General features: G+C 42.0%; 1 protein-coding gene and 1 pseudogene across 1 annotated transcript; both read right to left on the minus strand.

The window, feature by feature from the left end:
* Positions 1 to 27,302: 27,302 nt before the first annotated feature.
* Positions 27,303 to 28,597, minus strand: LOC140740716 (actin, cytoplasmic 2-like; annotated as a pseudogene).
* A 33,804-nt stretch (positions 28,598 to 62,401) lies between these two features.
* slc7a5 (solute carrier family 7 member 5) lies at positions 62,402 to 121,658 on the minus strand. The gene is made up of 10 exons (XM_073070174.1): positions 120,853 to 121,658; positions 111,566 to 111,691; positions 86,992 to 87,097; positions 84,858 to 84,902; positions 75,463 to 75,586; positions 72,750 to 72,853; positions 69,296 to 69,392; positions 68,058 to 68,207; positions 67,106 to 67,283; positions 62,402 to 65,674 (listed from the first exon to the last, which is right to left on the minus strand). Exons 1-10 carry the CDS (start codon positions 121,424 to 121,426, stop codon positions 65,607 to 65,609), a joined length of 1,572 nt encoding a protein of 523 aa, XP_072926275.1. The 5' UTR covers positions 121,427 to 121,658; the 3' UTR covers positions 62,402 to 65,606.
* Positions 121,659 to 135,583: the final 13,925 nt, after the last annotated feature.

The raw sequence follows: 135,583 nt of genomic DNA on the forward strand, positions 1-135,583 counted from the left end.
AAATCACGTGATGCAATATCTGGTCTTTGGGTTGTGGATTGCTATTCTGCTCTAGCGCATTTCCTACTCTCTTATTTCTTATGACTGGAATATCTAGAACAAGTCTCAAGTAAAAGGTTGGCTGTTCAGGAGTGACATAAGAAAAAATTCTCTTAACTCAGAAAATGGCAAAGCTTTGAAATACTCTACACAAGATTCTCATAGGGGCTCAATTCTGATTATATTTCAGACAGAGACTGATAAGTTTATAGTAATTAAGGAATTCAGAAGATATGAGATTAGTGTAGCAAAGTGGTACTGAGGTGAAAGATCAGCCATAGTGATCTGCTTCTATTTAGAATAAGGATTCTCACCCTTCAGCTCATCAAATCCACACTGACAATATTCTCTGTTTACAATATTCACAGTTTATTCTCCCCACTTCCCAGCAACATGTCCCAGATTCTCATGACACATAAGAATAACTTACAACAGTCAATCAACCTTCCGAACTTATTTGGGAGGAAACTAGAAGAATGTGCTAGTGAACAGCACTACCAAAGACGACATCCTCAAGATGGTTCACGAAGCAACTGTTATGTCTTTTTATTGTAGATGTGGTTCTGCTACAGTTGGAGCCGGTTGCCTACATTCTAGTGGTGTGTTTTCAGACCAATTGGGCGATCTAGCACTTTGCTGTCTCTGAGAGGGTTCCACGAGGCTGCAAGCAAAGCGTGTGGCATGGAGGCTAGGAAGCCAGGAGATGGGTCACGAGCCCATGATCAACTCCATCTCTCACCGATCTTGTTGATGTCAATGCCGAGGAAGATGCAGAGGCAAGCAAGTGTTCAGCACTGTCTACCATGCTGCTGCCAGAGGAGGGTGTCTGTGTGTGATGGTCTTTCTCTCCCCCTCTCTTGCTGCTCCCAAGAGAAGGTCCTTATGTTTGAATGATCTCTCTCTCTTTCTCCCTCAATGCTGTCAGAGGATGGTACCGAAGCAAGGTTTTATCACCCCTGCTTGTAGATTTGGACTCTAATTCAGGTTTATGAAGTTTTCTAGTTCTGGTTGCTGTTTCTTTTGTTGCTACTTCTGGGGGATTTTCGATTCAGGGAGGCCTACAGGTATTGAACACTGAGCTAACTGAAGTATGCCTTTTGAGTTTGTGTTTTATATTCTGTCTTTTCACTTTTTTCATTGCCGTTCGTGCAATTTTATTTTTGTTCGTGTCTGTTTGATATTTTTCATTGAACGGGTTGGTTCCATAGTTCTTTGGTTCTGTTTGTGGGGAAGACGAATTTCAGGGTTGTACGCTACATGAATATTTTGCTAATAAGCATACTTTGAATTTGATTGGGGGATACCTACACAGTCACAGTGAGAATGTGCAAGCTCCACACACAAACAGCACTGGAGCTGAGAATCAAATCCAGGTCATTCAGTTCTTCTTAACATCTAGATGGTTTTTTTTCTTAATTGTCCGGTACTCTGTAAGGAACAGTGAATGTGTCAGCCAGATGGTAATGGAACTGTAGAGCTGCAATCAATAATAATCAGGGAATCAGTGAATATATTCCAATCCTTGCGCTGCCTTCACTGCTTGCTACAAATAATGCTAGGAGAGCAGTCTGTTCCAATTTAATAGCTTTCAATAAAAATCAAAGCAGAGGATGCATTAAATTTGAACCAAATACGCTTTAAAGAAAATAGAAAATTACGACCTGCTTAAGTGCTGTTATATTATGCTAAGCAAGTTAATTCTTAAGGTTCATTGATTTATTTTATAATTATTATTTATGGAAGTTGACAGACTTGTACATTGTGAAGTTGCCTAGCCACATACCATGCTCATTCACTTCTCAGCTTATGTGTTTGTGGTATGCAGTTTAATTAGGATCATTCAGACAGCTTTGCAGGCCAAGAGAGTCAGCTGATGTTGTCTGCAATGTGCATTTTATTATAGAAAGACTGTACTCTATTTGTGTGTCTTTGTTAATTAATAGATTGGGTTAATTCTTGAAATCTAAGATTATCATTACATGGTAATTTTGCAATAGAACATAGAGATTGATAATATATATTAGATTGAAAATTTTATTCCTAATTTTAGTTTTCGAGTATTTTATTTATGCATTGAACAAAGTCAAATCATTAGAGCTTGATATTGTGGTTACTAACTTAAGCAAAATATTTTTTTAAGTTTGAAAAAAATTCTACCAAATATGTTGTATTTCATTTTTCTATAATATATCACAATGAATGTGGAAAGGCCGATTAGTGACAATAGCACATTCAAATCATCTATAGCCACAGATGCCTCGTCATGTCACTAACTGGTATATTTGGTCCACAGCCCATGCCCAATATCTGCTCTATGCAAACCACATTAATCATTGGTAGCATTACAAAATAAATAAAATGGACATTGAGTTTTTTCTAATGCCCATCAGGAAAATTTCCAAAAATTCATAAACCAGGGAAAATCCATAAAATAGAGAAAACTTTGTTACGTGGTGATTTTTAGCCCATTTGGTCTTTTAAAACACATTTCTGTGTGATTTCCAATGATAGCATTGTGCAGAGTATCATTCTTGCTTAGGATCATGGAAAGTGAGTCAGAGATGCATGAGAACCAGGGTATCTTTACAAAAGGCTACAATGGAAATGAGCGAAAGAACAGGGAGATACAGTGTGACTACATTCTCAACACCCCCCCCCCCCCCACACACACACACCACTGTGATAGTTGGCCCAAGTTACTGCAAAGCCTTAGCTCATCACTTATAAAGTCCCACAAGCATCTCCTCTAGTATCAGGAATGGCTGGAATTCTCTTTCACTGTGGCATTAGCAGCCCAATATAGTAATGACTGTATAACTTGAGTATTGGGATTCCCTGTGAACTAGGACCATTCTCTCTCTCCAGCTTTTCGAGTACCATATTCTGAAATCTAAATCATAGTGTGCTAACTGGTTGAATTACTGTTATAATACAAGTTTTAATATCTGGCCTTATTTTGATTTCTTTCAGCTTTCTAGTTTCAGAGGCTGTCCAACAGATTTTCACCAATAGTATTTCCTGTATCCATATAGCTGATTTATAAAGGTTTATATAGTCATGCACATGATATTGACAGCCTGGCTCATCTGGTAGTAGCTGTGCTTTAGAATCGATAGGTTCCAGGTTCAAGTTCCATTCCAGAGTCTTGTGCTCAAAAATCCAGACTTAGGTGTGCATGCAGTGCTTTCAGATGCTGTGCTGTTGAAGAAGCTATCTTTCAGATAAGATATTGGATCAAAGATCCAGTTTTACTGTCACGTGGATGCAAAAGATCTATTGCGATAGCTCAGGGGGTGGGGTGTGTGTGTGTGTGTGTGTGTGTGTGTGTGTGTGTGTGTGTGTGTGTGTGTGTGTGTGTGTGTGTGTGTGTGTGTGTGTGTGTGTGTGTGTGTGTGTGTGTGTGTGTGTGTGTGTGTGTGTGTGGTATTATCCCTTGGTTTAGTTATAGAATTGATTTTTGTGAAGTTTGTATGCACAAATTGGCTGTCACATTTACTGCAATTGAGACTACAGTTCACTTACTGGAGGATTCTTTGGGATGAATCATAAAAGATGCAATAAAAGCAGAAATCTTTATCTTTGTTGATTACAAGACTGAAAGAGCATGTATTTGCTCTCAGTTATGATAGGCTTACCCTCATTGCTTCACAAAAGCACAACCTTTTCATTCTGTGGAAAGGAAATTACCTTACAACTGAATAATGACAAAATTCATTGTGACATTGTTTAATATTAACAGATATGAGAAAGAGATATCTTTGTTGTCATGGCTCCTACTGAAATTGGCGTAACTGACGTAGGCAGTTACTTTTTATGTAACCATTGCAAATCAAACCACAAGCAGATATAAAGAATAAATCTTTTACATTTGCTGTTCTCATGACCACTGTAAAAATCAAAATAGGAATATCATCATCACTATTTGTACAGCCATCTAGTTACTTGATAATTGAAAAACTAACACTGACAATCTGCGCAATTATACTTTTGTGGGCAGCAATATGTCATTGTGGATAAGTCCAGCACTTATGCATGGGTTTCTGACAGAAAACAGAAATCATTCCTAGTACAGAAAATTTTATTATCAGAGCAGATACAACAGAGTTGAAGGGTCAAGGAGAATGGAACGTTACAAGAAGTAGGGTGGGAGGAGATGTAGGTCATTTTTTGGAGTAGTCAGTCTTTGGCTCAACAGGCAGAGGCAAGAAGGGGGGCAAAGCTCTATGTAAGTTTCTAGTAAGTTTTTATTTCTCTTGCTTTGTTTATTAGTACATAGCTAGTGTGCTGAGAATGGGCCAGGGTTAGTGGTATGTTCTTGGTGTGAGATGTGGGAACTCTGGAAGACCTCCAGTCTCCCTGATAGCCACATCTGCATGAAGTGCATTGAGGGCAGCTCCTTAGACACTGTGTAAAGGAACTGGAGTGCAGCTCGATGACCTTTGGCTCATATGGGAGAATGAGGAGATGGTAAATAAGAGCTACAGAGAGGTAGTCACCTCTCAATTACAGGAGGGTGTCTGTTAGGAAAGGGAAAGGGCCAGTGCCAAGTTCCCCTGTGGCCATTCCCCTCAAAAACAAGTGTACCACTTCAGATATTGTTGGGGAGACAACCTACCAGGAGGAAGCCACCATGACTTGGTCTCTGGCACTGAGTCTGGCTCTGTAGCTCAGAAGGGAAGTGGAGAGAAGAGGAGTGCAGTAGTGATGGGGGATTCCATAGTTAGAGGAGCAGACAGGAGATTCTGTTGACATGAAAGGGACACCCAGATAGTAAGTTGCCTCCCAGGTACCAGCGTCAAGGATGTCTCGAATTGAGTCCACAGCATTCTAGAGCGGTAGGGTGAGCGGCTGGAAGTCGTGGTACATATTGGTACCAGTAACAAAGGTATGAAAAGGAAGGAGATCCTGAGTATAGGAACTAGGGTAGAAAGCTGAAAAGCAGGACTTCCAGCATAGTAATCTCCAGATTGCCATCTGTGCCATGCGTCAATGAGGGTAAAATTAGAATTTATTTAAATCTTACATCCATCTCACAACGTGAGGGAGTAAAAATCTTTGTGTTATGACTCTGTTGCAATGTACAGACATGTGAATTTAAAAGTCTAATGGCTTGTAGGAAGAAGCTGTCCTGTAGCCTGTTGGTCCTGGCTTCAATGCTGTAGTAGCGGTTGCAAGCCAGAAGCAGCTGAAACAGTTTATGGTCGGGGTGACTGGAGTCCCCAATGATCTTCCAGGCCTTCTTTCTGCACCTGCTGCTATAAGTGACCTCAATGGAGGGAAGTTCACAGCCACAGATGCGCTGGGCTGTCCGTACCACTCTCCGCGGTGCCCAGCGATCAAGGTTGGTGCAGTTCCAATACCAGGCAGTGATAGAGCCAGTCAGGATGCTCTCAATGGTGTCCCTGTGGAAGGTCTTGAGGATTTGGGGGTTCATGCTGAACTTCTTCAGTCACCTGATGTGGCAGAGACGCTGTTGTACTTTTTTTGCCACAAAGCCGGTGTGTACAGTCCAGGTGAGATCGTCGGTGATGTGTATACTGAGGAACTTGAAACTACTCACCAGACCCATTGACGTTGATCGGGGAAAGCCTGTCTCCATTCCTCCTGTAATCCACAATCAGGAGGACATTGAAGGAGATGTTGTTATCCTGGTACCACTGCGTCAGGATGTCACCCTCTCCTCTGTAGGTTGTCTCATTACCGCTGGAAATAGGCCAATCAAAGTCGTGCCATCTGCAAATTTGATCAGCAGATTGGAGCTGTGTGTGGCAGTACAGTCGTGGGTGTAAAGGGAGTAGAGCAGAGGACTCAGAGCACAACGTAGGGTATCTATGTTGAGGATCAGAGGGATGAGAGCCCATCCTTACCAACTGTCGGCAATCCCATAGGAAGTCCAGGATCCAGCTGCACAAAGTGAGATGTGGGCCAAGGTCTCTGAGCTTCCTGTGAAGTCTGGAGGGTAAGAGTAAGATGACTTGGCAGATCAATGTGTCGCTGAAGAACTGGTGTGGGGGGGGGGGGCAGGGCTTCAGATGTTTGGATCATTGGGATCTCTTCTGGGGAAGGTAAGTCCTGTACAAAAATGAGCGGTTACACCTGAAACTGAAGGAGAGTAATATCCTTGTGGACAGGTTTGCCAGAGCTATTGGGGAGGGTGTCAGCTAATTTGGCAGGTGGTTGAGAATCAGAGACATAGGACTGAGGAAGGAGCAGTTTTGTATACAAGTAGGTGCAATCTGTAGTGAGACTGTAAGGGAAGACAGGCAGATGATAGAGCAAAATTGCAGTCATTGGGATGAGTTGAAGTGTAACATGGCTGCAAAATCAAAAAGAACTGAAGGTGTTATATTTGAATGCACTCAGTATACAGAATAAGACTGATGATCTTGTAGATTGATAGGTATGATGTTATGGGCATCACTGAGTTGTGGCTGAAAGAAGATCATAGTTAGGAGCTTAACATCCAAGGATACACTTTGTATCAAAAAGACAGGCACGTAGGCAGAGGGGGTGGCGTGGCTCTGTTGATAAAGAATGAAATCAAGTGCTTAGAAAGGTGACATAGGATCAGAAAATGTAGAATTCTTGTGGGTAGAATTAAGAAACTGCTAGGGTAAAAAGACCTCCAAACAGATACAAGCCTCCAAACAGTAGTCAGGATGCAGACTACAAATTACAACAGGAGATAGAAAAGGCATGTCAAAAGGGCAATGTTACGGTAGTCATGGGGGATTCCAATATGCGGGTAGATTGGGAATATCAGGTTGGTGCTGGTCCCAAGAGAGGGAATTTGTAGAATGCCTACAGATGGCTTTTTAGAGCAGCTTGTGGTTGAGCCCACTAGGAGAAAGGTAATTCTGGATTAGATGTTGTACAATGAACTAGATTTGATTAGAGAGCTTAGGTAAAGGAATCCGTAGGAAGAGGTGATGATAATATGATAGCGCCATAGTAAGATGGTGGTTAGTGTGATGCTATTACAGCTTGTGGTGCCGAGTTCAGAGTTCAATCCCAGTGACTGTAAGAAGTTGTATGTCCTCCCCTTGGAATGCATGGGTTTTCCCTGGGGTACTCCCGTTTCCCCCCACAGTCCAAAGACATACCGCGTAAGTTAATTGGTTATTGCAAATTGTGCCATGATTAGGTTACAGTTAAATCGGAGTTGTTAGGGGTTGTTGGGTAGTGGGCTCAAAGAACAAGAAGAGCCTATTCCATACTGTACCTCTGAAAATAAAAAATTTTTTAAAAAAGATTCATCCTGCAGTATGAGAGGGAGAAGATAAAGTCAGAAGTATATGTATTACAGTGAAGTAAACGCAATTACAGAGACATGAACGAGGAGCTAGCCAAAATTGATTGGAAGGGGATACTAGCAGGGATGATGGCAGAATAGCAATGGCTGAAGTTTCTGGAGGCAATTTAGAAGGTGCAGTACAGATATATCCCAAAGATGAAGAAGTATTCTAAAAGGAGGATGAGACAAACGTGGCTGACAAGGGAAGTCAAAGACAATATAAAAGGAAAAGATAGGGCATATAATAGAACAAGTTAGGAGACTGGGAAACTTTTAAAAACCAACAGAAGACAAATAAAAAAAGCTGTAAGGAGAGTAAAAATGAAATATGAAAATAAGCTAGCTAATAATACAAAAGAGGATACCAAATGTTCTTTCAAATAGATTAAAAAAAGAGAGGGAAGAGTGGATATTGGACTGCTGGAAAATGGTTCTGGAGAGGTAGTAATGGAGGACAAGGAAATGGCGGATGAACTGAGGTCAGTCTTCTTCGTGGAAGACACTAACAGTATGCCAGAAATCAGAAGTGAGTTTAGTTTCTGTTACTAAGGTGCTTGGTAAGCTGAATGGTCTGAATGATAAGTCACCTTTACCAGATGGACTGCACCCCAGGGTTCTGAAATCAGCTTTCTGACTACAACAGGGTTCTGACTACCTGAAAAGATTGTGGAGGCATTAGTAATGATCTTTCAAGAAACATAAGGTTCTGGAGGACTGTAAAATTGCAAATGTCACTCCACTCTTAAAGAAGGGAGGGAGGCAGAAGAAAGGAAATTATTGGCCAGTTAGCTTGACTTCAATGGTTGGGAGGATGTTTGAGTCCGTTATTAAGGATGAGGTTTCCGGATACTTGGAGGTACAGGATAAGATAGGCCAAAGTCAGTATGGTGTCTTTCAGAGGAAATCTTGCCTGACAAGTCTGTTAGAATTCTTTGAGGAAATAAGAGGCTGCTTAGATAAAGGAGAGTCAGTGGATATTGTTTACTTGGATTTTCAGAAGGCCTTTGGTAAGGTGCTGCACATGTGGCTGCTTAACATGATAAGAGCCAATAGTATTACATAAAATATACTAGCAAGGGTAGAATATTGGCTGGCTGGCAGGAGGCAAAGATTAGGAATAAAGGGAGCCTTATCTGGTTGGTTGCCGATGATTATTGGTGTTCTGCTCCGGTCAGTGTTGGGACTGCTTCTTTTTATGTTATATGTCAGTGACTTGGCTGACAGAATTGATGGCTTTGTGGCCATGTTCTCAGATGATACAAAGATAGGTGGAAGGACAAGTAGTGCTGAGGAAGCAGAGTGCCTGCAGAAAGACTTTGATTGGGAGAATGGGCAAAGATATGTGAGATGAAATATACTGTAGGGGAGTGTATGGTCATGCATTTTGGTAGAAGAAATAAAGAAACAGAAGAAATAAAAGGTTAATTGGTTAAAATAAAGAAATAGAAGAATTTTTTTTAAAATGAAGAGAAAATTAAAAAATCAGAGGCACAAAGGCACTTGGGAGTCCTTGTAAAAGATTAATTTGCAGGTTGAGTCAGTGATAAGGAAGGCAAACACAATGTTAGCTATCTTTTCCAGAGGGTGAGAATATAAAAGCAAGGATGTCATGCTAAAGAAGTAAAGCATTAGTCAGACCACACTTGGGATATTGTGAGCAGTTTCATAACCCTTATCTAACAGAAGATTTGCTGGTGTTGGAGAGGATCCAGAGGAGGTTCATGAGAATAATTCCAGGAATTAAAGGGATAATGTACAGTATGTGGAGTGTTTGATGGCTCTGGGCCTGTACTTGCTGGAGTTTAGAAGACTGAGGGGGCATCTCATTGAAACCTATCGAATATTGAAAGGCCTAGATAGAGTGGATAAAGACAGCATGTTCCCTGTAGTGGGTGAGTCTAAGACCAGAGGGCACAACCTCAGAATAGAGGAAAGTACATTTAGAACATATATGAGGAGAAGATTTGGTTTATCAACTAGAACACTCAAAAACCTCTGCAAATGTACTATGGAGAACATTCTGACTGGCTGCATCACCATCTGGTATAGGGTGGGGTGGGAGCTATGGCATAAGGTTGAAGTTGCAGAAACTTGTAAGATTAGTTAGCACCGTCATGGGCACTAGGCTCCATAGTATCCAGGACATCTTCAAGGAGCGGTGCCTTAGAAAGGTGTCGTCCATCATTAAGACCCCCACACCACCCAGGACATGTCCTCTTCTCACTGTTACCATCAGGCAGGAGGTACAGAAACCTAAAGACACACACAGAGCGATACAAAAACAGCTTCTTCCCCTCTGCTGTCCAATTTCTAAATGGACTTAAAATCCACCAACATTACCTCACTACTTTTTTACGGTATTTGTTTTTTTGTTGCACTTATTTTAACTATTTAACAGACATATATATTCTTATTCTAACACAGTGTTTTTCACTATATTTATTTATCATGTATTTCATTGTACTGCTGCTGTGAAGTTAACAAATTTCATGACATATGCTAGTGATATTAAAGCTGACTCCGTTTCTGATTCTGACTTGTTTAATCAGCAGCTGGTGAACCTGTAGAATTCATTGCCACAAATGGCTTTGTAGGGTATTTTTAAAGCAGAGGTTGCTAGATTCTTAATTAGACAGAGTTTCAGAGGTTACGAGAGAAAGCAGGAGAATGGGGTTGAGAGGGATAATAAATCAGCCATGATGGAATGTCAAAGCAGATTCAATGGGCTGAATGGCCTAGTTCTGCTCTTATGTTTTATGGTCTTGTAAACCCACCAACTATCAATTTGTAAGGACTCCATTCCAATTTCCCTGTGTCTCCATCTTCATCACATCTGCTTTGATGACAAGACATGACACACATCTAAGATGTCTTCCTCTGTTTACAGTTCTCCAGATATATTACCTCTGATTAACCAGTGCTCATGTTCTTCTCTTCAACCCTGTCACAGATACTTTGCTTTCTTCTCTGCTCAGACTTCTGCAATTTTATTACACTTGTCCTTTCATTTTACCGATTGTGATGAAGAGGGTCATTGATATGAAATGTTAAATCTGCTTCCTCTTCACTGTTTGACCTGCTGAGTATTCTCAACCTTTTTGATTATTTCAGAGTGGTTTTGTTAGTTACATGATTTTGGAGATTTGTTTGCAAATTCAGCTTGAACGTAATTAATATTAAGAATGTGAATTGGAGTTCTATTCTACCCCTGGTCTATACCCCTGTTGGAACTTGCCTTGAGTTTCTTGAGATATACTGGAAATACTCCAGATGAAAGGAACTCCATAGCCCTGTCGGGAAAGTATTTTTCTTCAATGGTGCAGCCATTTCAAACAACATAGCAGTACTCTATATAATAATAAAGTATTTGCTGTTTTAAATTAAAATACATTTGTTACTATCTGCAAAATACTTGAGTCCCTGAGGGCCCACCGTTCCCCGAGATCTCCCATTGTACCCACAGATGCCACGTGCTCTTTCTCCAAGGACAGCCAGGCACAGACATAACCCCGGAAGAGAAGCAGGCAGTCAGCTCGGGCAGAGCCCTTGACTGCTCAGGCCTTGATCCATAAAAGGAGAGCATACCTGGGCTCAGGAGATACCTTAAGCCACTCACACATATTTCTGTTCCACCTTTCTTGCAAAACCTGTAAAGCAATTAAAATGCTTGAAATTAATGTTAATAAAGTGCAGTTAACAGTGTAATGCCCTGGTTCACATCTTTACTGTTATGCTGTAGGTATTTCATTTAGCAGTTCTGTAAGAGCTGTTTGTTTTGCTTTCAGCCTGTTTGGATTATTGTGGAAGATAAGGGATACTGTGGAATGTGTGCCATCTAATTAGCGGGAGGTTTTCTTGGTGAGGGACAATAAGGTTGGTCTTGAGCTTTTGTTTGAGAGGAGAAGAGGAGAAGCTGGGGAGAACCAGTCGTAACGTACGATCCAGTGGGAGACATGTTTGTTTGAGATGGATTGTGAGCGATGTTCAGAAGGTGGTGTGTGCTTTCACATTGACCGAGGGCCCAGTGTGTGAGTGACAAGAGAAGTTCAAGATGAGCTCTAACTTGTGCACATTTGACTGTTTAATTAGAATGGGCCTTTTATTGTTATTCTTTACTAACCCTTCAGTTAAGATTCATAAATATAATTCCTTTAATCGTTTGCAGTGTACTGTCTGTTATTTTGTGGCATTAATTTGTAACAGGGTAGCAAATGACCCAGCATCCACACAAACTGAGGTTTGGGGTGGGATCAAGTGCGTCTCATTCTCTAAAGTTTGGTGGAGCCGGAGGTTGTCTTCCCGAGACTTACGCAGCCAAGGAAACCGGGGTGTTTCATAGTGGGGGTATCATCCAAAATCGATTTTGTTGGGTTGTGTGTTTAAGTTTGTGTTAAACTGTTGTTTGGTAAAGTGGTTATGATATATGGCTATGGATGCTGCAGGGGTGGAGCAGAGGTTTAATAAAATGGCGTGCAAAATCTTTGTTTTAGTTCAGACTAGCACTGACGTAATTTCAGTGGAACTGCCTGGTACTATCGGGGCCGAGGAGAGGTGGGGCTGTGGGTTGTCCATACTTTCCAGGAGGAAGGGTGTGAAGGCGAGCTGAATCGGAAGCTGAGTCTCCCGTAGCTGGGAGCGGAGAATTCCAAGACAAGTTGCTCTTGTTTCTGCGGAGCGAGTGGAAGGAGTGATCTGATGTAGAAGGTCAAAAGAGTCCTCTAGCAAGGGCTGAGCATTCTGAGTTGGTAGCGGCCCTTACCTCCCTGGTGAATAAATGGCAAAATGCCCAGCTTCAAAGTCCCAGCTATCGTATGTTCAGCCTGTTCTTGGCAACGAAGCCCACCCCTAAAGGGGAAGAGGAAGAGAATAACAATGGAGGCGCGGGAGGCCTCCGTCCTCAGGGTACAGTCCTCAGTAGTGGTCCCCTTGGCTAAGGTGGCCACTGATAACCCACCCTGGGGAGTAGTGAAGGAGCTTGTGGCAGGGTTCAGGACTGAGATGTCCCGGTTGCTATCAGCAGGTGCAGCCCCTTTCCCCCTGTACGATAGAGCTGATAGTGGGGGTGGACCCCTAAGGGGACGGACTATGCAGACGGATGCTAGTGGGGAGCGGCTGGTATTGTCTGTTATAACTGTGATGAAGAGGGACACTTCAGGCAGGAGGGAGAATCACTCTCGGAGAGTGAGTCCCCGGGTACCAAAGCTAACAGACCCAGTGAGGGAATATCAGACATCTCTGGGGGGGGGGGGGGTGAACACGTTCCCAGGGTATTTATGCCAGAGCCATACTTGACACTGGCTCTCAGGTTACTCTGCTGTACCTTTTGTTTTACAACCAGTATTTGACACATTTACCATTGACGCCGCTCATGAACTAGAGATCTGGGGTCTTAGTATGGATGACTATCCGTACGATGGTTACTTGTCAATGAAGCTGGAGTTTTCGGAGGGAGATGTGGGAGTAGCTGAGGTCCTTGATACATTAGTGTTGGCTTGTCTGAACCTGGTCAAGAGGGACGAATACTCCTATTGTGAGGAGGCTAGTGGGACCCTGCAAGGAGAACGATGGAGAGAGCTTTCTGAAAACATTGCCAATTCACCCTGTGTTCCGAGCTGCTTTTGGGGAAGCGCATGGCCGCACTGAGCTGGATGATGAGCATAAACGAGGGACTGTGTGATTCACCCAGTCAAAACCAGTCGTGTTACTGCCTGGGGAAGTAGCAAGAGTGATGTGAAACCCTAAATTTCCAGGAATGCCTGAGGCCGAGGTCCTCTTGGTGGATGCTCCAGAAGACCACGAAGAGAAGTCCTGCTTACTGGTGAGGCCCAGACTGCAGAAACCCTTGGTACTACAGATGAACAGGATGATAGTGAGTGTCAGAACACTTCGGAGTGAGAGGTCACCCTCAGGCAGGAAATGCCAATGGTGCACCTCTTCCTGGTGACGGTAATGTCTAGTGTCCCTGTGAGACAAGCCGGAGAGAAACTCTCTCCAAAAAGAGGAAAGATGACTGCCAAATCATTCAGCTTTGGGGACTCCCTTTTACCTGGAGGTTGGAAGAAGAGATTGATAGAGAAAATGTTGAAGCTGGAAGATGTCTTTTCTACTGATGTGTTTGATGTGGGTTGTTCCAAGAACACTTACTTGCCATGCCATCCGGGTGACAGAGGACAACTCGTTCAGAGAAAGGTCACGGTGACTGGCACCTGCAGAGGTGGAGCACGCTTGACAGCATCTGTGGAATTTGAAGGAAGCTGGGATCATCACTGAGTCCAGAAGCCCTTATGTGTCTCCAATAGTAGTGGCCAGGAAGACGAATGGGAAGGTATGGATGTGTGTGGACTATCAGACTCTGAACGGGCATACAGTCCCCGACCAGTATACAGTCCCGAGAATCAAGGACGCGCTGGCCTGTCTGAATGGTGCGACGTGGTTCAGAATGCTGGACTTGAGGTGTGGGTATTACCAGACACCCAAAGTTAGGCTGATAAAGTGAAGACTTATCTGAAGTATGTGTCTGATATGAGAAGGGAGCTGAAAAACGCTTATGAATTAGCTGAGGTCTTGGCTGCCAAACAGAATCAAGCAAATAAGAGGAGGTATGACCAAGAAGGTAGGTTCTCCCAACTCATGCCGGGAGACTGAGTCCTCCTGAAGAATTTGGGGTTACCTGGGAAGCATAAGTTGGCTGACTGCTGGGCGGCTGTGCCCGATGTAGTGGACAGTCAAATGCCAAATGTACCAGCTTTCCGGGTGAAACCAGAGGATGGGAATGGGCCTGTCAAGATTCTCCATCGGAACCACCTGCTGCCTCTGGGACAAAAGGTGCATGTTGACCCAGAGCCTGACCTGGTACTTACACCTAGTAAGAGGACTCTGCGGTGATGTGGAGAGACTGAAGGACCAGCAGCAGGAAGGATTTGAACAGCCCCCCGCCCCGAATGGGATATGGATTCGGAGGATGAGGAAATGGGGGTGTGGTATATGCTGCCCTTTTCTAATTCCTCACTAAGTGAGAAAGAATTCCCAACCCTTCTCATATTGAGGCCGGTGAAATTGGGGAGACTATCTGTGGACAGGCAGGTTGGCAGCTGGACCCTGAAGGGGGTCTGGGCTCTAATGTAACTGGGAATGAAGCTGAGCTCAGCCCAGTGGTAGAGGGACCTGAGTTGCTGAAAGGCACGAGTAATAGACAGGGAGAGGCCTCACCATATGGACCAGAAGTATCTCAAGGAATGTTTGAAACTGAAGATGTAGATGATGGACTGCTGTGTATTCTCCCGGCTTCCCCTGCTTGAATTCCTTCGTCAATTCCTTCGCTGAGTGCAAGGTTATTGTGACATCACCCAACTAGCAGATCTATCTCACTCCTGTATGCCTCTTCATTGCCATCTGAGATCCTGTCAACAACAATGATTTCATCAGCAAATTTATAGATGGTGTTTGAGTTGTGCCTATACACACAGTCATGAGTGTAGAGAGAGTAGAGCAATAGGCTAAACATGCACGCTTGAGATGCACCTGTGTTGATTGTCAACAAGGAGGAAATGTGATTACTGATCTGCACTGACTATGGCTTCCCAATAGGAAAGTTAGGAATCCAGTTGCAGAGAGGGATACAAAGACCCCGGTTTTGAGACTTGCTGATCAATATTGATGGGACGATAGTGTTGAAAATCAAACTAATCAATAAACAGCAGCCTGATGCAGGTGGTCCAAGGCTGAATGGAGAGCCAGGGAGAATGCTGTAGACCTCTTGTGGCAGTAGGCAAACTGCAGTGGATCCAGGTCCTTGCTCCAGGTAATTATAGGTGTGATCTCACTCATATGGGGCAGGGGGACTATTTGCCCAGACAAATTATTTAAAGATTGAAGAAGGACCCTCTTTTTAACTTTGTCATGTCAGATAGAGCACAATTTTAGTAATGAACATGCAAGGACATTGCTAATATTAGGATACGCATAGTGGAACATGAGGAAATGGAAAATAGAAAATGCACTTATTTAGTCCAGAAGCATTCCACTCTTTCCAGAGGGCATCTTTGATGTTTACGTTAAACACACAGATAGTCAAATAATCAGCTCCTTAATATCGGTGGGTGCTGAAATGAATATCAACGTGGCAATGGTGGCATGTGCATGTACTGTCGTGTGAGTCACTGTCGTGTGAGTCACTGTCATGATGCGATCTTTGAACTGCCACGATGAGAGCTGCTAATGCTGAGAGCAAGGTAGCTGCTGATATTACAGTTTCAACTATTCCAGCTCACTGCACCTTGCCTTTATGAAGCACTGGCTGGCTTTAAGCAGTTCAGCAAGCAATGCCGCACTGGATATGCTCCAGCTACTGTATTGTTATAATGAACAGACGGCTTAGATTTGGGACGTTACATTCATCGGGTCAAACGGGCATGAACCAACTGTGCATCACAGGCCTTATTTTTGCTTTTGGAGTTGTGTAACCGAGACCTCTGATGGAGAGGTCAGCAGCTCACCTCTCTATTTTGTTTCAAGAACGGAAAGGATCTCTGACTCTTTAATATAAATAAGAGCGTAGGATAAATTAGTTTTGCTAATCCTATGATAATGCAATGAATTGTTCAATTTGTGTCTGAGGAGGTATTTAAGTTGCTACTTAATTTTGCAGAATGATTAACTTTTCACATATCAGTGTGTACAGTGATTAGGATTCCTACTGTTATATTTGGGGTGATTATGTCAACCTGCGTTGCGCTGTTCAAATAATGTGCCTAGAGAGAGCTGATATCCTTTAATTTGCAAGATGATTTTTAAATACCTTTAATAGGCTGCTTGGAGAAACTTTGCCCAAGCACATGATACATGATCACGTGGGGCTGCCAGTGAGAAAGCCTGCTCATAGTTAAAGGGGAAATGAATAGAAAATCAATGTCATTTGGCACATATGGGTAAACAGATCAGAAGCAGAACTAACTAATCTGCTACTGTTATGACTGAGGTACTTCTCTTTTAAACAGAAGGGCATTTTCTATTATTTTATGTTTCTAAAATGCCAGAATAACTGTGGCAAAACTACTAAATTAATTCTCCTACATCTACGAGAAAATAAAAGATCATTTTAAGGTAAGGCTAGGCAGATTGTGCCTACTATCATACAACACATGGTAGAAAGACAAATTTACCCAACTCAGACAGTTATGGAGCCTAACCAGCCGAAGACTTTTCAATAATTTAGCTGAATACCATGGGTGGGGCTGAATAAATATTGCTTACAATACCAGCCTGGAAATCTTTGAACTACAGTAGCAATGTCAAACCTACAGCTTTGCCATTTGTCATTGTTTCTGAATTTTTGACATTCAGAAACATTAAAAAAAACTTAAAATATAGTAAACAATTAAAATATTTTAATGTTATCCCAGGACAATAAAAGAGGCAAGAAAGGAGATTTCTGGGGCCTTGGGGCTCTTTGTGTCCTCACATGCAACTGATGAGGTCCTGTAGACTTGAGAGCAGCAAATGTTATGCCCTTGTTCGGAGGGGCATAACATTTCGGAGAAGGACTTCTGAGAATCGGAGCAAGAGTGAGGCGGAAGCCATTTTGAATTTTACCGGTTTTCATCGGAGTTGAGAGAGGCGGGACTGCGCAGGCGTGTGACATCGGGCAGTGAAGTGCGGGAGATTTAAAAGGAACACAGCCCGATACAGCGGGCAGTGTCGTTGTGGGCAGTGGAGTGAGCCGGGAGTAGAGTGGAGGCCTAAGGGCTTTGGCTCAACGGGCTTCGGCGGAACCGGGCAAGGCGAGGAAGACCGGAGCTGCAGAGCTCTCACAGCTAGTTGCTTGGTAAGTAGTCCTGCTTCCTTTTACACTTATAACTTTAAAAGTATTGTTCAATATTGTGATAGTTAGCTGTATTGGGGCAAAGGGTTCTTGCATAACTAATACTAGTACATTAAATTAACTATATAGCATGGAGCAGGTGATGTGTTACTGCTGCGAGATGTGGGAACCGGTAGACCCCATTGAGGGACACGGCGACTACATTTGCAGCAAGTGTTTGTTGCTCGAGGAACTCCAGCTTCATATTGATGAGCTGCAGTCCGAGCTTCAGACACTGCGACACATCAGGGAGGGGGAGAGTTACCTGGACTTTGTGTACCAGGAGATAGCCACACCTAATAGATTAACTAATGTAGATTGCAGTCAAGCACAGGATGGTATGGCTATGAGTGAGGCAAGTAGGGGAATCCAGGAGGTAGGGCTGGAGGAGATGCAGGCCTTGCTCTTGTCCAACAGATTCGAGGCTTTAACTCCCTGTGAGGGCAGGAGCGGGGACTGTGGGGAGGATGAGCAACCTGCCCATAGCACCGTGGAGTGGGGGGCCATTCCAGAGGGGGGAGTCAATAGAAATGTTGTAGTAATAGGGGACAGTATCGTCAGGGGGATAGATAGGGTTCTCTGCAACCGAGAGCGAGAGTCCCGAAGGCTATGTTGCCTGCCTGGTGCCAGGGTTAAGGACATCTCTTCTGGGCTGGAGAGAAACTTGCAGTGGGAGGGGGAGGATCCAGTTGTCTTAGTACACGTCAGTACTAATGACATAGATAGGACAAGGAAGAAGGTTCTGTTACAGGAATATGAGCAGCTAGGGGTCAAATTAAAAAACAGAACCTCAAGGGTAATAATCTCTGGATTATTACCTGAGCCATGAGCAAATTTGGCTAGGTTAAATAAAATTAGGGAGTTAAACGCGTGGCTCAAAGACTGGTGTGGGAGAAGTGGGTTTTGCTTCTTGGGACACTGGCACCAGTACCGGGACAGGAGTGAACTGTTCCGGAGGGACGGGCTTCACCTGAACCGGGCTGGGGTTAGTGTCCTGGCGAATCATATAACTAGGGCTGCAGAGAGGTCTTTAAACTAACTAGTGGGGGGGAGGATTCTAGAGAGCAAATTATTAAAAAGACAATGGAGAAGGTAATGGATGTAGGTAAAAGTGGAGGAATAAAAAGACAGAGTGTGTCAGGAGGGGAAAGAATGTACGGAGATAAGCGTAAAGTTGTACGAAAGGAAAAGGTAGGAAATAAGTGTCAAACATATTTGAAAGTCCTTTATTTGAATGCACGTAGTATTAGGAATCAAATTGATGAGTTGACGGTACAAATAATTACATATGGTTATGATATTGTGGCAATTACGGAAACATGGCTGCAGGGTGACCAGGACTGGGAATTAAACATACAAGGGTATTCGACAATTAGGAGAGACAGGCAAGAAGGAAAAGGAGGTGGGGTGGCTATGTTAATAAAGCAAGAAATCACTGCAATAAAGCGAAATGATATTGGCTCAAAGGATCAGGATAACGAAACAATTTGGGTAGAAATAAGAAATAGTAAAGGGAAAAAAGCAGTGGTGGGAGTAGTCTATAGGCCTCCAGACAGCTGTAACTCAGTTGGTCAGAGCATAAATCAGGAAATAGTTGGGGCTTGTAATAAGGGAACAGCTATAATTATGGGGGATTTTAACTTTCATATTGACTGGACTAATCAAGTCAGACACGGCAGCCTTGAAAAAGAGTTTATTGAGTGTATTCGGGATGGGTTCCTTGAACAATACATTACTGAGCCGACAAGGGGGCAAGCAGTCTTAGATCTGGTCCTGTGTAATGAGACAGGACTAATAAAAAATGTCCTAGTAAAGGATCCCCTTGGAATGAGTGACCATAACATGGTCGAATTCCATATTCAATTAGAGGATGAGAGGGTTGGATCTCAAACAAGCGTACTGAGCTTAAATAAAGGAGACTATGATGGTATGAGAGCGGAATTGCTTAAGCTGGATTGGGAAAATAGATTAAAGGGTAGATCGGTACTTGATCAGTGGTGTATGTTTAAGGAGTTATTTTACAACTATCAAGAAAAATATATTCCACTGAAGAAAAAAGGGTGTAAAAGAAAAAATAGTTATCCGTGGCTAAGTAAAGAAATAAAGCAAAGTATACGACTAAAAAGAAAGTTATATAAGGTAGCTAAATCTAGTGGGAAGATTGAAGATCGAGAAGCTTTTAAAGATCAGCAGCAAATAACAAAAAGATTGATTAAGAAGGGGAAGATAGATTATGAAAGTAAATTGGCGAAAAACATAAAAGCAGATAGTAAGAGTTTTTATAGTTACATAAAAAGAAAAAGGGTGGCTAAAGTAAATGTTGGTCCCCTAGAAGATGAGACCGGGAACTTAATGGTAGGGGACATGGAGATGGCGGAAACGCTGAACAAATATTTTGTATCAGTTTTTACAGTAGAGGACACTCAAAATATCCCAACACTGGATAAACAGGGGGCTCTAGGGGGAGAGAAGCTAACTATGATTCAAATCACCAAGGAAATGGTACTTGATAAATTAATGGGACTGAAGGTGGATAAATCCCTTGGACCGGATGGCTTGCATCCTAGGGTCTTAAGGGAAGTGGCGGTCGGGATTGTGGATGCATTAGTGATAATTTTTCAAAACTCGCTGGACTCGGCAATGGTCCTGGCAGATTGGAAAAATGCTAATGTAACTCCTTTATTTAAAAAGGGCAATAGACAGAAGGCTGGGAATTATAGGCCAGTTAGCCTAACATCTGTGGTTGGCAAAATGTTGGAATCGATAATTAAGGAAACAGTAACAGGGCATTTGGATAAACATAGCTTAATAGAACAAAGTCAGCATGGCTTTACAAAAGGGAAGTCATGTTTGACAAATTTGTTGGAGTTCTTTGAGGACATAACATATAGGGTAGATAAAGGGGAACCAGTGGATGTGGTGTATTTAGACTTCCAAAAGGCGTTTAACAAGGTGCCACACCAAAGATTATTACTTAAAGTAAAAAGTCATGGGATTGGGGATAATATTCTGGCATGGGTGGAGGATTGGCTTTCTAACAGAAAACAGAGAGTTGGGATAAATGGTTTATTCTCAGACTGGCAGTTGGTGACTAGTGGTGTTCCGCAGGGGTCGGTGTTGGGACCCCAACTCTTTACAATCTATATTAATGATTTGGAGAAAGGGACTAAGTGCAACGTATCGAAGTTTGCTGATGACACAAAGATGGGAGGGAGTGTAATGAGTGCGGAGGACATTGAAACCCTGCAGGGGGACATAGATAGGCTGAGTGATTGGGCAGACATTTGGCAGATGAAATATAATACTGACAAGTGTGAGGTCTTGCACTTTGGCAGGAAAAATAATAGAGCAAGTTATTATCTAAATGGAGAGAAACTGGAAAGTGCTTCTGTGCAAAGGGATCTGGGGGTCCTGGTGCAGGAAACACAAAAAGTTAGTATGCAAGTGCAGCAGCTGGTCAAGAAAGCCAATGGAATGCTGGCTTTTATTGCTAGGGGGATGGAGTATAAGAACAGGGAGGTCTTACTGCAGTTGTACCGGGTATTGGTGAGACCACACCTGGAGTACTGCGTGCAGTTCTGGTGTCCATATTTAAGAAAGGACATACTGGCTCTCGAGGCAGTGCAGAGAAGGTTCACTAGGTTAATTCCGGGGATGGGTGGGTTGATGTATGATGAGAGGTTGAGTAGATTGGGACTCTACTCATTGGAGTTCCGAAGAATGAGAGGCGATCTTATTGAAACATATAAGATTGTGAAGGGGCTTGATCGGGTGGATGTGGGGAGAATGTTCCCAATGATGGGTGAAACTAGGACTAGGGGGCATAACCTTAAAATAAGGGGATGCTCTTCCAGGACTGAGAGGCGGAGAAATTTCTTCACTCAGAGAGTAGTGGGGCTGTGGAATTTACTGCCCCAGAGAGCTGTGGAAGCTACTCAATAAATTCAAAACAGAGATAGACATTTTCCTGGATAAAAATGGCATTAGGGGATACGGTGAGGGAGCAGGTAAGTGGACATGAGGCTAGGTTTAGATCAGCCATGTGATCTCCTGGATCAGTTTTCGATAGCCTGGATGGGTCGGAGAGGAATTTTCCAGATTTTTTCTCCTCAATTGGCAACTCGTTTTTTTTTCCTCGGGTGATCACATGGGTTTGGGCGGTATGAATAATAAAATAAAATGGGTGGCATGGTGCCCTGTTGGTTGGCACTGTTGCCTTGTGAGATTTGGTGAAAACTAGAGTTAAGATTGGATCAGCCATGATCTTGTTGAATGGCGGAGCAGGCTTGAGGGGCCGATTGGCCTACTCCTGCTCCTATCTCTTATGTTCTTATGTTGTTCCAAAGGGAAATAGAGATAATCCATGAAGGGTCTCAGTCTTAAATGGCAACTATTTACTTCCCACCATAGATGTTGCCTGGCTTGCTGAGTTCCTCCAGCACTTTGTGTGTGTTCAATATACAGTGGGGGTCTCCAGGGTCCATCCATAGTACACTGAAGGTGGCCATATAAGTAGATAAGGTGATAAAGAAGACATATAGCATGCTTGCTTTCATTGGTCAACGACTGGGTATAGGACTCAAAAAATCATGTTGTAGTTATATAAAACTTTGATTAGGCTACTCATGGAGTATTACTTACAGTTCTGGTCACCCCATTACAGGAAGGCTCTGGAGGCTTTGCAAAGCTTGCAGAAGACATTTCCCAGGATGTTGCCTGGATTAGAAGGTATGAACTATCAGAAGAGGACACACTTTGGTTGCTTTGTCTGGAGTGTCAGGCTAAGGGGGAGACTTGGTACGTGCCTAAATGATTATGATAGCATCAACTGGACAGACAGAATCACTTTCCAGGGTGGAAATGTCAAGTACTTGTGGACATGCATTTAAGGCGAGGGGGGGAAAGTTTAAAGGAGATGTGCATGGTGACTTTTTTACACACAGAGAGTGGTAGGTGCCTGAATCAGGCTGCCCAGGGGAGTGGTGGAAGCAGATACAATAGTGGTGTTTAAGAGGCTGTTAGATCTACACATGAATCTGCAAGGAATGGTGGAATATGGATCATGTACAGGTAGAAGGGAGTTTAGTTTGGCATTATGTTTGGTACAGACGTTCCTGTGCTGTACTATCTTGCCTTTTCCATATGGAAACCTCATTCAAATAACAGATTTTGTGTTGTAATCCCTAATCCATTTCCAGCATTAATACTGGCAAATATCAGCAAGTTTGCATTGATGGAGAGCATACAGAGTCCAGTGGCAGAGGTCTATAGCAAACTACCTGTTGAACAGTAAATATGGGATTCCACATCCTGAACTGGTCTCATCTCCTCCGCTCACTGCACTCAATGTCTTTAATAGAACATAGAACAGTACAGCATAGGAACAAGGCATTTGGCCCACAATGTTGTACTGAACTAAGTAAATTAGTAATCAAATGCCCAACTAAACTAATCCTTTCTGTCTACACAGTCCACATTCATGCATATTCATGAACCTATCTTCGAAGGTCTTGAATGCCTTTATAGTACTTGCTTTCACTACCAACCCAAGGAACACATTCCAGACACCCACTACTTTCTGTGTCAAAAATGAACCTTGTTCCACACACCTCCTTTGAAAATTCCCCCCTCACATTAAATGCATGTCCCTTGTTACTAGATATTCCAGTCACGGGGAAAAGATGCTAGCTGTCTACTTTATCTATGCCTCCTCATAATCTTATATACCTCTATCAGATCTGCCCTCAGCCTCAGCTACTCCTGAGAAAACAACCCAAATTTGGCCAACCTCTCCTTATAGCACTCTAATGCAGGCAACATTCTGGCAAAAGTTTCCTGTCTGAGCCAACAACCTGTCTCTTAATGTGAACAAAAGAGATGGTTGTTGACTTCAGGAGGGCATGGAGCGACCACTCCCCGCTGAACATCGACGGCTTCTCGGTAGAGATCGTAAAGAGCACCAAATTTCTTGGTGTTCACCTGACGGAGAATCTCACCTGGTCCCTTAACACCAGCTCCACAGCAAAGAAAGCCCAGCAGCGTCTCTACTTTCTGCGAAGTCTGAGGAAAGTCCATCTCCCACCCCCCATCCTCATCACATTCTACAGGGGTTGTATTGAGAGCATCCTGAGCAGCTGCATCACTGCCTGGTTTGGAAATTGCACCATCTCGGATCACAAGACCCTGCAGCGGATAGTGAGGTCAGCTGAGAAGATCATCGGGGTCTCTCTTCCCGCCATCACGGACATTTACACTACACGCTGCATCCGCAAAGGAAACAGCACTATGAAGGACCCCATGCACCCTCATCCAATCTCTTCTCCCTCCTGCCATCTGGGAAAAGGCTCCAAAGCATTCGGGCTCTCACGACCAGACTATATAACAGTTTCTTCCCCCAAGCTATCAGACTCCTCAATACCCGAAGCCTGGACTGACACCTTGCCCTATTGTCCTGTTTATTATTTATTGTAATGCCTGCACTGTTTTTGTGCACTTTATGCAGTCCTGTGTAGGTCTGTAGTCTAGTGTAGCTTTCTCTGTGTTGTTTTTTTTAACGTAGTTCAGTCTAGTTTTTGTACTGTGTCATGTAACACCATGGTCCTGAAAAACGTTGTCTCATTTTTACTCTGTACTGTACCAGAAATGACAATAAAAGTGACTTGACTTGACTTGATTTGTACCCTCTCCAAAGCCACCATATCTTTCCTATAAGGGGTAGTCAGAAGTGAATGAAATACTCCAGATACAGGACAAACTAGGGTTTTCTAAAGCTGTAACATAACTTTGCGACTCTTGAACTCAGTTCCTCCAGAGATAAAGGCAAGCATACCATATGCCTTCTTTACCACCCTATCAACCTGTGTTGCCACTTGCAAGAAGCTATGAACTTGGACCCTGAGATCCCTTTGGACATCAACACTGTTAAGGGTTTTACCATTAACAGTACAATGTCCTTTTACATTTCATCTCACAAAGTGCAAGTCTTCATACTTGGTCAGGTTAAGCTCCAGCTGGTATTTCACCGCATGTATCTGCAACTGATCCTAATCCTGCTGTATCCTTTGCCAATCATCGCCATTCTTCGTATCATCTACAGACTTACTGACCCGCCCATCTACGTTTCCATCCAGGTCATTTATATATAACATACACCACAAAATTCCCATTATGGATTCCTGCAGAACACCACTTATCCTATCAACTACTACCTCTATATTTTTGGTCAATGAATTACAAGAACCAGTTTGGCTCCAGTCAGTTCAGAGAAGCAGCCCAAGCACCATACTGACTGAGCTTCCATAATTTTGAATCACAATGGTAATATTCAACAGGCTACTGTATTGCTCAAAATTTCTTGAGATGGTTCAATTGTGACTACCCACCTCACGAGCATCTGCATTACTGTATGTCTTAGAAAGCCTAGTGCACCCTAAAAGGTGAACTCTACTGCTGTGGGACAAAGACTGCTTGGGTAATCTCACAACATCAGCATTCAGTCAGAGTGATTACTCCAATTACTCTGAGGCCTCAGCTGTAAACAGCTAGAGTTCAAAAAAGTGTGTATAGTAATCATCTCCTAAAGCCAGTTTTAGGAAGATTAGTTGTGGCCTAATTAACAGGCTGGTTTAAAAGGAAAGGTCAACAAAAGCTGACATGAAGGATGTGGGGTTGCAAAACAGGAGGCATTATGACAATTGTGTGGGTACCTGCTAAGCAGGGTGGGGTGGGAGGAGGTCTGAGCAAGAGATCAGAATTCTTGAAGCTAGTCAATTGTTTAAAGTGTACCCTAAGGTGTAGTGGTGTTTCACTTATCTGCAACATCTTGTTCAGCCGAATAGGAGTTAATTATGTGGATTGTGCTCAAAGACAGAAACATGGTTGAAGTTCTCCTACAATGCTCCAAAAAATATCTTGCACATGGAATACATCATATCACATAGACAGGACACAAAGTGTGGTCAGTGGCCCTTCCTCATGGGCTAAATCAGAAATAAGCACAAATAGTATTTACTCCAGTTTAAACTGATTATCATTTGTAGAGTGCTGAAGAAAGAAGCATTAAGCTGTCTAATTCCTAGTCAATAATGCTTTCATTACACTTCTGTATTCCAACTGGTCGCATGTGCCTTGTATATGTTATTCTTCGTCTAATTTATAAAACCTCCCTAATTGAACAAAATTGATCATCTCCAAGGAGCAATTATTCGGTGCGACAAGAATGAATGCCTGTGGCTAACTACTTTTCATAGTTTAAAAGTTCTTGTACCTTAAGAGTTTAAAGGTATAATTAAGCCCCACACTTTTTCTGGATGGTGAGCATTACTTAAATTAAACTGAATTTAACTGTAAGAAACTTTATTTTAATGTTCTTCTATTCATGTTCCCATTATAAAATTCATAGTATCACTTCTTCAGTGAAACATTCCTGTCAAACGTTTGCATGGTTGGTTAGCAACATCTTCTCCAAGCCAGACTTTTGAAACATACTGTGAATGCAGCTTTATTTGCCTGTAAAAAGTTATATATTGATGTTCCTTGTTCTGGGAAAGGGGATTAATTGGCAAGCCAGACAAAGAAAATGAAGTAGAATTTTCACGGCATGAACATATTTTAGAAAATATGCCCATAATTTCAGATAACTAAGATGAACATTTGGAAAATCAAGGCTAGGGCTGTAAACTTAACACCAGCTTAAAAATTTCTTCCCCCACCTATCCCCCTCACCTCCCTCCTGGGGTGATTAATGTGATTAATCATTCAAGGTGTCCTGCCAGCCCCCTTTATCTATTAACTCAATCACTGCACTGCCCTGTCCTGTAAACACTTTAAACCACTTTTTATAATGTTGTTTACATTGTAAATACATGCTGGTATGTATGTATTTATGCACACAATTTATTCCATATCCATACTTTAACCTCTAACTTATTTTATATAATTCTTTATGCTTTATAATTGTTGAGTGTTGTTGTTTTTGTTGCATGTCACGCCAACACACCACAGCAAGTTCCTAATACAGGTGTAAAGGTAATGGTAAATAAAGATGATGCTCCTTGATCCTTGATTTCTTGTCACGTATTCCAACCAGTTTCAGGGTGTGCTACAAATATGTTCCTTCTATTTTTGAATCTTTTATGCTGTAAATCATAGTTCAACATTTTAAAGAGCAGGTGTCATTTGTCTAAAACACAAAGCCCTCATATATCTAGTGTGGTTCAAAATGCTAACATGTTCTTCAAAAACCATTTGTTTTTAGGTATAGTCAGTGCATTTAGATCTTATGTATTACAATTGAAATAAGCTGTGATTCAAAAAAGGTAAGGAGCACTATTTCAAAAGACAATAACAGTGCCTCTTTTAACATTTATTAAATAAATAAGTAGAAGTAAAAGATTAGATTCATTTTTCTTTTTTTCCATTTAAACGTGCACTTTATTGTATTAGTCAGTGTAGGTCCCACAATCTGACATGAAGTTTTAAATGGTTTGTTCTGTGCCCAGGGATGTAAACCTCACTTGTGTTGTATAAAGGTAAAGCTTTTGCATACCAAAATCAAAGAGGACCGAAAATTTAAGGCGGAAGAGTACAAAACGGAACATTTTCTCGGTTACATAATTTACATATAAGCAATACTACACACAAGGTTAAGTATTTGCTCCCACTTTTGGGCAGCCTTCACAGAGACTTTATAACCTTAAGACAATGCAATCAATATTTGGAATGCCTAATGTACAATTCAGTCCTTGAAACTCATCGCAGAACTTCTGGGATGCTTGTTGCCAAAAATACCACCAACATTTTCACTGTGCAAACACGAGGAAATCTGCAGATGCTGGAAATTCAAACAACACGCACAAAATGCTGGTGGAACACAGCAGGCCAGGCAGCATCTATAAGGAGAAGCACTGTCGACGTTTTGGGCTGAGACCCTTCGTCAGGACTAACTGAAAGGAAAGATAGTAAGAGATTTGAAAGTAGTGGCTCTTACTATCTTTCCTTTCAGTTAGTCCTGACGAAGGGTCTCGGCCCGAAATGTCGACAGTGCTTCTCCCTATAGATGCTGCCTGGCCTGCTGTGTTCCACCAGCATTTTGTGTGTGTTGTTAACACTTTCACTGTTCCAGTTTTTATTTCTGAGACAAGCACTAAAGCCATGCCAATTCATCTCGCACAATCATTTGTGACAGTTACAATCCATTTAAAAGCATTTACAGTGGACAATGGAAGGTCCAGACTCTTCATACTCTTGTTTGCTAATCCACATCTGCTGAAAGGTAGACAGGGAAGCCAAGATAGAACCTCCAATCCAGACTGAGTATTTGCGCTCAGGTGGGGCAATGATCTTGATTTTCATGGTGCTTGAGGCTAGAGCAGTGATTTCCTTCTGCATTCTGTCTGCAATGCCAGGGTACATGGTGGTACCACCAGACAGGACAGTATTGGCATACAGGTCCTTCCTGATATCTATATCACATTTCATGATGGAGTTAGAAGTGGTCTCATGAATACCACGGGATTCCATACCCAAAAAAGATGGTTGAAAGAGTGCCTCAGGGCATCTGAATCGCTCATTGCCAATGGTGATCACCTGACCATCAGGCAACTCATAGCTCTCTCCAGAGAAGATGATGAAGCAGCAGTGGCCATCCCTTGTTCAACGTCCAGTGCAACACAGCAGAGTTTCTCCTTGATGTCACAGACAATTTCCCTCTCAGCTGTAGTGGTGAAAGAGTAGCCTCTTTCTGTCAGAGTCTTCATAAGGTAGTTTGTCAAATCACCACCAGCCAAATCCAGATGCAAAATAGCGTGGGGCAGGGCATAACCTTCATAGATGGGCACTGTGTGGGTTACACCATCACTAGGGACCATCACGATACCAGTGGTTCTACCAGAGGCATACAGAGACAGCACAGCCTGGATGGCAACATACATTGAAGGGGTATTGAAGGTCTCAAGCATGATCTGTGTCATCTTTTCTCTGTTGGCTTTGGGATTCAGGGGAGCTTCTGTAAGCAGGACTGGGTATTCTTCAGGTGCAACTCTCAATTCATTGTAGAAAGTATGATGCCAAATCTTCTCCATGTCATCCCAATTGGTTACAATGCCATGTTCAATGGGGTACTTCAAAGTCAGGATTCCTCTTTTGCTCTGGGCTTCATCACCAACATAGCTATCATCTGTCCCATTCCAACCATCACACCCTGATGTCTTGGGCAACCAACAATGGAAGGGAAGACAGCACGCAGGGCATCATCTCCAGCAAAACCAGCCTCGCACATACCAGAGCCATTATCAATGACCAGTGCTGCAATTTCATCATCCATGGCTGTTTATTACCATTGGTTTCCCTTCACAGGTGCAAACCTGGCTTGGCGATCAGCCGGTGAGTTCAAACAAGCCTCAGAGTGCCCAGATTCATTTTTCATTGATGACGTTAATCATTTCCAAAGCCTAAGAAGTAGAAACATAGAAAACCTACAGCACAATACAGGCCCTTCGGCCCACAAAGCTGTGCCGAACATGTCCTTACCTTAGAACTACCTTGGCTTACCCATAGCCCTCTATTTTTCTAAGCTCCACGTAGTCATCCGGGAGTCTCTTAAAAGACTGTATAGTTTCTGCCTCCACCGCCACCACCAATGGCCCATTCCACGCACTCACCACTCCCTGCGTAAAAAAACTTACCCCTGACGTCTCTTCTGTACCTACTTCCAAGCACCTTAAAAATGCGCCCTCTCATGCTAGCTGTTTCAGCCCTTGGAAAAAACCTGAGACTATCCACACGATCAATGCCTCTCATTATCTTGTACACCTCTTTCAGGTCACCTCTCATCCTCTGCCAAGTTCACTCAACCTACTCTCATAAGGCATGCTCCCCAATCCAGGCAACATCCTTGTAAATCTCCTCTGCACCCTTTCTATGGTTTCCACATCCTTCCCGTAGTGACCAGAATTGAGCACAGTACTCCAAGTGGGGTCTGACCAGGGTCCAATATAGCCGCAACATTACCTCTCGGCTCTTAAACTCAATCCCACGATTGATGAAGGCCAATGCACCGTAAGCCTTCTTAATCACAGAGTCAACCTGCATAGCAGCTTTGAGTGTCATATGGACTCGGACCCCTAGATCCCTCTGATCCTCCACACTGCCAAGAGTCTTGCCATTAGTGCCATATTCTGCCATCATATTTGACCTACCAAAATGAACCACCTCATACTTATCTGGGTTGAACTCCATCTGCCACTTCTCAGCCAGTTTTGCATCCTATCAATGTCCCGCTGTAACCTCTGACAGCCCTCCACACTATCCACAACACCTCCAACCTTTGTGTCATCAGCAAATTTACTAACCCATCCCTCCACTTCCTCATCCAGGGCATTTATAAAAATCACAAAGGGCAGGGGGTCCCAGAACAGAGGCACACCACTGGTCACTGACCTCCATGCAGAATATGACCCGTCTACAACCGCTCTTTGCCTTCTGTGGGCAAGCCAGTTCTGCATCCACAAAGCAATGTCCCCTTGGATCCCATGCCTCCTTACTTTCTCAATAAGCCTTGCATGGAGTACCTTATCAAATGCCTTGCTGAAATCCATATACACTACATCTACAGCTCAACCTACATCAATGTGTTTAGTCACATCCTCAAAAAATTCAAACAGGCTCGTAAGGCACGACCTACCTTTGACAAAGCCATGCTGACTGTTCCTGATCATATTACGCCTCTCCAAATGTTTATAAATCCTGCCGCTCAGGATCTTCTCCATCAACTTACCAACCACTAAAGTAAGAATCACTGGTCTATAATTTCCTGGGTTATCTCTACTCCCTTTCTTGAAGAAGGGAATAATATCCGCAACCCTCCAATCCTCCGGAACCTCTCCTGTCCTCATTGATGATGCCAAGATCATCGCCAGAGGTTCAGCAATCTCCTCCCTTGCTTCACACAGAAGCCTGGGGTACATCCCATCCAGTCCCAGTGACTTATCCAATTTGATGCTTTCCAAAAGCTCCAGCACATCCTCTTCCTTAATATCTACATGCTCAAGCCTACAATCACCAAGATCCTTTTCCGTAGTGAATACTGAAGCAAAGTATTCATTAAGTACCTCCGCTATTTCCTCCAGTTCCATACACACTTTTCCACTGTCACACTTGATTGGTCCTATTCTCTCACGGCTTATCCTCTTGCTCTTCACATACTTGTAGAATGCTTTGGTGTTTTCTTTAATCCTGGTGGCCTTCTCATGTTCCCTTCTGTCATCTTTAAGAACTACTTCCACTCAAGTCAAGTGCAGTGCAGAAACTTTAGGGATTGTAACATCCAGTCCTATTAATCAAACTGAATATCTGGAGTAAAGCAGTGACCGCTGAGAAAGGGCAGCTGACAACCAAGGGAAGACCTGGTGATGGCCCGGAGAGACTGCAGACAGGAGAGAACAGACCCCATCAGGCTGGCATGGGCTAGCTACTCGTGCCAGCAGGATCCATTGCTAGACAGCATATTAGATCCACCTATTTATTACTATGAAAACTTCAAGACGAAGAATACCCCTTGAGTCTGCGAGAGCAAGATGACTCACTGACAGACTACGTGGTAACAGAGCCAGGAATGGAAACGACAAAACAGACAACTAGCACGGCATTTGACAGAGCAGCAGTGCCGGTAGGACACAAACTACAATGCTACATCTGTGGCTGGACAAAGATAACATCAGAGAAAGGGCTTAAGATCCACCAGGGCAGGAAAAGGTGCCTGAGGGAGCTCAGCGAGGGGCCTCGCATTGACCATTACCTTCTAAGAGGTAGATCAAATCAGTCAAGTGAAGCCCAGTGGCAGTCCACAGGGTATCAGCATCCCAGGCGAAGCTCAACCTAGCACAGATCCACCATCGGACTGGAGTCCAGAGCCCAACCAGCCACGGCCAGCAGCAGAAAGGAAGCCCCAAATCTTGTGGCCTAAATCTTGCCAGAAGAATGAGTGGGAGATCATCAACACAGACCTAGTCCATCTTCTAGAAGGACTGAAAGGAAGTGTGGAAAGAAAACTGGAGAAGTGGGGAGACACCAAATACAGCTGTGGGGTAGAGAGATTTGGAGTGAAAAAACAAAGGACACAGAGGGAACCTTCAGTCCAGCCTAAGTCTAGGAGACAGCAGGAGATCAAAAGACTGGTGAAGGAAAGGAGACAGCTGAGGAAACAGTGGAGGAAGTTCACAGAAGGGGAAAGGAAAGGACTTGAAGTATTATAAGCAGAAATAAAGCAGCGTTTGACAAAGCTGCGAAGAGCAGAATGCTTGAGAAAACAACATAAGAGGAAAGAACGGGCGAGGGCAAGCTTTTACAGAGACTCTCACAAGTTCGTCAAAAGCCTCTTTGGCAAGGAGAAGAGTGGGGCCCTTTGAGTACCTGTGAGGGAACTGGAGGAAGACCCACTCTGACAACCAGAGGCATGAGCCAGTCACCATTCCGAATGACATGCCACCAATCCACCCACCTGAGCACCAGATGGACGTAAGGCCCCCTACAGGGTGGGAGGTGGAAAGTAAAGTTAAATGAGCAAGATCAGCATCAGCTCCAGGGCCCAATGGCGTCCCATACAGGCTCTATAAGAACACACGCGGCGTCCTGAAATACCTCTGGAATCTAATGAAGGTGGCATGGGGGTAAGGAATTATACCTAAGGCATGGCGAAGGGTGGGAGGGATATTAATTCCCAAAGAGAAGAATTCCTCAGCAATCAGTCAGTTGCGTCAGATCAGTCTCCTGAATGTGGAAGGAAAGATCTTATTTGGTGTCGTGGCTCAAAGACAGTCTTTTTGCAGAGTAACAACTTTGTCAACACATCAGAGCAGAAAGCAAGAATACATGGTTTCCCAGGATGTCTGGAAATGTCATCAGGCACCAGATACAAACTGCCAAGAAAGAAAAGAAAGACCTGCATGTGGTCTTCCTAGATCTTGCCAACGCCTTTGGGTCAGTGCTTCATGAGACTCTGTGAGCAGCTTTCAACTTTTTCCAGGTTCCAGAGGGCATCACAAAGCTGGTCAAAGTGTACTTCCAGGATCTGCAGTTTTGCATCACAACACAAGATAACACCACCACATGGCAGCACCTTGAGATAGGCATAATGGCGGGCAGTACCATCTCTCCTCTGGCGTTTATCATGGCAATGGAGCTCATTATCTGAGCATCACAATGGGTGGTCGGAGGGAAAAGCGTGAAGAATGGGCTGCGTCTTCCTCCAATCAGGGCGTATATGGATGACATGGCCACAATAACAACAAAAGCATGCACCAAACGCCTGCTGGATAAACTCCAGGGAAACATCAAATGGGCACGAATGGAGATCAAACCCAGTAAGGCTCACAGTATCTCAATTGTCAAAGGTCGGCTCACCGACATAAGGTTTCGAATCAACGCTGAGCCAATACCAACTGTCCTGGAGAAGCCCATCAAAAGCCTCGGACATTGGTACAATGCAGACCTCAGAGACACTGAGCAGGTGGAACAACTAAGGCAAGGTACAATCAGTGGCCTCAAGCTAATCAACAACACGGCTCTCCCGGGGAGGTTGAAGCTTTGGTGCTTTCAGTTTGGACTGCTGCCCTGACTTATGTGGCCAATTACCATCTAAAAGGTCACTATGTCTCATGCAAATCGGCCGGAGAGGCTGGTGAACTCACATGTGAGGAAGCGGCTTGGGCTACCGAGATGCCTTAGCAGCATAGAAATTTACGGGAATGGAGCCCTTTCTCTGCCAATTTCCAGCCTGGGGGGAGGAATACAAATGTGCCAAAGCAAGACTGGAAATGACACTCAAAAAATCTCGGGACCCAATTGTAAGAGGCGTTGCTCCTGCTCTAGCAACAGGGATGAAATGGATCCCAGCCGCAGCAGTACTGGATGCAGAAGCCGCCCTCCGATAACGGGACAGTGGGCTATGTCCAACAGGGCAGAGGAGGCTTTGGCCTTGGAGTAGCGAAACCTACCTGGTGGTGGAGGAGGTGCGCCACCAAGAAGAAGCAGCCAGATATGCCAAAGCAATATCCCAAGCCAAGCAAGGCTGCTGAATGATGTGGGAGGGTGTTGAGAGGAGGAAAATCACATAGAGTGAGCTGTGAAGCATGGAGTCAAATAGATTGATGCCCTGCCCTCTCCTACAAACCTAAATCTTTGGCTGGGAGAGGATCCAGCGTGTTCTCTGTGCGCAGTTCCGGCATCCCTCAAGCACATCTTGGTTAGTTGTAAGACCAGCCTAACACAAGGCAGATACACCCGGCGACACAACCAAGTGCTGAGGTGTTTGGCAGCTGAACTTGAGTGTAAGAGGGTAACCACCAATGCCAGGCCTCTCAATGCCCAGACAACGGTCCCACAAATACCATCCTTCATCTGGGAAGGAGAGAAACTGGGGGCTAACCCCTTGCCTCACGACTGGGAAACGCGTGTTGATTTAGGCCAGAAACTTAACTTTCATCTGAAATTGCAATGATCAACCTGCGGCCTGACCTGGTCCTTTGGTCCATCTCCTGCCTTTATTATCGAGCTAACAGTCCCCTGGGAGGATGCTGTGGATGAGGCTTACGAATGGAAAAGGCTGCGATATGCCAACCTTGCAGTTGAAGCAGAGAAGCAAGGCTGGAACGTAAAAGTGCGCCCAGTTGAGGTGGGGTGCAGGGGTTTTGTAGACAGTTCCACTGTAAGGCTGCTGAGGGAAGTAGGAGTCAGAGGGCAGGCCCATAGGAAGGCAATCAAAGCACTTGCTAATGCCGTCGAGATGAGCAGTCACTGGCTGTGGCTGAAAAGAAGGGATGCTGTCTGGGTTGCCAAGTGACCATCTGGAGACTAACCATGTGACACACACCCGGGTCTGGTCAGCCAGGGTGTCTTGTGATAAAAGGCCGAAACGCCCAGTGATGTCGAGGTACACAACTGAAGATCTGTCGTGATGGTAGTAACATCATCTAGTGGTCATCTTTAATAACTACTTCCATTCAAGTCAAGTGCAGTGCAGAAACTTTAGGGATTGTAACATCCAGTCCTATTAATCAAACTCTGCCATCTCCTCCGGTTCCATATACACTTTTCCACTGTCACACTTGATTGGTCCTATTCTCTCACGTCTTATCCCCTTGCTCTTCACATACCTGTAGTATGCCTTGGGGTTTTCCATAATCCTGTCCACCAAGGCCTTCTCATGGCCCCTTTGCATTTTGCATTTCCCCCTCCCCCTCCTACTTTCAAATTTCTAACTATCTTTCCTTTCAGTTAGTCCTGACGAAGGGTCTCGGCCTGAAACGTCAACAGTGCTTCGCCCTATAGATGCTGCCTGGCCAACTCTTTGGTTTAGTTGACAGTGAGTGAGAGGCCGTTGTGGCACCACTCAGCCAGATTTGCAATCTCCCTCCTACATGCTGATTCGTCACCATCTTTGATATTGCCGACAACAGTGGTGTTGTTAGCAAACTTAAAATATGGCATGGGGGATGTACTTTGCTTCACAAACATAAGTATAAAGCAAGTAAATCTTGTGGTGCACCTGTGCTGAGGAAAAGTTGTTGCCAATCTGAACTGACAGGGATCTGCATGTGAGGAAATCAAGGATCCAGTTGCACTAGGAGGTAATTGAGGCCTATGCCTTAGAGTTTATTATTAATTTTGATAGGGTTGAATACAGAGCTGTAGACAATGAAACACATCCTGATGTATGCATCTTCACTGTACAAATGTTCCAGGGTTGAGTGAAAAGTCAATGAAATGGCATCTGCTGTTGATCTTTTGTGATGGTAGGCAAATTGGAGAGACCCAAGTCACTCTTGAAGCAGGAGTTGATATGTTTCATCACCAACAGGCTACAAACAGGATTAAAGTTGGCTGTGTTTTAGGCTCCATCTTCCTCAACCCAAACACTGAAATAATAAATAAGCCAGAACTCACAGAGAAAGCTGACGTGTGTATAATTGCTACTTGTGTAGAACACTGAAGTGTGCTGAGTTCTCATGGGACTGTACCCTTAGCAAAGTTGCTATAATCAAGGAGAGAGACATTGTTCACTGAAATAAATCCATAATGCATATCATGTATTCAAAGTTGTTTATTGTGCTGATTTGTAAGGTTTTATAAAAGAGCCATTTATTGTGTTGTTAGTAGGCAGCATAGAAATGTGACAAAGTTCTGATAAAAAAAAACTTTTCTCCTTGAAAATAACAGGTTCGAACAGTTCATTTCCATTAATTTGAACAAATTTGTGATATGACTTATCTTTTAGATAGCAAAGGGAAAAATAACATTTGGCTTGTAAACAGATGAAGGCTAGCAAGATAAAGTGAAGAGGTAAGTCAGCAAATGATCCAAGTATAAAATAAAAAAAACACGAAATGTTGGAAATATACACCATGGCAATAAATATCAAAAAAGAGAAAAGATATGATAGGACATTTTTATTACATGGATCTCAGGCAGATGACATAGTTTGGAATAATTTGAGCTAAGTATTCTGGACCAAGATTCCAAAGGGTAAGTGTGCTGGTGGTGCATTGGATGGATGCACGCTCAGATATACATATACTGTACACATGTGCATGAATCATTGCACATAAAGTGAGAGGAATAACTGAAGGTAAAGGTTTTAAAATAGGGAGTATGGATGCAGACGAAACAAAGGATGGGAGAAAGGAAGGAAACTATTTTAACAGTATGATTTTTTTGCTGGTGCAAACTTTAATACAGGGAGTTGAAGAACACAGCTGGAGATGTAAGAATATGATACAGTGGCCACTACAAACATATTTTGAAAAAGATAGAAGGAATGCCAAAAGGATAGGCATGGCAATTCAGTGTTTGTAGTTACAGGATTTTTAGATGCATTGGAGAAGTGAAGTTTGGATCTGAAATAGGATGTGCACAAATATTAGTTAAGGAAATTACTACCTTTCATGGGAATTGAGACACTCTAGTTTTATATTTAGAGGGTGATAGAAGAGCAACTATGCGAGCACATTTCTGGGTAGAGGAAATTGTATTAGTGCAACTGTTGCCACCGACTAACTGGACTGAAAACTTGCACTCATTCCTCAATCATACTTTATTTTATTGTGCAGAAGGAGAACAGCATGGCTACTGTCACCAGGCTGGTCCGAACAGAGAAATGACGTTTTTATACAGAATTGACCAGAAGTTACAGATACTGACAATTTGGTAAGCTGTCATGTTTGAGTTCCTTACTTGCAAGATCAATCACCATTCTCAATAATGGTATTAAAAAGTCAATAGAAACTACAAGCTGACAACCAATGGTGCTTTGAAGTCAGTAAAGCATCCTTTAGTTGATGCGTATGTTTTGCATCCTTCTGTTACGTTGTGATCTCATCTCCGGAAAGCCAAATGGCTCCAGTAACCTGCTTTGAAAAGGGAAGCAATGTTTTTCAAAGACCCTTCTTGTCTGCGCTGTCTGCAGTCTATCCTTGTTAACTCTTGCCTACCACACTTCCTCCTTTTTGGGGGAAGACAACACAAATCTTGCTGAATTTCAATAGCACAGTCTGAAACTCTAGCACAAAGATGAGAAAATCTGCTGGTAATCTAAGCAACACACACAAACTGCTGAAGGAACTCAGCAGGCCAGGCAGCATCTATGGGAAAGTCCTGATGAAGGTTCTTACCCCGAAATGTCTTCTGTTTACTCTTTTCCATAGATGCTGCCTGGCCTGCTGAGTTCCTCTAGCATTTTGTGTGTGTTGTCTGAAACTCTGTGACCGTTTCTTCAGGGGCAACTGGCGGTTTGATCACGGTGGAGGTAGCTGCCCTATGGGCTATTACTCTGCAGAGAGTTCTCAGGCAAGAGATTAAAATGAATATTACAAATAGTAAGGAATATTACAACTACTAGTAAAGAGTGAAACCAGCTAAAGGGTCTCCATAGTGATATTCGAGTCCTATGTAGTTCCAGCACAGTTTTCCTAACCTTATCAGCTTCTAGATGGATACACATCAGGGGTGTATGTGCAATGTTCCTGGCCAATAATGGCACAAGTACCTCCTTTCTCAGCCATCAAGAAGTCATGTACTAGTCAATCTGAAGGGCTACACTGCAGATTGCCACCATTTTGGCAATAATATCAGTGTTGGCCTGGCTTGTACCATGTAGTACTAAGGCTGTGCCATTAGCTGAGGCCATATCAATGTTTGCATTGGCAGGTCCACTCTGGCAGGTTTACAGACAGGAACACTACAAATCACAAATGTCAATCTCTGTAGCCCTTCAATAGCAGACTCACACAGTACAAGTAGAGAGAGTGTAGATAGAGAGTACATTTATGGTACTACATAGGCCATGTAAACAACAACCCCAGCGCATAGATTCAGTTCAGGCCAACAATCCCATTTTAAAAGGGTACCTCCAGCAGCCAGTGAGGCCACGAATACAGTAAGTATCGTTAAGGTGATCCGGAGGGTCACCAGTAGTATAGACATGGTACGTGCTGTTACTTAAGCCTTGTCCCATGTCTTGGTAGTTAAATTAACAAACTTCACCATTATCCTCATGAAGCAACTTCAGAACAAGGGGTTTATGCAGTATTTTACAGGAAGGTTGATACCATCCTTCAAAACAGTTGTATTGGTAAGAGGAGGTTCACAAGGATGATTCCAGGACTGAAAGGGTTATCATACAAGGAGCGTTTGATGGCTCTGGGTCTGTATACACTGGAATTCAGAAGAATGAGGTGGGGGGGGGGGGGATCTCATTGAAACCTTTCGAATGTTGAAAGGTCTAGACAGAGTAGATGGTAGGAGAGTCTAGGACAAGAGGGCATAGCCTCTGGATAGAAGGGTGCCCTTTCAAAACAGAGTTGTGGAAAAATTTCTTTAGCTAAAGGGTGGTGAATTTGTGGCCACGTGCAGCTGTGGAGGCCAGGTCGTTGGGTGTATTTAAGGCAGAGATTGATAGCTTCTTGGTTGGACACGGCATCAAAGGTTACGGGGAGAAGGCCAGGAACTGGGGTTGAGGAGGAGATAGAAAAAAGGATCAGACATGATTGAGTGGTGGAGTAGACTCTATGGATCAGATGGCCTAATTCTGCGCCAATGTCTTATGGTCTTATTCACATGAGTAGTGCAGCCTTGTGCTCCCTTCATAGCTCTCGTCTTGTTATCAAAGTAAAACACAGAACCAAACTCACTAGGATTCAGGGGTATAAGCCACGTTGGCAAGCCACCTTCCATATGTATAGAACCCCTAGAGCACACCCAACAACTCAATCTGTTAGTACACAATACATATTCGAGTTCAAGTTTAATTGTCATTCAACTATACACATGAATACAGCAACTGAAATAAGAGTTCCTCTGGGGCCAAAGTGCAAAACACTGGACCAAAAGTCACACACAGCTGTTATGTAACCCCGTAACCAGGTAACTTACCAGCAGAGATAGATGGATCAGCTGAGTCGGATGCTACTATTTTCAAACGTTTTATTCGAAAAGAGCACAAACGTATGGTTAATACAAAACATTCAGATCATATACATCGTCAAACTCAATCTAAAACACCGGTGTAACCATAATCAATCAGAAATAAGCTCTATAGTTGTCTAGGGGTTAATACAGAGTCCAATTGAAATATAAAGAGTCACTCAGAAGTTTGCAGGCTTTTCCCTTTTGGGAACCGCTGGGGTTTTCACGTTGTAGAGAGAAAGAGATGATTTGGAAAAGATAAACACTTGCCCGTCGTCTTGGCAGAGCAAATCCTTGGAATCAGGGGAGCAGACTTCCCCGTTGTTAGCTAAAAGCAGTCTTTCGTTGGTTCTAGCCACAGATTCAAAAGTTGGAATCTAACGCACGTGGCTTCCTTCAACATGGCTTCCCGCTCCCACGGGAATCGATATCGTGCTTCCTTCGTCTCCTGTGTGCGTCTGAGGGTTCCCCCCCCCCCCAGACACTCCTTTATACTTCTTCACGGGATCGCAGGTGTCAATCAGGTTGCAGGTAATGCGATCTCTCTCTCAACCAGCCCACTTTGCCCGAGGGCTTTTCACGTGGTCTCCATGAGACAATAGTCAATGTCACCTTTATTCTGCTTCTTGGGAGAACGTGGTCTCTCTCTCTCTCTCCCTCCCATTTTTCTGCGTCCATTCAGCACGTCTCTTCCTCTTTTGGGTCAGTTGACCCCCCCTTGACTAGGGTTCTTGAGATTCTCACAAAGGAGGGGGCCGATGGCATAACACCTCCCCCCATAACGGGTTTTTAACCAGCGGTTAAAAACAGGTTGGTACCGGGTTTTTTTTTGAATCTATATACTACACAAGCTTTTCTCTTCACAGAGTACTACTGTTATACATTCAGGTCAGGATCTAAACAGGTAACAAGTACAGTGCCCCTTTTCTTTAATACCTTAACCTCACGTGCCATACTAACGCCTGGTAGCATCAAACTTCAGCTCAATAACCACCTTATTTATTTGCTTTCTTCAGCAACATAACTAAGGAGGTGTGATCTTAGCTTACATACATCTGCAAAGGTTCATGCAAAATACTAATTTTTATGTTACTTTCAAACTTAACAGTCAAGCTTCCATGGGTGTTGTCTTTATTATTCACATACTTTGTCAAAATCCCTTAAAACCGGCTTCTGCTATTTAAAAATCGCGTCCCCATTAACCCTCGCCTCTTTTCCGGTTAATTCCCTCGTGGCGATCTTGGGCACCCTGGCGAAATAGGCTTTCGCCCGCTCCTTTCATAGAAGTTATTTTATCAGCGTGTTCCAAACTTAGACCACCTTCCGGATTTCCACCCAATTCCTTAATTTTAGGCAATTTGTCATTTTTCTCTTCAGGACCCGTCATGCTATTAGTTTCCAAGTTAAGATCTGCAAGCGATCCCGCTTTGTTCAGACAGCATTTCAAATTCTGCCTTTTCACACCATACTCGGGAATAACAATAGCGTGTGGGGCCCCTTTACCTTCCAACTCAACCTGTAATTGATTCACAGGCTTTGTGGTACCAAGCCATTGTCTCTGTAGCCTGGTTGCTGCTTCTGGTATCAGTCCAGCCTTTAAATTTTCTTCATTCAATTTGGGAACTACACATTCCCCTTTTCCTTGAGCTCCGTGACTAGGTTCAGCACCACGTGCATCCCCATCTTGGACACACTCAAACGGGACATTGGCCTCTTCCAGGCTTTCAACACCCGTACCTTTTTCAAATTCTAACGTCCCCCGATCCTTCCAGTTACTCTCTAGGCAGCCCCCCATTGGGGAAGGCGCAACCCTGCGAGCTGAAATAACCTCCTCGGCCATTTCAGCTGACTTCTCCACAGCAAGGATACCCTTCTCCTCTAAGACTGCCCTCATTTCACTCTCGGGACCATCGAGAACACCTTTAGAACTCTCAACTTCTCCAAACAATTCTGCCAAACCAGACAGATCAACCACGTCCAACTCTGGACGTTTTAACAGTTTTATCCATTTCTCATCTTTATTTCCTACCTCTAGGACCTTTCTCTTCACTAAGGGGGGGGCTATCTCCTCGCCCTTACCCCCGTTTACTTTACTACCTTCTGTTTTACCACCCTCTGAACCCTCGTGGTATAGGGTCGGTAAAAACGTCTTGGCCAAGTCACTACTGGCCCGATTTAAACGGCTCTGGTTCTCAGCTGCTTTTCTCGACAGGCCGCGAGTGACCACGCATGCGCGATAGCTCGGGGACTCCATGGGCGGGGCCTCAACTATCAGGGCGGTTCCCATCTTCCCACCCGCGAGGTCATTACCCAAAAGGAGGTCCACGCCCTCCCCTGGTAACTCCGGCAGGACTCCTAGTTCCACAGGTCCCGACACCAACTCGCAATCGAGAAGGACCCTATGCAAAGGCACGATCTCGGTCCGGTTCCCGATACCTCTCAGGGCTACCTCCCCCTCAAAAAAAAACTTGTTACGTAACCCCGTAACCAGGTAACTTACCAGCAAAGATAGATGGATCAGCTGAGTCGGATGCTACTATTTTCAAACGTTTTATTCGAAAAGGGCACAAACGTATGGTTAATACAAAACATTCAGATCATATACATCGTCAAACTCAATCTAAAACACCGGTGTAACCATAATCAATCAGAAATAAGCTCTATAGTTGTCTAGGGGTTAATACAGAGTCCAATTGAAATATAAAGAGTCACTCAGAAGTTTGCAGGCTTTTCCCTTTTGGGAACTGCTGGGGTTTTCACGTTGTAGAGAGAAAGAGATGATTTGGAAAAGATAAACACTTGCCCGTCGTCTTGGCAGAGCAAATCCTTGGAATCGGGGAGCAGACTTCCCCGTTGTTAGCTAAAAGCAGTCTTTCGTTGGTTCTAGCCACAGATTCAAAAGTTGGAATCTAACGCACGTGGCTTCCTTCAACATGGCTTCCCGCTCCCACGGGAATCGATATCGTGCTTTCTTCGTCTCCTGGGTGCGTCTGAGGGTTCCCCCCCCCCCTCAGACACTCCTTTATACTTCTTCACGGGATCGCAGGTGTCAATCAAGTTGCAGGTAATGCGATCTCTCTCTCAACCAGCCCACTTTGCCCGAGGGCTTTTCACGTGGTCTCCATGAGACAATAGTCAATGTCACCTTTATTCTGCTTCTTGGGAGAACGTGGCCTCTCTCTCTCTCTCCCATTTTTCTGCGTCCATTCAGCACGTCTCTTCCTCTTTTGGGTCAGTTGACCCCCCCTTGACTAGGGTTCTTGAGATTCTCACAAAGGAGGGGGCCGATGGCATAACACAGCATATATGATTGCAGAAAAACGTACAGCTACATTTCTACAAGAGCAGCTCATAGCAATTCCTGATATCACAAAGTGCAGTCACAGACCAAGGCAATCTAGCTTGTCTCCCCCGAACGAACACTAGGTCCAGCCCAGCGCGGAATCTAGCAGCACACAGCCAGCTGGCGTCTCCTGTCCTGCTGAAGAGTCTTGACTGGAAATGCCGACTGTACTCTTTTCCTTAGATGCTGCCTGGCCTGCTGAGTTACCTCCAGCATTTCATATGTGTTAACTGGCGTCTCCTTCCTTGGCAGCTGCAACAGATGACCCCGAGGCAGATCCCATCGTCTCAGTCTCACAATGAACTAGTGAATCGGACTTGCAGTATTGTACTTTAACGATGTCCGTCCAACAGGTTCTTACGATCACAACAAAAGCATCCCACATCGTCCATTGGATAGCCCACCATCTCTTCGCATGCCACTGATACCTTCTTCCTTGGGGGGCTGAAGCAGGCTGCAACGCAGAGCGTAGCAAGACCAGCTCCAGCACTATCCAGCAACTCCCTTGTGGGGCAGACCTGCAGTTTTTGGTATTCTTGATATCCAGCAGTATCCTGAAAAAAGGCATAAAGGACAAGCAATTGCACCTTTGGTTGGACCCAGAGAGGCCACTGCGTCTGAGCACGCCGCCATCTTACTGGAAGATAACTAAAGGGAGCTGATCAGCTGACTATCCAAAATGTATAATACAAAGTGATCACTTAATGTCACAAGTTCAGTTAGTCAGTCCTTGTCATCAAGGTTCTTCTCCCCATGTAACTCTTTCACCAGCACCCAGTCTCCTGGATAATGGGTCTGGCACTCTTCAGCTATCATGATTTTCTGGGCTTCAAGAAACCTTTCAGATCTTGTGTTCGTACTATACAATACTGCAACATTTTTTTCACACATAATGCGGATGCCGATCTGTTTAATTAAAAGTGGAGGAGTGACTGGCAAGCACATGGGACGCCCAGTACTCTTTCAAGGGGAGATAAACCTGTGCACAGTTTGGAGCACAGCACATTCCACAGGGAGCTTGTACAGAAATCCTTACAAATCAGCACCCATGAACATTGTTCTCTCCTCAAACCAGCCAGCTTCAACCAGTTGCTCCTAGCCGTCAGTTACCTTGTCATGTTAAGTATCTGTTCTCTCTTGTTTTATGGCCCCTTATGGCTTGTTATTTTGCAGTTTATTGGTAAAATATTTTTTGCTGCAAAGTCATCTGCGTTGCTCTGCTTCTGTGTCCAGCCTCCTCTGCATTTCCTGACAGGACAAGTCAACCAGTGACTGGCCCAGCAGAGTATGCTCACGTACAGGAAACCATCCGTCAACAGGAGCACAGGATGCCAAAGCAGCAGGAAACCACAATGACCATCTGCCCGCCACTTTCAACCAGCTCTCCATTTCAATACAGTAACACCGTGACAGTTAGCCTCCTCCCGTGGAGCCCTGGATTCCGATGCCCGAATGGTTTGACCATTTCCCAACAACTTCCTGTCCTGCTGTGTCTTACATTTCGAGCTCCAGCCATCTCTGTATTCTACGGACCAAGCCAAGTTTACCTTCATCATCTCCCTCTTGACTGGGGGAGCTCTGACCTGGGCTGCCTTGACCTGGGAAAATAAAACTACCATTTGCAATAAATATGAGGAATTTACTGCTGAGATGTGCCAGGATTTCGACCATCTAGGTTGTGGGGGTGGGGACAGCAGATCAGATCCTTTGCCTGCTTCAAGTCTGCTACCGCGGTGCTGGATTGCACAATGGAATTCAAGATCCTTGCAGCAGAGCGTGGCTGGAATGGGGAAACGCTGCTAGCCCATTTCCATTGTGTCTTTTCAGACCGTTTGAAAGATGAGTTGTCTACCTGGGAGATTCCCACTGACCCTGGACACCTTAATACTTCGGTCAACACGTACAACACGCTGGAGGAACTCAGCAGGTCGGGCAGAATCCGTGGAAATGAGCAGCTAACGTTTCGGGCTGAGACCCTTCATCAGGACTGAAGAAGGAGGGGGCAGGGGCCCTATAAAGAAGGTTGGGGGAGGGTGGGAAGGAGAAGGCTGGTAGGTGAAAAACCACTAAGCAGAAAGATCAGGGGGTGGGGGAGGGGAAGCAGGGAGGGGATAGGCAAGAAAGGTGAAGAAGGAATGTAAGGGGAAAGCACTATGGGTAGTAGAAGAAGGCAGAATCATGAGAGAGGTGATAGGCAGCTGGAAGAGGAGGCAGAGTGAAAGTGGGATGGGGGAAGGGAGAGGGAGGGAATTACCGGAAGTTGGAGAATTCAGTGTTCATGCCAAGGGGCTGGAGACTACCCAGACGGTATATGAGGTGTTGCTCCTCCAACCTGAGTGTGGCCTCATCATGGCAATAGAGGAGGCCATGTATGGACATATCCGAATGGGAATGTGAAGGAGAGTTGAAGTGGGTGGCAACCAGGAGATCCTGTTTGTTGGTGCGGATGGAGCAGAGGTGCTCGACGAAGCGGTCCCCCAATCTGCGTCGGGTCTCGCCGATGTAGAGGAGACCACACCGGGAGCACCGGATGCAATAGATGACCCCAACAGACTCGCAAGTGAAGTGTTGCCTCACCTGGAAGGACTGTTTGGGGCCCTGAATGGTAGTAAGAGAGGAGGTGTAGGGACAGGTGTAGCACTTACGCTTGCAGGGGTAAGTGCCAGGTGGGAGATCTGTGGGGAGGGACGTGTGGACCAAGCAGTCGCAGAGGGAATGGTCCCTGTGAAAAGCGGAGAGAGGTAGAGAGGGAAAGATGTCCTTAGTGGTGGGGTCCTGTTGAAGGTGGCGGAAGTTGCGGAGGGTAATATGCTGGATCCGGAGGCTGGTGGGGTGGTAGGTGTGTACAAGGGGAACTCGGTCCCTGTTGTGGTGACGGGAGGATGGGGTGAGGACCGAACTGTGGGAAATGGAGGAGATGCGGGTGAGGGCATCATTGATGATATCAGAAGGGAAATCATGATCCTTAAAGAAAGAGGAAGATGTCCTGGAACGGAAAGCCTCATCCTGGGAGCAAATGCAATGGAGAAGGAGGAACTGGGAATAGGGAATAGTATTTTTGCATTTGACAGGGTGGGAAGAGGTATAGTTGAGGTAGTTATGAGAGTCAGTGGGTTTATGAAAGATGTCAGTGGACAGTCTGTCTCCAGAGAACGAGCAATCGAGAAAGGGGAGAGAAGTGTCTGAGATGGACCAAGTGAATTTGAGGGCTGGGTGGAAGTTAGAGGCAAAGTCGATGAAATTGACGAGTTCAGCATGGGTGCAGGAAGCAGCACCAATGTAATCGTAAATGTGGCGAAGGAAAAGTTGGGGAGCAGTATCAGTATAAATTTGGAGCATAGACTGTTCCATGTAGCCAACGAAGAGTCAAGCGTAGCTGGGGCCCATGCGAGTGACCATAGCTACACGCGAGTGGGTAGAGCCAAAAGAGAAGTTATTAAATGTGAGTACCAGTTCTGCCAACCGGAGGAGTGTGGTGGTGTTGGGGAACTGGTGACGTCTATTGTCAAGAAATTAGTGGAGGCCTTGAGGTTTTCTTGATGGGGAATGGAAGTGTATAAGGATTGGACATCCATAGTGAAAATGAAGCAGTCGGGACCGGGGAACTGGAGGTTATTGAGGAGGTGGAGGGCATGGGATGTATCCCAGATGTAGGTGCGGATGGACTGAACTATAGGTGACAAAATGGAGTCCAGGTAGGCAGATACAAATTCGGTGGGGCAGGAGCAGGCCGAAACTAGGGGTCTACTGGGACAGTCAGGCTTGTGGATCTTGGGGAGGAGGTAAAAGCGAGCAGTGCAGGGTGTGGGAATTATGAGTTTTTTGGCTGAGGATGGAAGGTCTCCGGAGTTGATAAGGGCAGTGATGGTATGGGAGACAATGGTTTGATGTTTTTTGGTGGGGTCCTGTTCCAGGGGTATGTAAGAGGAGGTGTTAGAGAGCTGCCGTTTGGCCTCAGTGAGTTAGAGATCCCTAGTGGACTCAACCACAAGCTGATATAAAAAGCCATCTCATAGGCATTCTGATTTTCCAAATCTACTTGCATATTGAAATTCTCCGTTGATTTGTAATGTAACATTGTAACATTGCCCTTTTGCCATGCATTTTCTATCTCCCATTGTAATTTGTAGATGATATCTTTACTACTGTTTGGGGGACTGTATAACTTCCATTAGGGTCTTTTTACCCTTGCAGTTCCTTAACTCTACCCACAATTATTCACCACCTTTGGGCTCTTTGTCACCACTCTCTCATGATTTGATTTAATTTTTTATCAACAGAACCACACCACCCCTCTGTCTACCGGCCTGTTCTTCTGATACAATGTGTAGTGTATCCTTGGACATTAAGCTCCCAGCTATAATCTTCTTTTGGCCGTGATTCAGTGATGCCCACAAGGTTGTACAAGTTCATCTTCCTTGTTCCGTTATCTGCGTGTATTCAAATATAACTCCCGTATTCACCCTTTTCAATTTCATCTGCCTTTTACATTGTAACTCATCCTGTTGGCTGCATTTTTGTCCTCACAACACACTGTGCCACTGTTTGTAACCCAGCTACCTCATCCTTGGCACTATCACTCCAGTTCCCTTCCCCCTGCCAAATTAGTTTGAAACCTCCAAAACAGCTCTAGCAAACCTGCTCGTAAGGATATTGGTCCCCTTGGGTTTAGGTAAAACCAGTCCCTTTTGTGCAGGTTGTACCTTCCCCAGAAGAGATCCCAATGATTCATATATATGAACACCTGCCCCCTGCACCAGTTCCTCAGCCAATCATTCATCTGCCAAATTATCCCATTTTCACTCTCACTGGCACTCAATCCAGAGTCCACTGCCCTGGATGGTCAAAGTGTGCAGACAGCCTGTGCATATGAGCATTGGAGAGCACTGACAGTCCATTCAACTCTCCCAAACACTCCTCTCATCTTAGGTTACCCCTGGTTCTCCAATCCCAACCCTCACTTTGCTTGGTCATCCAGTTGGGAACCCACCTTCTGGACCGCAACTGATTTCACCTCATAAATCCTTGGAGATAGAAGAAAACCTTGATCTCACCAAACTCTCACAAGAGTACCATGGCTTTGCCATCACCTTTGGTAAATGGGAAGCCCCTGCCACCTCACAGACCCCAAGACTGTGTGATCAACCTCTTCCCGGGCACCACTCCTCCCCGAGGTTGTCTGTTCTCCATTTCCCCTCCTAAAAGCCAAGCCAAGCATTTGACCATCCCAGCACCCAGCCAGTGCAGGATTCTCCTCTGCCAAAAACAGAGTTGGGGTCTCTGTCCCTGAATCTACTATTGTGGACTCAATAAAATCACCATTAAGAATTGCTACCCTCGCTCCTTGACAGATAGAGCATTCCACAGGGCCCAGATCTTCACCAAACTGGATATATGGAGCGTGTACAACCTGATACGCATCTGCCAGGGAGATGAGTGGAAGACAGCATTCATAACACCCACGAATACTTGGTGATGCTTTTTGGACTTTCCAACAGTCCATCTGCTTTCTTTTCCCTCATCAACGAGGTTCTTTGAGACATGTTACACAGGTATGTGCTTGTCGACCTCTACGATATCATCACTTTCTCCAAGAATCCCCAAGACCACCTTTGTCATGTCTGTTCAGTCCTTCAACGTCTCCTTGAAAACCAGCTGCAAGTTAGAAAAATGCCAGTTTAACATCCCAGTCCTTTCCTTTTCTGGGTTACAACCTTTCACCCCAAGGCTTAACTGAGGTCCTGGGGGAAGTGTGCACTATATTTGAAAGGCCCCGACTGTGCTCCCTCAAACAATGACAGCCCTTCTTGGGCTTCTCCAACTTCTACTGCCATTTCATTTGGAACTACAGTCAAACAGTCACTCCTCTTACCAAGTTGCCTACCTTACAGATAACTTGGTATGCTGCCGTAGACGATGCTTTCAAGGAGCTCAAGAGATGTTTCACTCCCATTCTCCGCCATCAGAATCCCTCCAGACCTTTTGTGGTAAAGGTGGACGCATCTGACATGGGTGCCGGGGCCATCCTCTGCCAGTGAGGACTGGACAGGAAGACACACTCTTGTGCCCTCTTCTCGTGCAAGTTCAGTCCTACAGGGCACCGTTATGGAGTAGGAGTCAGGGAACTACTCGCCATTAAATGGGCCTTGGTGGAATGGAGACATTGGATGATGGGAAACACTGATCTCTTCCTGACCTAGGCTGACCACCAGAACCTAAATCAGACCTGCTAACTCAACCCACATCTGGCTCGTTCAGCCTTCTACTTCAAGCAATTCAACTTCGCCATCTCCTACCAATCCGCCTCCAAGAACACTAACGTGCACAGCCTGTCATGACAGTTTGAACCAGCTGAAATGGAGATCAACCCTCCCATCATTCCATCCTCACAGGTCATCACCCCTATCATCCTGGATCATGAGAATCAGATCTGTCAGGCCCTACAGCACGAGCCTACTCTAGCCAACACACCTGACAACCGCATGTTCTATGTGCGCCATCAGTCATGTGCTCTGAGGCACACCACTCTGGCCATTCAGGCTGGTACGGGGAAGCAGATTTGCAGATACAGTAAATGGAGCAGAAGACACTGATTGTGAGTAGCACGTTACAGTGCCACTAAAAAGCATTCACCCCCCGCCTTGGAAAGTTTCATGTTTTATTGTTTTACAACATTGAATCACAGTAGATTTAATTTGGCTTTTTTGACACCGATCAACAGAAAAATACTCTTTTATGTCAAAGTGAAAACAGATCTCTGCAAAATGATCTAAATTAATTACAAATATAAAACACAAAATAATCGATTGCATAAGTATTCACCTCCTTTAATATGACACACCAAATCATCACTGGGGCAGCCAATTGGTTTTAGAAGTCAGATAATTAGTTAAATGGAGATCACCGTGTGCAGTCAAGGTGTTTCAATTGATTGTATTAAAAAATGCACCTGTATCTGGAAGGACTAACTGCTGGTGAGTCAGTATCCTGGCAAAAACTACACCATGAAGACAAAAGAACACTCCAAGCAGCTCCACGAAAAGCTTATTCAAAAGCATGTTAGGAGATGGGTAGAAGAAAATTTCCAAGTCACTGAATAAACCTTGGAGTACAGTTAAGTCAATTATCAAGAAAGGGAAATAATATGGCACAGCTGTAGATCTCCCTGGAGCAGACCGTCCTCAAAAACTGAATGACCGTGCAAGAAGGGGACCAGTGAGGGAGGCCACCAAGAGACCTATGACAACTCTGGAGGAGTTACAAGCTTTAGTGGCTGAGATGGGAGAGACTGCACATACAACTGTTGCCTGGGTGCTTCACCAGTCTCAGCTTTATGGGAGAGTGGCAAAGAGAAAGCCACTGTTGAAAATAACTCACATGAAATCTCGGCTAGAGTTTGCCAGAATCCATGTGGCAGACTCTGAAGTCAGCTGAAAGAAGGTCTGATGAAACCAAAATTGAGATTTTGGCCATTAGACTAAACACTACATCTGGCGTGAGCCAAACACCACACATCATCAAAAACACGCCATCCCCACTTGTGAAGCACAGTGGTAGCTGCATCATGCTGTGGGGTTGATTCACTGCAGCAGGCCCTGGAAGGCTTGTGAAGGTAGGGGGTAAAATGAATGCAGCAAAATACAGGGAAGTCCTGGAGGAAAACCTGATGCAGTCTGCAAGAGAACTGAGACTTGTTTTCCAGCAAGACAATGACCTCAAAGCTACATAGGAATGGCTTTAAAACAACAAAGTTAATGTCCTGGAGTGGCCAAATCTGAGCTCAGACCCCAATCCAATTGAGAATTTGTGGATTGACTTGAAAAATGCAATGTGACAGAGCATGAGCAGGTTTGTAAAAGAAGAATGGAGAAAAATTGCAGTGCTCAGATGTGCAAAGCTGATAGAGACCTATCCACACAGACTCCAGGCTGTAATTGCTGCCAAAGGTGCATCTACTGAATATTGACTTGAAGGGGGTGAATACTTATGCAATGAATTATTTTGAGTTTTATATTTGTAATTAATTTAGATCACTTTGTAGAGGTCTGCTTTCACTTTAACATAGAAGTCTTTTTCTGTTGATCTGTGTGTAAAAAAACCCCACATTAAATCCACTGTGATTCAATGTTGGCAAACAACAGGACATGAAAACTTCCAAGGGAGTGGGGGTGGGGTGAATACCTTTAATAGGCACTATATTTACAAGATAAATAGTGAACCACCCGACCGACCGAGCATCTAAATTAAACGAGTACTTATCTAAGGCCCCTAAATTACAGACTACAACACTAAACATTCAATAACCCTTTAAGCTAAACTTGGTTACAGATATTTTTCCAAATTGAGTGCCCAAAGAGGCAGAACAAAGCTGACACTAAACATGCACACGGTGGCAAATACTTAATTAAAGGGCCTTCTGCACTCCAGCATAACCCGACTGTTTATTGTTTCTGCGCTACCCTCGTCTATCTGATCTACACTGACCTGAGAGTAAAAGAGACCGCATAGATACCACACCCTAGATTTAAAGCCTACCAGCTCCGTGACATCATAAGTTAAACAGAAGCTGGTGGGAGGGGCAGAAATGTTCCTTACACGGGCCAGTCCCTGCCTCCCATGAGGGAGAGGTTTTTGACTTACTGCAACACAGGTGCATGACGGACTCTGGACTTTCTGGTGGCCCACCATGATCCCAGATGTTTGTCAGTTCATCACTGCCCTGAACGTGCCTAGTACGATTCCTCTAACCAGCTGCCCTCTGGGATCCCGTGGCCCCTGCCAGTCCCTGATGCCCTTGGTCCCACGTTGCCATAGATTTTATCACAGGTTTGCCATATTCTGATGGGGCCACATTGATTATAATCAAGAGGTCCCATTTCGTTGCACACCCCCTCCCCCCAAACTTCCATCAGCTGTTGAGAGGGCGGTCCTGGTTCTCTAACATGTAGTTCACCTCCACAGTTTTCCTCAGGACATTGGGACAGACCAGGGGCCACAATTCATACCCCGCTTCTGGCAAGCCCTCTGCTTCTTCCTCCGTACCTCAATGAGTATGTCCTCTGGCTTTGATCCATAGACCAACAGTCAATCTGAAAGAACCAGTCAGAAAGTGAAGTTCTGACAATGCTTCACCACCTCTAACCCTTCCACGTGGAAGAAGTATCCGCATTCTACCTACCTCTCTCACTGGTATGTCATCCTTTGAAGTGCTTCATGGCTACCAACCCCTGTGGTACCCCATGGAGGAGCCAACGATGGCGGTCCTGTCCACCAGCACTCTGGTTCATCAATGCCGGAATGCTTGGAAGGGGACATGGAGGGCCATTCTAGCTGCTAACTGTGCTGACGGCCGCCAGGCTCACTGTCATCAGTGCCCAGCCAGGCTACTCCACCCGAGATCTTCACCTGCATACTGACACTCACAATCTCTTTCCCCAGTTCATTAGTCCTTTTAAGAGTACACCTTGCAGTAAACCCAGTCAGTTACTGTATCCAGGTGCCACCATTCTTCAGGATCACACCTACCTTCCACGTGTCCTACCTCAAGCCCATGGTCCATGGATCACTCAACCCCTGCATGAGCTTGCACCTCCAGAACCAAGGATGGTGGAAGGCGGTCTGGTGTACACAGTTCACCGGTTAATGGATTCATGTCATTGTGGACAGTGTGTGCAGTATCTGGTTGATGGGAAAGGGTACAGCCTTGAGGAGAGTGCTGTGGTACGGTCCAGTTTCGTTTTGGATTCATTGATCATCGAGGTGTTCAACTGGACCGATTCGGATTGTCCTGGACGTTCGAGTGTTGGCAGTAGCAGGGGTGATCCTGTCAGGCCTGTATGGGCAGGTACCTCCCAGTCTTCATTCAGCTAACAGGAATCTCCTGCCACTCTTTTCCAACTCATCACCTGCAACCCATTTGAACCCAACTCTCATCGCCAGCACTTGTTCATTCATCAGACCAGTCAGCCGCTCTGAGCCTGCAGTTACCTTGTCGTGTTAAGTATCAGCTCTCTCTTGTTTTGTGGCCCCCTCCTAGCTTGTTATTTTGCAGTTATTAGTAAAATATCATTTATTGCTGAATTGTCTCCGTTGCTCTGCTTTTGGGTCAAGCCTCCTCTACATTTCCCGATATGGATTATTTACAGTAAACTGCATAGTCTATGGTGGTGGAGGTGGAAGCTGATTGCTATCAAAATTACCTTGGCGCTGAGTGCACCATTGAGCTCAAAGGACAGGGTGTCTGCAAACAAAACAATACCCTCTGTGTCCACCATCTCATGTCCATCTTTGTTAGCATGAATCAATGAACTAAAAAACCATACATTTAGAATAGTATTATCTAATATCTATGCTGCTCGAAACAAAATAATACCGCTCCCAGTGGTCACATGAGCTAAATATGTATGAAGCACATAAAACTAATTTACAATGACATTTTAAGCAGGAGTTAATCTGGTAATGATTAGCAAAAATTTTAACACTCAGTTTAATGTAAAACAAAACTATAACATTCAAATTGTGTAGGACAGCTGTTCCAGTATGTTAAAACAAAATGTACAATACCCAGAATCTATGGTGGATCAGCCCAGGGAGTCCCACACAAGTATTGTCTTCATTCCCCGTAACAGTTTTAATTCTTTGATGTTTTTTGATGTTGGAATCGCTTCTGGCAATATCGTAAAACACTCAAAATTCTTTTCATCTCACCAAGTAAACATACACACTTTCCTTCCACCTAGGTTGCAACTCATTTACAATTACATGTATTAAAATGGGTGTCCTGACCTCCAAGCTTATTCCAGAATACTTTTGAAAACATTACACATGTTTTACATATTTATTAACATGATTGTTTTTTTGTATGAATCTGTATCTTATGCCAATCCACAGTGCAAGGGTATTTTTTTTCTTAGAGCTTCTACTATATTAGTACAAGGTGTTTGTACATTTAAATCAACATTTCACTCATTCCCTCTGCACCATCGCCCTCCCGTCCCCCACAGTGCTATTGGGAGTCCCTGTCTGTCAGGCTGACGCCAGCCTAACTGCGTACTCAGGAGACACACTTGGCGAGGGCTTTGTTGTGACCATGCCTGGGGGAGGTAGGGATACAGCAGGCTAAAGCCACCTAATCAATCCTCAGACTCTGGTGCCAATTGATTGTTTTTGAATACTGAGGTAGACACGATTCTCCTTTGCCTGTTCATTCTGTGACTTTTCCTCCAGAGAAAGGATGAGTAAAAGAGAGACAAGCGTAGACAGGAGTGCTGGAAAATGACACCGGAGAGACAGTCATTGGGAGCACAGGATTGGGGGATGAAATTAATCAGTTTTTTGCATTAGTCTTTACTGTGCAAGATATCAGCAGCATGCCAGAAATTTGAGTGTCAGGGTAGAAGTGCATGTAGTCGCTATTTCTATGAAAGTGCTTGGGGAGCAGAATGGTTTGAGGAAACATCTAGGAAATCAGGACTAGATGGACTACACCTCAGGGTTCTAAAAGAAGAAGCTGAAGAGACCGTGGAGGCATTGGTAGTGATCTTCCAAGAATCACTAGATGCTGTAATGGTTCTGGAGGACTGGAAACTCCTCACTCGATGGTAAGATGTTGGAGTCTATTATTAAGGACAAGGTTTCTGATTATGTTGAGGCACCTGATAAAATAGGCCAAAGTCAGCAGGAGGCAAAGAATGGGAATAAAGGGGGCCTTTTCTGGTATGCTATCGGTGACTAATCATGTTCTGCAGGGTTTGGTGTTGGGACCGCTTCTTTTCATGTTATATGTCAATGATTTGATGATGGAATTGACGGCTTTGTGGCCAAGTTTGCAGATAATACGAAGATAGGTGGAGGGGCAGGTAGTGTTGAGGAAGCAGGGAGTCTGCAGGATTCAGACAGAAAAGGAAAATGAGCGAACTTTAGTGCAAAGGCAACACAAGTGAATCTGCAGACGCTGGAAATAAATAAAAAAACACAAAATGCTAGCAGAACTCCTGATGAAGGGTTTCGGCCCAAAACGTTGTCACTACCTCCTCCCATGGATGCTGTCTGGCCTGCTGAGTTCTGCCAGCATTTTCTGTTTTTTTATGAACCTTAGTGCAACCAGTTTCTGTGAGGCCTTCTGGCCCGGATGCGAGAGGCCACGTATGGAGTCAAAAGCAGTTCATCTTCAGTTTGCAAACACTATGGGGTGAGGGCTTCCTAAACTTAATGTCAGCCAACTGCAGGTCCATGACTGCTATTCAGTAAGCCTGGACCTCTGGGTCAGTAGCTTGGTTGATTGCCAAGCTGGAATAGTCATCCCCTGTGCGTATGGTCTCAACGGCTGGTCATGAGGGGCAATCAGCCGTGGCATTATTTGTCTCCTTGATAAGTTGTATATCAGCTGTGAACTCTGATATGTAGGCCAGCTGGCGTTGCTGCTGTGCAAAACCAGTGTTTGATATTTTGGCTGTTGTGTGCATGAGGGGTTTGTGGTCAATGAACAGTGTGAAATGGCGACCCTCTAGAAGAAAGCTAAAATGATAAATGGTCAGATAGACACCAAGAAGCTCATGGTCAAAGGTGCTGAATTTTCTTTCTGGGGGATGCAATTGTTGAAGAAGGCGAGCGGCTTCCACACGCCTCTGACCAACTGCTCGTGCACAGCACCCACAGCATTGAGCGAAGGGTCAATAGTAATGGATATAGGTGCATCGGGGAGCGGGTGTGCACGTAGCGTTGCATTGAAAAGAACTCATTTGTTGCCATCTAATGCACTGGTCATGTCCAGTGATCAGTCAAACAAATGATTAGGGGACAACACACACAAAATGCTGGTGGAACACAGCAGGCCAGGCAGCATCTATAGGGAGAAGCGCAGTCGACGTTTCGGGCCGAGACCCTTCGTCAGGACTTATTAGGGGTATTGCTTTGAAGCACACTATACAGGGAAAGCATCAGTTCAGCAGCTCACAGAATGAAGTATTGACAGAAGATCACCATGCCTAAAATCTCCTGTAGATTTTTAGTAGTGCAGTGGTACAAAGTGCATAATAGCGACTACTTTTGACGGGAGGAGTTTTGCACCTTCTGCAGAGATGTGATGGCCGAGAAAGTCAATGGTTGACAACCTAAACTGCCATTTAGCGGGGTTAATAATCAACCCGTGTTGGCTCAAGTGCTTGATAAGTGTGCAGTGATGTGACACAGGTTCAGATTTGGATGCGCTGGTGACAACTATCTCATCCAGTTAAACAGAAAGATCTGTCTTTTAATACAGAGTCCATCAGTCATTGGAAAGTCTGTGCCGCATTTTTCAGCCCAAACGGCCTGCACAGAAACTCAAAGAGGCCAAACAGGGATATCACAGTCATTTTGGAAGTGTCCTACGGGCACACAGGCACCTGATGGTAGCTCTTAACTAAGTTACTTTAGAAAAAAATAACTTTCCAGCTAAATACTCTGTAAAGTCTTGGATGTGTGGGACTGGGTAACGATTGGGGGTGGTGGCCGCGTTAAAGTGTAGGTAATTGCCACATGGTCAGCATGGTCACATGGACCATATGGAGGGGCAAAGCCCAGGGACTATTTGACAGGTATACAATGCCAAATCTTTCCACGTTGGCAAACTCAGCTTTCGCCGTTGCCAGTTTTTCTAGATCCAGCCTACGTGCGTGGGCAAGTGGTGGGCCAGTTGTAGAAATACGGTGCTCAACCCCATGTTTTTTGACTGAAGTGGTGAATGTGGGCTTGGTGAGGTCTGAGAATTTGCTCAGCAGTCAAGTGAACTCACATGCAGTGGTGCATGTGCTTGACAGAGTCGTTGCTGGGAACTTGCTGGGGGAGTAGGGTAACAACCCAAAGTTCTTGACATCCACAAGCCTGCAGTTAAGAACAACAAATAATCTTTTGGGCACACAGGAAATTTGCACCGAGCAGAGGTCTAGCCTCTTTAGCCACACTTTAGCCATGTGTAATGTCACCCACTGAAGCAGAATGTCACCCATCGTGTCCTATAAGTCTGAATCATGCTGCCGTTGGCGATCTCCAGCGAGGTTTCATCGCTGTTTGCCTTCCCATCAATAGGCGATGCTGACAGCACACTCACTTGAGCATCCATGTCACAGAGGAAATGTCTCCCTGAAAGGGTGTCCATAATGAACAGCAGACATCCCTGGCATCTGGAACCCACAGAGTTCACAAAGCTCTGATGTCCCGATGTACTGGTATCGACTACTGCAAGGTGGTCGACGCTTCCTAGCATTCCTGCCAAAGCGACCATAGCAAACACACAGGCCTTGTGGTTGTCAGTATCGCAGCTGTGTTGGGGGCCCTTGCTGACTGGGCTTATTGAGGTAGAGAAAGGAGGTGGAATGATTTACCCCTGCCAAGCTGACTGCAGACCACCAGCCATTTTAGCAAGCTCCCTATAGTCCTTTATGGGTTGATTAGCAAGGGCTATGTGAACTTGATCAGGCAGTCGCTGCATGAAGAGTTCTTTAAAAATAAAACAAGGATGGTGATTTCCCAGGAGAGAGAGTATGTGGTCTATTAGCTCTGATGGCTTAGCATCGCCAAGGCCAAGCAAGCAGAGCCACTATTTGTCGTGCTGAGACTCTGACAGCCTAAAAGTCTGTGAAAGGTGAGTTTTCTGCGATTGGTATTTATCACGTTCAGGTGGCCGTTCTAGTGGACTCACCACCCTCGCAGCCATGGAGTTACTGAGTGACACAACCACACAGAAATACTTGGTGTTGTCAGTGGAGATTTCTCACTGTGTGAATTGGGCCTCGGCGCCAAGCAACAGCATTTTGCTCCCAAAACTCTGGCAATTTCAAAGCCACTGTGTTGGCCAACATATTCAATAATTCTGGAATCGTCCAAGAGCATTGGGGTCACCAATGTAGGTTTCACAAAGGAAAATGATGTGAGGCATTTTATGTTTAAGAAAAGCAGTAGCAAATTTATTGTACTCCAAAAACTGAATACAAAGTTCAGTAAAAATATTTTTCGTACAGTAATTACATCATCTCTTCAGACCTGCCTCTTAAACTGAACCCTCATTCAATGCCCCAGCAACACACACAAAATGCTGGTGGAATGCAGCAGGTCAGGCAGCATCTACAGGGAGAAGCGCTGTTGACGTTTCGGGCCGAGACCCTTCGTCAGGACTAACTGAAAGGAGAGATAGTCAGAGATTTGAAAGTAGGAGGGGGAGGGGAAAACGCAAAATGATAGGAGAAGACTGGAGGGGGTGGGGTGAAGCTGAGAGCCGGAAAGGTGATTGGCAAAAGGGATACAGAGCTAGAGAAGGGAAAGGATCATGGGACGGGAAGCCTAGGGAGAAAGAAAGGGGGAGGGGAGCACCAAAGGGAGATGGAGAACAGACAGAAAGAGAAAAAAAGAGGAGGGCGGATAAAAGCTAAAAGAGACTGGGAGACTGTTTCGCTGAACACCTATGCTCTGTCTGCCAGAGAAAGCAGGATCTCCCAGTGGCCACACATTTTATTCCACGTCCCATTCCCATTCTGATATGTCTGTCCATACTACTATATATCTACTGTCAAGATGAAGCCACACTCAGGCTGGGGGAACAACACCTTATATACCGGCTGGGTAGCCTCCAACCTGATGGCATGAACATTGACTTCTCTAACTTCTGTTAATGCCCCTCCTCCCCTTCTTACCCTATCCCTGACATATTTAGTTTTCCCCCCCTCCTCCTTGTCTGGTTGGCTGCTGGTGATTTGCAGTGTGCCGCAGGGGTTGATGTTGGGACTGCTTCTTTTTATGTTGTATATTGGTGATTTAGATGATGAAATAGATGGCTGTATTACCAAGTTTTCAGATAATATGAAGATTGCTGGAGGGGCCGGTAGTGTTGAGGAAACAGGTAGGCTGCAGAAGGACTTAGACAGATTGGGAGGTTGGGCAAGAAAGTAGCGGATGAAATATAAATGTTGGAAAATGCATGATCATGCACTATGGTAGTAGAAATAAATGTGCAGACTATTTTCTAAATGGGGAGGAAAATCCAAAAATCTGAGATGCAAAGGGACTTGGGAGACCTTGTGCAAAACACCCCAAAGTTTAACTTTCAGGTTGAGTTGGTGGTGAGGAAGGCAAATGCGATATTAGCATTCATTTCAAGAGGTCTTGGATGCAAGAGCAGGGATGTGATTGCTTATATAGTTCTACATATACTATATGCAGTATAGTATATATATTCTCCCCTCTCATTGCAAAGTCCACATACTGATGGAATTTGGGGAGCACTGCTCTGGAGGTCATGCTTCACAGCTTTCTCCTTAGCTCTCTAACTTCTCTCTTCAGGACCTCATTGCTTTTGCTTCTATGTAATTGGTACCAGTATGCATCAAGATATCTAGTTGCTCTCCCTCCCTCTCCAAAATGCTGTGGATGCAATCTGAGATGTTCCCGACCCTGGCATCTGGGAGGCATCATACCATCCTGGTGTCCCGTTCTCATTCACAGAATCTCCTGTCTGTTTTGTCATGTACTTTGGTAGAATGATTAAAGGCACACACTCTTTTCTAAACAAGGAGAAAGTTTAAAAATCAGAGGTGCAAAGGATCTTGGGAATCCTCCCGCAGGATTCCCTAAAGGTTCCCTTGCAGACTGAGTCAGTAGTAGGGAAGGCAAACACAATGTTAGCATTCATTTCCAGAGGACGAGAATATAAATGCAAGGATGTAATGCTGAAGAAATAAAGCATTGATCAGACCATATCTAAGATGTGCTTGCATTGGAGAGGGTCCCGAGGAGGTTTACAAGAATTATTCCAAGAAAGTAAGGGTTGACATATGAGGAGTGTTTGATAGCTCCATGCCTGAACTTACTGGAATTTAGAATGAAGGGAGACAATAGACAATAAGTGGAGTAGGCCATTCGGCCCTTCGAGCCAACAGTGCCATTCACTGTGATCATGGTTGATCATCCACAATCAGTATTCCGTTCCTGCCTTCTCCCCATATCCCTTGACTCCACAACCATTAAGAGCTCTAACTCTTTCTTGAAAGCATCCAGAGAATTGACCTCCACTGCCTTCTGAGGCAGAGCATTTCATAGATCCACAACTCTCTGGGTGAAAAAGTTTTTCCTCAACTCCGTTCTAAATGGCCTACCCTTTATTCTTAAACTGTGTCCTCTGGTTCTGGACTCCCCCAACATCGGGAACATGTTTCCTGCCTCTAACATGTCCAATGCCTTAATATTATATGTTTCAATCAGATCCCCTCTCATCCTTCTAAATTCCAGTGTATACAAGCCCAGTCGCTCCAATCTTTCAACATATGACAGTCCTGCCATCCTGGGAATTTACCTCGTGAACCTACACTGCACTCCCTCAATAGCAAGAATGTCCTTCCTCAAACTTGGAGACCAAAACTGCACACAATACTCCAGGTGTGGTCTCACCAGGGCCCTGTACAACCGCAGAAGGACCTCTTTGCTCCTATACTCAACTCCCCTTGTTATGAAGGCTAACATGCCATTAGTTTTCTTCACTGCCTGCTGTAATTTCAGTGACTGATGAACAAGGACACCTAGATCTCGTTGTACTTCCCCTTTTCTTAACTTGACACCATTCAGTTAGTAATCTGCTTTCCTGTTCTTGCCACCAAAGTGGATAACCTCACATTTATCCATATTAAACTGCATCTGCCCACTCACCCAACCTGTCCAAGTCACCCTGCAATCTCATAACATCCTCCTCACATTTCACACTGCCACCCAGCTTTGTGTCATCTGCAAATTTGCTATTGTTACTTTTAATCCCTTCATCTAAATCATTAATATGTATATTGTAAATAGCTGCGGTCCCAGCACCGAGCCTTGCAGTACCCCACTAGTCACTGCCTGCCATTCTGAAAAGGGCCCGTTAACCCCTACATTGTTTCCTGTCTGCCAACCAATATTTTATCTGTGTCAGTACCCTACTCCCAATACCATGTGTTCTAATTTTGCCCACTAATTTCCCCTTCATAAATCCATGCTGACTCGGACCGATCCTGTTACCGCTACCCAAATGTGCCACTATTTCATCTTTTATAATTGACTCTAGCATCTTCCCCACCACTGATGTCAGGCTAACTGGTCTATAAATCCCTGTTTTCTCTCTCCTTCCTTTCTTAAAAAGTGGGATGACATTAGCTACCCTCCAATTCACAGGAACTGATCCTGAATCTATAGAACATTGGAAAATGATTCCCTATGCGTCCACAATTTCTAGAGCCACTTCCTTGAGTACCCTGGGATGCAGACCATCAGACGCTGGGGATTTATCAGCCTTCAGTCCCATCAGTCCACCCAACACCATTTTCTGCCTGATGTGAATTTCCTTCAGTTCCTCCATTACCCTAGTTCCTTTGGCCACTATTACATCTGGGAGATTGTTTGTGTCTTCCTTAGTGAAGACAGATCCAAAGTACCTGTTCAACTCGTCTGCCATTTCCTTGTTCCCCATAATAAATTCACCCGTTTCTATCTTCAAGGGCCCAACATTGGTCTTAACTAATTTTTTTCCTCTTCACATACCTAAAGATGCTTTTACTATCCTTCTTTATATTCTTGGCTAGTTTACCTTCGTACCTCATCTTTTTGCCCCGTATTGCCTTTTTAGTTATCTTCTGTTGCTCTTTAAAAGTTTCCCAATCCTCTGGCTTCCCCTTCATCTTTGCTATGTTATACTACTTCTCTTTTTTTTATACCGTCCTTGACTTCCCTTGTTAGCCACGGTCACCCCTTACTCCCTTAGAATCTTTCTTCCTCTTTGGAATGAAATGATCCTGCTGCTTCTGTATTATTCCCAGAAATACCTGCCATTGTTGTTCCACTGTCATCTCTGCTAGGGTATCCTTCCAGTCAACTTTGGCCAGCTCCTCCCTCATGGCTCCATTGTCCCCTTTGTTCAACTGTAATACTGACACTTACAATTTTCCCTTCTCCCTCTCAAATTGGGAAACTTATCATATTATGGTCACTACCTCCTAATGGCTCCTTTACCTCTAGTTGCCTTATCATTTCTGGAGATCTCATTGAAACCTACTGAATATCATAAGGCCTAATGGACATGGAGAGGATGTTTCCAATAGCGGGATAATATAGGAACAGAGACCAGAGCAACAATAGAAGGATATCCCTTAAAAACAGAAGATAAAATTCTTAAGCTAGACTGGTGAATCTGTGGAATTCATTGTCACAGATGACTGGAGGCCAATTCCTTGGGAATATTTAAAGTGGAGGCTTCTGCTTAGGGCGATAAAGGTTACAGGGAGAAACAGAAGAATGGGGTCGAACGAGAAAATAATTTAACTGGCTAGTTCTGCTCCTGTACTTTGTGTGTCTTACGGCACAGATCATTATGTGACACATATTGATGAGGTGGACTTAAACTAGGGGCTCTGTTTAAGAAATTCACAGACAAAAATAGAAACATTGTGTAATTCTTAGTTAGCTGGAAATAGGTTAACTGCAGGATGACAATACCTAGTCATGTTGGCAGAAGAGGCAAAGGGAATTCAATTCAAAGGCAATGCTTTTGGGAAAAGCAAATGTAACAGTACAAAATACATAGTAGGACACTGCACAGCATTGAGGAATGGAGACCTTGGAACATGTAGGTGGAGATAATTGAAGGTAGCAGGATGGGTAAAATAATTAAGATGGTATTCAAAGTATTTGCCTTTACTTTTCAAGGTCAAAGTTATTGTAATATGGAGATTATGCTGAAACTGTATAAAACATCGAACATGCCACAGGTTGGGTATTGGCTGAAGTTCTGGTCACCATACAACTAGAAATATGCAATAACAACAGTTAAAGTACAGGAACATTTCAGGAGTATGTTACCAGTGCTGGGTTAAAAGGAGGAATTTGTTTTTCCTCACAAAGTCAAAATAAGGAGTATGATTAGAGAAAAGTTGAGAAGTTGCTTTTACCCAAAGAAAAATCCACAGAGGAAACCCACACAGTCATAGGGAGAACATGCAAGCTTCTTACAGTGGTGGGAATTTAAACTTGATCACTAGTACTCCAGGGTTTTGTACTAGCTTCTGCACTACCATGCTGGAATCAATTTTTAATGATAAACTAACATTAGGTCAACATGATTTTGTGAAGAGGAAATCTTCTTTGATGTGGCTCCAACTGGCAGGACAGACAAGGGCAAAACAGTGCATATTTGAGCTTTTATAAATACATTAAATGAGGGGCCACACAAAATATTGTGGCCAAAACTAATCGTGGAGTACTTGCATAGTTAGAGATTAATGACAGATTAAAAGGTGATGCATGGTTAGAAACATTCAACAGATCAGACAGCATCAGTGGAGAGTGATAGATTTCATGACTCTTGCCCATCCAAAAATAATACTCAGAGTTTAGACTTTGACAACTAGACATGAAGATATATAGAAAAATGCCATTTATTTTCCAGGAGAGTCTACAATAATGAATTGTACATTTTCTAAACAAAAGCTTACTTGGCTATAACATTAGCAGAGAGAAGAAAATTATGATCTGGGGAAAAAAAAGCCCAGTGTTTTTAAGTGTCAAGATGGTCTTCAAATCCAAAGGAACATATAAAATAGGAAAAGGAGCATCTCCCTAATTAATTGTCTCAGTGTTAATCCACACACAATAATTTATATTACTATATATATTACTAGGATGTTACCTGGGTTTCAGTACTTAAGTTACAGAGAAAGGTTGAACAAGTTAGGTCTCTATTCATTGGAGCGTAGAAGGTTGAGGGGGGATTTGATCGAGGTATTTAAAATGTTGAGAGGGATAGATAGAGTTGACGTGAATAGGCTGTTTCCATTGAGAGTAGGGGAGATTCAAACGAGAGGACATGATTTGAGAGTTAGGGGGCAAAAGTTTAAGGGAAACACGAGGGGGTATTTCTTTACTCAGAGAGTGATAGCTGTGTGGAATGAGCTTCCTGTAGAAGTAGTAGAGGCCAGTTCAGTTGTGTCATTTAAGGTAAAATTGGATAGGTATATGGACAGGAAAGGAGTGGAGGGTTATGGGCTGAGTGCGGGTAGGTGGGACTAGGTGAGATTAAGAGTTCGGCAGGGACTAGGAGGGCCGGAATGGCCTGTTTCCGTGCTGTGATTGTTATATGGTTATATGGTTTAAGTCGGGAGATGATTAGGCAAATACAGCAAATACAGTATCTATGCAGTTCAGAATACTGCCTTTAAAAGCAGTATTGCGGAGGTAGATTCGTCTACCCCACCCAAAATCCGTTCTTCTTTTAAAATCACTGCCTTCCTGTGGTGGACACTTTAAATGGTATTTAAAAAATATAAATTACCTCAATGAACTAAAAGATACAGTGGTTAAATTAAATGAGCATGTCAACATTAAAAAGATTTTTTTCCCAGTATTACTTCAAAATATTACATGGAGACTTATAGAAGCTGAAAATTCATTGCAAAGAGATGCAAACCTGATCGACATTTTTAAAATAAGTTCCCAACCATCCTTAAATATTGTGCATTTACATTATCACTTTCAGTACAGTAACATCATTTCTATTACAAGTAAAACAACTTCATAAAAAGATTGTTTTGTGCATCTTACAAATTGACAAGATGTAGCACTGAAATACGAGCAATTCACTCATGTAAATAGTAAACACTGATTCTGGATTTTATGAATCTACTGAATGGTTAATTGAAAGTGGAAGATTTATCATTTACTGTACCAGAAGATTGCTTATTCAGGGTTCATTTTCTTGGCCAAGAGGCCTTGCAGTGTTCCATACAACAGCAATAAAAACACAAACAAATGTTAGGTCTCTGCTTTACAGAAGACAATGAAATGATCACCAGAAGACTCCTCTCAAGTCAAGTTGCAGCACTTAATCTTTTCTCCAATAGAGTTGGGGTCATCTAAATATTATCCATAAACACATTTTCAGGACCACATTGAGAATGCTCTAGATTTAACAAGACCAACATCACCAATCAAAACTAGTCTTAAAATGCAGCAAATAGATTTGCAGCCAGAATACTTATCAGGCATTATAGCTAACTAGTTACATGCAGTTTTCATTATTGCATCTTTAAATTCCTCAGCACACAGAAAATCAATGCGAAATAACAGATTAGAAGCCAAGTCTGCAATTGACCTGATTATTGCTCCATAAATTTTTATACAAGATTGTGATGAATTGTGTATGAACCAAAGAACCTCTGGTTTACTGCTGTGATATTTAACTTGTTTATGTCAGAAACATTTCACATAAATTAGATGCAAGAAGAAAGTACAATGTTGAAGAAAAATAATTACATTCTTCACACTGCTGATACATTCATAAACACTTTGCATCTTCAGAAAAATTTTCTATTATGTAATAAATCAGTGATTCAATTCTTATAAATAAAAGTTACCTCATACAGTTGCCTCAGCAGATAATGAAGCTATGCAAATGCTAATTTTAATAAATAAGTTAAATACTAAACAGTTCCTTTAAAACTGATTGATCCTAACTCATTGCATTTAGAATTATTTTTATTCTAGGATTAAAAACAAAGATTCTGGTGGAGTCATTTATATCAGGTAGAATGTGCAGTCACTCTTCAGAAATAAGTAATAGCGAGTAGCACTTTGAGATAATGTTCACGAATTTGGGCCCTAGTTTCCATACTGGAGGGATACCGTATGTTGTGAAAGCCTTCATTTGCTTAAAAATGGCCCGGCATCAACCCCACTAAATCTTGTACAGCAATATGAAGTATTTCAGAGGTGATAACAAAAACACGAAGCATTCATTCATAATGGATACCATCTAATTTCTTATACGCTTGACTGAAGAATGGGTTGTGATCAGGAGTGCAGCAAGTTATTTAACTGCAGAGGAGTCAAAGCCAAGATCTTATAGTAAGTAGCTAAAATTTAATAACACCTCCAACATCAAGAGAAAGTGGAAAAAAACGCACTTTAACCAATTTTCACTTCCAAAGTCTGAAATGTTGAGGGAAATTGTACCATTGGTCCCTGCTGGCGGCATGGGTAATAAAGCAGCAGTTTGTCGTTGACCAGAGAATGTGCGCATTTAGTCTTTAAATATGTTCAACTAAAATGAATTACAAAAGGATTACAAAAATCAGGAATCCATGAGGAGTTTTAAATGCAGTTCTGACTAAACAACCCAATATTTAAGATTACAAAATGCTTCTTCTCTGAAGCAGTCAATGTAGAAGGCCTGGAGGCCCAAATCAATCTTCTCCAGATTTTGGTTTTAAAAATTTAGTCCTATCACATCCTGGATTTTATAGCAGGCACAAGGGTTTCTGAACTGTGTTCAATTACATACTTAAAAGGGAACACAGAGCAGAACTATCATGGACCTAGCATGAAAAACCAACAAGAGCATACATATTAACACTTAAAGCACATCATACGTTCTTCACCCAGACGTAACATTAGGCAACCTTGTCCTTTTCTAATAAAAGGATGACATGATGACTTCTCAAAAGATTGAGATGACAAATTAATCTTCACCTTGAAGATAAAAAGAAATCATTCCAAAAAAAACAGAAGTTAACTTTGGACCATGTAATCGTGACTCCCGCTTGCTTATTTCTGGGTTTTTCTTAAGGAGCTTAATTTCCTTCTTCCGAAGCTTGAGGTACCACCTCCAAAATCTTTTGACAGAAAATCGTAATAGAATCTGCAATAAAGATGAAAATCTTGTTACTAATAAACTAACAAAATGCTGGTGATAGGCATGCTTTCAGCCATTAAGGTTAATATGGTAGTATACCATCAAACGGCTGCTGGAGGATAAAAGCTCTGGTTCTTGTCATTTAGACAGGAGCTGACTCCAAGCTTGCTGAAGGACTTGCCTGATTTGCTCTTTTAATATTGCAGCTGGGTAGTTAAAATGATACTCTTTTAAGGGAGAAAGATTCAAGTGGTGAAATATGTTCGCTGACTAGTTTTATTGCCAATACAGCCAAGGAGGCATAAAAAGAAGGAAATCAAGAAATTTATCATAGGTTAAGTAGAGGGTTAATTTTTAAACTTCATCTCTAATCTAAGCTCTATTCCAATTTCTACCTAACTCTATGCCCGCTCTGGGTAATTCCCTGGGCCAGGTGTTACAGTTGACCAGATCCCTAGGACAGGTGTTACAGTTGACCCGATCCCTAGGACAGGTGTTACAGTTGACCTGATCCTTAGGACAGGTGTTACAGTTGACCAGATCCCTAGGACAGGTGTTACAGTTGACCCGATCCCTAGGACAGGTGTTACAGTTGACCAGATCCCTAGGACAGCTGTCTCAAAAGTGTTCTTTTGTTGCAGCAGCCTCCTCGTCTGAAAATGGCCATGAACTCTTCACTGCTGAAGAGGATGTCCTGGAGATGGCAATTTTCACTCATTAAAATACACTCTGACCAATAAAATTCAGAGAGAAACAAGAAACCTTATTGCTACTGACTATATAACATAGAAAAACCTACAGCCCACAACACTGTGACGAACATGTACTTGCTTTAGAAATTACCTAGGGTTACCCATAGCCCTCTACTTTTGTAAGCTCCATGTAATCTTTAACCTACAATGAAAAGCATTTATTTTCCTTCATTGGATACAAGATCAGAAACACCTCTAGGTAGTTCATTCTTTCTCTCTTTCTTGTCTGTGTCAGAACCCTTCACTTCTGTCAGTCTTCCATTTGGCTCAGTTTTTTTGTATCATCTGACCTGATGGACAGACTCTAGTGCCTGACTATTAGCAATACATTACACAGGCAAATAAGCTTAGCTGCTACTTAACTATCACACTAAGTCAGCTGGTGTAACCCCATCAGATATATTCCTTTTATTCTGCTCTTTCCTAGTTCTGATTAAGGGTTCCAGACCTGAAATGTTAACTGCCTTTTTCCTGATATGCCAAGCATTTCCATCATTTCCCTGTTTTATTTCAGAGCCTAGTAGCCTGTACCCAAAATTCATGATTAGAACACAACATGGTTAACATTACCATTAATATTACTGCTACACATACATCTTTGTAAGGTTCTCAGTGATGTTGTATAAAGGATCAGCTTACTTAATACACATTGTATAATATCAGAAATGATCATAAATATACATACCGCTTGTATTCAAAAGCCACTTGGGTTTGTTTTTCCAGTAAACTCCTATATAATAAACCGGGATTCCAGAGAGGGTTATGGCAAAACCAATGGCGCATTCCACAGGTGTCATCCATATGGATACAACAATCAAAAAAATACAGGCGAGCACAAAAGTGATTGGGAGAATGATATTAAACTGTAGGAGACAAGAAAGAAAAACAAATTGCTTTTAACCTTCATCATTATTCAACTTCTATTTGTACTTAATTGCTGCTTTATCCTCATTTATCATCTAAGACACTCAAAATCAAAGGAAAATAGTTCTGTCATTGGATCACAATCTATACCATTCTTAAACAATAATTTAAATCTGTAGTTTTAAGAGACAGTGAAAAGGATGTTTAAATCTAATGTATGCAACAAAGATGATATTCAAAAACATAGCTTTATAATTTTTGCCAGGTTTCCATCAAACTTGATAATTTTGTTCCATTGGAATAAACAAAGTACTTTTCTAATATTCCTTGAAAAATGCCACTTTGAGCTAAATAACTAGCCTCAGGACTGAACGTGGATAATCTTGATTCTTAAATGTGCTGTTGTTTACATCACCTTTGCGTTACATTGGTTCCTGGCTGGTGACGAGGTGATCTACTCTCAAGTCTCTTTCAAAACAGTTCAATGATCTAGAATGGCATCAAGACTGTGCCAAGGTAATTAGCTCATTTAATACTTTGTTCCTTTCCCTGTTGTGTAAAAGGTTTTGCTTTCATCCAGTACAGCTATCAAAATAACCAAATAATGTTAATCTTTGTGCTAATAATTGCTGAGCATAGACAATTGGAAGCTAATGTTTTGGTGATCTATTTAAATAAAATAGTCATTCAAAGTAATGAATTACTCTCACATGGTAAAAATAACTGAACATTGTTGCCTTTGTATTCAAACAGGACTGCAGCTGGTCATTTACCTTTATTGGCCGATGCATTTCTGGCTTCTTATAGCGTAGCCACATCATTCCAACAATAGCCAATGCAATGCACAGCCAATTGAAGAAACTGAAGAAGTTAATGACAGAGTATATGTCGACAGAAAATGCATACATCAAGGTCATCCAGCACTATAAAAACAAAAAGAGCATTATCATCAAAGAAAGATGGAGTTCCAAAGATTTACATGTTTAATAGAATTCTTCTCTTAAAAAGTAACTTAATTTTGGACTTTGTAAATAGTAATGGTAAAATTGGCAGCCTACCTGAAAATGACATTAATAAATATAAACAAAATCATGGAAATACTCAACAAATCAGGCAGCGTGTGTGGAGGGAAGAATAGAGCTAACATTTTAGGTCAATGATCTTTCATCTATACTGAGGAACGTTTGAAATCAATTAACTTTGATTGGGGGGAGTTACTTTTTTATTAATTTTTGTGCATGAAACAATTCTCTTCCATTTTCAGTTTGTCATGATAAATCTTTGTTTGCTTCATGATTAGCATAATGTTAAGCAGCATATGTTCACTCCAACACTAACAAATCCACTCTTTCAATACACGATCGAGATCTTCACTTTTTGCTTTATGGCATTTTACTATTTTTCATTAATGTGAGGCCACTTCTCAGAACTGACTGTGCTGTGCACAGACCTGTACATCACTAAAGCAGCCCTCTCAGCACCTTGTGGAATTTCCCATTTGTGATGTCATGTCAGCATTCAAAAAATAACTTGAATTTTAGAATTTTGGATAAGGGCACTCAACTTGTACTGTTTTTGGAATCCTGCTATGCACAAAATGCCTGGCACCTTTGCTGCATTACAGCACTTCTAAGAAGTAGTTGTCAGTTTGCAAAGCACCTTTGGGGCATTATGCAAGATACTTAAAGACAATACAAAAATGCAAGTCTTTTTCTTTCTCAAATTCACCTTGTATGTCTTTTTCCACGTGCTTGTCAGAATCTATAAATGCATATATCTGAAATCTGCAAGTAAGATTCTGACAAGCAGAAGTGTAAGATTGAATCAAAAATTTAAAAAAGCAGGTATGGTAATAAATTCACAAACCACTGTTCTGCATTTAGTATATACTGCTATTTTTGCATAACCACCTAAACCTCATTAAAGTAATTTGAAAGCATATTAAAACAGTTCTTTAGTGGTAATTCGCCTTCCTGCTTGTACAATAAAATGCCAACTTCAAGATACTTACAGTAAATATTAATGATGGTAGAGGGGTAAAGAGATTTGGGTGAATCATTGAAAGGAGGTTGGGTAAATGACCTTCTCTTGCTCCCACAAAGAATAATCTGTAATAAAAGAAGCAGCTATTGAGGATTTAAAAAGCAGAGATATAATGGGAAAGCAAGTGTTATTGCCAACAGTTGATTTTCATTTCCTGCATCATACGAACGATTCTTCAGGATGGTAACGATAGGGTAATGACACAGCTGTTAAATTACAAGACTAACAATTCAGCAGATTCAAGGTCAAATCCTACTGAATTCGTGAAGTTTAATTTCAGTTAATAATCTGGAATTTGGGATAAATAAATAACTAGTAATGGTAATCATACTACATATTTATCAAAAAAAAAACATTTCCTTCACTCATGCCTTTCAGGGAGGAAATCTGTCATCCACACCTGATTTGCCTCTTGTCTGAAACATGATACCAACACCAACTATGATGCCAGCTGTAGGAGGAACAATGGGAAAATAGACTAAAAGTTGGGGGGGAGCCTTAAAAGAAACAGGTCTGATAGGCAGATAGAGGCAACTCGCGCAGAAATAAAATGATTAACTACTACTAAAATTTAGAGGGTTACTGAAGAAATTGTGCATCTGTATGTAACTATTCTAATGTGAATTGCCGGATGATTTTTGGTCAGTGGAGTATTTCACTTGAAGCACTCAACAGTGTATGATGTAAAAGGGCCTGAATAAACCAACTTGTTCAAGAAACCTCACCACTGCTGTATTTGCGACCTTATTTGTGTGCTGTCCCAACGTGAGCTGTAACTAAGAAAGCGACAGGGCCCGTGGTGAATGTCAGATTCAGTGTCAGCTTTAACTAAAAAATGTCTTGACATCAATCTATACCAATCCTATTTACACAAGGTACCACAGTCTTCTCGTCCCTGTTGGTACACGTGTCTGTCTAAATATTTAACTTTGCTAACATAAACAGTATGCTTTCACCACTTCACCAGGCAGTTTCCACTCTATACAAAAGAACTTGCCTCACAAATCTGTTTTAAAATTTTCCCCTGTCAGATTTGAGATTTCCATCCTAAAAAAAAACTGACCATTTACCACATCAATGCCTCTTATAAGTTAATGCACTTCTGCCAGGTTGCCCTGCAGCTTGTAGCTGCAGTGAAAATAATCCAATCTTGTCCATCCTCTCCTGATTAAAATTCTCCAGGAACACCCTGGTGAAACTCTCCTGCACCCTCTCCAAAATCTCCACTCCTTTCACTAATGTACTGACCAAAACTGCACACAATACTCTTAACGTGGCCAAACCAAATCTTATGCAACTGTAACATGACATAGCAACAATTACATTCAATGTCCCGATCAATGAAGGCAAGCATGTTGTAAGCTTTTTTTTTAAAAAAACTACCCAATCCACTTCGGGGAGCTTTAAACAAGTCTCCCAAGATCCTTCTGCACATCTGAAAGTAGAGGGGAGAGGAGGGGATTGTGAGTAGAGTGTGTGTGAGTTGGGTAGATGGAACCATGAAAGAGAAAGGGGGGAAAAAAACTGGGTAACGGTGAGTGAAGGCAAGTGAGAGGACCTGGGGGGAAATTGAGAGTGAAAGGGACAGAGAGGTTGCAGGTTACCTGAAACTGGAGGATTATGTGAACAGACCAGGGAGTGACAGAGAGAATGGCTCTTGTGGAAGGCAGAACAGGGTGGGAAGTGGTGGGCTTGCATCACAGCTTGTGGGATCAATTGGTGTGCTGGATGTGGAGGATGGTAGGGTGACAGGTAGGGACCTAGGGAACTCCATCTTTGTTCTGTCTATGGGGACATGGAACATTTCAGGCATCCTGGAATGGAAAGCAGAAGAGAAGATGTGGTGGGTATGGAGAAGCTGAAAGGGATGGTGCCCTTATGGGAAGGGTGTGGTCACGATGTTCCGCTCTTCTACCTCATCATCTAGGGCAGACTAGGGCGGTGCCATTGTGGTTTGACAGACTGACCGCTGCATTGTACAGCTAAATAGATGGAACTCTGCGAATCCTCCCCATACCTACACTTGGAATAAGACCACAATACTGAGCCCTAGGCCACCGTCTCTCCTATCACATCAGAAGATACTCATCCACTCCCTCCCCCGCACCCCCAAACAAGCCTTCAATCTTATGTTCCCCAATTCCACCTTTATTTCCTCCTCAGGATCCACAATCAGGACTGTCCTGGTAGGCTCATTGTTTCTGCCTGGTCTTGCTTCATTCACCTCCTTACATTTCGACTTCATGTTATTGCCCTTGTCCAGTCCCTTCCTACCTACATCCTGAACACCACAATGTCTCCATCTTCGCCATGGATGTTCAGTCACTACACACCTCCATTCCCCATCAAGAAAGCCTTAGGGCCCTCCCCTCTACTAACACTCTCCTCCACTTGGATATACTTGTTCTCACTGTGAACAACTCTCCTTTTGATTCCTCTTTTTACAAATCATTTGCGTTGCCATGGCACGTGCGTGGGCCCTAGCTATGCCTGTCTCTCTGTTGGTTATGTGGTTTGTTCCAAACTTTGTCTGGCAACACATCACAACTCTTTCTTTGCCTCACTGACAACTGCATTGGGTTGCCTCCTGAACCTCTGTGGAACTTATTAATTTTATCAACTGTGCTACTAACTTTCACCACTCATCCAACCCTCTGTTACCCAGTAACCCTCCCTCCCCAAACCTGGTTCCTTCACCCTTTACCACACATTCTCTCCGTTCGATCTCTGCCCTCCCCACAATGTCTCCATCTGCCCAGCATTCTTCCCCTATCTGGTTTCACCATTACTTTTCATTCTTATCAGATTCTACATAGCCTTTCTTTGTCTCCAACAATCATGCCCTGTTGCTATATTTAACCCTCCATTCACCTATCGACTTCTCTTCACCTGGATCCATGCCATGCTTACCAGCTGCTGCCTCAACCTTCTCGCTCACCTCCATATACTGCCTATCTCCTCTCTACAGTCTCAGTCCTGACGCAGTGACCATCTCCACAAATGCTGCACGATCTGCTGAGTTTCTCCAGCATCTTGCTTTTTGCTCAGTGATGGCTCTCTTTGTCCAATATTTTTACATTTACAGTTTTGCATCAGAATATTAAATCACCAGCGTGCAAGACATTACAAGTTAAAATCAACCAAAAAGTTGAATAACAATAGTGAGGTAGAAATTAAGTTTTGGTTTCCACTATCAAAATGAAGAACAGAGCTGGTATTGTGCAATACAGCAGTAGTGTAAACAGTGCACCAGATACCAAATAGCTTTAATGTTTCTGGAAACTTGTGATAAATTTTATTTTAAAATAGCTGTAACAGTGAAGCATTTTCTTTATAACCTGTATGTAAAATTTTTGAAAGTGTAAGTTTATCAGAAAAGATATTTACTAAACTATAAAATTATAATATTTTTTATCAGTTACCTAGATGAGGTGAACAACGATCCATTGACAGAACCAAAACAGGAAAGCCCTACAAATACAGGGACAATCCAGGACATTACGCCCAAGTGGATATTCCCGAAGTCCTAAAGAAACAAGAAAAATAAAGACAAATTAACCACTCCAGTTTAGAATGAATTCAACATAAAACACAAACTAATAAAAATTACTATATAGTTTGTGTAGGTATTCAACTATTTAATTAATGGATAGTTTTGATCCAAAAAATTAAATCATTCTTTACATTTTAAAATTATTTTATTAACAAAACTCAATGTTTCCTGTGGATATCCAAAAGCTTGTAACTAAAGATGTTTCAAGTTGGATCATTTCCATGGCTGACAACAGGATGAGGTTCATAAAGTTAGCAGAAATGCAGCAAACCGTAGGATGGGGAATATTATAGAATTCAGCAAAGGGGCTCAAGAATTTGATAAAGAAAAGTGACAGAATATGAAATTAAGCACAAAGATTGATTGTATGGACTTCTGTAGATACACTAGAAGGAAGGGACCCAAGAGGTAAAAAGCCAACTTTATGATGGGGAATAAGAAAAAATGCTGAGAGATTAAACAAATATCTTGTTTCGTGTTCTTTTTAAACAGAAGAAATAACAAAACACCTGCTAGAAATGCAAAAGAGCCAAGTCATAGTATTGGTTAAAAAGAAGTTTCACTTGAGAATGAAAGATGATAAATCCCAAGAACCCAATGATCTACGTCCCAGAATTTTGAGCGAGGAGGCTATGGGTTCTGGTTGTTATCTCCCAAAACTCTATATAATCTGGAATGGTTCCTACAAATTGGAAGTAGCAAATATGACCCCACCATTTAAGAGAGAGAAAACAGGGAACTACAGATCTATTAGCCTAACATCAGTTGTCTGAAAATGCTGGAATCTATAATGAAGGAATGACAACAGAATGTCTAGAAAAGAATAGGATTTAGCATGTTCAGCAATCATTTACGAAAAAGAAATCATGCTCAACTGAAAGTTTATTGAGGACATGACTATTAAAATAAGAGGACCCAAAAGAAGTGACACAGCTAGTACAGTTACTGCTTATCAGCTGCAGAGACCCAGTTTAATCCAGAGCTCAAGCACAGCCTCTTTCACATTTGAATGCTGTCGCTGTGACAGTATGGGTCTTCTCTGGGTTCTCAAGTTTTCTCCTACATTCCAAAAATGTGCAGGTTTATTTGTTAAGTGGCCACTGTAATTCATCCCCAGGTTGCAGGCAAGTGGTAGAATCTGGGGTGGGGGTGGGGATGGGGGTTGCTGATGACAATGTGGGAAGAATAGGAAACGGGGTTAGTGTAAAGGAATAGTTGATGACCTTTGCAGACTCATAGGCTGAAGGGCCAATTCTATGTTGCAGGTGCTTGTCATTACTGAATCTGGGGTGTTAAGATTTTCAGAAACTTTCAGAAGCGTCTAATACAGGAGATTGGTCAGTAAGTTTACAGCAGATTGAATGGGGCTAATCTACTGATACAGAACAGATTAACATACACAAATAAATAGGAATAAATAGGTCTTTCTCCTGCTGGCAGACTTTTTGTTGGTAGGGTAACACAGGGACCAATGCACGAGACCTAGTTATTCACAGTTTCAATCTCAGATTTCCAAGTTTGCCCATGATTGTCGAGAGGGAACAGGGTGTAAACAAGTTAAAGAGGATAACAAAAACAGTTACACACATGAAATGCTGGAGGAACTCAGCAGGTCAGGCAGCGTGTGTGGAAAAGATGTTTTGGGCCCTTCTTCAGGACTGAGAAGGAAGGGGGAAGATGTCAGAATAAAAAAAATGTGGGGGGAGGGGAAGGGGGCTAACTGGAAGGTGATAGGGAAGCCAGGTGGGTGGGGAAGGACAAGAGCTGGAGAAGAAAGAATCTGATAGGAGAGGAGAGTGGACAGTAGGAGAACGGGGAGGAGGAGGGGTCACGGGGGAAGTAATAGGCAGGTGAGAAGTAGAAGAAAGGGGGAAGTGGATACATTTTGTTCACTGGAGAGAGAAATCGATTTTATGCCATCAGGTTTGAGGGTACCCAGACAGAATATAAGGTGTTGCTCCTCCACCCTGAGGTTGGCGCCATCTTGGCACAAAAGGCAGCCACGGAACGGTTGACATTTTAGGCCAGAACGCTTCCTCTCCAAAGATAATGTCTGACTAACTCAGTTCCTTCAGCACTTTGTGTTCCTCAAAATTTTAAGCAACTGCAGCATCTGATGTTGATAAAGAGGATATGAAGAGACCCAGTGAATGGGTAAGAACTCAGTACCGTCACATGATTTTGCACAAAGCAGAACATATTTTCAATGTAACTGATTGGGAAATGTTGACATTCAAGGTACTCAAGTCACATGCGTGTGTAACAGTCAGAAAAACAAGTGGTTCTTTGCCTTTATTATGGAAGGATTTGAATATGCTTGTGTTAGTTAAAAGCTGAGCCATGATTCTGAAAAAATTCATAAATTTGAAGGACCAGACAATGTACACTTACTCCAAGTTTTCCTGCTCTTATCTTATTTCATGATGGAACAGCACTGGTACATGGGGTAGTGTATTTCCAACCAATTAGCAGAAATTTGACTATTCAATGATTTTTATTTGTAAACAGTATCTTCATACAAATTATGTACATGCCACTAAAATTATCTTTAAGAAGTAATGGAAAGCTTCTCGCCAACTAACCACGGCCACTGCTTCTGAATGCAGCATTAACTCAGGAGACAGGGTAGTGAAATATGCCAAGTTGGTCAGCACATACACACATGTCACAATTGGCAAGGAGATCATTATAGCTCGAGGCAGGTTCCTGGAAAACAAATAAAGGATGGTCCTCAAAAATCATTTCACATTTTTATGAACATTGTATTGTATCCAAGAACCATAATTAAAACTCACCGCTTGGAGTTTTCAGATTAGTAATACAACTTACATTGAAATTCCAATCAGATTAATGTTATAAACAGCAGACATATATACACTACTTTGTTAACTTCTTTAAAAAAAATTAAGGAGCTTAACATTCTTGTTATTTCACTTGAGATTCCAGATAGAGCAAATTTAGACATTTTTACTCATAGATCTACAGTCAATTCACATCTTGCAGCAGTCATATACAAATTAGGTGGAGAACCAAAGGAATGTATTAAAGCACGGATTTGAGTAAAATTATCCCAAAACTTTGCATAAAAAGCCAACTAACAAGCTAAACTTTTACAAATCTAGGGCAAGACCATCGCATATCTTTCTGGGAACAATATTTTCACAATGTGAAGTCTTAACTTTTGTACCAGAACAGGACAATATTTGCAATTATAGGCCAAAAGGCTGGGATTTAGGAATTGTCCAGCTTTAAATGAGCAGAATTGACAAAATAAAATTAATTGTAACAGAACCTATCTCCTTGTCTAACCAAGGAAATGCAACTTTATGCAGTCAACGGTCAGTCCGAGTGACTATGGCTATAGAAATGTGGAAAAACAGAAACTGCTCTGGGCTATTAAGAACTTTGAATTTGTTCGTCAGGTGATGGAATTATGGCTAATATTCCATCTCAATAACACCTATCTGCTCTCTTCTCATATCTCTTAATCGTTTTGCTCTAGAAATGAAACTATCTCATTCTCAAATCTATTCAGTGCTATGATCTCCACTAAACTGAATGGTACAGAATTTCACCACTTCACCACGCTGAGTGAAAAAAAATTCTCATCACATGTCACATCCAGCATCCTGAGACTGTGGACCCCGGCTAAAAAAACACAGGGGAAACATCCTGTAAACCCCTGGCAAAAGTCTGTATGTTTCAATCTTCCTAGAGGCTAGTGAATACAAGTCCAGCTGATTCAATCACTCCTCATATGATAGTCCTGCCATCCCAGGAACCAGTTTTATGAACCTTCCGTGGTAGGGATACCTGCTATTGGGTAAGATGACCAAAACTGCACACAATATTTCAGGTGTGATCTCACAAAGGTCCTATATAATCATAGTGAGACATCCTAACTCCTGTATACAAAACCTCTTGCAATGAAGATCACCATACAATGCCTTTTTAACTCTTTGTTCTCCAGTATGTTTGCTTATAGTGACTGGTGTAGAAGGACACACACATCTCTTTGGAGATCAAGATTTCTCAATTTATCACAGTTTAGACGGTCACCTATATGCATACTGGGCACCTCTATGAATGACTACATCGCGTGTGGAGAACCTGGAATGAACATCACAAATGATAATGGCATTGTCAACAGTTGCCTTGACTCTGCAGAAATTGTCTCACTGTACACATGAACATTGCCAAACACACTGAGCTTCTTTACTTTTGAGAATGTGATTGAAAGAAATGTGGTTATTCAAATCTGAATTAAAGAAGTGAAAATATCCTGAGAGGACTAAATGAGGGCACAGACTTTAAAACCCAGATACTTGTTTAACTGGGAACCAGGAGACACAAGAGTTACATTAGAGTTGGTATAAGTTATTACATGAAGAGTAGTAATGTAAGCATATAGAAGCCAGAAAGAATGCACTGGAAAGTCAAGCTTCTGCTGTAACAAAGATAGGAGGAGCATTATACAGTGCCTTGAAAAAGTATTCAGTCCCCAAACTTTTGTTCACATAAACCAGTATTACAACCAGGGTTTTTGATTTAACTAAGAATTTTTATTTGTGAATCACATGCTCCTTTTTGACAGAGGAGCCAAAAAAATACAGGCAAAATTGTAAAGCCTGGAAAACTAAAAATTCAAAAACTGAAATGCCAGTAGTTCGAAAGTATTCACCATCCCCCCCGCTTTGCACAATATAATGGAGCAAGATTTGCTATTCCTCCTTGTAAAATTGCTCAAGCTGATCTAGGTTAGTTGGTGGACAGCAATAAGCAATAGACAGTAGGTACAGGAGTAGGCCATTCGGCCCTTCTAGCCAGCACCGCCATTCACTGCGATCATGGCTGATCATACACAATCAGTACCCCGTTCCTGCCCTCTCCCCATATCCCTTGACCCCGCTATCTATAAGAGCTCTATCTAACTCTCTCTTGAATGCATCCAGAGACTTGGCCTCCACTGCCTTCTGGGGTAGAGCATTCCACATATCCACCATTCTCTGGTGAAAAAGTTTTTCCGCATCTCTGTTCTAAATGGCCTACCCCTTATTCTTAAACTGTGGCCTCTAGTTCTGGACTCACCCATCAGCGGGAACATGCTTCCTGCCTCCAGCGTGTCCAATCCCTTAATAATCTTATATGTTTCAATCAGATCCCCTCTCATCCTTCTAAATTCCAGTGTATACAAGCCCAGTCGCTCCAATCTTTCAACATATGACAGTCCCGCCATTCCGGGAATTAACCTTGTGAACCAACGCTGCACTCCCTCAATAGCAAGAATGTCCTTCCTCAAATTTGGAGACCAAAACTGCACACAATACTCCAGGTGGGGTCTCACCAGGGCCCTGTACAGCTGCAGAAGGACCTCTTTACTCCTATACTCAATTCCTCTTGTTATAAAAGCCAGCATGCCATTAGCTTTCTTCACTGCCTGCTGTACCTGCATGCTTGCTTTCATTGACTGATGTACAAGAACACCTAGATCTCATTGTACTTCCCCTTTTCCTAACTTGACTCCATTTAGATAATAATCTGCCTTCCTGTTCTTGCCACCAAAGTGGATAACCTCACATTTATCCACATTAAACTGCATCTGCCATACATTTGCCCACTCACCCAACCTGTCCAAGTCATCCTGCATTCTCATAACATCCTCCTGACATTTCACACTGCCACCCAGCTTTGTGTCATCAGCAAAATTGCTAATGTTACTTTTAATCCCTTCATCCAAATCATTAATGTATATTGTAAACAGCTGCGGTCCCAGCACCGAACCTTGCGGTACCCCACTGGTCACAGCCTGCCATTCCAAAAGGGACCTGTTAATCACTACTCTTTGTTTCCTGTCAGCCAGCCAATTTTCAATCCATGTCAGTACTCTGCCCCCAATACCAAGTGCCCTAATTTTGCCCATTAATCTCCTATGTGGGACTTTATCAAAAGCTTTCTGGAAGTCCAGGTACACTACATCCACTGGCTTTCCCTTGTCCATTTTCATGGTTACATCCTCAAAAAACTCCAGAAGATTAGTCAAGCGTGATTTTCCCTTCATAAATCCATGCTGACTCGGACTGATCCTTCTACTGCTATCCAAATGTGTCGTAATTTCCTCTTTTATAATTGACTCCAGCATCTTTCCCACCACTGATGTCAGGCTAACCGGTCTATAATTCCCTGTTTTCTCTCTCCCTCCTTTCTTGAAAAGTGGGAGAACATTAGCCACCCTCCAATCAGCAGGAACTATTCCTGAATCTATAGAACATTGGAAAATGATTACCAATGCGTCCACGATTTCTAGAGCCACCTCTTTAAGTACCCTGGGATGCAGACCATCAGGTCCCGGGGAGTTATCAGCCTTCAGACTCAACAGTCTATCCAACACCGTTTCTTGCCTAATATAAATTTCCTTCAGTTCATCCTTTACCCTAGTTCCTTTGGCCACTATTACATCTGGGAGATTGTTTGTGTCTTCCCTAGTGAAGACAAATCCAAAGTACCTGTTCAACTCGTCTGCCATTTCCTTGTTCCCCATAATAAATTCACCCGTTTCTGTCTTCGATGGCCCAATTTTGGTCTTAACTATTTTTTTGCTATTCACATACCTAAAGAAGCTTTTACTATCCTCCTTTATATTCTTGGCTGGTTTACCTTCGTACCTCATTTTTTCTTGGCGTATTGCCTTTTTTGTTATCTTCTGTTGCTCTTTAAAAGCTTCCCAATCCTTCGGTTTCAAGTTGTTCTGCAAGTTGACCACTGCAAGTTGTTCTGGCTCATTGACTCATTGCCCTGCTCAAAGACGAACTTCCTCCCCTGGCAGAGGATAGCAGGTTTTTATCCAGGATCTCTCTGTATTTAGCAGCATTCATCCTCCCGTCAATCCTGACCAGATTTGCAGTCGCTGCTGCTGAAAAGCATCCCCATAATATGATGTTACCTCCATCATACTTGGTGTTACTTGGCTGATGCAAAATACTAGATTTACTCCACCCATACTGCTTACTGTTGAGGCCAAGCGTTCCACTTTAGTTTCCTCTGACCACAATATCTTCTTCTACATCTTTACAGTATCTTCTAAGTGATGCTTTGCAAAGTTTTTATGGGCTAGGATATGATTTTTTAAAATAAAGCCAGAGCTTCTTCCTTACCACTCATCCATACATAACCTTTTTGTGCAAGGCCTTAGAGATTGTGGAGACATAATCTTCATCTCCATTTGCAGCCATGGACTCCTGCAGCTCACTCAGAGTGACTGTTGACTGCACTGAGCTCTGTGTATGTTCAGCGTCTTTGAGATGGTATTGTACCCTTCCCCAGATTTGTGCTTCTCTACTATAATTTCCTTAACCTGTCTTGAATGCTTGTCTTCATTTTGGTTTGGTCTGTTGAAAATCTACCAGGCTGTTGGACCTTACAGCGACAGGGGGTATTTACAGTATTCTTATTAATTCATTGAAAACAGGTGATCCTACAATTTTCTACATCAATGGATTGGGTAAATTGATATTGTTACTTTGTGTAGTTATTACAAAGGGGATGAATATTTTTTCGGCTTCGTCATTCTGGTTTTCATTTTTTATTAAATTGTTGACAGGTTTTGGAAATTTTCTTTTGATTTGACATGATTTCACCCCATTTCTGTCTTCAGTGGTTGGTAAGTTGATGGAGAAGATCCAGAGAGGTAGGATTTATGACCATTTGGAGAGGCATAGCATGATTAGGAATAGTCAGCATGGCTTTGTGGAAGGCAGGTCGTGCCTTACGAGCCTGACTGAATTTTTTGAAGATGTGACAAAACACGTTGATGAAAGTAGAGCAGTAGATGTAGTGTATATGGATTTCAGTAAGGCATTTGATAAGGTACATCATGCAGGCTTATTGAGAAAGTAAGGAGGCATGGGATTCAAGGGGACATTGCTTTGCGGATCCAGAACTGGCTTGCCCACAGAAAGCAAAGAGTAGTTGTAGACGGGTCCTATTCTGCATGGAGGTCGGTCACCAGTGGTGTGCCTCAGGGATCTGTTCTCGGACCCCTACTCTTCATGATTTTTATAAGTGACCTGGATGAGGAAGTGGAGGGACGTGTTAGTAAATTTGCTGATGACACAAAGATTGGGGGTGTTGTGGTTAGTGTGGAGGGCTGTCAAGAGGTTAAAGCGGGATATTGATAGGATGCAAAAATGGGCAGAGAAGTGGCAGATAGAGTTCAACCCAGATAAGTGTGAGGTGGTTCATTTTGGTAGGTCAAATATGATGGCAGAATATAGTATTAATGGTAAGACTCTTGGTAGTATGGAGGATCAGAGGGATCTTGGGGTCCGAGTCCACAGGACACTCAAAGCTGCTACGCAGGTTGACTGCGTGGTTCAGATAGCATACGGTGCATTGGCCTTCATCAACTGTGGGACTGAGTTTAAGGGCCGAGAGGTAATGTTGCAGCTATATAGGACCCTGGTCAGGCCCTACTTGGAGTACTGTGCTCAGTTCTGGTCACCTCACTACAGAATGGATGTGGAAACTATAGAAAGGGTGCAGAGGAGATTTACAAGGATGTTGCCTGGATTGGGGGAGCATGCCTTATGAGAATAGGTTGAGTGAACTTGACCTTTTCTCCTTGGAGCGACGGAGGAGGTGACCTGATAGAGGTGCATAAGATGATGAGAGGCATTGATTGTGTGGCTAGTCAGAGGCTTTTCCCCAGGGCTGAAATGGCTAACGTGAAAGGGCAGAGCTTTAGGGAGCTTGAAAGAAGGTACAGAGGAGAAGTCAGGGGTAAGTGTTTTAACACAGAGTGGTGAGTGCGTGAAATGGGCTGCCGGCGACGGTGGTGGAGGCGGATACAATAGGGTCTTTTAAGAGACTCCTGGACAGGTACATGGAGCTTAAGAAAAATAGAGGGCTATGGGTAATTTCTCAGGTAAGGACATGTTTGGCACAGCATTGTGGGCCAAAGGGCCTGTATTGCGCTGTAAACATTTTCTATGTTTCTATGATGCACAAAGTTTTGTAGATTAGCTCAAAAAATCTTACTTTAATATATGTTAAATTTAGAAAATGAGTCAGTAAACTGTGAAAATAATTGTGGGCACTGGTCCCTCCAAAGTGTGTGCGAGTACACATCTTTTGCTACCAACGCACAAAGGAATTTCAATTGCATTCAAATTTCCTTTTCTGGTTTCTGATGTGGACGGTGACAACACTGTATGTGATCATTTGCAGAGTTTAGAGTTGGCTTATTTATACTATTTTTGTTGAAGCTATTTAGTGAGTACATATTGTCACTGGGCAAAATAATTGCACAGCACAAGATTTTTGTGCACACTAGTCATTACAAATTAAAGGGAACAACGCTTGTGGGGGAGGAATACTTTTTCCAGGGCACTGTATTTACTGGTAAGACGAGAGATGTGGGATTGATCAATGCTTTGGAACAAAAATATAATCTCAGAAAAGGAGCAAATATGGAGTTCAGAGCTGATCACAATGTGTCATGTGAACAAAATCTCTCTGTCTCAGGAATGACCCAATTATTGGCAGATACAAGCTCATCCATTCTGGAACTAAATAGGTGGAATTGAGTACTTTCTCAATGCCAAAAAGAGAAGCAATGGAACAGGGACTGATCAATAAACCATCAATTTGTGGGATTTATCACTCTGGGTCTCTGACCAAAAGAATTTGCTTTCTCATGTGACGATGTTCTTTTCTTCCTTGCTATTTTGAGTGTGCATGTATGTTTTTGCACCTTGGTGCAAAGGAACGCTGTCTCGTTCCGCTGTGTCCACTTATGCTTTGAATGACCATTAAATTTGATCTGATTTGAACTATCATGGACAGATGATTATATTTGAATGATCCTAATGGAATGTTGGAAATCAATAAACATTCACATGGAGGAAACTTGAAACAAAAACAGAAAACGATGCTAGTACTCAGCACGTTGGACAGCACCTGTGGTAAATAAGCAACATTAGCATTTCTGGTTGAAGACCCTTCATTCAGAACCCAATCTCTGGAGCAGTGAAAAATTCAAGAGTCTATAATCCTGCCCTGAAGCACAACAACACTACATGGAGAGTTTAATCAAAAGCACAATCCCACGGATCTTACACGGATGGTTCTGGGTTCTCAGTGCAAATTATGCATTAAAACAGGAAGCACCTGGTTACGCACAGTGACACCAAACTTCATATAGCACTATTTCTGACGTGGCTGCAAATAGCATGGGGCACGTCTGCAGAAGCAGATCTTTACAAAAATGGTTAGGCAGAGCAGACTTCTTTTTGGACAACTTAGAAGGAACTGCCTTAACCAGGTACATACTATGCTCAATACATGCACTTATCTGGCGTGAGGCCCCAGGGAATGTTTCATGCAACCCCTTCACTCCACCACCTCTTCCTGCACACCCAATCACTTTCTTTGGACCTCTTACCACCAGACCCTGCCCTCAATATTATGGCAGAGCCACTGTGATTATGAATTATTATGATGTACTTATTCATGTATAATAAGTTTTGTTCTTATACATTAATGTGTATGAGAAACACTGCTGCAGGTTTACACGCATTGGCACTCGATGTATCAACAGTTTAATTTGCTTTTCAAAGACAAAACACTTCTAGGCTAAGGAATCTGCTTTTGCATTTGACTCAACCTAATTCACTTTGCAGGAAATGGACAGAATTAGAGGAAACTGGCTTTGTATCCTGCCCAACTTTACTTTGCATTTAGTATTGAGATGCAAATCCAGCATTCCACCAGAGACTTCGGCCCAGAATGTTAAATCCGTTTCTCTTTGCAATTATGCTGCCTGAGTAGCTGAGTGTTTACAGCATTTTCTGCCTTTGTTTCTGATTTCCAGCACCTTCCACCCAAACTGTATCAAATTACTGAAAATAATAATAAGCAAAGAATATGTCTCCAAACTTAGGTCAGGATTTTAAATGTGTCAGAATCAATTTATTAAGCTAGAACATGTGAGAAGCTAATCTTTTTGGATTACTAAACTAAGTGCAAGAAATGAGCAGCTGACTCATTTAGTTTTATCTACCTTTTTAGAACATTTTATTGAAAAATGAAGCAAAATTAGGCAAATTGGTCTTTCAAGGAATTTTATGTTTAACACAAGTTGTGTCTAAAACCTTGTTCTGTCAATTCAATATGTTCAAGAGCAAAGTGCAATTACATTCAACCTATGCTACAAACCGAAAGCACTAATATTTTGGTCAATATAAAGATAAACATAATCACACCTAAAAGATGCTGACATCCAGAGTATCCTCTTATTATATTAATGACTTTCAGAGCATTCCTTATCAATATCATTCCCTGGAAAACACAATATCGATGGAAACCCACAGTGTCATAGGAACAAGGACAGACAGCATCTGTGGTTCAGATTGCAACCTGGTTGCATGAGATGTGCAGGAAATAAGACTAACTGCCCCACTGCCGTGCCTAACACTGAAGAAATTGGGGTTAATCTAAGGTTCACTAGACTGCTGAGTGAAAGTTGCATTAGAAGCAAGAATTATTTCACAGCTTCAAAATGCTTTTTACTTACCAGTATCAACCACACTGTAAAGCTAAGATCAGCTATGTAATCTGAGCACAGGACTGATTATCTTCAAGATTCAAGTACATTTATTATCAAAGAATGTATAAATTATATAACCTTGAGATTTGCTTGCTCACAGGAAACCACAAATCATGAAACCCGATTAAAAAAGATAAAAATAAAAGATCCACACTCGTTGCACAAAGGATCTCTCTCCACTAAAGATTTTACTCTGCCCTTCTGTCTTTTAATCGGACTGAGAAGCAAGGTTCAGACACAAATGTGCGTAGTTGTCTCTTGGATGCCTTATATATTGTACATTTAGCAGGTATGGGGTGGTGATCAAAAGCTCAACCACAGGTTTACTCCAAGCAAAGTAAGCATGACTTTTAGAACAAACATGTCTATACTCACTTAAATGGCTCAATCATTTCTTCTGTAACAAAATTCAAGTAATTCCTACAATCAACAGAGAAATTCTATTAACATATACCATGTACATTTTTGCAAAAGTAATAGCAAAATTGAAATCACAATCATATAGAACTAATAAATTTGTACTCCCAAGACTTTCCTCATTACCTCCAATTATGACATCTACAATGTTGTGAGAAACAGTTACTCTCTAAAGTTAACATATAAAGCAGCTTCTGGAGAGCCAGTTGGAATTAAAGTGCAGAATTTTCACCTGGCACAAGGTATGTACTTGATAACTTGGTGGGGATGAGGTAAAAGAGTTTAAATTCAGCAAAAAAAAAAGAGTGTACTGTGAAATCAGCTACAAAATCCCAATTGCCAATGTTTTGCCAGTACTATTACCTGGGATTGGTACTGGGACCCTTGCTGCTTTATGCATTAAAATGTTAAATATCAATGGCGGAAATACTATTAACACATTGTCAGAGGCATAAAAAAATTACAGATTGTTGATTGCAAGGAAGATAGTGATAGGCCACAGGATGATGTTGATCGGTTGGTAAATGGGCAAAGCAATGGCAGATAGAAATTAATCCTGGTGCACTTAGGGAGGATTATTAAGAGTAGACATAATAATGAATGGTAGGGGCTTAGGACTATTGAGAAAAAAAGAGACATGTTGGGTGCCCATGAATCCCTAAAGGTGTCAGCACAGACAGATACGGTGTGAAGGCAGCAAATGGGCTCTTACCTTTATTAGCCAAGGCAGAACAGAAGAGCTGTAATGTTATTGTACAACTTTATAAAACAGTGCTTATATCACAGGAAGTGTACTGTGCAAAAGTCTTGGATATATGTGATGATCAACCTGATTCTGTTATGGCTCTCTTTTGTGGACTGAGAGTGGTAAGGGGACAGGGAGAGGGGAATCACGATTGGGAAAAGGGGAAGGGAGAGGGGACAGAGCAGGAAGCACTTGTGAGACATTCTGAAATGATCAATAAACCAATTGTTTGGAATCAAGTGACTTTGCCTGTGGTCTCAGGGCTGGGTGTGTCTGCACCGGTGGCACCCCTGTATCCCTGGCACTCCTCCTCTGCCACCTGCCCCACATCCCTCCTGCAGCACTGCACCCTCACCATTCCCAAAATATACATCTCAGACTTTTGCACAGTACTGTACCCCTGACAATAGGAAGAACACTGCATTGGAAGGAAGGGCTGCCGAGAAGATTCATCAGGATATTGACTGGGATGGAGTGCCTCAGTTGAGACTTGATCGGCTGGGTTTGCTTTCTTTAGAGAGGGCATACAACGTTATGAAAGGCAGATAAGGTAATTAGTAGGAATCTTTTCTCTCACAACAGAGGTATTGAAAATTTGAGGGCATCAATTTAAGCTTGGGGGCTGGAGGCTTAGAGAGAATCTGTGGAATTTTTTCCCCAGCATAGACAGTGGTTAGAATTTGGAAAGCACTGTCTGTGTGGATCCTGGAGGCAGATAATCTCACATTTAAGAAGTACTTGATTCACCAACAGAGAGAAGATTTTAGACAAAGTGCTGGTAAATGGGATTAGAAGAAACACGCACTTGATATTTGTTCTGTTTGATCTAGCTTCAAGAGTATATAATGAGTAACCCATGTAAAGACTGCACAATATTTTTATCTTTTTGTCTCGACTTTGGAGAAACCAGCTAACTTTCTTTCAAATCCATCAACAGTGACTGTTTCAATTGCCTTCCAATTATTTTATTATATGGTATCACAGGTGAAATTGTTTTAACTCTCTAGCTTCCAACTTCTTGCTGCAGCTTCCCTAAATAATTTTTCTCACTATTCTTGCCAATATGGACCAGATTTTCAGCTTAAAGACCAATGTAAAAGACCAGTAATATCAAAAATCATCCTCAATAAAATACATCCTTTTTTATGAAGAAAGCAGTAAAGCTGATTGCATTATTCTCCTGTACTTTGAGTGAAAGATGCATCAGCAGAATACTTTGAAATGTAACATCTATATGCTATTGACAAAATTAACTTGCTATAGGATCAAAATGCATGGTGTTAAATTGACACATAAATTAACAATAGCTAATTTCTATAACTGATACAAAACAATAGTTTGCCTCACCAGCCACCATATGCAAAGAGACCACTGTAAACTGCCAGTACCGCTTTTCCCACATCTGTTGTGGTCCCATCAAATGCTCGTTTAGGTTCCAAATAAGGAGTATCACCTGCACAGGGAAAGAAAAACCAAAATTAATTGTGAACATTTAAAAAAATAAATAAAATTACTTCAGGAATAGTAGTTAAACTCATCAATTTCTCCTCAGTGAGGAATTTTATTAGTTATCTCTGCTAAAATATACAGAGGATGCTGAATGGTCATATTAAGAATTTATCCACCACTGTGCCATAGACAATTTCACAGACTAAGATAGTATTTAAAAGATGCAAAAAGAGCTTGAACAATATCCCTTCAAAGATAATTGCCACAATTCTTCAAATTTCAGCCACTAACTGCTGTACTGTTTGCTTGACTCTGCCATGAGAGCTGTGTCCACAATTGATCGCATTGTCACCTGTTGTTGTCAGTATGCATTCCAAAGCAACTTGGCAAAGATTACACAACAGTGCAATCATCCTGTTTTATAACCTGTATATACTTCCACCTGCCAGTACGTTTATGACTCAGTGAGTTGGGAAAGCAATAAGAGGGGATGCTCTTCTCATCCTGGCATTAAATCTTGTCCATGAGTGTATATTGTGGTTTTACAGTCCCCAAAGTGTAACTGATGACTTTCCTCTTACTGCCAAGCATAACTCCTTCCTCACAATGGTACTGAGACTCTGCAGCTGTGAAAACATAATGCTGGTGTAACCAACCTATTCTCCAGGCTTAGGGAACAGGTATACCTGAAGTCTGGTTGAGATATGCCTATGCTCCCGGCTGTTCCCAGCAATTTTGCTGAGCCATAAAATTGGATCTTAAATTCTTACTTTCTGGGCTCATCTACACCAGGTGAAACTGCAGAACGTATATGTGGAAGGTCAATTCATTAATGTTTTAATTAGCAGCATGGGAGTGCAGTGGCTAGCACAATGCTTTACAGCACAGGAGATCCGGGTTCAATTTCCACCACTGCCTGCTCTCCCCGTGACTGCATGGGTTTCCTCTGGCTGCTCCAGCTTCCACCAATAGTCCAAGGACATATCAGTTGGCAGTTTAATTGGTCATTGTAAATTGTCACATGATTAGACTAGGGTTAAATCGCCCGGGGTGGGGGAGCACTACTGATTGGTGCAGCTCAAAGGGCCGGAAGGGCCTAATCCTCACTCTAACTCAATAAAAAGATAACTGGGTACAGATACTCCATCTGAAAAGAGCCTGCAATCTGACATCCTTGGATACTAGTCATGACTATCACATCATTTCCTTCCATCCATTTTCAGCTCAGCCAATGTTTCAGCTTCTTCCTCCCATGAAATCTGGAGAATGATCTCACACCGCTGGAGTATACCATTTGCTATGCTACATTCAGCATCTCTACAATCAAAGCCCAAACCTATCCCCAAGTCTTCTGCAATCTTTAGAACCGATCACTTTTAGCTCGCATTAGGGTTAACCCTAACCCTAACCCTAACCTCCATATGGTCCTGAATTTGGCATTTATATAGTTAAGGGTCTTGCATTTATAAATGGAGTGATAAAAATTAAATGTATCCATAGAAGAAAAAATGTTGTCCAATTCACCAGAGGTAGCTCAGGCAGTAAACAAGATAATAATTCCTTTAACATTTTGACATGTGGACATCTAATATACAGATAAGCTCCAAATGACGTTCAACAAACAATGAAAACAATGTTGAACACTAATCAATCTAAAATACAATTTAACAAATCCATTCACTGCACGATGAGTTTACTGATACAAGGAACAAGGCGGCCCTGATACAGCACTATTTTTGATAAAGTTATAGGCCAGATCCTGGTGGCCTTGGCCTGCTGCCAGGATGTAGGACTTGTAGTGCTCGTCTGCTTGGAGACCTACACTTTACCATGTGCAGAGTACCCAATGAACAGATCTCCATCTATCCAAAGGGTACGATAATTAGATTTCAGGCCATGTATTAGCAGGCTGCAGCCCAAAATGCTACGATGACCTTTGATCCATTTAAAATTATCTGAGCGAGATGTTAAAAACGATTTCAGATTTATACAATGAAAACAATAATTATTTCAAACATTTAACAGGAAGGAATTACATTTAATTCCCTCAACATTAACATTAAGCCTCAACATGCTAACAAATCACTGTTACATTAAAATAAAACAAAATAACTAATATACTTAATTGTAATTTTCCATCTTGGCTTAAAAGATAATCTAAGTAAGGTAACTTACTTTTTACCCCTTTTATTTTAATTAATATTGTTAGTTTATTAATTCTTCCCATCTGGTCAAGAAATTATTAATTTGCCAACTCTTATCATTGAAAATTCTTTTCAGCAATCAGGAGTTGTGTGTATTATTGCACAATCATCAATCTCCATGTTGTCTCTGTGGTCACATTAACGTGTTTGGTATAGGTCAATTTCATGGCGTGATCACATCGATGGCAGAGATTCAAAAATAGCTATATAGTGGAATAACAATAGAGAACAGCTCAGGTTCCTCTCAGGGATTGTCAACATTTGTCGTTGGTTTACTGCGCATGAACACTGTAGAGTTCCTCAGTGGAAATAGGCAAATAACCCTTCCACTATGATCACAGAGAATCTCTTATCACCGTTTCCTATCACCCTTTCCCTCTCAGTATGCTGTCTCCTGCTCCTGGCTGTGTTACCATTGGCAAAGGCAGAGTCAGCATGTCAGCAGAGTCAGCATGTCAGCAGAGTCACATGATACTAAGGACGAAACACAAGACTCCCTCTGTACATGTCCCGACATCAGCCAGACATGCAGGCAGTGAGCATTCTCCTTAAATAATGTACCTGCTTTCTCGTGGCTCTCAGCACAGAGTGCCCAGCTACGCTGACTGCAGCCGCCAAGACCGATGTGAAGCCCAGGAATTCACGGTAGCCTTCCACACGAACCCAGACACTGATCCCAATGGTAGCTGAGTTATGTCAGGCAATATGAAATCACAATGATTAAACAACCCCCACAGGCTTCAGTAATACAATCTGATGGGATATGCTGCCCTGTTGTACATTCAGAAAGTGAACGTCCTTTCAGTTCATAAGATGATCAGGAGACGCGCAACACCTTGAAACCATTTTTGTGCAGTCTATCATTCCCCGTTATCACAGGTTCGTCTAGTTATAGTAGGCAAAGGCAGAGTTGGCATAAGGATCTAGTGATGCAGGATAATAAGTAGTGAAGCCCGAGACCCTCCTTGGAGTGTACTGTGCAGGTCCAGTGTAACCAGCACAAGCTCTGCCTGCTAATAGGCAGCAGGACTTGTGGTTATTACTGTGGGTGATCTTAAGGCTGGTTTATACTTCTGTGTACGGGCTATGCTGTAGGCCTGATTTATACTTCTGCGTAGCTCTACGCCGTAGCAAGCATGCGTTGGTGTGTGCCAAAATGCTAGTTGGCGGTGGGGTTTCTATGCCACTGTGTTGAGTTTCTTCGTGAGAGACATGGACGAGGAAATGCATTTCAAACATTTTAGCATGTCAGCACGTAGGTTTGACGATTTGGTTCACCTATTTTGCATCGGTGCACAGACATGGCGGAGAAGAACCAACCGGAAATGCGATGCTACCAAGTGGACCAATCACAGCTGTTGCGGTCTGCGTCGCGTTGAGTTACTTTCTTGGGGAGGTGCACGTCACCCTACAGCGTAGAGTGTGCGGTACCTACGGCGTAGATGTGATGCAGAAGTATAAATCAGGCTTTAGCCTCTAGACACATTGAAGGGAATCTGGTCAATGCTCCCTAGAGACTTTTGACACTCTGAGCTCTTCTTCAGGGGTCAGATTCCTTCTTCATGTCAGAACTGGCTGTGTTGGAAGTTCACAGACCATTATGACAAACACTCACAGAATTGCGATGCTCTATGTCCCTAAAGAGGGCCAAAAAGACCAATTTCACTGCACATTACCTAACTTTTGAGAAGTCATTATAACACAGGTCATGCAGGTATGGGGGTTAGCTTAAGAACAGGTTTCCCCATGACTGGATCACACTGTGTGTTGGCTAAATTAATATAAGGTGAAATCAGGAACACAAGAATGGATGCTATGATCAGCCTGCACTACAAATTTCCAATGTGCACATTGATATTCAAAATTCATTTTGATAAATAGGTATGGTGAACTACAATTCTGAGCAAATCCTATCAAAATGACACAATGCTTTCCACCTTTCAGCCAGAATTTCCAATTATATTGTTCATAATCTGCTAATATGAGGGTAAACTAGATGCCAATTGATAATCTATTCCCTTGACTATATTCAGTTGACCAATTAATTTCTTTATCTAATAAAATCATTTGTTTCATAGCCAATACAATGTTTTTTCTTAAATTTGAAAACAACTGAGTACATAATATTTGGGTCTGCACCATTGCAAGAAAAAAAACATTTTACATTGATCTCCAGAACAGAAATTAAAACTGGACCTATATGTTAGCACTCTGAGTTCGAATTTTAAAATTGCTGATGCTCCTTGATTTATTATTCATCAGTTGAACGTTTTAAAGCTTAAGACCATGAGGCAGGAGCAGAATTAGGTCATTCGGCCCAACGAGTCCGCTCCGCCATTCCATCATGGCTGATCCTTTTCTCCCCCCTCAGCCTCACTCCCCGGCCTTCTCCACATTACTTTTGATGCTAAGTCCAATAAAGAACCTATCAAATTCTGCCTTAAATATGCCCAATGACCCAGCCTCCATGGTTGTCTGTGGTAATAAATTCCACAAATTCATCATCCTGTGGTGAAAGAAATTTCTCCACATTTCTGTTTTAAATGGATGCCCCTCTATCCTGAGGCTGTGCCCTCTTGTCCCAGACTCCCCCACCATGGGAAACATCCTTTCCATATCTACTCTCTAGGCCTTTCAATATTCAAAAGGTTTCAATGAGATCCCCCCTCATCCTTCTAAATTCCAGTGAGCGCAAGACCCAGAGCTATCAAATGCTCCTGGTATGGTAACCCTGTGGTGACCCACTTTCTGCACAGGAGAACCGGCTCACAAATGGCCAGCGCGCGAGGGGAGACTCTGGTGATGCACCTCTGACGTCATTTCCGCCCGGAGAGAGCGGGCGCTATGGATTAAATGCCAGCACCGCGAAGTTTGAATAAACTAGTCGCGAAAAGACTTACCGACTGCGTGTCGTTATTTCAGCGCTGTGTGTAGCACATCGCTACATTGATGACCCCGACGGTCCAAACGGGATTTGGATCAAAGATGACCGACTCTTCATCTGTTCACGCAGTTTCACTAAAACTGCCGACTTTCTGGACGCTGCGACCATGCATGTGGTTTAGCCAAACAGAAGCCCAGTTCCAGATTCGGCAGATATCCTCTGATTCCATGTGTTACTACCACGTGGTGAGCGCCCTTGACCAGGAGACGGCCGCCCAGGTTGCGGATTTCATACAGTCGCCCCCGGAAGAAGGCAAATATGAAGCATTCAAAGTGCTGCTCATTGAGACCTTTGGCCTCTCACGGCGTGAGCGGGGTGCCCTCCCGCTTCACCTGGCCAGTTTGGGAGACAGACTGTCGTCAGCATTGATGAACGAGATGTTGTCCCTGGCTGACAGACAGAATCCCTGCTTCGTGTTCGAGCAAGCGTTCCTAGAGCAACTGCCCGAGGACATACATCCGCTGCTGGCCGACGCAGATTTCAGCGACCCCTGGAAGGTGGCGGCCTGGGCAGATGTGCTGTGGAAAGCCAAGAGGGAGAGCGTGGCGTCCGTCAGTCAGATTACCAGGCCACGCGCCCAACAGCAGACCAGACCAGGCCCGGCAGGGGGGTGCACACAACACAGAGGCAGGAGTGAGGAGGCCAGTGAACAGTGGTGTTTCTACCACCAGCGGTGGGGCACAAATGCCCGCTGTTGTCGCCCGCCCTGCAAGGGCCAGCAGCCACTAATGACTATGGCGGCTGGCCACTAGGACAGCCTCTTGTACGTCTGGGACAAACAGTCGGGACGCCACTTCTTGGTCGACACCAGAGCGGAAATCAGCGTCTTGCCCCTGACGGGATACGACACCCGCAACAGGAAGCCAGGACTCATCCTGAGGGCCGCAAATGGCAGCACGATACAGACCTACGGCACCCACACAGTGCAGCTGCAGTTCGGCGCCAGCCAGTTCACGTGGGACTTCACACTGGCCGTGGTGGCCCAACCACTCCTGGGGGCGGACTTCTTGCAAGCTCACAGCCTGCTGGTTGACTTGCAAGGGAAAAGACTGGTACATGCTGAGACTTTCCTGACGTTCTCCCTGGGTGAAGCCAAGTTGCCAGCCCCACACCTGGACTCCATCAGGACTTTGCGTTCATCTATTTGGATGACATCCTTATAGCCAGCAGTAGTCGCCAGGAGCATCTGTCCCACCTCCGCCAGCTCTACTCCCGCCTGAGTGATTTCGGCCTCACGATCAACCCGGCCAAATGCCAGTTCGGTCTCGACACCATCGACTTCCTGGGCCACAGGATTACCAAAGACGGGGCAACACCTCTGCCCGCCAAGGTAGACACGATCCGCCACTTTGCCCGGCCCAATATGGTCAAAGGCCTACAGGAGTTCGTTGGTATGGTGAACTTCTACACCATTTCCTCCCCTCAGCAGCCCGTATCATGCACCCTTTGTACACCCTGATGTCGGGTAAAGGCAAGGACATTACTTGGGACGAGGAGGCCTCAGCCACTTCCGTTAAAGCCAGGGAAGCCTTGGCAGATGCCGCGATGCTGGTGCACCCCAGAACGGACGTTCCGACCGCCCTCACGGTGGACGCATCCGACACAGCTGTCGGTGGGGTGCTGGAGCAGCTCATTGAGGGGCGCTGGCAACCCCTGGCATTCTTCAGCAAGCACCTACGACCACCCGAACTCAAGTACAGTGCTTTCAACCGGGAGCTGTTGGCACTGTATCTGGCAATCCGGCATTTCAGGTACTTCTTAGAAGGCAGGCCGTTCACCGCGTTCATGGACCACAAACCGTTGACCTTCGCATTCATGAAGGTGTCCGATCCCTGGTCGGCTCACCAGCAGCGACATCTGTCCTACATCTCCGAGTACACGACGGACATCCAGCATGTCTCGGGAAAGGACAACGTCGTGGCGGACGCACTCTCCAGACCAGCTGTCCAGGCCCTGTCTCTGGGGGTGGACTATGCAGCACTGGCGGAAGCACAGCAGGCAGACGATGAGATGCCCTGCTACAGGACTGCAGTCTCGGGTTTGCAGCTGCAGGACTTTCTCGAAGGCCCAGGTGAGAGGACCCTCCTGTGCAACGTGGCTACCGGCCAACCTCGCCCCATCGTCCCGGCAGCCTGGAGGTGGCGGGTTTTCGACTCCATACACGGTTTGGCGCACCCATCTATCAGGACAACCGTCCAGCTGGTCTCCAGCAAGTTCGCGTGGCACGGACTTCGCAAGCAGGTCAGTGAATGGGCCAGAACGTGCGCGCAGTGCCTAACAGCCAAGGTACAGCGGCACACTAAAGCCCTGCCGCAGCAGTTCGAACCCACCCACCGGAGGTTCGACCACATTTATGTGGATATCGTGGGCCCCCTACCAGTGTCCCGAGGAGCACGGTACCTCCTAACTATGGTAGACCGGTTCACGAGGTGGCCAGAGGCAGTCCCGCTCACCGACACATCTGCCAGTTCCTGTGCCTGAGCACTGATTGCAACCTGGGTAGCACGCTTCGGGGTACCGGCCCACATTACCTCCAACAGAGGCGCCCAGTTCACCTCCAGCCTGTGGTCGGCTATGGCCAGCCTGTTGGGAACGCAGCTACACCATACTACTGCCTACCACCCACAGTCGAACATACTAGTGGAATGCTTCCACTGTCACTTGAAGTCGGCTCTCATGACCCGCCTGAGAGGACCTAACTGGGTGGATGAGCTTCCCTGGGTCCTGCTTGGAAATCGCACAGCGCCCAAAGAGGATCTGCACGCCTCATCGGCTGAGTTGGTGTATGGCACACCCCTGGTCGTCCCGGGAGAGTTCATACCAGCCCCAAGGGGGCAAGTGAAAGATCCTGCAGCTGTCCTGGACAGACTATACGAGAGGCTCGGCATCCTGGCCCCCGTATCGACTTCACAGCACTGACGGACCCTGACCCATGTACCCAAAGACCTGCAGAACTTTAAGTTTGTGTTTGTACGAAGGGGCGGACATCGGGCACCGCTACAGCGGCTGTGCGAGGGACGTTCAAGGTGATCAACAACAACGGGTCCACGTACGTTCTGGACATTGGATGGAAACAGGAGGTTTTCAGAGTGGACCGACTCAATCCGGCCCATATGGATGACGTAGCCGGTCGAGGCTCAGGCACCGCGGTGCAGAGGCAGACCTCCCAAACAGAGGCTGATCCAGACTGTGGACATTGGGGGGTGTATCATCGATTCTGGGGGAGGGGGTTATGTGGCAAACCCACTTTCTGCGCAGGCGAACCGGCTCACAAATAGCCAGTGTGCGGGGGGAGACTTTGGTAATACACCTCTGACTTCATTTCCGCCCGGAGAGGGTGAGCGCTAGGGATTAAATGCCAGCGCCGCAAAGTTTGAATAAACTAGTCTCGAAGCGTGTCGTTATTTCAGCGCTGTGTGTAGCACATGGCTACAACCCTTTCATTCCTGGAATCATCCTTGTGAACCTCCTTTGAACTCTGTCCAATGCCAGCACATCTTTTCTTAAGATAAGGAGCCCAAAACTGTTCACAATACTCAAGGTGAGGCCTCACCAGTGCCTTATACAGTCTCAGCATTACATCCTACTCTTGTGTTCTGCACAAGGACTCCCAAGTCCCTTTGCATCTCTGATTTTTGGGCTTTCTCCCTGATCAGAAAATAGTCTGCACATTTATTTCTACTACCAAAATGCATGACCATGTATTTTCCAACACTGTATTTCATTTACCATTCTCTTACTCATTCTCATAATTTGTCTATGTCCATGTGCAGCCTACCTGCCCCTCCACCAATCTTCAAATTATCTGCATACATGGCAACAAAGCCATCTATTCCATCAACAGAAGCGGTCCCAACACCGACCCCTGTGGAACATCACTAGTCACTGGCAGCCAACCAGGAAAGGATACTTATACTCACATTCACTGCCTCCCACCAATCAGCCAATGCTCTAACCATGCCAGTAACTTTCCTACATAACTTGGTTAGCAGTCTAATGTGTGGCATCTTATCGAAACATAGAACATCCACTGCATCCCCCTTATTTAACCTACATGTAATCTCCTCAAAGAATTCCAACAGGTTCATCAGGCAGGATTTTCCCTGAAGGAAACCATGCTGACTTTGTCCCATCTTGTCCTGTGTCACCAAACCTCATCCTTAACAACTGACTGCAACATTTTTCCTGCCACTGAGGTCAGGCTAACTGGTCTATATGTTCCTTTCTGTTGCCTTTCTCCTTTCTGAAAGAGTGGAGTGTCATTTGCTGTTAGTACACATAACATTGCTGATAGTGTACATACCCCTACGGGTCCATCTCCTAATTTGACCAGTGTCTCCATATTGCCAGTGGTTTGCACATCACTGACAGTTTACAAACTTTCACTACCATGACTTTTACTTGTCAATGCCTCATCTTTACACCTGATCACTTTCTATGAAGAGTTAAGTTTGTACAAACGTACTTTGATGGAACCTCAGATTGGTTTATTTCACAGAATCTGTTTCTAATCAAGGTTACTCACCTCCAGATCTGAAATATTTTCCACCTCTTTCACTCTGCTCTTTGTCAGTGAAATTTGATTTGTTTTAGAAACTTTGATTCATCTACATTAATCTTTGTTCAAGGCTTTCACTACTTCATGAGCTCTAATTTATCCAGTTTTTCCCCTTCTACATTAAACCTCTTAACTCTCATCTAAAGATCAATCTATTACTCAACCTATCAGGCTAGAACCTTAATCTTTGTCTATAAATCACTGAATAGGCTTGCCTTGCCTCAACTGCCTAACTCTGCAAGTTTGTTTGGTTCCTCCTGACCTCTGTACCTCTCTGCCCCAGTCTTGAACTTACCTGTCATCCCTAATACCAATGGCAAAAGGCATTCTGCTCCAATTATTTCTCTTTTCATTCAAAAGTCACGAGGAAATTTTTCTATTGACGCACTTTTCTCTTCCATTTCTTCCTCTTTCAACACAGTACAGATTGCCAATTGTAATCATGCATCCATCTTGAGATGTTTTATAATAAATTATTGTTGTGGAAAACTTTTAAGAGATGTCATTTGAGCACTTCTGCTTGGGAAAAAATTTGAGTTTACAGATTCCTCGAATTTCAAATAGTTGTTCAAATAGTTTACTCAGATCTACAGCAAATAAGCATATCAAGCTAAATGAAAGAACTTACTGTAGATCAAAGTGTGGATGAATTCTCAGTTCTTTGCTCAAGCACAATCATTCATTATTACTTTGCTGCAGCAGAAAGTTTTCACTGCAAAAAGTGGGTCACTTAACATTGAATCCTTTAGCAATGCACTTCTTGCACTGACACAGGCATAATTGCAGTAAACACATTTAAAAGAATTCATTAAAGCCCAGTTTGTATTTTCTTTTAAAATCACAAGCTATTTGCAAGTGCAACGCAACGGACAAAAGATTCTGACTGCTCTCCAACAATAAAGTTCATGACAGAGGTTATGAGAAAACTCTGCTGGGACAATACCTGTACTGTATTTTTAATGGAGGCTGCACCTCTTATTTTTCTTCTGCTTTACACTTTGTGACAGTTTCATATGTAAAAAAAGAATGAAATGAACAGATGGCAACCCGTGTTTAAGGGTCATCACTGATCTGAGATGCATAGTGTCCATCAAACAACTAGAAATTCATCCCACTTCACTTCAGAATGTCAGATTCTGACATAATTTTTACCTCTTCTGATTTAAAAAGAAAGAACTGTACAGGACAGACACTGACCCTTCAGTCCAAGAGCCGACTTGAGCTAATCTCCTTTACCTGCGCTTTGCCCATATCCATCTGAATCTTTCATTAAAGAACCTGTCTTTAAATTTGACAGGCCAAATATTTAGAGAGAAATGCGATAGCATTACAGTTGAACAAGTAAAATTATTGAGGTGGCTTGTCCAGTGTGAAATAGAACATTTTGAACAAAAATATAAAGAAACAAATGATCAAAAACTTATTTGGGATGGAAAGGGCTTCAGGAAAAATTAGAAAGTGATTGGTAGTCAGTGTGCTTCGAAAATTCCACTACAGGTTTTGATGTCGAACAATAAAAAAAGTCATGACACTAGCACGTTACCAAAGTGTTCAGCCAAACCAGAGATTCACTTTGTGACAGAATTGATTGCTTTATGGCCCAGTTTATGAATGATACAAAGATGGGTAGAGGGCCAGGTAGAGCTAAGGAAGAAGAGTCTGCAAAGGACTTAGTCCTGTTGGGAGAATGAACAAAGAAATGGTAGATGGAATACAGCATAGGAATGTGTATGGTCATGAACTTTGGTAGGAGCAATGAAGACGTAGACTATTTTCTAAATGGGTAGATAAGTTCAAATATCGGACATGCAGAGCAACTCGGGAGTCTTAGTGAAGGAGCTTAACAAAGGTTAACTTACAGGTAGAGTCGGTAGTAAGGAAGGCAAATGCAATGTTGAATGCATATTCATTCTGAGAAAATTAGCATAAAAAGGCAAGGATGTAATGCTGAGGCTTTATAAGCCGCAGAACACACCACACTTGGAGTATTGTAAGTAGTTTTGGGCCAGCGCATCTAGAATAGGATGTGCTAGCACTGGAGAGGGTCAGGAGATGATTTACAAGGATAATCCCAGGGATAAAAGGAGTTAATGCACGAGGAGCATTTGCTAGCTCAAGGGAGTTCACTCACTGGAGTTCAGAAGGATGAGGGGAGGATCTCATTGAAACCTACCAAATACTGGAAGGCCTGGATAGTGTGGAGTGGAGACAGTATTTTTCCAGAAGTGGGAATATAAGACCAGGATAAAAGTACTTCTCTTTAGAACAGAGATAAGGAGGAATTTCTTTAGTCAGAGGATACTGAATTTGTGGTGGACAAGCCATTGGGGCTATTTAAAGCAGAGGTTGAGAGAGAATAAATCATCAACCATGGTCAAATGCTGGAGAAGAATTAATGGCCTAAATCTGCTTCTATGTCCTAATTGATCCATACAAGGGAGATTCTCACCTGCACCAACCAATGATTCAAATACCACCATCAGTGTACCAGAAGGGCAAAAGTAAAGGAAGGTTTGAAGAAGTCACCACCTCAGACACTAAATGCACTCCAGCGCATCAGGCAAACCAGTCTTCCTGCCACTGAATCTATCAACACTTCTCACTGCCTCAGGAAAGCAGCCAACATAATCAAAGGCTCCTCTTACCAAGGTTGTTTGCTCTTAACCCCTCTCCCATTGGGCAGAAGATACAAAATCTTGAAGTCTCGTACCACCAGACTCAAGGACAGCTTCTACCCTGTCGTTTCAAATTCATGAATGGCCTTCTGATGTGCTAAAAGTTGAAACCTTGATATCCCAGTCTACCTCATCATGACCCTTGCATTTTATTTGCTGAGCAGCAACTGCATTTTCTCTGCAGCTAAAAAGTTATACTGTGTTTCTTTTCACTACCTACACATACTGATCTATGGCATAACCTGAATAGAAGGCATCCAAAACAAAAACTTCTCTTTATTTCTCGGTACAAGTGCCAATGATAAATCAACAGCAATACTGATTAGATTAAATCATCTGGGGATATTATATTTCAAAAATCTGCCACACAGGTACAGGGAACTCTTGATTACAAAGAAAAGTGCAATCTTATTACAATATAAGAGTGTCTCATCAAACTGCAAATTAAACACTGTCTGAAGTACCTGTGGACTGGCTGTCATGAACAGCAAGTGGCGGAGAAATACAATTTTAGGTAAACAACAGCAGGATCATCAATTATCAATGAAATAGCGACCACCTTTGCAGAGAGCTCACTCACACCTGGATGATGCTGGTGGCATTGTGAAAATCAGAGTTTTTTTTGATATCTCTAGTGCCTTAAATACAATCCAGACACCTTCTAAGTGAGAAGGATGGGTGTAGACAAATCCACTACCTTCTGGATTACTGACGATCTGACAGATATACCCATATGTACGGCTGGGTAGTTCTCTGGCTGAGATGGCAGAGAGTGGCACTGGAGCGCCAAAACAGACTGTCCTGTCTGTTTCTGTTCACACTGTACACCTCCAACTTTCGGTACAAATCTGAGTCTTGTCACTTGCAGAAGTTCTCTGACGACTCTGCGGTGGTTGGTATATCAAAGATGGGCAGGAGTTGGAGTACAGAGGAATGGCGGACAAGTTTGTGGAGTGGTGCGGGAGGAATCACCTGCTCCTGAACGTGGCCAAAACCAGGAAGATGGTGTTGGATTTTAGGAGGGAGAGGACTGTGATGAGTCCAGCATACATTCTGGGAGAAGAAGTTGTGGTGGTGGAGGAGTACAAATACTTGGGTGTTCACCTCGACAACGGACTTGACTAGAAAAACAACATCCAGGCTATTTAAAACAAGGGATGAGCAGATTCTATTTTCTAAGGCAGCTGAGATCCTTTTATGTGTGCATCAGGATGTTAGAGTCCTTTTACCAGTCCGTTGTAGCGAGTGCAGTCTTCTTGCTGCTTTATGATGGGGGAGCAGCATTTGTGCTGATGATGCAAAAAGACTAAATAAACTCATCAAAAAGGCTGGATCTGTCCTTGGCTACAGCCCGGACTCTTGAGTTAGTGGTGGAGAGGAGGTTACTAAACAAGTTGTTATCCATTATGGACAATCAGGTATTTTTACACTGCTCTTTGGTAGAATCCCAAAGCACACCAACAATGTGACTGTCACAGCTAAGATCTTGAACACACGTTCCAAGATTTTTTTTGCTCCTGAAGCTGATAATCTTGAACTTTAACAGAGGGTGGTCCGGTCACCATATGAACCTCACTCACTCAGATCTAAGCAGCACTGATACTGAAAAGCAATAAAGCCGGTGTATTGTTAACAGTGATTCCAGGCACATTGTACCGTGCAGAGCATTCTGACATGCTGCATCACTGTCTGGTATGGAGGGGCTACTGCACAGGACCAAAAGAAGCTGCAGAAGGTTGTAAATCTAGTTGGCTCCATCTAGGGCACTAGCCTACAAAGTACCCAGGACATCTTTAGGCTGCGGTGTCTCAGAAAGGCAGTGTCCATTATTAAGGACCTCCAGCACCCAGGGCATGCCCTTTTCTCACTGTTACCATCAGGTAGGAGGTACCCTGAAGGCACACAATCAGCAATTCAGGAACAGCTTCTTCCCCTCTGCCATCCGATTCCTCAATGGACATTGAACCCTTGGACACTACCTCACTTTAAAAAAAAATATACAGTATTTCTTTTTTTTGCATTTTTAAAAATCTATTGAATATATGTATACTGTAATTGATTGATTGATTGATTTATTTATTATTTTATTTTTTTCTTCTGTATGACGTATTGCATTGAACTGCTGCTGCTAAGTTAACAAATTTCACGACACATGCCGGTGATAATAAACCTGATTCTGATTGCTGGACAGGTGCTCAACTCTACTTATTGACTACAGGAGTTAGAAGCCGGAGGTCCATTTGGCAGTGCTCATTAGGGAAAATAGATGTAGAGGGCATCAATAGCTTTAAATTCCTCGGTGATGACATGTCAGGATATCTGTCCTGGGACCAGAACATCATGGTATAGAAACACCATTGCCCAGGTATGGAAAAGACTACAGAAAGCGTTCTCCTCACTACTACCACTGGGTAGACAGTACGAAGCCCTAGGTCCCACACTGCCAGGTTCAGGAAAAGTTATTACCCTATAACCATCAGGCTCCTAAACCAGTATGGATAACTTCAGACACACTATTCTGAACTGATTATACAAAGTGCAGACACTCTCAGAACACCTTACAACTCATGCTCTCATTTTTTTTTTTAACTTGCAGTTTGTCTTCGTTTGCACATTGGTCATTTGTCAGTCTTTGCTCACATATAGGATTTCCCCCTAAATTCTATTGTACTGTTTTCATGTAAGTGCCTGCAAGAAAATGAATCTCAGGGTAGTATACAGTAACATTGATAATAAATTTACTCTGATGTGAGGATAGCTGTAAACAGGCACCTATTACACAAACTCTACATCTGTCCAAAGCGGTAAGTGATGTAATCAGGGCACCGCATTGCACTAGTAGTGCAAGTTGCACTTTGATCAAGACAGGAAATGCTGGAAGCACTTTGCAGATGAAACAGGATCTGTAGGCAAAGAAACAAGGAGTGACATTACATCTCAAGGTTCCTTCAAGAGAACTACAGAAGTGAGAAAACAGAAAAATGGGGGAATTGTAGACCGAATAAAGGGTGCAAACTAGTTTATTGCTGGTTTTAATTTATTTTACTTTTTTTTAGAGGTACAAAATGGAACGGGCCCTTTCACCCCACTGAGCCTTGCTGCCTAGCAACCCCCTATTTAACACTGGCCGAATCAAAGTGCAATTTACAATGACCAGTTAAACTTCTAACCAGTAGGTCTTTGGATTGTGGGAGGAAAGCAGAGCATCCAGAGGAAACTCACACTTTCATGAGAAGAATGTACAAAGTTCTCACAGAAAATGCTGGAACTGAACTCTGACACCCTGAGCTGTAATAGGGTCTAAACACTACGTTACCGTGACACCCCATAGCAGCGTTGCGGTTACTGTAACTGACAATTCCATTCACCTTAAATGATTGCATTTTCCACAAACACTAGGTTTACTAGGTATATTGGTATTCATAGCAAAAGGATTTGAGTACAGGAGCAGGGAGGTTCTACTGCAGTTGTACAAGGCCTTGGTGAGACCGCATCTAGAATATTGTGTGCAGTTTTGGTCCCCTAATCTGAGGAAAGACATTCTTGCCATAGAGGGAGTACAGAGAAGCTTCACCAGATTGATTCCTGGGATGGCAGGACTTTCATATGAAGAAAGACTGGATCGACCAGGCTTATACTCACTGGAATTCAGAAGATTGAGGGGGGATCTTATTGAAACGTATAAAATTCTAAAGGGATTGGACAGGCTAGATGCAGGAAGATTGTTTCCGATGTTGGGGAAGTCCAGAATGAGGGGTCACAGTTTAAGGATAAAGGGGAAGCCTTTTAGGACCGAGATGAGGAAAAACTTCTTCACACAGAGAGTGGTGAATCTGTGGAATTCTCTGCCACAGGAAACAGTTGAGGCTGGTTCATTGGCTATATTTAAGAGGGAGTTAGATATGGCCCTTGTGGCTAAAGGGATCAGGGGGTATGGAGAGAAAGCAGGTACAGGGTTCTGAGTTGGATGATCAGCCATGATCATACTGAATGGCGGTGCAGGCTCGAAGGGCCGAATGGCCTACTCCTGCACCTTTTTTCTATGTTTCTATGTTTCTACCAAATGTACTCTCGCACAATGCAATTACTCAGGATAAGGTTTACTTTCCACTAAACTATAATGAAATTACGTACACTTCTCTTCTATGTCTTCAAAACTGTTTTTTTACTCTTTTCATTTATCCAACCTCTTTACCCCATGCATTCCCAACTAGTATCTTGCTATTTCATACCATGAACTAGAATGACATCCCTCATCTTTGGCAAGACAGGCCATATGACTCATTAAATAACATAACATTTCCAGTTTAAAGGAAAAAATGATATGATACATGATTCTAAAACAAAGCAGTGAACAGCAGTTTTGTTTTAACGTGGCAAATGAGAACTTTTGGTGATGATTGTGTTACGACCATTAGCTGCCAGATTAATATACATCTCATTTGTTTAAGCCAGCTAAAGTTAGTTGATTGACAACCCAAACATAATGTAATAAAAACTTTCTTTCAAAATAATACCATTTACTGCACAGTGTTATTTTACAGTAGGATGAAATAAATAAGACACAATGAAATTCCCAAAATATAGTTGTTTCAGGGTGCATTAATTTCAAGAAAATCGATGACTTATCCAAAAACGACACACAGATTGAGTTATATCAGTCTATTGTGGAGACCAAATTTCAAAATATCTGGGCAGTCATGATTGTTAGTAGGATGGAATGAAAGATTTTTTTCCCCCCACATAAAGACAGTAGTAGTTGTTAAAACTTATGAGTGCTGATGCAAACAAAAATAGTGAAATTTTGCTACAGGTTTCAAAAGTTTACTTTACGGGACTTCCGGTAAGATGGCGATTGCTTAGCTGCTCTGAACTTTTGTTCCGTTACTGTCGCTATCTTTGCACTAAATGTCTCCATTTTTTAAACCTTAGTTAGGAACTTTTTCGGTATCTCTTACTTGCCTGTGAACGCATCTAACTTACAATGTCTAGCAAGAGTTCTAAATCCGGGAGAAAGGAAATTCCAGCTCTCTCAGACGAGACTCTGGCTGCGCTCGGACAGCTCCGAGACGAAATTTTAAAAGAATTCAAAACCGCTTTCAAACAGCTGGAAGACAAACTGGATCGGATCAACGATAAAGTGGACAAACATGCTGAACACTTATCTTGCATCGATTCGACTTCTGAAGATTTAGAAAGTCGTGTTCGATACTTGGAGACTCTCTGTTCCAGCTTAGAGGAAAAATGTAACAAACTCCTTTCCAAAATGGTGGATCTCAAAAATCTCAGAATTCTTGGATTGCCAGAGGCGACCGAACATGGATCAACCGTGAAATTTTTCGCCGAGTTTCTCTGTGAGATATTCGGGAAAGATTTGCTTCCGAACCCGCCCGAGCTCGAACGGGCACACAGGGTTTACGTTCCCCCTGGAATTCTGGGCTCCCGCCTGTGACCAGTAATCTTGTGCTTCCATCATTACCAGGTAAAACACAGTCTGATTGTGGAGGCACGTCGCAGAGGTTCTTTTATTTTCCAGGATACAAGCATTCGCTTTGTGGAAGATTTTGCACCCCAGACCTTAAAGATGCGCGCTGTTTAAAGGCGTAATGAAAGTGCTTTTCGATCGTGGTTTTAAACCCTCTCTTCGCAATCCTGCTGATCTACGAATCAAGCTTAATACTGGAAAATACAAGTGGTTTAGATCAGTGAAGGAAGCTGAAGCATTTGTGGCAAGTCTTCCGGCTATCCAGTCATCTTCGGAACCCAATCAGACCTCCTAAAATGGTGGATAAGTACTTCTCGTAGTAAAATTACTTTTTCTGGACTCAGACTTTACTTGAAGCACTCAGACATTATTTATTGAAACTCTAAGGGCTGTTGACAATCTCTCCCTGGATTTGGTGTGTCTTTTTTAAATAGACATTCTGTGCTTAATGTTTCCCTATGGACGTTTAAATAGTACTTGTGTAATCTATTTTATTCTTGTATAACTTTATCTACAGAGTTCTACAACTGACTCTAACTTGTTTTGGAGGTTTGAAGTCTTTAGTGAAGGCCTCCCTGTTTCTTGGTTCACAGTTTAACTGCTGATTTAATTTTCCTTTTCTTAATATTTATTTATTTTATTTTTTTTCTTTTCCTCACCCCTTTTTTCCTAATCTCTGAATTTTTTTCTCTCCTCTCTGTAAATGGTTGATAAATACTCTTCTTGAATTTATAATTTTCCCTTTCCTCTCCTTTTTTAAAAACTTTTTTTCCCCCTTTCTCTTACTTTATTCTTCTTTAATTTTTTGCGGGTAGGTTAGTTTTGGTTTTCTTCCGATTTTCTCTGTATTAAGTTTTATATTTCTGCAGAAGGTGTTCTAATCTGTAGTTATGTTTTCTAGTGCATAAACTAGTTACTATTTGCTATAGTAGTTATACGGAACTGCTGTTAATGACACAGTTCTGGAAGTTGTATTTGGGATAATTTTTTTGGTAGAGCTAGCTACTTGTTTTGGTAGCCGTCTAGTTTTGGGTTGTGCGGATGGGGTGGATTTTCCAGTTCCAACATCACTCACTGTATTTATAGTTTTTCTTTATTGCTCAGGACATGTATATGTTTCGATTTTATGAATCTATGTTTACATCTCTGCTCCCAGACTGCTATTGTACTGCTTGACCTCTTATATGCCTGCTGCCTAGTAAGCATTAGTAATTGATAATGGCTAGTGCACTTAAATTCGTGAGCTGGAATGTAAAGGGATTGAATCACCCTGTTAAAAGGAGGAAGGTATTCTCACATATCAAACAACTCAAAGCTGACATTGCTTTCCTTCAAGAAACTCATATTCGTTGTTTTGATAACTCCCGGCTTCTGTCAAAGTGGGCGGGTCAGCATTTTCATTCATCCTTTGCCGCTAAAGCTAGGGGAGTCTCCATTCTTATTAACTCAAATATTCCTTTTGAACTCCATAATAAAATATCTGATACAAATGGCCGTTTTATTATTGTTTCTGGTAAACTATATAACACTAAAGCTGCACTAGCAAACCTGTATGCCCCCAACTTTGATGATGTTAACTTTTTTGAACGGTTTTTTTCCTCGCTACCAGACTTAAACTCATACTCTCTTATACTGGGTGGTGACTTCAACTGTTGGTTGGATCCTAATCTGGATCGATCGTCCTCTGTTACCAGATCACCTACTAAATCTGCCTTAGCTATCCAATCGTTTCTCTCTAATTTTGGTATCTCTGATATATGGCGTTTCCTTCATCCTACGGAGAGAGACTATTCTTTTTTCTCACATGTTCACCATACCTTCACTAGAATTGACTATTTCTTACTCGATAACCAACTTATTCCATTTGCCCACTCTTGTGACTATCAGAGTATACTGATTTCTGACCATGCCCCAATTACTCTCTCTCTGAACTTTCCTGGTCTCCCTCAGAGGAATAAACACTGGCGGTTTGATTCAACTTTATTATCGGATGATGATTTTGTAGAATTTATTAAGGATCAGATAACCTTTTACTTTTACACTAATACATCACCTGAAGTGCCATCCCAGACTGTCTGGGATGCCATGAAAGCATATCTGAGGGGTCAAATAATCTCTTACACAGCAAATCTCAACAGAAGATCCTGTGCAGATTGATTAGACCTTATTGACCAGATTAAAGAATTGGATCAAATATATGCTCAAACTAAGAACCCTGAATTATACAAGAAGCGCGTTGAACTCCAAACTAAATTTAACCTTCTGTCCACTCAACCTGTTGAACGCCAACTTCTCGAAAGCAAGAGTCACTTTTACATTCATGGGGATAAGTCTGGTAAATTCCTAGCCAATCAGCTGAGGCGTTCCAAAGCCAAACAACATATTACAAAGATCCGGAAGGAGAACAGAGACTTTACATCGGATCATTTAGAAATTAATGACACATTTAAAAATTTTTATTCTTGGCTTTATTCCTCTGAATCTCTGAATGACAATATCTCTGTTGATCAATTTTTACAGAATCTGAATATCCCCTCACTTTCATCTGATTTTAAAGCCAAACTCAATGCGCCTATATCATCAGAAGAAATTCCTTTTGCAATTTCTGCACTGTCCTCAGGGAAATCTCCTGGACCTGATGGGTTCCCTGTAGAATTTTATAAATCATTCTCTTCACTTCTCTCTCCTCAGTTACTTTCAGTATTATCTGACTCGTTTAATTACGGCAAATTGCCACCCTCTTTCAATGAGGCATCTATTATTCCTATTAAAAAAGGGCAAAGACCCAACAGAGTGTTCCTCGTATAGGCCGATCTCTCTGCTCAATGCTGATGTAAAGATCTTAGCTAAAGTTTTGGCTCATAGATTAGAAACCGTTATTCCCTCCATTATCTCTGATGACCAAACAGGCTTTATTAAAAACCGTCTCCCTTTTTTTAACATTCGGCGTTTATTTAATATCTTGTACTCACCTCCAACTGAGATTCCTGAATGTGTTATTTCCCTCGATGCGGAGAAAGCATTTGATCGTATAGAGTGGAACTACCTTTTTGCAGTCTTAGAAAAATTTGACCTCGGCCAAAGTTTCATCTCTTGGATCCAATTGCTGTACCTGTGTCCTACTGCTTCTGTTTTAACTAATTTTCAGAAATCCCAAGTATTTAATCTCAAACGTGGCACCCGTCAGGGATGCCCCTTTCTCTTTGATTTGGCTATAGAACCTCTGGCGATAGCATTTCGAAACTGTCCTGAATTGACCGGGATTTGGAGAGGGGGTGTTGAGCATAAAGTTTCTCTCTATGCTGATGACTTATTACTCTTTCTCTCAAATCCGTCTACATCCTTACCTCTAATGTTTTCACTTCTTGACCAATTTAGCCAGATCTCTGGCTATAAACTTAATTTACATAAGAGTGAACTTTTCCCAATTAATAAAGAAGCACAAGAACTAACATTTCGTGATCTCCCTTTTAAAGTAGTCCATAACCAATTTACTTATCTTGGAATTACAGTCACAAGGAAGTTTAAAGACCTCTTTCGTGAAAACTTTGCCAATCTTTCATATGCTATAAAACAGAGTCTGGTACAATGGTCACCTCTATCTATGTCTTTGGTAGGTCGTATTAACGTTGTTAAAATGTATGTTCTCCCCAAATTTTTATACTTATTTCAATCTATCCCAATTTTTATTCCTAAATCTTTCTTTGATTCCTTAGACTCTATTATTTTGTCATATCTGTGGCAGAATAAGCGCTCTAGAATTAATAAAATCCACCTCCAAAAATCTAAAAAAGAGGGTGGCATGGCTTTACCTAACTTTCGTTTATATTATTGGGCAGCTAATATACGCTGTGCTACCTTTTGGTCTTTCTTCCACGGCCAACCCGAGTGCCCTAACTGGGTGGCAATGGAGTTGAGCTTCACTAAAGAATTATCTATCTCTGCACTTCTTGGCTCTGCACTCCCTAGTAGTCTACCCAGATCAATAGCCAATCCTCTTGTTAGACACACTTTGCGTATATGGGCCCAGTTCAGGAAATGCTACGGTTTCCAGGGGTTCTCCGTTTCCAGCCCTGTCGCACATAATCACCTTTTTTTTTACCTACTACGTACGATTCAGCATTCCATGTTTGGTATAGGAAGGGCATTAGACATTTTGAAGATCTTTTCATTGATAATCGCTTCGCTTCTTTTCAGCAGCTCTCTGTTAAGTTCAATCTGCCTAACACTCATTTTTTCAGATATCTCCAAGTCTGACATTTTATTGCTCCCTTAATTCCTAACTTTCCTGAAATGCCTGCAAAAAATGTTATGGACCTATTTCTTTCCATTAATCCACTAAGTAAAGGTTTAATATCAATTATCCGAGATAAACTAGCAGTCTTACGACGGGCCCCTGTGGATAAAATTAAAATGGCCTGGGAGCAGGATTTAAATATCTCCTTATCCGATGAGAGCTGGGACTCAGTTCTTAAATCGGTTAACTCAACCTCTCTTTGTGCTCGCCATTGTCTCTTACAGTTTAAGATTGGTCATAGAGCCTATATGTCTAAATCTAAACTATCTCGATTCTACCCTGGCATTAGTCCGCTCTGTGATAAATGCAAGAGGGGCGTGGCCTCTCTCATCCACATGTACTGGTTCTGTCCTAGCTTGGAGAAATTCTGGAAAGATGTCTTCACTACGTTATCGTGTATTCTGAATCTGCACCTAGAACCAAACCCCTTAATTGCTCTGCTCGGTTTTTGGGGCGAGACAGATCTATGTCTGGATCCGACCAAATGCCGAATATTATCCTTTGCCTCTCTCCTGGCTAGACGCTTGAACCTCCTTAGATGGAGAGATGTTGCCCCGCCCACTCATGCGCAATGGCTTAACGACATTATGGCCTGCTTGGACCTCGAAAAAATTCATTATTCAGTTCTTAATTCGGATCTAAAGTTCCATAAGGTCTGGGGACCTTTTATCGAGTACTTTCATAACCTTCCTCTTGACTAGGGTTTTTTTTTCTTCTTCTTTTCGGTCCCTTGCTTTTAGCTCCCTTTTTTTTTCTGGTAGTAGGCATTATTATCCTCTGTTGCTAAGTGTATTCACAGTCTGGGAGTTTGACTGTCCTGACTTATACTCTCTATATTGTGGTGTGGTTGGTCTGGAGTTGTTGTTTTTTCTTGTGTTGTGGGGCTTGGGGAGGATACTAAGCTTACCTGTCTTTAATTTAGGTGCTTTTTTTGTTAAATTCTCTTCCTTTGTAGCATATTTTTATTGTATGCTTAATTTTGCACTGTATTAATGTTCCTCATTGGGATTTGGGGTTTTTAATTTGTAAAATGTTTTGAAAAACTAATAAAAAATTTTTTAAAAAAAGTTTACTTTACGCAACTTCGCTTTTACGAAAGACCTACATTAGTACCTGTTTTCGCTGAAAGAAATCCAAAGAGGATTTTCACTTTAATGAAAAAAGGCGAAAAGTAAAAATAGCGTTCAGCGTTTGTTTTGCAGCGAGCCGTTATAGAGGCAGCGCGCACCCCGAGCTGCGAGAGTGGCGCCTCCGCCAAGCTCCTTCCCCGGGAACTACACTCACCATCAAGCCGCCATCTCTTTGAACTGTGTCTGTGAGCATCTGTACTTTATCTCGATTTATTTTGTGCATCCGTTAGCAACATGTGTCCTAAGGTACCAGAAAAGCCTAAGAGAGCTCGTGATGAAAGTGTTGCGAAAGTGGAATTTAAAGGTAGTCATGGGTGGTTTGATCGGTTTCTGAGGCGAGGGCAGCTTCACAGTTTAACGTTTACTGGAGAGAGTGCTTCAGCTGATACTGAAGCTGCCCAAAAAGTTCCCAGAAGAACTAAAGAAAATAATTACAGAAGGTGGTTATTCATATAAGCAAGTGTTTAACTGTGACAAAACTGCAATTTACCGATTCTGGTAAGTGAAACTACACTGTACATACATTATTTCTACTTTATATAGGCTGTGTATTTATCATATCATTCCTGCTTTTACTACATGTTAGTGTTATTTTAGGTTTTATGTGCTATTTGGTATGATTTGGTAGGTTATTTTTTGGGTCTGGAATGCTCAAAAAATTTTCCCACATAAATTAATGGTAATTGCTTCTTCGCTTTATGACATTTCCGCTTACAAATGGTTTCATAGGAACGTTCTACTTTTGGATAGCAGGGGAAACCTGGGTACTTGAATTGGTTTTGCTGTAAGATTGGAGGATATTAAAATTATATTAAAAAAATAAATAGATAGATAGATAGAAATTCAGTAAACATTTAAGGCTAGACATCTCTTCACCATGGCAGAATCAATTAATGATTTTATGTTTAATCATAATGCTAAATTTAACAGACAAAATATATTGATCAAATATTTTGAGTCAGAATAAATGTAATCCAATTTAGTTGGAATGAATGGTACAAATGTTTCTTATTGACTTTGAACACCACAGGGAAGACCTACATTTACTACCGATCCCTAACTGCCCTTCAGAAGGTCAAGGTGAATTACCTTCCAAACCACAGCAGTGTACTCCTGTCTTTTGCACAAAACCGAGCAGGAACAGACTGATTGTACAATTAAAATCTGTCACATACTTACCTTTAAAAATTTGCACCAAGCCGAAAATGATGATGATAATCAATGCCAGCAACTTCGCTGCAGCAAAGATGTCTTGCACTCTTGTAGCTGCCTTTACACTGTAGCAGTTCACTGCAGTCAGAAACACTGAAAAAGAAAATCAATGTGTTTAAATTGCATGTTTTGCATTTTCCTTAAATATCCTACATATCTGACTTTCTTAAAAGAAAAAGGATAAATATTTGTAACTACTACCAACGTTCACATTTGAAAGCTCGGATAGCTCATATCATACTTCTTGAAGCAGGGCCTAAAATATTGGCACTTCATAATGTTTATTCAACTGAACGATCACAGCTGGTGTGGTGGGACTTATCAAAATGGGTCAGGAACTTGAGAGATAAATTTACAGTCCAATAAATAATTTCTGGCATTGCTGCATAAATGATATTCCTCATGTTCGAACATTCAAAGCTTTCTGTCATACTACTTAGTCAAGATAAAATTTTGATTCTAGTTTTAATAAAAAGAACCTTGTGGAAGAAGTCATTCTTAAGTAATCATAAACAGTTAAAAAAAAATAAAGTACTTCACAAGACCCAATAGAACTTTCTAAATGAATTGTTTCAATTCAAGTGAACTGATTAAACTGGGATAAAATTACACTTCTGTTAGAAATCCTTGTTTCAAGCAACAAGATAGATACAAGAACAAAAGAGGCTTACTAGCATGGCTCAAATGGGCCTCCCATTCATTGTTCTGTTTTATACTTTATGTTCAATACTGATAAGAGGGCTAAGCTTCAGAAAGACTATACTGTATCATTAAGATAAGCTTTCGTTCATTCAAGAGGAATGTACAATTTATCCAAGATGGAAGAACTAAACTTAGTTTCAGTAGCCAACATCTTTGCTGTCTTTGTGAAATCAAGTTAGAAAATGGTGAATAACTGAACCACAGGGTATAAGAGTATTCAAAGTTCCTATGCCCTGATGTTAAAACCTTACCTTGTGTTAAGACTTTCAAATACCTAACCACCTAAATAAGTTGACCCACCAAAAGAGTTTAAAATTTATCACACTGTCACCATTAGTGCTGCAACACGTCCTCTAAAGAACCAAGTTATAACACTGACTTCTATTAAAAATAGATACAAACAGCTATTAAATAAAATATGACAAATCAAATATTACTGTATAAATTCTAAATAGGCAATTTATAATATGGTTTAGCATTAGTGGTGGACCAATCAATTCATAGAGAGAGAGTGCTTCGCACAGGTCAGGGAGAAAAGTTTGAAAAAGGAGCGTTTCCCAGGGCTCGACACATTAGCGACAGGCCAGTCGATTCGAAGAGAGAGAGCTTCGCACCAGTCGAGGAGAAGAGTTTTAAAAGAGGAGCATTTCGCGGGGCTCAGTGCATTAGAATAGTGGGTATGACTACAAGGCCAATTTTCTATTCTGGGTGTCGGATGTGAGATGTCCAGGAGACTTCCGGCCTCCCTGATGGCCATATCTGCATCAGGTGCATCGAGCTGCAGCTCCTTAGAGACCCGAGTTAGGGAACTGGATATTTAGCTCAACGACCTTTGGCTTGTTAGGGAGATTGAAGTGGTGATAGACAGCAGCTACAAGCAGGTAGTCACGCCAGGGCCACAGGAGACAGATAAGTGGGTGACTAAACACATTGATGAAGGTAGAGCAGTAGATGTAGTGTATATGGATTTCAACAAGGCATTTGATAAGGCTCCCTATGCAAGGCTCCTTCAGAAAGTAAGGAGGCATGGGATCCAAGGAGACCTTGCTTTGTGGATCTAGAACTGGCTTGCCCACAGAAGCCAAAGGGTGGTTGTAGACGGGTCATATTCTGCATGGAGGTTGCTGACCAGTGGTGTTCCACAGGAATCTGTTCTGGGATCCCTCCTCTTTGTGATTTTTATAAACGACCTGCATGGAGAAGTGGGTTAGTAAGTTTGCTGATGACACATAGGTTGGGGGTGTTGTGGATAGTCTGGAGGGTTGTCAGAGGTTACAGCGGAACATCGATAGGATGCAGAACTGGGCTGAGAAGTGGCAGATGGAGTTCAACCCAGATAAGTGTGAAGTGGTCCAATTTGCAGACAGAATAAAATACAAATGGTAACACTCTTGGCAGAGTGGAGCATCTGAGAGATTTTGGGGTCTGAGTAGATAGGACACTCAAAGCTGCTGCTCAAGTTGACAGTGTTGTTAAGAAGGTGTGCGGTGTGTTGGCCTTCATCAACCGTGGGATTGAGTTCAAGAGCCATGAGGTAATGTTACAGCTACATAAGACCATGGCCAGACCGCACTTGGGAGTACTGTGTTCAGTTCTGATCACCTCACTACAGGAAGGATGTGGATACAATAGAGAGTGCAGAGGAGATTTACAAGGATGTTGCCCTGATTGGAGGGCGTATCTTATGAGAATAGGTTGGGTGTACTTGGCTTTTTCTCCTCTGAGCGACATAGGATGAGAGGGGACCTGATAGAGGTGTATAAGGTGATGAGGGTCATTGATCATGTGGATAGTCAAAGGCTTTCTCCCAGGGCTGAAATGGCTATGAGGGGCATAGTTTTAAGGTGCTTGGAAATAGGTAAAGAGGAGATGTCAGGGGTAAGTTTTTCACATGGAGAATGGTGAGTGCGTGGAATGCACTGCTGGCAGCGGCGGTGGAAACAGATACAATAGGGTTTTTTAAGAGCCTCTTAGATAGGACATGGAGCTTAGAAAAAAAAAGGTTATGCACTAGGGAAATTCTAGGCAGTCTCTAGAGAAGGTTACAGGGTCGACACAACTTTGTGGGCCAAAGGGCCTGTAACGTGCTGTAAATTTCTATGTTCTATGTACATTTGTTCCACTAGTAAGATCCTTTTCTTCTCCACTTTAATCAGAAGACTGCATGTAGACGGTCTTATTATATAGTTAATCTCTATTAAGTTACAGTAGTTCACAGCAGATAAAAGGAACTATATATGAAGTGAATGCCAATTAACCAGTTTAGCAGGTTAGCTGCAGAGTGAGATTTAGTACTGAGTATATGGATTGCATGATAAAATGCTCTAGGAATATGCATTCTGGAGAGTCAAACCAACGTACAAGTTAAAATTGCACCACTAACATGCTGTCTTCAAACTCTGAGATGTCAACAGCCTGCTATACGTAATATAAATACCAAACTTAATTCTCAAAACTTTGCTATTGTGGTTCAAATTTGTATTATTTTTCAGTAATTTTAATCCGTTGTAGCTGAAACATTAATCATTGGCATGAAAAGAGTGATAGAGAAGGGCAACAACACATGATTCTTTGCCTTAAGCATAAAGTGTGTGGAATATGATGGGCAAACCAATTAAAAGAAGGATCTTACTGTCCTATCTTACAACATAATTCAAAAGGCTGTCAAAGCAAATGTAAATTGCATGCTTAAACAGCTGCTTGTAAACTAATATCAACTTCAGCTCCACCCACTGCAGAATGAACGAATGCAACACAAGACATGGTTGCATCAGACAAACCTGTTTCAACTGCATTGACTAATAGCCAATTTTGCCAACTTGATTCACATTATATCTAGTCAAGTCGCTTTTATTGTCATTTCAACCATAACTACTGGCACAGAACACAGTAAAAATTAAGCAACATTCTTCCAGGACGATGGTGCTACATGAAACAACACAAAGCTACATTAGACTTCAGACCTACATGGGACTACATAAAGTGCACAAAACAGATCAATAATTAATAAACAAGACAATAGGCATAGTAAAGGGCAAATTACAATATAATAATAAATAATGTTTTTGCAGGAATTGAGAAAGAAATGAGCAAAAATTGCTGAGATAGGGAGAAGGAGGGAGGGAGGGGGAGGAGGAGTGTGTGTGTGTGTGTGTGTGTGTGTGTGTGTGTGTGTGTGTGTGTGTGTGTGTGTGTGTGTGTGTGTGTGTGTGTATGTGTATGTGTGTGGTGTCTCTGGGAATTGAGGGGTCTAATGGCTTGGGGTAAGAAACTGTTACAGAGTCCGATGTAACCAACAAAACAACAAATTATCTGCACGGTTACTCTATTTAGGTTTGGATTGTGAAAATATTTAGGTCATTATTAAGAAGTACTTCATACAATTAGTAGTAACTATAATTTTCTGTTCCTTTGTTTTTAAACAAACGTTTTGTGCTTAAATTCACTGTTAATTACTAAAGTGAGGCCAATGCACTTGTCGACGGCAAGGAATACAAATAGGCTGAAACGCAAAATAGAACTTTGGAAGCAGAATCAGAATCAGGTTTAATATCACCAGCATACGTCATGAAAATTGTTAACTTTATGGCCGCAGTGCAATGAAACACGATAGATAAATAAATAGAGAGAGGAAACTGAACTGAAGCTGTATCCCTTTTGGTCTAGTGTCCACATCAGATGAAATGACTTGTCGTACCTAAACCCGGCTTTCCACCATTGATTTATTTAGAGAAAGAGCAGAGTAACCAATTAAATGACTAACCCATACATTGTTTGAACGTGGGAGGAAACAGAAGCACCCGCAGGAAGCCCACGCGGTCATGGGGAGAACGTACAAACTGCAGGACACAGTTCCTCAACTGCACATCCAGAACCCTGTTTAAATGATTGCTGCAGCCTTTACCACTCTTTTTGTGAGTGCCAGACCTCTTCTGATGTCTGGGTGATTTTTTTTAATTTCCACATCTGCCTCCTATGGTTTTTTAACCAAAATCTAATTCTACGCCTACTGATTTTTATGAACCATCAGCTAAGGGAAACAAATCTATCCTTACTACTTGATCTAGGCTGCACAAAATTTCATACACTCTATTACACCCATGTAACCTCCTCCGTTTCATTGAAAACAACCGACTTTGCCAGAACTCCACAGTTCTGGCAACATCCTCGTAAATTTCTGCTGCTCTCTCTACAAGCACATTCATACCTTACCTGTAATATAGCAATCAGAACAGTAGATAATAATAAAGCTGTGATCTAACTAAAGCTGTGAACAGCAAAACATGACTGGTGTTACATTCCACATTACAGCTAATAACAGAAAATATCCATGTGTCTTAATCAGATAATCAATTTATCCTACCACCTTTCCCCTCTGTTCCTCCACAACTCTCAATATTTTCCTGTTCATTGAAATTCCTTTGCCATGTTGCATCTCCCCAAGTGCACAACCACAAACTCTATTGCTTTAACTCCATTAGCCACTCTTCTGCCCAATTAACGTCTACATCCTTTTGAAGTCTAATGCTTTCCACTTTCCACCCAACCACAAAGCCAATTTTAAAACATGTGCAAACTTCTTTACATTCATTCTACAGTTAGTCCAAATTGACAACAAAAAGCAAGGAATTGTGTACAAAACTTATGTGACCCTAATGATAACAGCCCTGCAGTGAGAAAATCACTCGCAAATACTTCCTCCACTACCTGCCGCAGAATCAAATTTGGATCCAATTTGCCACTCTCCCTTGGATCCCGTGCACCAATATTTTTCAGCTTAGCCTGGCATATGTAATAATTCACTTTTAGCATTACATGATAGAATAGTTTCAGTTAAAGGCAAATTGTACTTTGGTATTATTTTTGTAGCAATTTTTAATAATTAAGCATGAGTGACTTAAATTTTTTCTATAGCAATACTTAAAATAGCAACTGTGTTTTAAACAAAAACTGTGATCACCTTTACGTCTTATTTTAAATTCTGAAAAAAAAGAGATGAAATGGGATTTATTTTATTATCTAAAGCACATACATATTGTTATTTTGCTATGGTGCCTTAAGATCATGTAGACGGAATTCAGATGACTAATCCAATGTCCACAGATTCAAAATAATTATTTAAATCATTCAAACTCTGCTCATTTAAGCTTTTGATCCTTTAAAAAAAAATTTAAAGGCAGCGTGGTAACATGCCCCTTTGGGCCTAATTACATCCATATTATATCAACCTTTTAATCTGTGCGTCTTTGGAATGCAGGACGAACGTACAAACTCCTTACAGACAGTGGGTGGGATGAACTGAATCTGGGACACTGGTACTGTAATTGTGGTTAGCCTGACGCTATGCTATCATACCATTCTTAATTGTTTCTTAAAACTACCGTTACCGGCAATTCATCAAAATAATGGAGGTCTCCTCTATCTCTGTTTATGGAACAAGAAAAATAAAGGCAATTTCAGGTGAAAATTGGAATAAAAATTACTTTTTTCCCTGAATAAGTTAGTTTGATAACATTGTACTATATCTTTAGTAAGCTGATCACGTAAAGTCAGAATGTTAAAGAGAAAATCTGCAGATGCTGGGAATTAAAGTAATGCATACAAAATGCTGGAGGAACTCAGCAGGCCAGGCAGCATCGATCGAAAAGAGTAAACAGCTGATGCTTCAGGCTGAGACCCTTCATCAGAAGTTTTGGCCCGAAACATTGACTGTTTACTCTTTTCCATAGATACTGCCTGGCTTGCTGAGTTCCTCCAGCATCTTGCGTGGAAAGCTAGAACACTTATTCTTTTTACAAACTTGATTTAATGAGAAATGCACTTTCATGACATTATAGTGATCAGTACTACTTCTGTTAATTTTTGATGCACAAGATCCTGTCTCCAGAATATCTGTGGTGTACTGCCCATTTTTGGTCCCTGAACACACACCATCTGTGACAACAGAATTTCAACTTCCAATAAAGTATGTGGAACCTCTAGCTCAGACGTAATCAGCATGCAAGTATCGTAGTATACACAAAACTCAGATTTTCAAATTGCCTTCAGAGCTTGCAACTTTATCAAATTACCTAGATAGCCCCAGTTTTTGCAAGACATAGTGAAACAATTATGGCCTGTAAACAAGACAAATTAACATGAACATTAATATTGCCTTTTCCACATCCAAGTTCTCAGAAATAATGGAATAATCCACCATTTAAACCATTCAAATCACTGGATAACAATAATCAAACAGTACTTTCCTGCAGCACATTTTATATGTTGGTCTCCGATACACACACTGAATTTTCTTGAAGTAATACTTTGAAAATTTATATACAGTGCTTCCCTCAGCAACACTGAATTCCAATTTTGCACTCTATATTGCACTGGGTGAAAGGTTAATAATAAGAACTTACCAAAAGAGACCCCACACCCAAATTGAGGAGGAAAGGAGTAAACTATCAAAAGCCTGCAGAAAACCACATGGACGTGAATAATCAGCAAACAATGGCACTCATTGTTTTTCATTCACTGTTAATACTCTCTTAACATACATGACAAGCTTGCATTTAGCCACATGCGAAGACTACTGGCATCCACGAGTTGTCTTCTCCCTCTTTTACAGCCATTCCCTCAGGGCCGAGGATGATTTGGAACATAATCCGAGTGTCTAGCCCGGTGACTTCAAAGAGCACCATGAGACACTGAGCTTGTACAGGCAAGTGAATCAAATCCATTTCTGGCAGAATAAATCTTCAACTGCAAAAAAATTCACATAGGACTGAGCAACGAGCAGCAGAGCACCAAGATGTAACAATTCATTGACACCAGGCAGCACATGGAAGTGTGGAAGGTGCAGGAGAATTTCTGCAAAAATATTTGCTGAGAGTCTAGGTTTCATGTGGTAGAAGTACTTGGACTGTTTACAAACATGTTATTATCTGGTACTCTTTACCAATAATGCACTAAACATTTGAAATACTAACATCACTAACTCTAACTTTGTGGCAAGCTGTCATCTGGAACCACTGAATAGATGGTGCATTAGTAAACAGCATAAACAAAATGTGATTAAATTAATTTTGGAACATATGCTGAACTGACTTGATAACTTTTCAGGAGCTATCAGCTCCACGAAACAGGGAGACAGAACCAAGCATGCTCAACAATTAAATAGATGTCAGATCACATTATATACAAGACGTAAATTGCAATGTTCCTTTGAGATCAAGATATTGAAAAGAAACAATCTCTCCATACCAAGTTCAAGGACACACAACAGAAGCATCTCTAACTTCTGGGCTGCTTTGATTAAACTTTTATTATAACTATTTCAGCTAAAGCAACAAGATGGAACACAAATTTTTAATTCAGGTTTCCTGAAGAAAGTACTGCATATAAAATTTCAAAGTAATATTTCTAGAAGGTAGTGCAAGTGTATGAGACCAACACATTGTGTATTGTAAAATGCAGGAAAATTTCACAGCACTTCTATTGACGAGGAGCTCTTTGGATAGCAGCTTCACAGTAGAATTCCGATAATGCTTTTTTTTGAAAAGTATCAGAAAATAAATAGCCTGAATAAACACTAGTAGAATTTACAGCTTCCACTCAAGAATATTTAAAAAACTGACTTTATGTTTTTACCATACAAGTTTCTTTTCAAGTTTAGTCAAGGTGAAATTCACTCTTACACTCAGCCCGACAGTGGAGTAGAGAATTTCTGCTCGATCTCAAATTGATATTTGGGCAAGCTTCCAGTGCATTCCCTGTTACTGAGCTCTATTGTCCCGGTACAGAGCAAAGGCACGTCAAAACAGATATTTTGACCATCACATTTCCTCTTCCACTCAAATTACCTGTTATGATCGACCCCATTTAAAGCCTCTATTTAAAAAACAAAATCCCTGAATGCAAAGGTTATCTATGTACCGAAGCCACCCCTTGATAACTTTAACAATGTTTTTGGATACTGTCAAAATCCCGTATAGTGCCCACCTGTCCTAGAGGACGTTGACTGGACAGATACTGTCACTGAATTCCCACTACCCAGGAAAGGCAGCGTGTAACAAAGGAAATGCTTCTTTCATCTAGTGACATACTGATTTTAAGCTGAATTTCGCCAAGAAAGTGTGGGGGTGGGGACTATTTTGGCTTTTGTTCACTCAACAGCAAGCTGTTGCATCAGCAAGTTCGAAGAATGTTTGACAGCCGCCGCGTCCAATAGGCTATAAAACCGCGAACGCAGGGAAAGCGGACTAAATTGTACAATAAAACAGGAAGGTATCACTCGCACGTGGGTCGGCTGTCGCCGCGCCACTCGCCCCGGAACAGCGTCGCAAAATAAAAGAGGCCAGAAATCAAACTGAATTCAGTTTATAGAATAAAGTTTTAAAAAAATCTGTTCCAAAAACATCTTAAATAACCCTTCAATTATACCTTATTTGCTTCAATACTTCGACACTCAGGAGCAAATCTGCTTTGATTAAAAAAAAACCCAGTTAGAAGAAGGTTCAGTGCCGCACTGGCTCGAGGTGAAGCTACATCCTGTGCTGATCCATACTTACAGATACAGAGACAAGCCACCAGTTTGGCTCCATCTTCGGGCACGGCGCAATTGGGGAAGGCGGGTTTGATGATGTAGGTAGCAAAGACCAGCGCCACGATGTACTGTGAGCTGGGCCGAATGATGAGCAATTCGATCCAGAGTTTGAGGAAAGCCATGAGAGAGCCGTACACCTCCAAGATGTACGCGTAGTCCCCTCCCGACTTCATGATGGTGGTGCCCAGCTCTGCGTAGCACAGCGCTCCGATGGTGGAGAAAACGCCACACATGGACCAGACAATGAGCGAGAAACCAACCGAGCCGGCCTCTCGCACAACACCAGTGGGTGTGATGAAGATACCTGAGCCGATAATGGTTCCCACAATAATAGCGACCCCGTTCCTTAGGGTAATGGTTCTCTTTAAGACGACACCGGTTGATTCGGTGGGTGCTGTTTGCGGGCTATCCTGGTCCCAGCCGGGGGACGCGCCCGGTTCCCCGTTCGCATTTGCTGCTAACATTTCCTCTTCCACCAGACCGGAGTCTCCCCCTGTCTCTCGGACTGACCCCGAGCTTCTCTTCTTTAAATCAGACATGAGGTCTTGAATTCAGTCTCAGCCTCTCGTTGGTGGCGATGGTTTAGTCTGAAAGGTGCCGCTGTCGCCCCTCCGGACCCTCTGAAAATGGACACGACGTGCTTACTTTTCACTCTTAAACGCCAAATTTCCCTCAAGTTAAATCGCCATGGGATCACTGAATCATTCTTCTAAGCGTTGTCCTCCCAGCCATTCATACTCGTTACGTACGGATTCCGGTATGATGCAATACTGGGCGGATCAATTGGCGTTTCGCCGGGAGCCGCTCTCTTGTCGTTTGCTGTTCTTCTGTGGTTTCCTCAAATCTAACTTGTCTTTTTTGTCAGTATATTTGAGTCAAAAGAGTAAAACACTGAGAGAACAGTATAAATTTCAAGCTATTTAATTCAGTTATTCTCTTGGAATATTTGGTAGCTGAAGGTAACCTGAAGAATTATACCCGTGATAAAATGAGTTTATCTAAACATAGAAAACACTGATTTATATGTTCAAATGAAATATGACTTGCAGCATTTCTCCAAGGAGGAGAAAAATGGGAACACAATACCGAAATAAATACTCTATATTCCCTCGCTTTTGCTTACCATTCCCTGTAGTTATACCTAAATTATTCTCTAAATTATCAGAAGAAATCCTGAGATTCCCAATTCTGTATCCATTCTTTGCCTTTTAAAACTGAGTGACAACGTGATACTTTTGTAAAATTACCTAAGTATAATAATGTACTCAAACCCACAATTCACAGATGAGTTGCAGAATTACTAAAGGAAAAATGCTCTGCAGGCTACAGGAGGTAGTAGTAGAAATTTTAATTTGACCCTGCTGGCAATCACTTGGCCAGCCCTAAAGATATAGGAAATGGAGAACTAGCAGTGTGACACCACAAAGAATTTACTTTGAAAAAAGGCACTGAGAATGAAAAATAAAGTCTGTATTTATGCAGCTAATTTAACTGAAGATGTCCTTAAGACAGGAAGGACGATGAAATATTAATGTATGGTAATTTTCTTGAATAAACACATTTGCAATACTATTCTAGAAAATACATAATTAGGTTTTTTACTCCTCTCTGTCAGTGGACTGTACACGTAATCCAATACTGGTGCCAACAGCACTGTAATTTTTCCATTTCAATATTCAGTTTTTGAATTTGCTTCTGTGATCCCATGCCAGCCAGTCTGGCAGAGGATTTGTTATATTTGAATAAAGATTCCTGATTTGGAGTCTGGGAAAGATGAGTTCAGTTATTTATTTTCTTGTTTTTTAAAATTTTTATTTTGATGCATTTAATTTTATTTAATATTTTAATGTTTTCAATTAATAATATTTTATTTAAACGAAGTTGATATATTTAAATAAATTTAATTGTTACTACATCAAAACATTTACTTGAAATCAGAACAGCGACCATTTACAAACAAGAGCAAGTCTGCAGATGCTGGAAATCCAAGCAACACACACAAAATGCTGGAGGAACTCAGTAGGCCTGGCAGCAACTAAGGAAAAGATTAAACAATCAACGTTATGTGCTGAGACTTCTTCAGGATAGAGACATTTACAAACTCTTACGAAGCTTCAACAGCTTTTATAGGTGAACCCACTGTACATCTACTATGCTCGTTGACTCAGTATATACTTCTTTTGGATCTTAGTGTTTTAAGTCATACAAATAAAACATCTTCAATATTAATTTCTAACCAGTCTCTATTTCTCTCTATCTCTTAAGCAGTCCCTCGAGATCAAAAATGACTTGCAACAACTTCATTTCTGTTTATTCCTAAGTGGCTCTTGAGATTTGTTAGTTAGGTCTCAAAGAGCCTGCCACAGGTGGAGGAGGTCATAGGTGGGTTGTGGAGGTGGGGGTGCAGGGTGGCTGAGAAACAGTCCTTCCACCATATATATTAGGACTCTCAGTACTACGACAAATAGACCTGTGGTCCTCAGTGCCATATTGAATGTCCCTTCCCCAATGTGAATGATCATGTGCCAGGAGCATCTATATTCATGTTATTAGGTACCTCCTGTACCTAATAAAGTGGTTACTGAATGTAAGTTCATGTTCTTCTGCTGCTGCAGCCTGTCTTCTTCAAGGGTTGACATGTGCGTTCAGAGCTCTTTTGCACACTATTGTTGTAATGTGTGATTATTTGAGTTACTGTCACCTTCCTGTCAGCTTGAACCAATCTGGCCATTATCCTCTGATCTCTCTTATTAGCAAACTGTTTTTGCCCTCAGAATAGCCATTCACTGATTTTTTTGTTTTTCACACCATTCTCTGTAAACTCTAGAGACTGTTGTGCATGAAAATCTCCAGAGATTAGCAAATTCTGAGATACTCAAACCACTCTGTCCAACGCTAACAGACATTTCACAGTCAAGTTCACTTAGCTCACATTTTTTCTCCATTTGGCTGCTTGGTCTAACCAATAACTGAACCTGTTGATCATGTCTGCATGCTTATATACATTCAGTTGCTGCCACGTGATTGGTAAATTTCATGACACATGCCGGTTGTATTAAACCTGATTCTGATTTAATGAGCAGGTATACTTAATGAAGTGGCCTCTTGAGTATGAAGCCAGTGCTGATGTTGCCCCTTTTCCAAGGAGATTTTGTGAATGTCGTTAAATAACGAACTAGTGCTCCCCTGGTGTGTATGACAAATAAACTCCTCTCAGGCTCCCAGCTGGGTACAGGCATCCTTGAATAGTTTTCTCCTTCCATTGCACAATCTCTCAGAGTCTGTTTTGGAAATCTGGTGTTGAGCCTGCTTTTCAGATAGACTGGGAGAAGACACTGATGTTGGTTGGCTTTTCCAGTCAGTGAAGTTTGGTATTGTACATGTAACTTTTCAGTACATTGAGATGTATAGCAGTGCAGGAGGAGTTGCTGGTGCCTAGTTCATGAGTTTTGTGATAGGTTCACTGTGATGATCATGTACTGTTCAGTCAAAGTCTGCTGGCACACTGAAAGTGATGGTGAATATCATTATCAATATTCACCTCCACTGAGAAATATTTCTTGAAATCTGAGCAACAGTCCACATTTTCCTCATGTGGGCATTTGTTGCCAGTAGCAGTGCTGTACATTGGAGCAAATTGGTGGGGGTCCTGATTTTTTTTGTGGACGTTAACAGTACGGCTGAATGTCTCATTTGCCTCAGCGAGCAAGTTGAAAATGACTTGGTGTGTATATGCAAAGGTTACCTATATGTATCAGTTCAATGACTGAAGTTGACCTTGGTTCTTCAAAGGAGGGTGAACAGTTTCCCAGCAGTCCTAGAAATCAGCACTACTGCAGTGGTGGACTTGTTGGTAAGGGGCAATATTACAGGGAAAGAAATTGTTGCAGAGGTGAAGCTGTTTTGTTTGACTCCAGGTTACACTGAGATTAAGGTTAAAGTTTGCATACATTTATGAAGCAGACAAGATGAATATGTCATGTGTATGCTGCACTTTGATTTGACACAGGAAGTTATCAATGGAATTCCAGGGAGGTGTTCCGATGTCCGGAGCGGGGGCAGGTGGACAGAGTGGAATTATGACTACTTTCCGCTATACTTCTGAATGAGAAGGGGGAAGAAACGGAATGCTGCCATCCTGTGGTTGATGCTGAAAAACGTAGGGACTTGTTAAAGGTAATACACACCAAATGTAGATGGAACTCGGCAGGTCAGGCAGCGGATACAGAAATGAGTAACAGTTGACGTTCTGCACCAAGACCGGTCTTAGGAAGCGTCTCAGCCCGAAACATTGACTGGTTATTCATTTTCATAGATACTGCCTGACCTGCTGAGTTCTTCCAGCATTTTGTATGTGTTGCTTTGGATTTCCAACATCTGCAGAATTTCTTGTGCTTTTTACTTGCCGAATGTAGTAAAGCCTAATTTGAGTGTGCATGCACACAATGACAGAGCTCTAAACCATCATCGATTTCTTCACTGAAATGTGTGCAAGATTGAGCTTTAAATATCTAGAAGACAAAGTTCCTTTATCAATCTGCTCCTGCATTAAAAATGCTGCTTAACTGCTAAAGACAGAAATATTTGTAAACCAAACCCCACACGATTTCATCCTCAAACAGGCAATTTAAAGAACTGGAGTAGCACCCCCAATACTGCCTCTGCAAAACCCTTTGAATCCACCAACAGAAGAGTGCTATCAATATCTGAGGCTAATATCCCAAGAATGAGGTCTTGACTATATTCAAGCATATTGTCCATTTGTATAACATTAGACTCCTGCTCTAATTTGACCTTTTTCTATTCATGATTTCTTATTCTTCCTTTAAAATATTGAAAAAAAACATTGAGAGGTCGATTGTTCACCTCACCAGCATATTGGAATAAGTTATTTAAAAGATAAGAAAGGTGTGGCATAACTATTCTAGTTCTGCATTCTGTACCAAACTAGATTTTGCTAGTAATGCAATCAGTTCCAGGTAGAACTGAAAACATATACCTGTTTAAAGGAAGCCAAGTCTTTCCTCTTGTGCAAAGAAACAAGTAAGTCAAAACTTACTGACAGATTCCCCGGTCTATCAGTTTTCTCTGGTGTCTGGTAGAGTCCAGTGGCACATCTTAAGTCTGCTTATACTAAGATTTTCACTTCTATAAGCAGGTATCATAGATAAGGTAGATGACGTTTGTACACACAACAGCAATGTTGTAGCTGTTACAGAGACTGTTAAATGAAGGAGAGGACTGGCTGCTTGACTTTCTAGGGCTCAGATGTTTCCTAAATGATAAAGAGGGCTATAAAAGAGACTCAAATTTTGGAAAGCTGAAATCAGACATGACCTTTAAAAAAATAAAGGAAGCAGGAGAGTACCGAAACAGGCATTAAAGGGGTTATGCAAAGTCTTTGGCAATTAGGATTAATGAGAATCCCGATACATATACGAAAAATAAACGAGGGTAGGAGGGAACTTAAACCTGGACCTAGAGGAAGGAGGCAAGGCATAAATAAATACTTTGCATCAGCATTCACCAAGAAGGATGTGGAAAGTGAACCCGGGGAGATGTATGCTGATATTCAAGGGCATGTTGATATCAAGAATGAAGTTTTGCAGCTTTTATGGAACATTAAGGTGAATAAGTCCCCAAAGCCTGATGGGATCTATCCTAAGGATTTTGAGAGACAAAAGGTCTTCTCATAAAGTAAGGTCCGAGACAACTAGAGAATAGCCAATGTTGTTCCTCTGTTTAAAGACAGTAGAGACAAACCAGGAAATTTTAGGCCAGTGAGCCATACATCAACAGTAAGGGAAATATTGGAGAAGGTTCTTTAGGATATGATCTAGTTGCATTAAGAAAAGCATAGACCAATTAGTCAGCATGGCTTTTTGTGGGGTAAGTCACGGTTTAGAAACTTGATTGAGATTTCTTGAGGTGATAAAGATAATTGATGAGGGCAAGGCAATGTATGTTGTAAACATGGACTTATGAGTTTTAACAGGATCCTTTATGGTTTGCTGATCTATGGATTAAGGCATTTGGGATCCATGGAGACTTGGTAAATTGGGTTAAAAATTAGCTTGACCAGAGAAGATGGATTGGTGTAGTGCAGCAGTGTTTCTCTGTGATGTCTGACCAGTGGTGTTCTGTAAGGATCAGTTCTGGAATGTCTGTTGTTTGTGATATATATGTAGGTTGATTAGTAAGTTAGTGGGATTGTGGATTTCCTGATAGAGGCAACATAACTAGACAGTCAAAAATCAAAGTTAAAGTAAAATTTATTATCAGAGTATGTATATGTCACCATATACTACCTTGAGATTCATTCTCTTGTAGCCGTTTACAGGAAAATAAAGGAATACAATAGGATTATGAAAAACTGACAACCAATGTGCAAAAGAGGACAAACTGTGCAAATAAAAATAAACTGAGAGTGTGAATTGTAGAGTCCTTGAAAGTTCAGAGTTGAGGTGAGTGAAGTATCCATGCTGTTTTAGGAGCCTGATGATTATAGAAACATAGAAAACCTCAGCACAATACAGGCCATTCTGCCCACAATGCTGTGCCGAACATGTACTTACTTCAGTTCTAGGGTAATAAATGTCCCTGAATCTGGTGACATGGGACCTAAAGCTCCTGTACCTCTTGCCTGATGGTAGTAGAAAGAGAGCATGGTTTGGATGGTGGGGTCCTTGATAATTGATGCTGCTCTCTTGTGGCAGTGCTCCTTGTAAATGTGCTGGTAAGAAGATATATGGCATACTTGCCTTCATTGGTTGAGATGTTGTGTATAAAAGTCAGGAAGTCATGCTAGGATGTGGAGACTTTGGAGAGACTAAGAAGATATTCATCAGAATGTCACCTGGATCAGAGAATATTAACTATAAAGTGAGGTTAGACAAACTAGGATTGTTTCCCCCTGCTGCATCAGAGTCTAAATGGTGACCTGATAAAGATGTATAAAATAATGAGGCATTGATGGGGTATACAGCAAGAGTCATTGTCAAGTGGAAGTAGCTTCAAGGTGAGAAGAGGAAATGTTTATAAGTTTTTGTTTCTTACTGAGAATGGTAGGTACCTGGAACATACAAGCAGAGACTTTTAAACAGGCATGAAACTGAAGGATATAGATCATGGGATTAATTTGCATCATGGTCAGCACAGACTTTGTGGGCCAAAGGGTCTGTTCTGTACTGTTACCAGCTGAAATAGACCTGGTTCAAGATTGTAAATAAATTTAATATCCTTAGTTATTAGTTTTAGGGCACTTTCAGATTTAAAAAAAATAGCTTATTTTTCTTTCTTTCCATCAAAAAATGTATGAACTGTCTGAGCTCTCTGGCTGTGGATCTAGAGTTAAAATGTAGGTTTAGGCTGGGTGGCCCTTTTCAACCAGCATTAACATAATGGCTTATACTGATCATCTTATGTCATAAAACTTTCATTATTCTAGTAATTTAAGTTCTTTTCAAATGCTGAAGGATTTAATATTTTTAAACCCTCTCACATTGTCTAGCCTGTAGATTGGTGGATAAAGTTTTGGAGCTGTCATGGCCTTCTGGGTATTTTGAGGGCAAGAGTTCTTCAGCATATTATATAATATCCACTTTGATCAATCTGGACATCAAATCTGCACCCTGTAATTGTAAGCCTTACAACATCAGTTCGTGAATAGTGTTGGAAATTCAATCCAAGAATTTTCCAATCCCCAAGTTGTCAGTGCCAAATATAAATCGGTAGCATTTCCAATCATGTTTAATTAGAAATATTAAGTAGATGATCAATCTGTTTCCTCCTGAGATTTCCATTGTTATAGAGACCTATCTTCAACTAATTTGATTTGCTCTTTTTGATACAAAGGACATTGGATACAGAAGAGACCATTCAAATTCTAATACTGAAGATATTCAGTACAGAATTAACTGTATTTCTAGTTATTTCAGTTACAGTTAAACAATGGGACCTACATGGCAGGTTTATCCTGTACATAAAATCTCAGGCAAATACAATTTGGGCAATTGTCACGCTGTCTACTCACAAGTTATAAAATATATTGACAAAACTTTCAAGTTGCACTTGATTACCTATACACTTACTCATTGATGCACAATTTGTTTTAAAAATCAATGGAATTTTGCAATAGAAAAAATAACAGCATAGCCACCATTTTCAAAACTTCTGCAAGCCCAGAAAGCTCCAGACGGTACTAGGGTATATGCGTCCTGGACGATTGTGTCCTGGTCATTAGCGTCCCTGGACATTTGCGTCCGTTTTTTTTGCATTCCACTATATGTAACTATTACTGGGTAATAATCCTGTGTTATATATGCTAAGCCTCTTATCTCAGCTCAAAAAGCAACTGTCTAATCAATTAGGGTAATTGTAGGCAAATGAGGGGTGCCTTGTTTGCTACTGAGCTACTTATAAACAAACCCCCACATTTCCTATTGCAATTTGGCTTTAAATTTACATTTTTTCAGAAACTAAGCTATGTCACAGTTCTTGAAATCAAGCAAAGGTGGAAACATACTTGTTGATGACAGAAATTATATCTATCATTATCATTAGAAAAATGCTGCGGGCACGAAAACTTACTGGAGATGTGTGGTACGATCCTGCAAAGCAAGAGTTCATACCGAGAGTGATGTAATAACAAAACAAATTAATGAGCATTACCATGGTTCTTCTGCTGCTGCGATTAGAGCAAAAGAATCTGGCAATTGATACTGGCATAAATGATGAAAATAGAATGCTTATCTTTGCTTCTGAAGAGGATTTGGATGACTTGACACGATTTTAGAACTGGGCAGCAGATGGCATTTTTAAAATATGCCCACAAATCTATTATCAATTGTACTGCATCCATGTCCAAGATGGTACATTCAGTATTCCCCGTGTTTTTGCTCTTCTACCCAATAAGACTAAAGAAACATATGACCGCCTATTCACTCTTTTGTTGCAGACTCGCCCTCAACTGAATCCCAAATTAGTGCTGACGGATTTTGAACAAGGAGCAAGAAAGAGTATAGCAGAAACATATCCTAATGCAACAATAAGCTTGTGTATTTTCCATTTGTCAAAATCCATCTTTTTCTTTTTTCCAATATTTTTAATAATTTACATATAAAAATACAGAGTACAGGTTAAAATATATATATCAGTACATTATACTAAATCACATACAAAGACTCCTTATCCTATATTCATACAGGTTAATTAATTTGTAACATTGAAATATAGTAATTTTATTATATATTAAAAAAATCGAACCCACTACCAAGACCGAAGCTGATTGGTGAAGAAAAAAAAGGGAAAAATTATTAGTCATTATATGTGCTTTAACAGCAAATTAAAGGTTTTGAAAGTAATTCAGAAAAGGTCCCCACAATGTTTGAAAGTCTTGACTAGATTCAGAGATTGAACATCGAACCTTCTCCAGATTTAAACATGCTATCACATCACGTAACCATTGGGCATGAATAGGAGGGCCATAGGAGAAATAAAAGCCAAAGTGTGCAAGTCAGATGACTCCAAAACAATATCCTTTCCTCCAACAATACCAAATAAAGCAGTCAAAGGATTAGGCTTAAAGTTTACTTTAAAAAGTATCGAGAAAGTTTGAAATACTTCTTTCCAATATTTTCCAAGACTTGGACATGTCCAAAACATATGAATGAATGAAGCTTCTCCATTGTTACATTTATCACAATACGGAGATATATCTAAATAAAAATGAAACAACTTATCCTTGGTCATATGGGCCCTACGGACCACTTTATATTGTAGGAGAGAGTGGTGAGCACATAATGATGAAGTGTTAACCAATTTAATAATTTGATTCCAAGTTTCCTCAGAAACTGAAGCCTGTAAATCTTGTTCCCAAAGATTTTTAATTTTATCTAAAGGAACACTTCTCATTCCCAGCAGCATATTATAAATATTAGATATAGATCCATTATAGAAAAGTTTTAAATTAAAAATTCCATCTAGTAGATTCTTATCAGGACTTTTAGGAAATGTACTTATTTGAGACCATAAAAAATCTCTTAATTGTAGGTATTGAAAAAAAAGTTTTGGGTAAACTATATATAGTTGACAGTTGTTCAAATGAATAGACTTCCCTCTACAAACAGGTCCTGAAAGCATTTAATACCTAATCTATCCCATTCTTTAAAAGCCACATCAATCACAGAGGGTTTAAAAAAATTAGAAAAAATGGGACTTGAAAGAGAAAATCTCAATAAGCCAAAGTATTTTCGAAATTGTATCCAAATTCTCATAGTGCGTTTAACTACCAGATTATCAGTTAACTTACTCAAAGACAAATGGAGTGAGGATCCAAGAAGAGAGAAGTAGAAAATTTATTAACAGAATTGGCTTCTGAAAAAACCCACATCGGGCAACCCTCATGATTTATGTACTATAACCAGAATGTAAGATTTCTTATATTAACTGCCCAATAATAAAATCTAAAGTTTGGTAAGGGTAGTCCTCCATTCTTTTTATCATTCTGAAGATGAATTTTATTTAATCTAGAATGCTTATTCTTCCATATATAAGAAGATATAATAGAGTCAAGAGAATCAAAAAAAGGTTTAGGAATAAAAACTGGCAATGCCTGAATAAAAAATATAAATTTAGGTAATATATTCATTTTGATAGAGTTAATCTGACCAATCAGCGATAACGAAAGAGACAACCAATTTAATAGCATCCTTCTTACATGATTTGATAGGGTAAGAAAATTTTCTTTAAATAGACATTTATAGTTTTTAGTGATTGTTACACTTAAGTAAGTAAATTGGTTTCATACAATTTTAAAAGGAAGGTTAAAATTTGTTGGTATCAAATTGTTCAAAGGGAAAAGTTCACTTCTGTGTAGATTTAATTTTTATCCTGAGAAGTGGTTGAAACAGGAGAGTAAAGAAAGCACATGAGGTAATGAAGTCTCAACATTAGAAATAAATGGCAGCAGATCATTAGCGTACAGCGAGACTTTATGAATAGTGTCCCTCCTTAAAATACCAGTGATAGCATTAGATACTTGAAAGACAATGACTAAGGGTTCTAAGGCCAGATCAAAACGCAAAGGGCTCAATGGACAGCCTTGTCTAGTGCCACATTGGAGCTTAAATGGTTTGGAATTATGAGAATTAGTGATAATCCTATGGGAAGGAACAAAATAAAGTAATTTAACCCATTTAAAGAAAACGGGTCCAAAATTGAATTTTTCTAAAGTTTTAAATAAATAATTCCATTCAACTCTGTCAAAAGATTTCTCAGCATCTAGGGATACCACACATTCCGATATCATGTTAGAAGGAGAATAAATAACATTTAATAGCTAACAGATATTAAAGTGAGAATATCGGTTTTGATAAATCCAGTTTGGTTATCAGAAATGACAGATGGTAAAATATTTTCAATCCTCTGGGCCAAAACTTTAGATAGGATCTTAGTATCAACATTAAGTAAAGAAATTGGTCTATAAGAAGAGCATTCAGTTGGATCCTTATTCTTTTTCAGAATAAGAGAAATGGAAGCCTCATAAAAAGATTGAGGGAGTCTGCCCGACTTAAGTGAATCCGAAAAAACTGAACATAAATGAGGCATAAGCAGTGAGGAAAAGGTTTTGTAAAATTCTCTGGAAAATCCATCTGGACCTGGAGCTTTCCTCAAACATAATGAACACACAGCTTCAACGATTTCCTCAAAAGGAATAGGTTGTTCCAACAGTTTTCTGTTGTTGGCAGAAATTGTAGGAATGTTTAGTTGATCTAAAAAAATGTTCATCACAGTGTTATCCTTCAGAGATTCAGAACTATAGAGTTTAGAGTAAAATTCTCTAAAAGTATAATTTATTTCTAAATGATCAGCTGTCCTATCACTGTTAGCTTTGAATATTTCTTTTATCTGTTTAGCTATAAAGGTTTTAATTTGATCAGTCAATAATTTACCTGTTTTACCTCCATGAATATAAAATTGACTTTTATCTTTTAGGAGTTGGGTTTCAATTGGATAAGTTAAAAGGAGATCATATTTAGTTTTAGTTTCAACACATCTTTTATATAAGGCAGGTTCTGGGACCAAGGCATACTCTTGGTCTAACTGTTTCAGCTGATTAGCTAAATCACTTCTCTCTTTAGTAGCTTTTTTCTTAATACTTGCAGTATAAGAAATAATTTGTCCTCTAATATATGCCTTAAAGGCATCCCATCTGATAAGACTAGAAGACTTCTCCAACATATTCTCTTCAAAAAAAAGTTCTCTTCCATAAACTTTAAAAAATCAGATAACAAAGTTAGATTAAATTGTCAAAATCTATTTGTCTGAAGAAGACCAGGGAGATTTAAAGATAGAAACACAGGAGCGTGATCTGAAACAGCAATCACTTTATATTCACAGGATCAAACTAATGGAATCACTTGGCTATCAATAAAAAAATAATCAATCCTGGAATATGTATGGTGGACATGAGAGAAAAACGAATATTCCTTGTCTACTGGATGAAAGAAACATCAAGCCTCAACAATCATTAAAAAAAGATTTAATAAACACAGCTGATTTATTTGGTAACATTTGTTTAGAAGATGAATGATTTGAAACTGGATCTAAGCAACAATTAAAGTCCCCACCCATCACCAATAAGTACAGACTTAGATCTGGCAAAAATGAGGAAAAAACGCTCAAAGAAATCTGGGTCATCTATATTCGGAGCATATACATTAGCAAATACCATTAATTTTTTTTTAAGTTTCCCTGATACTATAACAAAATTCCCATTAGTATCAGAAATTACTTTATGTTGAACAAAGGGAAGCTATGGAGAGGGTGCAGAGGAGATTTACCAGGATGTTGCTTGGTTTGGAGAACAAGTCACATGAAGCAAGGTTAGCAGAGCTGGGACTTTTCTCTTTGGAGCGTAGAAGAATGAGAGGGGACTTGATAGAGGTCTACAAGATTATGAGAGGCATAGATAGAGTGGATAGTCAGTACCTGTTTCCCAGGGCATCAACAGCAATCACCAGAAGGCATATGTACAAAATTAAGGGAAGGAAATTTAGGGGAGACATCAGGGGTAAGTTTTTTTTTACACAGAGGGTTGTGAGTGCCTGGAATGACTTGCCAGGGATGGTGGTGGAGGCTAATACATTAGGGGTATTTAAGAGCCTCTTGGACAGGCACATGGATGAAAGAAAAATAGAGTGTTATGGGGTAGTGTGAGTTTAGTACTTTTTTTTAAGGATTATATGGGTCAGGACAACATGGAGGGCTGAAGGGCCTGAACTGTGCTGTAGTGTTCTATGGTTTCAATCCTTATAGATAATAAAATTCCCTTTGTTCAACATAAAGTAATTTCTGATACTAATGGGCATTTTGTTATAGTATTAGGGGAACTAAATAACAAATGAGATCCCCTCCAACGATTAGAAAAGTGTGAATTGTCACACTTATGTACATGGGTTTCTTGAAGAAAAACAATTGGTACCTTAAGTTCTTTAATATAGGCAAAAATCTTATTCCTTTCCACGGGGTGATTTAGCCCTTTCACATTAAAACTAAGTAAATTAATACTTTGATCCATTTTAAAACTATTTATAAGAAAGGTTAAAGTAGCAATCAGCAAAATGTATATTAAACCCAAAAAGTAAAACTTGAGATATATTAGCTAAGCAACAGAATTGACTAGATTCCCAAATCAGCTTCAAGAAAAAATAACTCCCCATCCCCCACCCTCCTCCCAAAGAGAGAAACTGGGTCAAAGAACAACTGCTATCTACAAACCCCATTTCCAGAAAAGTTGGGATATTTTCCAAAATGCAATAAAAACAAAAATGTGTGATATGTTCATTCACATGAACCCTTATTTAACTGACAAAGGTACAAAGAAAAGATTTTCAATAGTTTTACTGACCAACTTAATTGTATTTTGTAAATATACACAAATTTAGAATTTGATGGCTGCAACACACTCAACAAAAGTTGGGACACAGTTAAAATAACATTGAAAAGTGCACAGAATATTCAAATAACACCGGTTTGGAAGACTCCACATTAAGCAGGCTAATTGGTAGCAGGTGAGGTATCATGAATAGGTATAAAAGTAGCATCCATCAAAGGCTCAGTCTTTGCAAGCAAGGGTGGGTCATGGCTCACCCCTTTGTGCCAAAATTCGTGAGAGAATTGTTAGTCAGTTCAAAAGGAACATTTCCCAATGCAAGATTGCAGAGAATTTAGGTCTTTCAACATCTACAGTACATAATGTTGTGAAAAGATTCAGAGAATTCAGAGACATCACAGTGTGTAAAGGGCAAGGTCGGAAACCACTGTTGAATGCGCGTGATCTTCGAGCCCTCAGGCGGCACTGCCTAAGAAACAGTCATGCTACTGTGACAATTACAGCCACCTGGGCTCGGGAGTACTTCAGAAACCATTGTCACTTAACACAGCCCGTCGCTGCATCCAGAAATGCAACTTGAAATTGTATTATGCAAGGAGGAAGCCATACGTCAACTCTATGCAGAGACGCCAGCGAGTTCTCTGGGCCCGAGCTCATCTCAGATGGACCGAAAGACTGTGGAACCGTGTGCTGTGGTCAGATGAGTCCACATTTCAGCTAGTTTTCAGAAAAAATGGGTGTCAAGTTTTCCCTGCCAAAGATGAAACCAACCATCCTGATTGTTATCAGCGAAAGGTGCAAA

The sequence above is a fragment of the Hemitrygon akajei genome, chromosome 17, assembly GCF_048418815.1.
Source record: "Hemitrygon akajei chromosome 17, sHemAka1.3, whole genome shotgun sequence".
NCBI lineage: Eukaryota > Metazoa > Chordata > Chondrichthyes > Myliobatiformes > Dasyatidae > Hemitrygon > Hemitrygon akajei.

Coding starts and splice junctions, on each gene's coding strand:
- slc7a5 (XM_073070174.1), bottom strand. CDS start 121,426: ATGTCTGATTTAAAGAAGAGAAGCTCGGGGTCAGTCCGAGAGACAGGG. Junction 75,587..84,857: donor GAAATGATTGAGCCATTTAA/GTGAGTATAGAC, acceptor TTTGTTTTCCAG/GAACCTGCCTCGAGCTATAA. Junction 68,208..69,295: donor TACCATCATTAATATTTACT/GTAAGTATCTTG, acceptor TTGTTTTTATAG/TGCTGGATGACCTTGATGTA.